Source organism: Parus major, chromosome Z (assembly GCF_001522545.3).
Source record: "Parus major isolate Abel chromosome Z, Parus_major1.1, whole genome shotgun sequence".
In the NCBI taxonomy this organism is placed as follows: Eukaryota; Metazoa; Chordata; class Aves; order Passeriformes; family Paridae; genus Parus; species Parus major.
Genome location: NC_031799.1, coordinates 54739068 through 54858551, shown reverse-complemented (window position 1 = coordinate 54858551; position 119484 = coordinate 54739068). Strand labels below are relative to the sequence as shown.

The 119484-nt window shown below is 38.2% G+C and overlaps 2 protein-coding genes and 1 long non-coding RNA gene across 4 annotated transcripts; 1 reads left to right on the top strand and 2 right to left on the bottom strand.

Annotated features, from left to right (window-relative positions):
* Positions 1-24955: 24955 nt before the first annotated feature.
* On the bottom strand, positions 24956-29961 carry LOC107216163. The gene is made up of 3 exons (XR_001525410.2): positions 29874-29961; positions 27073-27193; positions 24956-25168 (listed from the first exon to the last, which is right to left on the bottom strand). It is a non-coding gene; the product is annotated as an uncharacterized LOC107216163 (long non-coding RNA).
* Positions 29795-42822, top strand: LOX (lysyl oxidase). 2 transcript variants are annotated; one of them, XM_019005238.2, is made up of 7 exons: positions 29796-30607; positions 30992-31100; positions 32403-32540; positions 34708-34864; positions 37274-37369; positions 37523-37638; positions 39114-42822. In XM_019005238.2, exons 1-7 carry the CDS (start codon positions 29887-29889, stop codon positions 39118-39120), a joined length of 1344 nt encoding a protein of 447 aa, XP_018860783.1. In that variant the 5' UTR covers positions 29796-29886; the 3' UTR covers positions 39121-42822. The 2 variants fall into 2 exon arrangements, with proteins under 2 accessions (XP_018860784.1, XP_018860783.1); XM_019005239.2 differs by lacking the exon at positions 39114-42822 and having other exon boundaries at positions 29795-30607; positions 37523-37642.
* Positions 42823-46342: 3520 nt separating this feature from the next.
* SRFBP1 (serum response factor binding protein 1) lies at positions 46343-113185 on the bottom strand. The gene is made up of 8 exons (XM_015652838.3): positions 113058-113185; positions 91439-91527; positions 90411-90483; positions 69851-69922; positions 49809-49890; positions 48214-48952; positions 47784-47821; positions 46343-47094 (listed from the first exon to the last, which is right to left on the bottom strand). The coding sequence occupies exons 1-8, from the start codon at positions 113085-113087 to the stop codon at positions 46904-46906; spliced, it is 1314 nt and encodes a 437-aa protein (XP_015508324.1). The 5' UTR covers positions 113088-113185; the 3' UTR covers positions 46343-46903.
* Positions 113186-119484: the final 6299 nt, after the last annotated feature.

Below are 119484 nucleotides of genomic sequence, written 5' to 3'. Positions count from 1 at the left end.
TAGCTCCAAGTGATTCCCTATCCTCTGTCTTTATCCCTCTAATAACTGCATTGGAAAAAAAATAAGCCAGAAATAATGTCAGCAGAAACGACTGATTTACAGTTCTTCCTTAGAAATCTCTCACAAGCAAGATCCAGAATTTAATTACAGCCAAAAAAATCAAGAACTGCACTTAGATCAGTTTTTATCCCATACTTCTAAGCCAAGCTGTCACTAAGACAACAGCTGCATATTATAACTGGAACACAGATTTTAAACTCTGCACTCAACCAAAGAGTGAAGAAAGTCAGAGATTCTCCATTTCAGACCCGTTTCATTGAAGGCCTCCTATGTGCAGTCTGTAAATGCATCAGGTGCCAAATGTGTAAAACGTCTACTGAGCCATCTCCTGGGAATCTAGATTTCTGTTCTGAAAGAGACCAGGCATATTCTTGGTGTGAGAAGTAGAGTGGCCACTTTGCAAGATCAGCAGCCCCTTTGTATTATTGTATTATTATTATTATTATTGTATTAATAATAGATGAAAGAATCTGTCACTGTCACATTGGTCACTATCTCACTTTTTTCTGTTTGCTTCCTCTTTCCCTCCCCATATTGCAATCTTCCTTTGTCTTTTGGTTTTGGGTTTTTGGTTTTTTTTTTATTTTTGTACTCTTTATCCTCCTAGCACTTGACTTCGGTAATGTTCTCTTCTGTGGTGAGCGTGCCACTGCCAATTTCCTTCTTCATCATCTTTCTCTTTTTCCCCAATTTGTTTTCTCTGTTTCACTTTTCAGCATGCTCACCCTTTGTATTTATTGCCCAGCTGTACTGTTTGAGCATTTTCTCTCTCCTTTCTAAGCCACTTACCTACTTCAGTCATATATTTGTGTCCCCAAAAAACTACACCTATCTTTGTCCATGACACTCTTTTAATTGCTTGTTTTATTGGAGGCCCATATACAGATTTACTATTCAATATATGTAACTTGTAACTGCAAGCACTGTGTTGATCTCCTAATTTGCTCATGCAAAAAACACTTTAATTTCTCCTTCAGTACTTCTTCTCCTTTCTCTGAATCATCTTCTAGATTTCCTTCCACCACAGCATTCAAGTTTTCTAAGCTTTCCCAGCATTCTCATAATTTTGTAGACAGGTTTTGCTGCTGAAGAGAAGCAGAGGAGTTGAAGATGAAGCATGGGAGCCATTTCTAATCACTGTCACCTGCTAAAGTCATCCTTCCTTTTTATTTGATTTAAATTCATTATTAAGGAAGACAACAGAGACAATCTTTCACCCATTTTCTCCTCTGACATTGATCCCAACATATTGACCCTTTTTGGTACCTTCTTGAGTATTTTCTCTTTCTGTATCTCTTCAACTGTCTGTCTGCATATCAAACTATGCAGCTCACCTCACATTCCCTAAGCTCAGAGAATTTCCTTGGCCCTTCCAAATCCTGTATGACGCAAGCATGCCAGACAAACATTTAGCCCTCAAATGTACTAATGTAGTCTCTTGTTTTCCCCCTGTGTAGCTCTGAAGGGTTATGAAAATAAGAGGCCAAACAAATTCATGCCAGCAGTAATTCCAGCCCCACCCTGCAGAATGGGCAGACACCACATGGCCCAAGGAACAGCCAGATTTCATGATTATATTTAAATAAATGTTGACAGTTGAAAAGACTGCTCTGTTTCCCCCAGTTTTCACTCTCCTCATGTTCTTTCACTGCAGGGGGCTATCAGCACCTTGGCTAACTTGGCTGCAGCATGACATGAAGAGACTTCACTCTGTAGGAACAAAAAGTTCCTTTGAAAACTTGGAAATACCCGCGTAACAAAGCAACACTGGTAAACAGGATTTCAGCAAGGACCACAAAGCTTAATGACTTTGGGGGTTAAGAAAAGGCACAGATGAGGTGGGAAGAATGAACTGCTTTTCCAAATAGTTCGAGTTCAGTGTTTGCCAAGAGCTGCAGGAGGGAGACACAAACAGAAATATTAATAACAAGAAAATAAAGGATTTAGATCAGTATTTCACTTAATTTTGTAGGCGGTTTGGGTATTTTGTTTGTTTGCTCTGTTTTTTTTCTGGGCTTGGCTGAGGATACCTGTGGTATTATCTAGACGCATCAGACAGGAATTTATAGTTGCCTTTTATTGAATTGTTCACAAGCTGCATGGACGGTACATTTCTTGTAGTTCTTCTCATCCTTAGTTCTACAGCAGACTTCTATGCTCTGCTTCTGGCTGTACAGGACTTGGTGTTACCAGAATTAGCAAGGGTTTTCATGAGCCTTTTGAAGAGTGTAATCTATGTTACCTGATTCAGAAAATCAAACAAAGATATTGTATATACATTAAACAACTTTTTTAAGGAAATAATTAGGAAAAAAATCAAGATTATTCTCAGTCCTTTTGGTTTCTGAAAACTGAGAATATGAGTTTTTTGCTCAGCAATTTCACTTTAATTTCACTGTGCTCTGTGATTTGAATGCTGTCAATACAGATTAAAGAGAGCATATGAGGTTATTTTTAATGAATATTGCATGGTCAAATAATTTAGAAAAGTTTACTTTACAATGATTGGAAATGCAAATGAAAATTTTGCAAATCCTGTCTTCATAGTTTGTTTTATATTTATTGTTAATGGCAAATGCAGAATTTGTTTAGGTTTTTTTAACTGTGTTACAGAAGAAACTTGAAGTTTAGCTGAGACCTCACTGAGGGCCTTCTTGATGTTGCCTATCTTACAAAGAATAAAAATATTAACAACTGCTTTGTAATAGATAGCTGTCAACTGTAAAAATGCTATGACACATTTGCATTTTCAACTTCAGTATTTTTTTAGAGGTCAGAAAGGGGCTTACGTTGTTATTCGCTTGGCATCAGTTATAATATCAGTACAATACCATGATTAAAAGCTTTGAGTCTATTAATAAAATGTGCGATCTTTGACTGCTAAAGACAGCATGTAAGTTTGGCAGTTTGGGATATACACTAAAGCTAGATTACTTGTATGGTCCTTTCAAACTTTTTATTTCCTTTTCACCTCCCCTAATTTTCTTTGCAGGTATTGCCAGTAGCAAACTCTTGAAAATTAGCCTTCAAGATGCCTAAGGATTATAAGTAATAAGAGAGCAATAGCATTGTGTCGAGGTTTTGTGGACAACACAGTGCTATTTGACTTTCATGTCCTCCTTGCAGATGGCAAGACAGAGAACAAAAAGAAATCAAGCGGCACAAGCATAAAATATTTCTCCATATATTTCCCACTTGACTCTTTGTCAGTGGTGGATCTGTACCACTGATTAATTGTGTCACAGAAGACAAGAAAATGCTCATTCTGCAATAACCTATCCGGTCTCCTTGGGTTATTATCTTTGGGCAAAATGCAGTTTTATGCAGAGTGTAGGGTAGGCTTGGACTGGGCTTATCTCACTAGAGAGCCAGGTTTGTTGTCTCTGCACAACACACACCAAACCAGTACTGTGGAACCCTCTGAAACTGCATCCAACAGACTCTTCTTTGCCATTATGACGCCAGCAGATTTTGTGCACTTGTGTTCATGCCATATCAGGCACCATCTGGCTCCTACTGTGCTGCAGAGCACTCTGGATTCCTAGAAAGCTTGTTAGCTCTGTTGAAATGTGGTGCACTTAGAGATCAGCTAAGGTCAGGTGCTGTGCATGAATGAGTGCACTCCTCCTCCAGTTTGGAGTGTTGTGGGGTACAGTGAAGGGATACTTCTATGTCTGGCTGGTCTTGTGAGAGCTAGTTCCCTGACTGCTCCTGGTACTTGCATCATCCATGTTTTTCTGCTATGTTTGTTTCTTTCCATCAGATAATGGAGAATTCACCATAATTATTTTTGGCTGGAGTACTGCCATTAAGAACTATTTCAAAGTAGTGTAATGCAAAATGGGCTCATGCCAGAGAATGGTTTCTTTGTTTTAGAGAAAGTGGTGTTACTGAAGGTCAGACTAAGCCTGACTTAGGTCAGGTCTGACTTCTGACAGAAGAGAGAAGACTGAAACCCTGGTAAAAATTACAGTGATGCATAAAAGGGATTGAACCTACTCATCACATCAGTGTCCTAGCACAAGGACTTAACCTACTGTGCTCAAAATGCATTGACAGCTACTGGGAGAGAAGGACTCTGCAGCCTGGAGGTGAACACGACCAGTGTCTGTGACAAAGCAGCATCAGGCCAGGGGGTTTGAGAGCCCAGGCATCTCAAAATTTCCTGGTTTGCTAAGCAGGTAGCTCTTCTTCACTTCAGAATGTTCAAACCATAATTCCTGTGACCTGGGAGAGGTATCAGATCTGTATCCTGCGTATCACCAAGTGCTCTGGACGCTTTAATGATAATTAAAAGTACTGCCATTGGCATTCACTGTCTCAAAAATGTGAACTACTTGCACAATTTGTTTCCTGAATGGGCAGTCTACATGCCTGCAGAGAGACAGAAAAAAAGAAACAGAAAAATCACTAAATGCAGTTGATCAGAAGAATGCGTACAGTTTTGCTTTTTTGTTGTTAAATAAAAGGTAAAAATACCTGTTTTGCACAATATAATTAATGTTTAATTGCTGTGGTGTTCATCACCTTGTTTCTCACATGAATATCTCTGCCACTGTATTCTTAAGCCTAAATGCAATAATTTTTGCAATCACTGCTCACAGGCCTCTCTAATATGCCACAGAGAAGGAAATTTACTTTTGCACATTTTGTGAACAAAGACTGTCCTTTTCAAAGTTCAGTCGCTAGACTCTAGCAAGGTGCTTTGGAGGAGTTGTGTTTCAAAAGAATGTTACAAAAAAATGTGAAAGCTTCTACACTGGCATAACATGAGAAGACCCTACAGAAATTAAAATGCCAGACTAGTGAGTTGGAATTTGCCTGCGTTGCTAGCTGGGATGGGAGCAGGGGGAAGAACAGTACACATTCCTACTCCAGAAGGAAAAACCTGGTTGTGACTCACACCGGGGAGAATTTTTTCCAAGAACAGTTCATCCTTGTGAAACTAAGACATTCAGGTCATGTTGCCAAGGTCATTGACATTTTTGTTTATCTGATCCTTAAAGGGAAATTACCAAGTTAAAAGTCGTCAGCTCTATCGTCCATAAGGCAAACTGTTGCACTCCACTGGAGCCACTTAATGAATGGCACTGTGGGTTTCATGCTGTTTCTTAGGAGTTCCTTTCTCATGTTATTTCAGTTTTGTATTACATCCAGTTTTCATAATCTTTTCACAGTTAATTTCTGACTCTTCACAGTCTGGCTTCCCTGTATGTAATCCTATAGCTGCATGGTGGTAAACAGAATAGTGGAATGAAAACTTGCTTGAAATCAAAAACAATGTAATGAGCATGCTGCATTAGTGTCTAAAGCAAAACTGGATCACAATTCCCTGACACTTGCTATTTCCTACCTCCCCCATTCCCGATCAAGAATCTCACAATTAGGCATTGCATTTATTAAATGTTGAACCCATGATCTCCCTATAGAGTAAGCTGCACAAAACCTATCACCATTGCTTTTACAAAGGGCAAATACTTGCTTGAGGCAAGAATTTGAAAATAACTTCTTTCTCTAGGTAGTGCCATTTTTGTTATTTCAGTGTGATGAGTTCCATCCATAGTTTGAAATTGTGGGATTTAACTAGCACAATATCAGTTCTGAGTTCTTCTTACTTGTCTTCTGAGTGGACAGGCACTTGCTGGCCAATAAGGGAGATAAAAGAGTAGTCCCAGATTCACTGGGTGTAAATTAGACCAAAAGCCAGCATTTCTTTCTCCCCATTGCTTCAGCATTTTGCAAGTGTACAGTGAGCCAACAGAAAAGACTCAGCAGAGTCCTGGGATCAGAAGTTATTTTTCAGTAAAAGCAGTGATTCTCACACACTCAGATAGGTGGGGTTTTAAGAGAAGTATCTCTCTCTGATAAGATTTATCCACTTGTACCTTTTGTCTTTAAACACACACCCAAACTGTGAACTTGATGGGGTATGTTTTCTTTCTGCTGTGACCAGGGTATGCAGGGACCTCTTCCTCTCCTTCTCACTTGAAACTTGTGGATGACAGTGATATGATGGCATTAGCAAAATATTAAATGGCTGTCAATAAGGACAGATCTGTGAAATCTGATGTCCCTTTGATGAGGTTCTCTGGAAGTGTAATCCTCCCAGGCATCAACAGGGGACCCTGGCATATACAGTGGCACTACAGAGACTGTCAACAATACAAACATATTCCACATTATAAACAGATCAAAAAAGTGGTTATTCTCCATGTCTTTGAGTCATTTATCCTGCAGAGTGCAGCATGATGGTTCCTGGAAATACTCCTCAAGAAAGGTTTTGAGTAGGTTATCACTTCATCTTCTCATCAAGAATAGGGTCCAGGTTTTCCCAACCACATCAAGCCAGACAGTCAGAAGCCACTGTCATTTTATGTCTGACCTCAGCACTGCTTAACAAAACATTTTCCTGTTTTGGAAAACACTTGTCTATTCAAAGTACAAACAGAGACCCTAGTAGTCCCTTCAAGCAGCCTCAGTGTGAAAAGAGTACTCAAGAGAAAAGTGCTGAAGGTTCAATAACAAACATATTTAGAAAACAGTAACTAATCAGATGGGAAACATCTTTCTCATTTCAGCACTTTGCTCTATGCAAGACTTTTTTGTTACAGAAGGATTACCAAATCAAACTGTTGATTATTGAGAGAGACTTCTTTTATGACTAAACATTCTCCCTAATAAAATTGCATATAAATCTACATGAAATACAAACTTTATCAGACTTCTTTGTCTACAAACAGTCTCTTCATATCCCTAAAAAATTCAATAAATTCTTGTCTGAATTTATTTGAAGGCCATGTCCATTAAGCAGTCAATTTTTGTTGCTCCCCTGAGAGACTGCTTGCGGCAAAATTTACTGTATTTCCTTCCCTCTTGGTATTGACTTATAATAAAAGAAAAACATTTTTTCCTCGTTTAATGCATTTTCCAAAATTACGTGAGTATCCATCCACTTCAAACAATTTCTAACAAAGGCCTGGTCCAGCTGGATAAACAAAACGATTTTACATATATTTCATTGTGTGTTTTTAAACTTTTTTATTGTGAAATATTAGAGCAAAACTTCTTGCCACTACTCAGACAAATAATGATTTACATGTTTAAACTGAGGTGTACGTGCTTTTACTCTCATGGTGAAAGTTAAGAAAAACATCCCAGTGTAATGAACTTACAGTCTCACATGAAAAAAGGGCATTAGTATGCAGCAAGGATATCTCTGGTACAATAAATACTGAAAAAAGAAAATAAATTTATCATGCTGATACACCTGTTGTAAAGATGAGAAGCATAAGATATCTGAGCTTGTTTTCTTTTTCAGAAGATTAAATACAGATCACTACCAAAGTTGATGGACAGATTTCCTGAGTGCAAAACCATTCCCAAACAAGTAGCAATGCAGGCTGCCTACCCAGTGTCCCATAAGACAAAACTGTTTTCATCCCCAGCTGTTGAGGGCACGCACTTTGAATATGCTTAGAATGAAGCTCTAAGCATAAACTTTTGCGCTTTTTTTTTTTTCTTTTTTTTAATTAAAAACATTAAATCCAAGGAAACAAATCCAGTATGAGCCGTTCTTCTTCCTTTGGGGCTTTAAGAAATTTCTGTTAAAGTTGCATTGAATTCCATTTGATGTTAAGGAAAGGAAAGCCTGCTCCTAAGGACAAGCTGAGTGGCAAGGTGGGCATGGGAAGAATGCTGCTGTTTCAGCATCTCTGGTTATTTTTTTAAATTTCTTTTAAGGACATAAAGATAGCTAAAAATTAGTTGACAATACAGAGGAGTTTTGAGTTACCCTGAAATATTCTTCAAATCTAGCCTTCTCTTCCATTATCCTGATTTCAGTGGAGTCATATTTTCTTGTGATGTTCTGCTATTGACTAGAGAAAATTTAAGAAAAGGGATTCTTCCTGTACTGATTTTTAAACTGATGAGTGCTCATAGCTGCCAGAGTTATCCTGACTGCAGCATCTCACCACAGAAAGTCCATGGAGTCCAGTTTTTTGAGAGCAGCAATGTACATCAGTAATTACTTGTTATATGAGGTACCAGTTAAGCCTGTGTGTTTTCTTTATGTCAGGGTTTCATTTTCCCCCAGTGACATGTATTTTAGAGCATCAGAGAAACTGGTCACTGTCTAGCTGATTCATAAGCTTGTGGCACAGGAATTCTGGGTCTTGCTCCAGGGTGGTCTTCCTGCATAATCTTTACAGTCAAGGGTCATTCCTTGTCTGATGATAGCTGTGACCTCTGCATGCCACCATAACAGTAATGCATTGTGGTGGGTTAGCTCTGGCTAGCAGCCAGACTCCCACCCAGCTGCTCACTACCCCTCTCCAGCAGAGGAGGAGAAAATGTAGGTTGAGAAAGTTCATTGGTTGGGATAAAGATAGGAGATTGCTTACCAGTTGCTTCATGGGGAAAACATAACTGGGGAAAATAAATTTATTTTATTTTCAATTATAATAGATTTACATGGTGAGATACAAAGACAATCAGGGGAGAAACTCTCCTACCCTCCATTCCAAGGCCCACACTGACTCCTTCATTCCTCACTTCTCTATCCCACCCTGAGCTGAACAGCAGGGGCTGCAATAAACACAGAGAAGTCAAACTCCCACCCAGCTGCTCCTTCCTCCTCACAGTGTTCCCATGTTCCTGTGTGGGTACTCCTTATGCACTCCAATTCTTCAGGATAAACCTGTTCCAACATGGGTTTTCCATGGTCGTCAGGGAATTTCTGCTCTGCTGTGGAGGATATCCTCCTTGTCTGACCTTGGTTTTTTTCTGTGCTGCTTCTCATTCTTTTTGTTCTCACCTTCTCATTTTATGTCTTTTTCTGCACTTTTTAAAGTAGGTGCTCCCAGATAGACCAGCAGCATGGCTGAAGGGCTCAGCTGTCTGCTGTGGTGGATCCACTGGAGCTGCCTTGAGCAGCTGTGGCCAGCATGGGGCATCCCCTGATCTCTTGCAGAGACTGCTCCCAAACCTTTTTTGGACACATTATCAATATTGTATTTCCTGACTGTACAAAGAAGTGCCTGCCATGATACTTGTTTTGTCATATCATTCTGTGCTGTAACATTATGGAGGAAAAGTGGCAAAAATTTTTGACTGGAATGTTGTATTGATGTTGAAGGTTTGCGAAGATACTCCTTGTGTTCTTTTTGTTCCAGCAAATTTATTTTCTCTGTATCCCTCTCTCAGCTTCCAGAACATACAAAAACTCGTAGGTTGAACCACATGGGAAGATTAAAACAGAAAGGAAATACTGTACCTACAGCAATTTAATCATCTAAACAAATACTGTCAGACAGCTATCTGTGTCTGTGTGCTTGTGTGTAAAAGAAGAGAGGGATGATATACAGAAAATAGGGAGTGAGAGAGTGAGGAGAAAGAACTTGGACATGAAGAAGGGGAAGTTAAAAACATACACTCCAGACATTATGAGGCATTTCAAACAGCCACAGATGCAGTTACCTATGGCAAAATAAAAAAACCAAAACCCATGCATAGGTGCAGACTGAACTTGGCTCAAAGAATGTTCACCTGCCTGTAACTTAGCCAGTAAATCCGTACCATACAAGGTCCCTCCATTTTTCTGCTGGAGTCCCAGAGCTGGGAGGAATGTAGAGTTGAAATAAAAAGGATTAATGGAGTAATAACAGCATTTTAGGCACGGAAAGTGATTTGTGGTATCAGATCTTGGCTGAAAAAAGCAGTTGAGGACAGTGGTAGTTAAAGCATATTTGATTGAAGCTGCTACAACACATTACAGAAAAATCAGCATCTGTTTAATATTACACCTATAACAAATATTTTAAAGAATGGAATTCTGAAGGTGACTACAGAAACCGCAGATTTTGAAACGAGTTCTGTACTCTTAGTGTCAGTAATCCTTCCTGTACCAGCCCTGCAGTACTAAACAGCCTGAGCTTTGCACAAATTATGAGCAGTAAAATGCAGTGCATCATATGGGCAAGAAAACAGAAAAATCTGCAGTTGGGAAACTTCTGAAAGTTAAAAATTACATATTCAGTGTGGACACATTGTGGCTGCACTGGATCCTGAAGTATGATGAAATAAACAAGGAAATGCTTTCACATTTAATGCCTTTTTGAAGCACTTTAATGTTTTCAGAGGAAGAGATTTCCAGTTCTCATGTATTTGATTCTAGGAGATATTTATTTTTCCTAGTCTCCTTTTTTCTTGCCTTTTCAGAACTCAATATTTCTCAAAACAGGAGAAGAGCAAAAAATACCACCAGGAGGAAATGAGAAAAATATATTTTTAAAAGAGAAGAAGAGGATATGTGTAGCTAATATGTTTCAAGGTTTCAAGAATGGTGCTGTTCTGAAGAAACTAGTCTGACAGTTTCCTGCTGACCCATGATTTGTATGGGGTCACTCAATGTATATATAAAATAAAACCTCTCCCATTTTTAGTCCTTATTGGCATACAAGAAGAGATGAAATGGATCAAGTGCAAAGTATTTTAATTCAGTTGTACAGAGCACCTGCAGTTCAGGACAGGGACAGATTGACTAAGTATCGAGCAGATACTGCTATGAATTCTTCTGGAGTAGGACAAGACAATTTATATGGCTGACAACTTTTTGAATGTCATAGCAATAGAGTTGCTATTTGTCTGGTTTGATAGAAATCAAAATAATTTCTTTATTAATTTATTAATTACTGTCTGTTGTATAGAATGATCATCTAGGATTGGAAGGGGAGCTCAAGGATCATCTGGCCCAACTTTCCTGGCAAAAGCACAGTGTAGACAAGATGACCCAGCACCATTTTCAGCCAAATTACCCAGTCATGCTGGGGAATTCATGACTTTCCTGGGGAGATTAATCCAATGGCTTATTGTTCTCATTGTGAAAAACTTTCCTCTACTGTCCAAACAGAATATCCCCATGAGTAACTTGTACCAATTGCCCCTCATCTTTTCCATGTGACTCTTTGTAGAAGGGGAGTTCCAATGTTTTCTTTGTAGCCACCCTTTAAATACTGGAATGCACCAATTAGGTCTTCCCTAAGTCTTTTGCCATCTGGTAGGCTTCCTGGTTCTTTGTGCCCCTCTTCTGGACTCTCTTCAGACTATCCACATCTTCCATTTTGTGTGGCAGGGGCCAAAACTGAACACAGTGTTCCAGGTATAGCCTGACAAATGCTGAGTAGAGTGAGACAATGACTCCTCTGTCTCTGCTGGTGGTGTCCTTGTTGATGCAGCCTGGCATCCCACTGGCTTTCTCTGCCATAGCAGGACTGTTCACTGAGCTAGTCCAAGGATAACAAGGTCCCTTTCCACAGGGCAGCTCCTTACCCAGCCCCTGCTGCACTCATGGATTCTGTTTTTCCAGGTGCCAAACTTTACAGTTGTCTCTGTTGAACTCTGTGAGGTTCTTGTTACCCCATTCTTGCAGCCTGTAGAGATCTGGAATGCTGGGGGCAGTTTTGGGTGCCACAACACAAAAAAGACATTGAGCTGTTCGGGAGTGTCCAAAGGAGGGCCATGAGGATGGAGAAGGGCCTTGGGGGGAAGCCGTGTGAGGAGTGGCTGAGGTCACTTGGTCTGTTCAGCCTGGAGAAGAGGAGACTGAGGGGAGACCTCACTGCAGTGACAGCTTCCTTGGGAGGGGAAGAGGAGGGGCAGGCACTGATCTCTGCTCTGTGGTGACAGTGACAGGATGTGATGGAATGGCCTGAAGTTGTGTCAGGAGAGGTTTAGGTTCTTCATTCAGAGGGTGGCTGGTTACTGGAACAGGCTCCCCAGGGAAGTGGTCACCAGTCTGATGGAGATCAAGAAGCATGTGGACAATGCCATAAGGCACATGGTGTGACTCTTGGGATGTCCTATGCAGGAGTTAGACTTCAATGATCCTGATGGGCCCCTTCCAACTCAGCATGTTTGATGTTTCAATGGTTCCTGAGGGGTGGCTCTTTCTTCTAAAGTGTCCACATCCCCACTCAGTTTAGAATTATCAGCAAACTTTTTCAGGTTACATGTGGTGCCATTTCCTCAGTGACTTACAGAGCTATTAAACAGAGCATTGAGCCCAGTATTGATCCTTGGGAGACCCCCCCCCTTGTGCCAAGCTCCTGGTTTTAGAAGGAACTATTTGCCACCACCCCCTTGATGCATCCAGGCAGTCCCTCATCCCCCACACAGACCTCTTGTCTAGGCCATAAACTATCAGTCCTCCTCTAGGAGTAGGCTGGGGAAAATCTATGATTTATTCACTTGCTTTAGATGTAAAGTGACACCTAGTTTAATAAAAACTGAGCATTTAATTTTTCTGGTTTTCCTGTTTTTGTCTGGTTTATCTGTTTTTCCCATATTCAAGGAAAGAAGTGAAACTTAGCCATACACATACAACATCATGTCCTGTCCTAAAATGAGGTTAGGAATGACAGCTATGTGCAAGACTGTGTGCTCCAAAATTTCTTACTTCATATTGCTTGCTGGAGAATTTCCCCATTGATCTAGTGTAGATCTAGTGATTCATCCTTTACATCTAACTGAAACAGGTGTGTTTTGCTTCACAAATAATAGGCCAGCTTTACTTCAACTCTAAGTTGCAATGATATTTGGGAATAATGTTGTCTTCCTGTTAAATAAGGCAGTCAACTAAAGCAAATGCCACTTTTGTTTGTATTTTGGAAGTGGTTCACACTGACTAAAAGTCTGGAATGGCAAAGCCACCACCTATGGCACCCTTCATTGTCAAATTGTGGGAATCATGGTAGTACAAAACAATGGAAGAATCATGTCCATTTAGCTAGGACAAAGTTGATAGAGGCTGATAGAATGGCTTAACAGAGATGCACACTTGAAGTGTGTTATTGTGAAGAGTAGCCACAGGAAAAAGAAGTGATGGCAAAACATAAAATATGCAATACATTATACCCCATTATACATATGCATTATACATATAAAAAAGTGAACAGTTCAGAGCAGATTTATATTTTGAGCCAGGAGCACAGAATTATTGGGCTAGGAGCACAGAATCATCTTGATGAGAAATCACAGACCATCAGATTGACTGCAGCTCCAGAAAAAATCTTGGTACCATTTACAGGTATAATTAAAGCTTTCTATAGAGTTTTATCTGGTTTCAACTATATAAAAATTCTTGAATTTAATTTGGACTGGGGCCTATGTAATTGAGAGCTAAATACACTATTCTGCTAATTAATTAATTTGAATTGAATAATTTAGGTGGTATTTTATGAATATTTGTTTGAATGGAATAATTTAGGTGATGACTAAGTGAAATAGAAATACAACCATCATATCAGCCTTGCAAAATTCTATTTGTCTGCTTATACACAATAAGTAATTTATTATTATATACACATTCTTTTGATGGGAAAACAAGTTATAAATAGTTTTTTTCATCAATAAGTATGATGCAAGTATAAAGGGGAATTCATGTGGGTGTACTTACTCATTCACATTATCACTTGGCTTTTATGCCAAGGCTAACATCCTTTCTTTCTTGAACACTTCTTGACATATAATGGCTGCAAGTTATTTAAGCTGTAATTCTCCCCTCAGCTTGTGTAACATGGTGTACCTTGAACAACACAGCACTTCCTACCTTTGTGCTGGACGACAGGCTTTGTTAGCAGTCAGAGGGGTACTGTCACCATGTAATGCAGTACTTTACAGCACTATACCTCCACAGAGCCGGAGAGAGCTGAACATATATTGTCTGCCTTCCTCTGGACTACATTTAAGATACCGCTTCTCAACTATTCTCTTGTATTGTTTTAGCTAATCTTCAGCTCTCTGTTTAAAAATCGCTTTGCATTTATAGTTTCTTAAATACATTTAAGGCACTTTATAACAGAAAAGTATTTGTACTCTTCGATATCTAGTGGGCTTCCTGATCTTAGTTAAATAAATCAAAACACATAGAAATGAGCCTAGGGTACAAAAATATGTTAAAAATATATTTTAAAAGTATGTTGAAAATCTTTGCCTGAATATTCATTTGGTACTACTATTTGAAAAATCAAAATAGTTGGTCTTACACACACACACACATGACCCTGGAGCTATAAGGAGAGTAGCAAAAATCATTCCTGAAGGATGCAGGAGTCCAGGAAGGCAGGGTGTGCTTTCAAAAGGAACTGTTAAATACTCAGGAGCAGGCTGTCCAAATCTGTAGAAAGACAGATTATCAGGGCAAAAAGACTGGCCTGGTTGAACAGAGAAGTTAGGCTAGTGCTTAGAGGAAGGAGAGAATCTACCATGTCTGTAAGGGGGGTCAGGTAGCTTGGGAGAACTAAGAACATCCTGAGGTCATATAAGGAGAAGATTAGAAGGGACAAAACTCAGCTAGAATTTGATATGCCAGCTACAGTTAAAGATAACAAAAAAGTTTGTATAAATACATTAGCAGCAAAAGAAGGCTCGAGGAGAGTATCCGTCATCTGCTGATAGCAGAAAGTACTGTAGTGACGGGGGGTGAGGAAAAGGCAAAGGCACTTAATGCCTTCTTTGCCTCAGCCTTTAATGTCAAAACCAGTTGTCCTCAAGATACTCATCTCCCTGAGAAGGAAACTGGGGATGGGGAGATCTGTGAAGCCTACACAATCTGGGAGGAGATGGTAAGTTACCTGCTGTGCCTCCTGGAAGGAGGTTGTGGCGAGGTGGGGATCAGTCTCTTGTAAGGTGCCTGCAGTGAGAGGATAAGTAGAAATGGCTTTAAATTGAGACAAGGGAGATTCAGATTAGATATCAGAAAAAAATCTTTCCCTGTTAGGTGGTCAGACATCAGAATAGGTTGTTCAGGGAGGTGGTAGATTTGCCATCCCCAAAGGTATTTAAGAGGACTCTGGATCTGGTACTGGGTGTACTCCAGAAGATTTACTAAAGGAAAGGCAAAGTAATTCATTCTTTTCCAGTCATTTGCATGCATTAGATGAAGAGTCATGTAGTTTGTCGTGGATTTGGACTGGACTGAAGTATGTAGTCACATAACAAATAATCTACAAGTAACCACTGTGCAATAGCTCTTTATTTTCAATTTAAACCACAAGGCTCTCCCACCTTGAACCCAAAAACATTGATGTGCCTTAGATAGCCACTCCCTGTGTGGTGGCACATGATATAACTTCTATACTCTGGCTATGGATCTACACAGGATATGATGCCTTGTGGCTAGTAAGCTAATAGTCACTGTATATCTTTAGCTGTAGGACAACCAGAAGCTCTAATCCCTGTTAGTGTTACCATGTTATATAAAAGCCAGATTCCAGGATGTGGACATTTCCACTAAAACCTACCAGAATGTCTGTTAAATCTGGCAGACAGATTATTTTGGGAGCACTATGAAGTTATTTTAGACAAATTCTTTAGTATAAACAGTCAGTTCAAAGTCTCATCCCATCAGAAGTTACAGACTTTTCTTACTCCTGGGAGGTCTTGGAACCACCAACATACCTCCTGGACAATTTGGGATCCAAATGGAATTATCTTCAAATGTAGATTAATACATAACATAGCTAAAGAAAAATTTCTTTTCTGAAAAGAAATTTCAGATTTGTCCCAATATTTTGGCTTTCACAACAACACAGCATCTGCAAGTCTGTGAGCACATATGAATTTGTGAGATCCAAAATTTTGCTTAAATAATTGTAGATGTTAATGCAAGTTTTCTAACAGAGCAAATGACTGAGGATTTGATAAATAAAAAATGCTGATCTTGCATTATAAAACACAGGGTCTTGCCATTCAAAGAAGGAAAATCTGGGATGATTCACTACTCTGTCTCACACCCCTAGGCTTACTGCTGATGTGACCCTTTTAAGCTCCCCTTGAAGACACTTGGTTTGCTCACTGTCACACTTCCAGGCCTGGGAGAATCTTCCCTCAGAAGACTGTTGTCCTTCAAAGTCTCTTTTACTACTTCAGCATTGTCATTTCGTAGAAGCAGGACAGCAGGTCTGAGAATAACTTTCTGAATGAAAGGTACTGATTGTATTTACATTTTATACATGTACACATGCATGCATAACATACACACACACAAAAGAAATGTGTGTAGAAATGAGATAGCATTTTGCCCTCTACATTACTCAGATGTAGCAAGTTCACAAGCTAATTATGTGCTAGTGTAAAAAAAAAAAAAAATAACATCTTAGTGTAAACTTGGCAATGGTCATGTTTTTTAGTACTTAAAAATATCTCCCTATTCCCCTTCCCTGCACCAGTCATGATCTGACAATTCAAGAAGTGCCTATATGGCCCGAAGTAGGTGTTGCAGTCACACCTGCAGCAGCACAGGGAGAAAAGAGCTCACAGGTGTGACTGAAGTGAGGCCTCTTGCCTGGTATCTGCACCCTAATGAGATGAGAGGAGTAATTTGTGCTACCTGAAAATTGTCTTCGTGAGTGACACCCTTGACTGGCAAGGGCAAAAAGTCTGTCCAAGGAGGGCTTAATGTTCTTAGGAAATCCATTTTGGATATATTAAACCTGAAAACTTACCAGAGGAAACCAGGAGAGGGCAATGAGCACACAGAATATTGCTGATAGCTAGAAAGGCCCAAGTTACTGAGTGGTATGCCATTTTTTTTTTTTTTTTTCAAGGGATAAATATGTATTTGCACCATCACTGGCCCTGAAGAACCTGCAGTTCTGGGGTTAAATATTACTGCATTGCACACAATAGGTCTAAGGGTCTCCCAAACCAAACCAAAGGTTTCCTCACCCATCTTGCTAAAATAAAAAACAGTTCAGAATTGCTGCTGAGAATTTCCTCTTGCGCTAAATGGAAGAATGTGTTTAACTGGAAAAATTCCCAGAATTAATGCCACAGAAATTTGCATTAGAAAACAACAAAAACCCCCACCCCAACAATCAGCATTTAGAACTGGAAAACCCATTGAAAAAGATCTGTTCTAAGAAATTGCTTTCACAACAGTCTTCAAATGAAAGCACTCTTGAGTTGCTTCTTTCCCAGCACATATTCTTTTTAACAATACTATTTAGTTCATTTTAGTCACTTTCAGGAAGTTTGACTTTTGGTGAACTCTGAAAAAATCTATGTGTTCATTAACAAAAGGAGGACAGCATTTGTTTGGTTTCCCCAGAAAAAAAATGCTTGTGCTCTATGTGTTGCTGTTAAGTCCACTGCAGACATAAACAACAATAAATTGTCCTTCTGGATTGAAGCATATAATTTTCTTAGTTTAAGAAGAGAGGGTAACTGTTAACTTCAAAGATGCTGTAATAAAAAAAAAAAGTTGCTTTAGCAGAAACAAAAATAACCCTCTCCAAAAGCAAATGAATAAGGTACATCTTTATTCTCAGGTATAAACAAGTGCAGGGGTTTAAACTGGAGGCTTTTTATAGCTGAATTGGAAATATGTTCCACCAAAAAAATATTCTTCTGAAGCTCAAGTCCTGATTTTTTATTTTTCAACCTTAGTAATTTAGGTGGCATGTGTTGGATTCTGTTTTTGTCCTAAAGGTATTGGTTTAATATTTTATAACATAATATTTAAAGTCCTGAGGAATTCAGAATACTTTTAGTATCCACGGGAGCAAACAAACACATATTGCTTGCATACCTAATAGTCTAGTGGTTTACTGCAGTGAGAAGCTGCCCACCACATTTTATGGTTTAACCTCAGTGCTTAGTTTTTTATGGGTTCAAATGAGTTGAGTTCATGTTTCTCCAGGACATTGTTTTCTCACCCTTAACCTACACAGTTTGCTCGCTGCTTGGAAGATTCTTCTGACATAATGCATTTTAAATACCTGTTTATAAAAACATGATCTCATGGGATATGAAGAAGATGACCATTTTTTTGGTCACAGAAAATGACTGAATTAAATCTCATATTCTTCAAGAGGACAAACTTTATTGTTTACGAGAGCCTTACTTTTACAACTGGGGTGCTGCCACAGGGAGCAAAATAAAAAGGAAGGCGAATTTTCTCAACAGTATTTTAAAACCTAGAGATGAGAGATGCTCTCCAGATGCTATACAGCCACGTAAGATTCAAAAGAACAGGAAGGAAAGTACCAGTAATGTCTATTTTTATTTGCAGGCTTTTTTTTGAGAAGTACTTTCCAGTAAGGGTTTTATTACATAGAGATGGAGGTGCAACAGACAGGTGCACAGGACTCAGTGGGACTGCACAGGCAAGACACGACTACCTGGGTCACACTAACTGCAGTGGAAATGTATACCTTGTTTCTGGCCTCTGTTTGCTATCTTTTGACCCCAGAGAAAGGAACTTGGTCAGTTCCTTCAGGTATCCAATATAGTTTACCTGACATCTTTTAAGCCTGGGCAAAAGCTGCAAATCATGTTGTAAGACTAAAAAATGAGGAGCTCTGTGGTCCCCCAGTACCAAGCTTTTCTTGGGAAGCCCCTCCACCCAGTATGCTTTTTGACTGCAATGTGGATCCTAAATGTAGTTTTATCAGCTACATTTATAAGTGTGTTCTGAATATAAATTTTGAATGGTGAAGCAATTTGAATTTTTTCAAGTGATGCAGTGCTCATTCTGATCCCAGTGTTCAGCAAGAAAAAGCCATATAACAAAAGAGAATACTTAGCAATTTCTCCTAATTAATGTGTATGTGAAGACATCAGACTGTCTTCAGGAGCATGGATATGAAAACGTCCCAAAATGCTTCTGGGGGATAAGTGGATCTCTTTCTCCCAGTTGACAGCAGTTTTCTCAGACCAGTATCACTCCATCATTTGCAGGAAGAGTGAAAAGTTAGATAAATACATTTTAAGCACAACAGAGTCTGCATCCAAAACTTCTTTTACAGCAACATGCTCCATTCTCAGTTATAAACCCAGGGAGGGACAGTCACTCCAACAACCAGATAATGGCAGGGGTCATTTCAGAAGGTGTTCCAAAGCTGCTGCAGCTCTTCAGCCAAAACCTCATCCTCCCTCATAAAGCAAGCAGCCAGGAGGGAAAAGTGAGGGACCTTATAAAAATGAGGGAACAAGAACAGTAAACAAAACTTTGCTTTCTTTTTCTTAAGTCTCTAGTCAACATTTTTCTTAATACAGGTGCTGTCCTGAATGACAACTTCAGTGGAGGTGTTCAAATTATAAACAAGGCACAGTTTGTTTTGTTTTGTAGGGAAGGGAAAAAAGTATTGCATCAGCTGACTTTGGGATGTGGTGTGCTCTCTATCATTTGACCTCTTTAATCCAAGACTGTCTTTCTAAAAAAGATATCTTAGCTCAGATAATTATGATCTTTATGCAGAAATTACTGGGTAAAATTCCATTGCCTGTGTTATGCAGAAGATCAGACTGTACAGGTCCTTCTTGGCCTTAACATTTTGTAAATCCAAATTCTAACACATATAATCTTACTTACAGATTTCCCCAGGGATTTCTATAAAAGCATATTTCTTTTTTTTTTTTTGTCCAGCACTGGTCATTTACATTACTGCAACAGAGTTAACATGGTTTTCCTCTGTGTTGTGCAAAGATCAGTCATGGGAGAGATTTCTGTAACATGCTTTTGAATCTTTCACGACATGACACGACACAAACCAAAGTTTCTTCTAGCTGGTTTTCAGTCTTTGGGAAATAATAACCTGCAAGGAGAGTATGATGGCAAGTCAAGTAGTAGACTGAGAAATACAGTACCTTGCTCATCTTAACTCAGGACTCCTAGATTTTGCTTCCTATACATTTAAACTTTAATTAACCAAAATTTTGCACCAGAATTGTGCTATTAACTACTATGGTTTTAATGAGAAGTGAAATCCAAAGCCAGAACTACAATAGTTTTGGGCACCACAGTACAGGAAAGACATTGAGGTGTTTGGGAGTGTCCAAGGAGGGCCATGAGGATGGAGAAGGGCCTTGGGGGGAAGCCGTGTGAGGAGTGGCTGAGGTCACTTGGTCTGTTCAGCCTGGAGAAGGGGAGACTGAGGGGAGACCTCACTGCAGTGACAGCTTCCTTGGGAGGGGAAGAGGAGGGGCAGGCACTGATCTCTGCTCTGTGGTGACAGTGACAGGACACAAGGGAATGGCCTGAAGTTGTGTCAGGGGAGGTTTAAGTTGGATATCAGGGGAAAGTTTTTCACCCAGAGGGTGACTGAGCACTGAACAGGCTCCCCAGGGAAGTGTCACAGCACCAGCCTGACAGAGCTCAGGAAGTGTTTGGACAATGGTCTCAGGCACATGACGTGACTCTTGGGGTGTCCTGTGCAGGGCCAGGAGCAGGACTTGATGATCCTTGTGGGAGCCTTCCAACTCAGCATAATCTGTGATTTTATGATTCTGTGAAATAAGTGGAAAATACAATACCTGGAGCAATTTTCATTCTTTTAAAATTCCATCACAGGACACATAAAAACATGTTAAATGCTCTACTCTAAGCTGCAAAGTCTCATGCTGATGTAACTCAATTTCCATGGGAGTTTTTCACTAGAACTCAGTATTATCCACAAAACTTTTAAAAGGAATCCAGACATACCATATTCCTTTCATGTCTGTGGGGGAAACATCTGCTTCTGGAACCAGACATTCATTCTCCTCAAGCAGCATCTTTGCTTCTTAAACCTGCCAATGCTTAATCAGGTTCTGTCTTTCTACATGGTCTCTTCTACTGATACGATTCTACAGCAGCCCTATAGCAGTTTCTGTAGTTTCTACTCTTCATTCCTCAAGAGGTCCATGACAGTGAGTGAAAAAATGCCACCAAGTCAAGATTTTTGTATGTGTTTTTGATTTCTCATGACTCACTGGAAAAACTCTATCTGGCTTACCCAACAATGACTTCCCTGGAGCAGGCACAGAAACTTGAAAAAGCAGAAAACCTTGGAGCACGCACACTCTACAGCCCCTTCAGACTGCTGTGCTGGAAGGTGTAGTCTGTCATACTGTGACTGCTAAGACAATCCATGCTGCAGAACAGCTGCTGCCCTGCTGAGTTCCCCAGAACAGAGGATGGAGGCGATCAGAAGTATAAAATCTCCTGAAGTTTAGGATTTTTTGTGGGTTTTTTTGGATGGTCTATGTAGATCCAAGAATTTGATTTTGTTCAAGCTATGCTTGGAAATTTTACTTGTACCTAGATACAATGTCATATAGACAGATGCCTAAAGAAAGCTGTGTTAAACAACAACAAGTACAGAAAGAAATTACCATGGTAAAACTAGACCAAAAGAAAAAGCACTGTGGATTTAACTATAGATTCATTGGGGAGGATAAGTAAGGGGTTTAATTTTTCCTGTTTTTCCCTATCTCATGTCCTCTGATCATGCTTCCATGTCACCACACAGATAATTAATACAAACCCAGCCACTGTGTGAAACCACAGCTTTTCCCCAGTGCTTTCAGTGCCACGGGGAAGTCAGTGTTGCAGCTGAGTCAAGGCTGATGGCTGTGTCCCACTGCCTGTCCTTTCCTGGGCCTGCCTGATTAGTAGCATCAGCCCAGTGCCTCACCTGATGCCATCACACCACTCAGACACAGCACAGGGAGATGACACAAGTCAGATGGAGAGACAGAGAAGGGGCTTCCCTTTCCCACTTAAAGGCAGCAGCCACCTCTGTCACTCCAGCGTACAGCTGAATGTACACACTTTTGAATAAAGTACCTCTTTTCACAGAAATTTCAGCTTGAATGCCATTGAATGTTGAGATAATCTTGAATGCTTTGAAATTACACACTTTAGAGTAGTTTAAACCAATTACTGTGTGAGACTTCAACTCAGAATAAACCTAGTGAATCAGCTTGGCCTACCATACAGGTTCTGAGCTTGCCCTCAAAGAGTGGTCTTCAGCTAGGACCTGCTTGGCCCATTCACTGTGAGGGAAAAAGGTATTTAACATCAACTTTATTTCAGCTCATTAAAACAAGTTCTAAGTACACTTCTATATATTCTTCTACTCCTAGCTGGTAAAGCAAATATTACACTCATTGCCCTGATATACCTTCAACATATTTTTATAAACATTCCTTTCAATCTAACTGAATGACTTAATGTTTTACTTCAAAAATTTTCCCCAATCACTGAGAATATCTAAAGTGAAATCTGATAATTATGTGTGGATGAAAACAGGGATTAGATTAGGAATGTATTTCAAAAAGGATCTACTATAAAGCAGAATAGTAAAAGAGTTCATAATATTGGTATGTAAGACAAAATATTATGATGAAATTTAGACCAAAGGGAAAACCACCATGGGTGTTTTATTTGAGTCAGAATCACTGAGTGTCAGCTCTGTTCAATAACACACACAGCTGCATGAGGGTTTTCACATGTTCTAAATGTCACATTTGTTCAATGCAGCATTCTCTATTCAAAGCTGCTCTTCACATTGCAGCAATGGCCAAAAGTAATAGACTCAGTGTCCGGCTGTGAGCATCACTGAGCTGACACACAGGAAGCTATGATCCCTGTCTTGGGGAAAAAGGGACATAACAATTGGATAAAAACAAGAGTAGCAAGGAGGAAAGATAACAGAACCAAGATCCTGTGCTTGATAGGATGAGAATCTGAACAACAAACAATTTCTCAATAGGTTTAGTGTTCTCTTCATCTTATAAGAAAGGTAAATAAATAAAGTCAGTTTTTCCCAAGACTTATTCAATTAGATACTGCTTATTTCAATCTTCTTAAAATAGTTTAATTAGTTATGCCTACACAGAAAAATGCTGAGAAGCCAAGAAATGCTCACTAGTCCAGACCATCATTTTAGGCTAATTGGCATCTATCTCTACTGTTGTATGTATGCTGGCTTGTTTCAGGATTTGAAGTATGTCCATTGTACCCCTTCTTTCCAGCAAAGAAAACTGCCTTCAATCCCACTGTCTGTGTCATCAATAAAGATATTGAGCATTACTAGTCTAAATATATACCCTTGAGGGACACCCTTTGTTACTGATCACCATTTGGATAAATCCTGTTGGATTTGGATTTTGCCCTTGGTGAAGTCATGCTGGCTGCCTCTAATTAACTCCTCATCACCCCCATGCCGTGACAGATCATCCAGGAAGATGCACCAGATATGTTTATGTAATCCACACAGAAAACCTTTTTCAGAATTTGCACATAAAACTTTCTGAACACAGCTGTCTGATAAGCAAAATAGAACCAATAGGTGTTAATAATAACTAATTTTTGCTTGCCATGCTAAGAACCAAGACTGAGTTGTAAATGTGAGGTATTTATTTTAGAAACACCCTGGCCCTGATCAGATTTCCATTTTGACATTGGTACAGCAAAGCACTGCTGTAGATATTCAGGAAGGATATATGCCTAAACAATACCTTTCTATAGGAGCTTGCCTAATACAACTCACAAGCTGGAACCTGCCTTTCTTACCAGAAGACCTTTGTCAGGTTCCTGTGTCCTGCTAGAAGCAGATATCATTGTGCAGAAGTTGGACCATTCAAGTGTTTCTGTTCTACTCTCATTTCTTTTTGAATGCAAATTGCAAACTGTATTTCTAATGTCCTTGATGCCTCCAAACATTCTCTCTAATGCAGAAGTGAAGGGAGCTTGCTTGTTTTTCACCTTGTACATATTCCCCAGTGAAAACAAAGCAGACAATTAAAATCCTAGACACAGGAGTTCCTCTGCCAGCTCTTTATTTATCATCAACAGTGCCCCACTTTTTATGCATTCACATTTGCCCTATGAAGGGCAATACTGATCACTGTTTTAATTGAGCCTTGTCGGTATAAGACCAAATTTTTTTCTAATGTCAGTTATGAAAATTCACCTTGGGATTTGAAACAGGGATTTTCTCTGACATTTTTCCATCAGGCATTGAAGTTACATGCATAAAGTTATCTGTGATGTCCATATAAATTCAGGGATGGTTATGAAGACTAAGATGCTATTTAAAAAAAAAAAATTGCATCCAGGTATTTAGGAGAGTTTTTGATGAGATGCATAGTAAAATCACGTTCCAAAATTTCTGCTGACAAGTTCCATTCTTATATTACGTGTTATTACAGTGTTGTTCTTTGTGGATGATTTACAGGGACTCATCCCCTGCTGAAGATGGAAGGAAAATGACAGATTTGGAAAGCTATCCATTTCTCTCACTTCATACATAATGCTTATAATCCCAATCTGGTAAATGTCTCAATTCAAAAGTAATTATTCTCTCAAACCTTCCTCAGCTTGAACTTACTAGATGGATTTTTTTTACTTTTATACAAAATATGCAGAAGGGAAGACTCATTTTGGAGCAGTGCCACAACAAAGATGTACCTGTGTATACAACTGTTCTACCAGTTTGTGTTTTTCACAGTAACCTCTCCTCAGTATTCACAAGTTTCAGTAAAACTAGATATTTGTGTCTGAGATGGTGGGCAGTCCTTTAGCAGGTGCTCAGCTTGTGGAGACAATAGAGGACTGAACTCCCAAGCAATAAGGCACTGTTTACCCATACACTGTCTAATCTAATCTGAATTTTATTGACCTTCCTAAATGAATCCAACTCTGGTACCTATCACAGGTGTTAATGCACAGATAGTGGGCTCTTTACTTTGAGTGTCTTGGATTTCTGTTCCTCTGAATGGATCATCAGACAACTTGCAGACCACTGAGTGAATACTACATAGACAGTAGTTAGGGAAACTTTCATTACAGGTGCTAACATGTAAGAAAAGAAAAAGCATTGGTGGATTTTCAAATCTCTGACTGAATTTGCAGTAACTGAATTTGTATATTTGCATATTTATCTATTTATCTCACATTTTTAGAAATCTCACTTTTATAAAAATCTTGGAAGACAGAAAACAAATAGGAAAATTAGAAAAAATATACAGAGATTGAACACATTATAAACTCAAGAAATGAAAGTTTTTTGTTTCATATTCACTATGCTCTTTTAAAATCCACATTCAAGAAAGAAACCATACAACTGCATCCTGTGAAACCACTCATGTTCAGCTTTAGCAACACATCAATACTCTAGGTTTAAAAAATACTGCTATTAAAACCTCATTGTAAACCTCAGATCTGACAAAAAAAAAAATCCACTGATATCAGAAGGCTTTGTCTTCAGCCCACACCATGCGAGAGAAGAGCAACAGCTGTCTCAGGTCCTGTAGCTGCTTTTCCTGATCAAGTTGTCAGATCCTGAAGAGACAGACAAGTGAGATCAATTTACTTCATCAGGTGCACATTTTTGCAATTCAACAGTCCTACCTATGGTGTATAAAGCAAAGCAACCACAGATTGGTATTGTAATGCAGATAGATAAAAACAAAATATTAGATAAGGGACAGGTGGCCTTTTGTCAGTTAATTTTGAATTGAGTATGTTACCTGCTAATAAAATTATAATGATTGTCTCTTTTCAGCAAATTGACAAGTTTATTGAATGAACAAAAATCTGTTTGTTCCTCTATAAGTTCAGAGCAGAAAAAAAAAAAAGTCTGAAAGTTTACTTTTGCATTTTACTTATGGCAGTGGAAAGTTGCCTGATTAGAGACTTCAAAATCAGACATACAAAGAGTAGCTAAATTTAACTAGAAGACTAACTTTTGTAAAAATAATAACTGTCTTCTCCAAAAACTTCTGATGTCAGAAAAAGTCTATAGCCCTTGTCTCTAATTAAGTTGGTTGTTAGAAAAAAGCTCTTTACAGACCTGAATCTGAAAGTTCTCAGTGTTCTTAGTTTCTAGAAAAGTTCACATACTGTAAAGAATACCTTTATTAGAATAATTTAATCCAAATTATTAAGGAGAATTCATTATAACTAGGAACCTTTTAATCCAATGGATTTACAAGTGACTTCCTAAAGATACATGTATCTTCTGTAAAATACGCTTCAGAAAAAAATCCACAGTGTTCTGGTGTGCAACAAAATTACATAATTTGTAATAGTTGAATGCAAAAAATGGCAAGTTATAAAAAGTATTATAAGTAAGATCTATAAAATAAGATAAATTTGAGTAATCTAGTTGCAACTCAGTGTTTATGCAAACAGAAGAATCAGAGTAAGTTCTTTGTCTATTCAAACATAAATCATATTAGTACACTGAATATTTCCCAGGTAGAAAAAGCTGAAACCAACCACTACTTTTCAAGATTTTTCTTGTATGGACTCCTCAACAAACAACTCTTCAATCCCAAATGAAAAAAACCATCAATTTATAAATATACTTAACTCATATTAAGATTGTCTAGTTTTCTGTTAAGATTTTATAAAATTATTTATATTTCTTGTTTTATGTGAGTGACCCTAGCTGTGCATATCAGTTTATGACTAAACAAGAACATGAATTATCCAACCCATAACTGCAGAGCTGTTATTTAAAAAATAGTATTAAAAGCAAGAAAAAATGTGATTAATGTAAACTGACATTTAAAATTCCTTCCCCTTTTTTACACTATCATACTTTTTTCATAAACATGTCAAATAGTAAGATTAAAGAACCTTAAAATGGGTGTCTTAGGGCATGTGTTAAGACATGCCAAATTCAAATAGCTTTGGTTCTGCCTGGGGTACTTTTGTTGATTTTTGTGGTGAACAGGTGAATATTTTTCCATCTCCCAGATTCACAACTTAATTAGCAGTTTAGCAGTAGTGTACACATTAAGGTAACTCCAAATGCTACTAATGCCATTGGAGACATTTTTCTGTTTGTAACATCTGAATGAGGACTACTGCAACTTTCCAATTAAATGTAAATTTAAATATAGGTAACCACCTGATACCAGAGACATTACTGCAGTTACTTACTGACATCTGCTTTAATTAGTGTCATTTTTTAGTGAAGGAAGATTTACTTTCTCAGTTGATATACACTGTATTTATTTCTGTAGGTGACAGAAATCAAAACCGCAGTGCAACAAGTACCCAGGCATACCAGTCATTCCAGACAAAAAAGAAAAGTTTAAGCAAATGCTTAAGTAACTAAATTAACTGTGATCAGTATCAGAACTGGACTTTACAAAGCAGCTGTATCAACCTCATGAGAAAGCTTAATACCAGAGGGCATGACTGTTTTTAAGGCAGTTTTAAAGCAGTTGCAGTACCTGACTTGCTTATGATCCTTTTAAAGTATTGCAGAAATTTTCACCTCCACACCTCAGGTCACAGCGCTTTTTGATGGTCTTTTCAGACCCATGATGTAAAAACCTGCTGTAATTAGGCAACCTGTGGGGAGAGAAAAGTAGTTAAATGGAGACAGGCACCTAATGCTAAGGGAAGGACATGACATTATTAGAGATGCTAATAATGATTTTCAGGCATTATGAACCCTAAATTAATTAAGAAATGAAACTTGTGCTATGGAAAAAATGGCAAACAGTGTGAATGGCTGATAGATGGGTAAGAATACCAGCCTCAAATATTCTTTCTCTGGTTTCATGAAAAATAGTAACTTAATCAGGCATAAGAAAAAATGGCTCAAATCCCACTGTGTGGAAACATTGTCTAATATCACACATTGGGCAACAACCTGCTGTTTGTAACATTAGTAAGATTTGGAGGAAGATTAAAAAGACAGAAACCTCATTCCTTCAGTGTTGCATTTTCCCTATCTTCAACCTTTCCGTTTTACTCAGCCTTAGTCACTGATTGTTCCAGGCAAACCCCTAAATGGATTTTCAAAGCCACAATGAGTAAAAATCGCAGGGGATGAGCAGCCTGCAAATACGATGAATAAGAGAACCCAAACCACACCACCTCTGCAGCAGACTGCCCAAACTAGCACACACAATCTGCTTGCAGAGAGACACCAGTTACTGTCCTGGCTGTGGGCCAGAAGTCCAGCAGATGCTCCCCAGTATCATGGTGACAATGGTAACAAGCAATGGTAACAAGCACCCACTTGGCTATTGGATATGTTCTGGAGTAGGAAGGCTTTGCTGTCTTTGGAGCTCTGGTGCTTTGAGTGCCCTGTGTTGCTCAGTGCTCTTCAGAATGACCATTTTGCAGTGAGAGTGCAGCCAGCAAGCCTGCTGTGGCAAGCAGCCGGTGCCAGCACCATTTAGAGCCAGTGACCCCGGTCCACGGGGGGACCTTTTGCATGCAGGGTCACACCACTGATTTCAGGGTGGTGAAAGTACTTTAAAGATGAGCACTGCAACCAAAAATTCTATGGCAGTGTAAATCAGCCTTCACCATCCATCACAGCCACCATGTGGGACCACATTTTGCTAGTTTTCTATTATAAAGTGTGCAGCATTTAAAGTAAAATGCAATTAAAACAAACTACAGCAAATGACAGGAGAACTGTATCAAGAACATCAAAATCCAGTGGCAAATATCCACCTGGCCAGTAGTAAAGTGTGGACTGTTAACCTGAACTGGGGAAACTGGCAGCAGTCCCAGGTAGCCTTAAATCTACCTGAGTAAGGTGAAAACCTCCAGCCCAGGCTGATCCTCACTGACAAGATTCACTTAAATATCCTCGCCACCAAACTTTTGGTGAAGGAGAACTTTTGTGTATTCTCCTCAATTCCTTTGCAAGGATTCATAAGCAAACAGCCTTTGGAAAAATACACCCAAAAGATGTTTTGGCTGAAATCCATGGACCTTAATTCATTTGCCTTACTGGGTGATTGTACTTATCAAAACACAGCCCCGATGAACTCTTGCAAAAGCAGGAAGGAAGGGAGAGGCTTTCAGGGCTCAGCCTGCTCCTCTTCCCCAGCACAGTTTTGGGGAGACACTACCCAAACTAGGTTTATTTGTTCTGGTGATGGGGCTAAGCCTCTCCCATGTGAAATTTCACTTTTCAATGAAAACTTACTCCAGAAGGAGCATCGCCAGTATATTTCTCGTGTGACTCATATGCACAAAACCCAAAAGTCAATAGTCAAGAGTTTATTTGATGGAGGTTTTCTCCTAATTAAGAGGTCATTAAGGGGATCGGACTGTTACTCAGCGATGAGACGAAGGTCACCAGCAGCTGCTCCAGCCCGGGGAGATGTGCAGTCCAGCACATTTTCCAGAAACATGTTTCCTCTCTCGCCAGCGGCCCCTTCCCCCTCCCCGCCACCCCGTTTCTAGTCTCTCCAGCGCTGATGAGCTAATAGCATTTTTCCTTTGCATACTTTGGCGCTGCCCCACGGCATACTCTGGCAGCCTACGTGTGTCTGAGCGCGCCCGCCCGCCCGCCGCAGGCTCGGCACGGCTTGGCGCGGCTCGGGGCGCGGGGGGAGGCAGGGCAGGGCAGGGCAGGAGGCCGGCAGGGAGGATGGGCAGGGGGGATGGCAGGGAGGACGGGAGGGAGGATGGGGAGCCCCCGTGGCCGCGCCGGCTCGAGCCGCCCCGTTCCCCCGAGCCGCCCCCGCTCGGGGCGGGCGGGGGGCGGCCGTGGGGGAACTGTCAGGGCCGCACGTTTCCAGCCGCATTACGTGAACAAATGGCGGGGGTGCAGCCAGCCCAGCCAGCGGGGCTTGTGTAACTTTGCGAGCGTGCCAGCAAGTTTAAAGTCCCTGGTCTCTCCTCCTCCTCCTCCTCCTTCCCTCGCTCCAGACACCAGCGCGGGCCGGAGGACGAAGAGAGGCTGATTGTTTGCTCCGGCTCCCATTCGCATCCCCTCGCCTATAAATACCGGGGAGAAGAAAAGCCGCTCTCGCCGCCTCCCCCGGGCCGGGTTTACTTTCCGAGGGCCCAGCCTGCCCGATGGCACCTCCCGGGTGCCGCAGCGCCTGAGACCCCGCTGCCCGCCCGACCCTTCCAGAAGCGCAGCCCTCACCCCCCGGCCTCCCCGCACCGCCCCCCCGCTCCATCCCGAGCAGGAAAGGCGCCCCTCGCTCTCCTCTCGCCCCCCCTCTCCCCCTCCCCTCCCGGTTTCGCCCGTATCTCTCTACCCGCCGGCGCCCACCAAAGAGGAGAAGATGCGTTTCGCGCCGCCGGGGCTCCTGCTCGCCCAGCTTCACGCGTGCATCTACTGGAGCTGCCTCTGGCCCGCCGGCTGCCAGCAGCAGCCGCGCCGGGATCCCCCGCCGCCCCCCGCCGCCTGGAGGCAGCGGATCCAGTGGGAGAACAACGGGCAGGTGTACAGCCTGCTCAGCCTGGGCTCCCAGTACCAGCCCCCGCGGCGCAGGCAGGCGGCGGAGGCGGCGGGCAGCCCCATCCTGCTGCTGCGGAACAACGGCACGGTGCTGCCGCGGAGAGCCGCCACCCGCGCCGCCGCGCAGCCCCCGCCGCAGCCCCAGCCCGCCGCCGGCAGCCGGGGGGGCTCCGGCGCTCGGCACTGGTTCCAGGCCGGCTACCAGGCTTCCTCCGGGGGTCGCGCCGCTGCCGCGCAGCGGAGCCCGGCGGCCGCCACCTCTGCGGCCCGGAGCGCCTCCCCGGGGGCGCCGCGACCCAGCGCCGCAGCCAGCCCCGCCGGCGGCACCGGCACCGACGGCAACGGGAGCAGCACCGGGGCCGGCAGCCTGCCGCCCCTGAGCAGCTTCAGGCCCGGCCGGGAAGATGTCATGGTAGGAGACGACCCCTACAACCCCTACAAGTACACGGACGATAACCCCTACTACAACTACTACGACACCTACGAGCGGCCCCGCCAGGGCAGCAGGTACAGACCCGGCTATGGCACCGGCTACTTCCAGTACGGTAAGAGCCCTCCTTTCCGCCCGTCCCGTGCCTCCCCTGCCGGCGGCCCCGGCCCCGCCGCTCGGTCCCCTCGCTCCGCTCACGCCGGCCCCGGCGGGATCAGCTGCGGGGGTGGCCGGCCCTGCCTGGCCCTCGCCCGGCTCTCGGGCTACGGGCAGCACAGTCCCCGCGTCTGGGAGAGGGGCGAGCTGCCGATAAGCCGCGGGGCGTCGTGTTGGCCATGAGGTGTTGGGGACAAGCCTGAGCAAAGGGGAACGCGAGGTTAGCGGAGAGCAGGGGTCTGCAGCAAAACGACGTCTCCTAACGACTGGGATGGTAGCCAAGTATTTGCAAACGTGTCCTGGGTTGATCTTGCTGTTATGTGGTTGGTTTGATGAACTGCAGGTCTCCCTGACTTAGTCCCGGATCCCTATTACATCCAGGCGTCCACATATGTCCAGAGGATGTCCATGTATAACTTGAGATGTGCTGCTGAGGAGAACTGCTTGGCAAGGTAGGCATCGTCCCAGGATTTTGTCCCTTTGCTGTGGCTTGCTGTGCTCCTGTTTCCACCTGTGAACATGGTCAAGAGTGGAGAAGGGTGAGGTTGGAGGGCTCAAGGAAACAAAACACAGCCCTTTGTAACCTTCCAAGTTTGTGGTAGAGCACGCACATCAGAAAGCAATCCTGCCATATTAGAGAGACAAGCTGCAGATCTCCTGAAGAACCTACATGCTGTGAGAAGTTGTATTTAATGTTTCTATTGTCAGGATCACGTGAACATTTCTGAATTTTACGAAATGGAGGCACCTAGAAAACCACTTCAATCTGTTGATTTTCATCTCTCTCCTCTACTCCCACAAGATCATATGTTACTTCATTAAAAAAAAAAGGAAAGAAAACCTAAACAACAAAACCCCTATTCTTAACCAGCACAATTTACTATTAAGATTATAATAAGCTAATTGTTTCTGGGCCTATGCCTTTTACTGTCTCCTAAAACTAAAATCCCTCTGAAAAGTGTTTCAAATTCTCTTAAGGGGTTGAAATAACAGCTTTGTTATGAAGTTAGGTCTTGTCCAGTTGGCAAGGCGAGATTTTTCCTGTTTTGTTTGGAAAGAAATCAACATGGCTGTTTTTAACCATTTTAACATGTTTGATACCTTATCATGCAAAACAGATTTATTTATTTACCAGCATGATTACTTTCTGCAGACTGTTTCAGGGTCTTGCTCTTCACTTGCAGAAAAAGAAAACATGACATAAGAAGCAGTATTTTTTTTTTTTTTTGCTAGCTTCACAGTGAAGACTCATTGAAGTGTTCTTGCTGGCTATTATTTGATTAAAATATTCCGGTATTTAAAAGAGTATAGATAATAGCTATGCAGAATAGGAAAACACAGCCTGATTCAGATACGTATTATTTTTATTTTTTTTTAACTGTGGAATCAAACATCTGTTGTGTGATCTTGCATACACAGGGAGTTATTTAGCAACTAATAAAATTCTGTTTTTTGGTACCACAGTAGTTTTATAGCTCAGCAGTGATCTTCTTCATAGACAGAGTTAGTCAGTGGTCAAGCTTCTGTTTATAAAATTAAAAACAGATCTGAATTTTAGTCAGGTCTTGGTCGGACACCAGGAATTTCCACACCATATGGAATTTCTGTGTGAATCTCCAGTGCATGAGGCTTATGGGGCCTGAAAAGATCTCTGCTATCAGTTACTTCTGATACAATATAAAGCATTTTCCAAAGTATTTCTTCCATCTACTTATGGCTTTTTCCTTTGTTTTCTTTGATTTGCATCATTGCAGTTCAGCTTATCGAGCAGATGTTAGAGACTATGACAATCGGGTGCTCCTGAGATTCCCCCAAAGAGTAAAAAATCAAGGCACATCGGATTTCCTGCCCAGCAGACCCCGTTATTCCTGGGAGTGGCACAGCTGTCACCAGTGAGTGAAGTGCTCAGTATGGCATCTTTTAATTATGCTTTTCATTAACAAATTGTCACTTATAAGGGGACATTTTCTAAAACTAAAGTGAAGCAGTGAGAAACCATGGGGAAACTTTAGCCTTTTATGATCTGATTAATTTTAATTGTGGTAATTACTCTTTGTATGTAGTGATAATCACTCTATACAGACACATGAAACGAGGATGGATACAAAGCTCATCCATATGTTTGAAATTCTTACAATGTGTAGATTCAATATAAATATGTCTGAAATGAGATTTGACAGTAGCACTTTCTCCTTTTATTTTACACGTAGTTCACTTACATTTAAGTGTAATCAGTAAATAAAAGTCCCAACCATGTTAAAATAAATAGAAACCCTAAAATGTACATTTATTAGCATATTTCCTATAATACCACATCATTTTAAACAGTGACCCGTACTTCTTGAGCTGAATTTAATGAGCTAGGCCTTCACAAGGAATGATCTGATCAGTTTGGAAAAGAAAAGCTATTGGGCTGACTGATCCCATTATCATTAATATATGTATGATATTCTGACATAGCAGCATTTCTTTAGGAATAGTATAAGTTGTAACTTTTCAGAAAACTCATATGCAGGTTTGTTCCAATATTTGCTATATCTCAGCAGGGGAATTTATAAAATACTAGAACTAATTACTCAGAATACTTATTTCCACCTTACTTAAAGTCCAGCTCTGCTCCTACAGGCACATAAAGGATAACTTAATCTTTTTAAAAATGGCATGCAATGTGGGCTTGATGTGAAGGCCTCTGAACCAATGGAATATTTCTCTCAAGGTTCAGAAGCTTTAGGTATTGAATGAAAAATCCGTATCATTAGAACAATTTCTTTCAAAAAAAGACTCATCAGTTTATAAATCTTGTAAGCATAAAAAAGCTAAAGCTAAATCAGACTTAGCAAAAATGCCTCCACAAATGCTTTAGCTAACCTCTATCCTTAAACAAAATCTTCAGCAAAAACAAAAATCCCCTACCTTGTGCTTACAAACTTGATAAATAAGTGGATAAAATGGGTAGGGAGCAGTAGCAGTTTTCCATTTGAGAAAAACAGTTTCCTGCTGTGCCACGATAGCCATCACTGTCCAGATGCAGAGTGTCTCTGATATTGATTCAGTTCTTGGATAGAAAAGGCATTGCCTACAGAAAAATACATCTCTCATGATCATTTCCATAACATTGAAGAAAATTCATTTGGAAATGAACTCTTAACTGCCAATTACTTTGGCTAGCTCTCAGACCTCAGTGTTAGTCACCATCATCTGTGGATCAGTTTTAGTCTTCTGCATGGGCCTGCTTGTGGGGCTCCTGTGCTCCTTTGTTTTACCAATACTCTTGAATTTTGTTCAGTTAGGCCTTTTTCATATACCTCTTGAGCTGAAAGCATTCAAAAGTAACTGCAGCCAAATCCTGCAAAGACACAGTGCAGGTAGAAAAGACAAGTTTATTTTCCCACACATTTGGAAAAAGTGGAATTACAAGAATATGCGGTGTTAAAACTCCACAGTAAGAGCTAGAAGTCACTTCGTGTGAAAGCAAGAAAAATGCATCACTTTGTCCAAATCAAAAGCAAACACACTTCTGAAGTAGACAGCATTAAGTATAGACTGTAAAAGTAGTTGATATTGAATGAAATCTGCACTGCCAGTACACAGAAGCTGGTTTCTTCATGCAGATTTTGTCTTCACCAATGTTATGAATGTGTTACATTGTCTGTGGGCCATGGAAATGTGAAACCAAATAGTTGGTTGGTTTCAAGTAGCAAACTTCCATGGAAATTACAGTATGTAAGTATGTAAGGTAAGCATTCCTAGCAAAATTCTGGTTAAAGGTACATGACCTACTTAATACTTGCTATTGTTATTGGAAAAGAGGTGAAACAGGAAATTTTAGAAAAATAGTGCTGCTATGGAATCTTTCCCATAACCAATTAAAACCTTATACATATATATATATATATATATATATATATATATATATATATGAAAGTTAACTAACACACAAGTTTTGAGTAGTAAATAAAATTTGTCCAGAGTTAACAGGATGTAGATTAAGTAGGAATATGTGAAAATGTTATTGATAAGATCTGATCCACCTCTAATAATGTATCTGTGGTTTAACAGACATTATCACAGCATGGATGAATTCAGCCATTATGACTTGTTGGATGCAAGCTCACATAGAAAAGTAGCTGAAGGACACAAAGCAAGTTTCTGCCTTGAAGATACTTCCTGTGATTATGGATATTACAGGCGGTATGCATGTACAGCACACACACAGGTAGGAGCTGTGTTGGAGACAACCAAGTGTCTTTGCCTTTCCTAGTTTGTAGTTGGATAACTCTTCTGCCAGTCACTTGATGCCCGACATGAGCTGATGCCCTAACTAGCTTCTGAAATTCCCCATTATAGAGACCAGGTACTAACCTGGAGACTGATAATTCACCTGTGGGTTTCTTATTAAAGGGCAGTGACACTCACTAGTGTAGCAACACTGGTAACTGAACTATATTGAAGCACACCACAAGTTCTTGTGGCAGTAGAGCTGGTCAGGCTTGCTAAGGGGCACTCAAGGTATCCCGAAAATAAGCTGTTCCCAGTGTTCATCCCCACAATCCCCACAACCTTGTCCTTGGCTGGTGCCAGGGTTCATAGCTGGTATTCTCTCCCTTGCGGAGTCTGAAGATGTAAGGTGCTGGATTCCATTAACACCTGCTGCTGCTGGCTGGCAGTCTGGCACGGAAATCTCAGTTTTGTTCTGTGCCTGTACAGCAGGAGGCTATTGAAGGGAGTGGCAGCTGTGTGATGTTATGATGGGTCATGTACAAACATAAAGCCAGGTGCCAGGGCTGATGAGGGGAACATGGAAGATGGAACATACCATTATGATAGACAAATCCATGCAAGACTCCTAACTTGAGTATTGCATCACCACCTCTCAGAACTGCTGAAGAACAGCTTAAAAAATCTTAACCAGCCAACTCCAGCAGAACAAGGTTGATAGCAGAGTAGTATGGCTAAGAGATTTCATAGACTATTCCATTTGGGGAAACCAGAAGAGGAAAACTTGACTGGTTGTGAATTTAAAGAGGAAGTTACTGATATTTACTGACAATTGTTGATGTTTCTGACAATATATGAACTTAAGACATGTGAGGCAACAGCTTTAAAACAGAGGAGTGCTCTTTGGACACATGAATGAAGTATTAAATTCCTTGACACTGGATGTTGCAGAGATCAAAAATCTCCATGGGCTCAAGAAGAATTTACACAAAGTAATGGATGTTATTAAACACAAAAATCTGATGGTACCCCATGCCTTAAATACAGTGCAATGCCTGGTGGAAGGAATTTGCCTGACATTACACATCCCATTGCTTATGTTCTGATCTTGTTAAGCATCTGCTGCTGACCACTGTCAGAGACGTGACACTGAGCTTTGACGGATCTGTGGTTTAACTCAGTGTGGCCATATGTACACATAAACTTGTATCCCTTATTCTGCAGTTTCTAATCTAGAAGGTAGTTATTCTGTCACAGAGAAATGACAGCTATGTTTCACTGGCTGACGTGTCCACATTTGAATTTTAACTATAATGAATGATCTGCAATACATAGAGGCTTTGAAGAGGTTTTATAAATACCTTTTCTACTTCTGTAGACTATGACATCTAACTAAGCAACATCCATATTTTACAGCTGGAGTATTTGTGTCACTAGAATCATGGCTGTGTCAGCATTTCCACTGGAAGCCCGTATTTCAGGGGTTTGTAATTGGACTGTAAAACTTTCCTCCAGCCTCAGACTTGGCACAAACATGCAAGAGTCTGAGCTGATCACCAGCTGGGTCAAGAGGGAATTCCTGCAGGACTTGGGTTTTCTGCACTCTGTGTGTTTCCAGAACAGATCAGCTCTGCCTAGAGCAATCTGTATAGGCCACAGCTAAAGACACTAGATTAGAATCACAGATACATTCATATGTGGGGATTCTTACTAATAATCCTAACATAACTCCTAAAGAATTTTTCAGAAAGATGCATTGGGAATAAAGGCTACATTTTCAGTTCCCTCAGATTTCGTGTCACTGTTTGCCTGGAGACACCATTTCCATGCAAAGCTCAGTATGAAAATGGCTCTTAACCCTACTATTCAAAGATGGCACTTGGGCAGAGTACATCCATAGCAAAAAAATGTGTCATTCCTAAGGGTAAAGAGAGGTTCCAACATGGTGATCAAGTCTGACTGTACTCATGACCTCAGAAGATACTCACTTGACATTTATAGATGCTTACCTCCAGTCTCTGGTCAATTTTCATTGTATTTTGATCTTATGTAAAGAACAGGAAACAATAACATCAACAGTTTTTACATAAAAGGAGTACTGTAACAAATGATGATAACAAATAAGAAAATGCAGATACGTCACAGATGAACAACTGTCAACATTATGGGTGTTTTTTTATGCATTAATAATAAAGGGCTGTCTATCATCATGGTACATTGGACATAGGTGTTCTAGTTTAGATACACAAATAAAATGGCAACTAAAAATAAGACTCATTTGCTAAGATATTTTCTAAGTGAGCTGTGATAGTTAACTGAACTTCAGTCTGAGTGTCCCTAATGTCTAGAGTGTCACTGTTTCTAAAGATTAATGTTTTTTTACATCCATCTTAACTTCATTCTTAAGGGTCTGAGCCCTGGCTGCTACGACACTTACAATGCTGACATAGATTGCCAGTGGATTGATATTACTGATGTAAAACCTGGAAATTATATTCTGAAGGTAAGTGTATTGGGAATGGGGAGCTTTGGGGTTTTTTTGGGAGGTTTTTCTTTTTTTCTGTTTGAAGAAGCAAATCATTTGCACACATCCTTTGGCATCTAAGTTACCAGCTGAAATGTGGCAGTAGACAGCACTTTGCTTTCTCCCCTCCAGGTGAGTGTAAACCCCAGCTACCTGGTGCCTGAATCCGATTACTCCAACAACATTGTCCGCTGCGACATCCGCTACACGGGCCACCACGCCTATGCCTCCGGCTGCACAATTTCACCGTAAGTGCCTCCCCACTGCTGGGTTTTCTGTCACTGTGCCCCACTGTTGGTATTTTGTTTTGTTGGTTTTGGGAATTTTTATATTTCTGGGAATTTTGCTCTTGCACTTGTGCTGTTGTGTATGTAACTTTTCAGAACTGCTGCTCCTGTCTGGTCTGCTAATTAACGACCTCTGGCTCACACACCTTCTTTGTACTTGCACTGGGACCTTGCTGGGATCATTCAGTACCCTTTTACAGCACCCACACACAACTGAGCAGCAACAGTGCTCATTAAGACATTCTGAAAAAATCCCACATACCTATGTTACTTTGCTGCTGCTGCTTACACAGCAGCCACCCTCCCTGAATCAGTTCTTTCACACACCCTCCATTTACAGTTTTGTTCTTTAAAATTTTAAGCAATGCCAAAATTATGCCTTTTTTACATTTTTTTTCCCTCCAAAAAGGCAAAGTTGTTTAATAAATGTCCTCCTGGTAGGTCTACTGTACCTTAGTATCTGTGAAACACAAAAAGATAAACAGAGAAAGCAGTGTTCTGTAACACAGAGGTAAGCAGTTCACAGAACACTGTGTTAGTTGCTCATATGAAATATTTATCAAGAGACTTCATTTGGATTGCACAAGGAGTGAGTATTAACATTGTATAGATGTTCCTGCAAAACAAATTCCAGAGCAGTAAATGGAAAGTAAAACAGATGACCAGTGTAGTGTTTTACAACAGTACCAGTGAAGCAAATAGACTGAATTAATGTGACTTGCTTAATTAGCCTGTAAAATATGCATTCGTCATTGAATGAATTCCTATCCATTCCTTTGCGTTAGGAAATCAGTAGTAAAATGAGGCAAACCTATGTTTCATGCTTTTAACTTCTAGTCTCCCCATCCTACCTCTGAAAGTGTTACTGAGTACATAGAATAATAGAATGGCTAAGGTTTGAAAAAGACCTATTTGATCTTGAAGTCCGCCCATCAGCCTTGGATCACCACCATGCTCATCATTAAACCGTGTTCTCCAGTGCCATATTCATACAGCTTCTGAATGCTTACGGGGATAGCGACCCCACCACTTCACTGGGCTTTCTGCTCTAATGCTTTACAACCCTTTATGTGAAAAAGTTTCCACTGATATCCCATCTAAACAACCCCTTGAGGCCATTTCCTCCCATCCTGTCTCACTGGTTACATGGGGGAAGATACCAAACTACCCCACCATGGCCTCTTCTCGGGCAGTTGTAGAGAGTGATGTGATCTCCCCCCAGCCTCCTCTTCCCCAGGCAAACACCCCATAGATATCTGTGTATATATGTACACCATACTTTATACCTCTCTCACATACATGTTTGTGCAGGGCCAGGAAAAAGTAGTCTGTTACTGTTGTCTGACCTGTGCTTTCAAGCTGACAAGTGGGTGTTTAGTTCCTCTTTCCCTGCGTGCCTGCTCACCTGCATAAAATTATTTCTCCTCTTTCAACAGATACTGAGAAAGATGCAAGAAATGGATGAGATGGTGCCAAATGTTTGGAACTGAAGTATCATTATGCAAACTTTACTAGGATGCAAACACTATAGAAACAAAACTACAGAACATACGCAGATAGATCCACACACCTTATGTGACTTTGAAGCACTTCTGCTGCTTCTCAACCAAAACTTAACTGGATTTTAAGAATCTAAATTGGCATTACTTGTATTGCTATTGAAACGTGTGAAACTGGTGCTTCATGTTGAGATATTTTAAATTTTGATAATCTAACTCATTCATAAAAACATGGGACCATTTCTTAGCTCCTTCAGATTTGGAGTTTATGTGGTAACAGACTTCAGTGGGAATTTTACTGGTGAATGAGTTAAACATATTTTAAAAGGTAGAAAAAAATGTACACAAAATGAATTGAATAAAAAGTCAAGAGAAAGTAGTAATGTCAGCTATCTCAGAAAATACCATAATGAAAAACAGATTAAGACTAATGATACAGTACCATTAAAAATTCTTGCTACGATACATTGATACGAGAGAAGTATGTTCAGTTTTCAAGGAATATTAACATATAGCAGAGAAATACATATATATTATATATATCAGTTATACCCCTGCAAGAAAAGTTATGTTTACATTTTTAATACATTAGAAGAGTTTCCATTTTCTTAAATGAAAAACAGATGGGGTTTTGAAATAACACCTTTCATCTGTGAAAATTAATGAAAAAGCTTACCCACCTTTATATGTTCAAGAAACTTTTCAAGGTGGTACTCTTAAAAAACTTCTGCAAACTAAATATGGATAAAAAATACCTGTCAAGAAATGGGCTCTTGAAGATGATGAAGAGTCCCTGATGTGGTCCTCTGTGAAAAACATCCTACTTGAACAGGTTAACCATCAAAATAATAAAGACAATTAACTCAGGTGGCACCACAAACAGAAGTAGGTCAGAATATCTTAGAAAGTATTTTTAGTGTGAAGAAAACCTACTACCTGCTTCCCCCTTAAGTACTGTAGTTGACTTTAAAATGTGTATTCAAAATAACAAGTTGAAAATATACTATATAGAGAGGAAGAGCAAAAGTCAGTGTGTTGACATCCTACTTTAGGCTGTTCAGGAACCAAGTGCAACATTGTTAAGGGGAAAAACTTCCAGCTGAAATTAATGTTTTTGCTGAACTGCTTAACTGGTGCTGGGTATACTACTCCTCCCATCCCCAAATTATTTTGCTTTTGCAGTGCACCCTGCTGTAAGCTACAGTAGCTGTGATTTTTGTTTTAAACTGTGAAATGACATATCACAAGGGGATCTGGTGGTTTTTTTCAGATTTCTGATCATGTAAAATGAAGAATCTACTTTTGGAACAATGGGACCTAGAAATATTGATTGGTATTCATTAAATTTGATCCGCAGTTCAAAACACCTAATGAAATACTGGAAGCTCAATAAATTAAAAAATAAAAAGGAAAAAAATGTGCTATTCAATATAGTTAGAAACAAAAAAAATCTGAGGAGTATGGAGAGGTTTTATTGTCACTATTGAGAATACTTCAGGCAGTACTTGGAAATATTTTATGCATTAGAACCCTATGGATTTAATTTGGAAGTTTGATGAATTACCATAATATCCTTCAAGGATCAGCTGTTCTTTAGAACATTTATTTATTTCCACCTTAATCATAACTTGGTTACAAATTTGCACAGTTAGAAAGAACCTGAGAACCAGCAACCTGGTGATTACTACCCACCAGTGGGAGAGGGTGAGGAATAATATAATTTATACATGCAGGTCCCTTTCTGTTTGCTGTGAGATCCATTTTAGCAATCTGTAACCAGTACGGGCAATGAACAGAAGCAAAATTCGGAAACTTGATTTATAAGAAAACCATTTGTTACCTATGTCTACAAAAATGAGGGCCTGTTTTCAAGTCCAGGCTTCTGAAATCTCAGCCCAAAGAGTTTTTAAGTTTAAGAGGTGTTAAGGGATGCAAGCGCATTCACCTTTCTACAGACTTAGGTCAAAACTGGGGTCAAAGTGCTGAGAGCAGCTCTGGCAATGGACACAAAAGCTACTGAATGGCAGCGAGGTTGTGGGCACGGGCTGCTTCCTGGGAAGAGGTGGTGTGCTCGTACCTCATTGTGCCTGATGCTGGATGTGGGATATGAGAGCACTAACTGGAGATGGAGCAGCCGCAGGAAAGGCGGTACCCCTCGCTCATGACACACTCACCTGCTCACACGTCTGTGCCCAAACCACGTGCAGAACTCCACTGAAGTCAGCAAGGTGCCAGAGAGCCTTGAGCACCTGTGTAGATGGAACAAGTGGGAATGGCCTCATTTGGAAAGGTGTTGAATGCTGTAACTTTGAATATTGGGGATATTGGAGCTACAAAAAAGTAGCTTTTTTTTTTCCGTAGCAAAGTATTTTATTTGTTTTGAAATGTGTGTTAAGAAACATGTCATTGATGTACAATAGCACAAAAATTGCCTAAGACATGAACAGAAAAACAAGGGATTTTAGGATTAAAAAAAATGAAGGAATGTGACTTTAACCCTGTCTAACTATAGTAAATCACAAAGCAGTAGAAGTAGAAGAGTTTATTATATAGCATGTGTAGAAGTAGTTTTAAATAGGGGAGCGCCAACCAATATTTTCAGTATCTTGGCTCTGCAGATTTGACACCTTACTTTTTGCATACTGGAATATGTTTTCGGGATTATGTGCATTTTTGTTCAAAAACATTTTTAAAAACTGTTTTGGTAAAAGCTTTCGTTTTAAAAGCAAGTTATATTTGGATTCCATTTTACCAGACATCGGGCTTACTCCCTTGTCTTTGAAAAACATATTGACATTGGCCTCAGTGGGAGCAAAACCAGATTTGAATTTTCTGGTATTTCTACTATGAATTTGCTGTCTTGCAGTCTCAGATTTCTTCTGAAAAGTCAGAATGTATAAATGTGTGTGAAACAATAACCTCCCACATTTAAAACCTTTACTTAAGAATTGCACATAAGGAACATTATGTACGTCAGGCTCATTAGAGGAAGGGTTTGTTATATATTTTTTTTTAATCCTGAAATACATTTGATATTTGCGTATTTCTAGACAAAAGTGTAACAAAAATGACAGACTGGTCACCAATGGAACCAAAATACTGTGTAGATGACATTTTTGTGTTAGGAAAAGTCTACTTGTTTTTTCTCTGCTCCAGAATGAATGCACATATCAAGTGTACCTTCCTGTTGCCATTCATGCATTGTTTGCAGTGTGCTCATTCAAAACCAGCAGGGTGGTTTTCATAAATGAGACATTGAAAGGTGGTTTATCCTGTGTCTCACATTTATGCCAAAAAGGCATTTTAATTTTCTCCAAATCCTGAAAGGTGCTGAAAGATTTTAACTTGAATTAAAACCAAAGAGTATGTAATTGGGAGGTTTTTATTATGCAACTAAGTGCTACAGATACAGTGAAATGCCACTTGTTTTTGCAACTTTCTTGAAGACTTCATTATTTTCTTCACTTTTCTTGAAACAGTCTTAATTTCAGTAACTTTGCATCTTTATCTGACGAGCTCTAATTTATAATATTCAGGCACTAGCTTTGTATTCTTCATTGCACTTTCATATTCTTGTGTTACATGCCCGTATTATGGTTGCAAGTTTATGTGAAAATGACTTGAATAAAATGTTTCAAGCGTTCTACTTGTTGAAGTATTACACTTACTGCACAGGCCAGATGCATCTCTCAGTGAGAAGGCTTCAGTTAAGGTTGTTATGTCTACATGAAGAAAATCCTGTCTTGCTGATGTGGTGTCTGAAAAAAATGTCGCAAGAAGGTAGAAGAAATAAAAAATTACGAGGCATGATAAATTACCCCTCATACTACACAAAGGATTGACTTGTCAAGGCTGAACAGGAGGAAATATATGGTTCATCTGGACATAGAATTTCCTTATCATATCTGTCTCGGTATAAACAGGAATTAAAAAGCACATTCAGAATTTCTGCTCCAAAAGTATGCTTTCACAGAAAGAATACTTGACCAGTACATGGCAGGAAGTCTATGTACTCTTGAAAATTGACTAACAGATAAAACCTGCAGTTATTCCAAACACATTTTATCCTGTTACTCACATCCTCCCAGTACAAGCCAGTGTCCTGCTGCCTCTTCAATCTGTATGCTAAACTGATGAAACAGTCTGAGTTGTGAAGCATCTCTTGTCCCTTCACTGGGGGACTGCTACAGAAGAGCATGGTTAAAAAGCTTGGAGACTTGTTCTAATATGAAGTCATCAAACACTTCAATATCAAATAATTGGCACTCTTGGCTTCATGTAAATGGAGATAAAACCAATGTAATATCTTTTAAAGTTTATACAATAAATGTAGAATTATTTCAGATACAACCTACTTTGTGTAATGTTTCTCAATTGAAAAATTACTTCCTATCCTACTACTTATTAGAGCTGAGAATTTCTCCATCTGCTATTTCTGGACTAGATCAGAATATGCAAACTCTATTTGAACAGAACCTGGAGTAGATCAAAATCTGTGCAAATATATAAATGCAGTAAAAATTGAATTATGACAATTGCAGACAGCATATTCAAATCTATTGAAAATATTTCCCAGCTCCCAAGTACCTTACACCCCCATTCTGCTATCTCATTTTCACATTAGATCACCTGCCTAGTATCCCAAAATGATCTACTACCAGTCTACATTCGCAAAGCAGCTCAACATTTTCACTTAAGCAAGTACTGCTGTAGCTGAACTTTCATTCAAGACCCATTTTTCCTGATCTAATAATTCCATAAAAACTGATTAAAGAGATAATTATGCCAGTTTGGAGCCACAAAATGGTCCCATCAATAATACACACACATTTTGTATTAAAAATAATACACACACATTTTGTATTTTTTTAATTTTGTATTAAAAAAAACCAATCATATTTAAACTAGTGATGACTGTCTCAAAAGATACTGAAAAATCTGATTATCTTGTTGGTAAGCCCGAGGTGAAAAAATTGTGCACCTGAAGCAGCCTAGTAGTATCTGACTGGTATGTACCTGGCTAAAGACATTTCTTCATGGTATGGTACTGAACTGAAACGCACAGTTCTCAACATTTTAAAATCTAATTATCACAGAAAGAAATAACTTCCCATGTCGCTACAAAAATAAATTGCTAGTACTTTGTGAGAGGTCTCTGTCTAAACAGTGCTATAGATATGAGTTAAAATCACATGTATATTGAACATGTTATATTGTTATAATGAAGAAAAAGCATTCTGAACTTTATCAACAACCTCCAGGCAAGTTCACTGGGTTTATCAGTCCACAAATGAATTTCCCAGTTACACGTAAGAGATACTATCAAATCTCCACCATCACTACTTGTTTGTATAATGAATTAAGGCTGTGATCCAGGTGACTCACTAACCACCAGCAGAAAGTGGCAGTAACCCATTAAAATATAAACCAATGCCAGTATCCTAATCTCTCTTCTCTCATTCATGCTCAGTGAATGTTATCTTTTTTCTTTTCTTTAAAGTAAGAGCTTAGAAGTATTTTTGAAAAAAAAAAAAAAAAAAAAAAAAAGTGTGTTTTGGTAAGTCAGGCTTCCTTCAGGGAGAATTCTGTGGCCACCAATTACAGCTGTAATAATGCAGTAAGAAACTTGCTCAAGTGACAAGATAAACCAATAATGCTCCTAGATCTTTTAAGCACATGACAAAAAAACACTTTAGAACTTTAGCTCCTTAGATCCTTAGAGTCTTGAGGTCTTTTTTCAAACTATTTGCAATCTTCAATTCTTAAATAGGGTATTCATCTGCTAAAAGAAAGGTAAGCTGTACAAATAGGGTATTCATCTGCTAAAAGAAAGGTAAGCTGTCCACGAAAAGCTGTTACAGCTGATAATATCTACCAAAAGATACTTCTCTTGCCTTACACTGGAAGCAGAGAAGTCACATACCAAACCTTTGTTTGGTGTGACATTCATCTAGGACTTACTTACTTTTTTATTTAAAGCTTTAAGGATTAATGTTTGCATATGAAAACCTTGGAGTTTATAGAAAGCAGGTAAATGCATGGCTTCTTCTGTGAAATATAATCTTACAAAACTACTGTAAACATTTTTCTGTGCTTTATTTTGAAGCTTTTGGCCTTAAATACTGTTCCATACGGTACAATGAAAATAACAGCATCAAAGCCACTTTGAAATGGAAGGTTGGTTGAATTTATCATTCCTCTGGGAGGCAATGTCATTAAAAATGTTACATGTAGTGACAATTAGATATACTGACATTTGTTCAGTATATAGAAAAGAAACCCTAACTAAGTGGGGCAAACCATGCCTAAATATTAATACAGAACAGACCAACTTGAAGGTTTAGTCTTCAGGAGCTTAACACAAGATGGGACATGTATAATGTAGCATTATCTGTGCTTACTCCAGGGCAAGGATCCTCATACTGGCTAGCAACATTTTCTAATGCAGCCCAGAAGCCTGCTGGCTTTGCCTGAGACTCAGAAAAAACCTTTTTTTTCAGACTGCAATATGTAGGAAGGCCATCTACACCTTAAGGGATGACATATTCTACAAGTTTGCAGGGATTTAAGAGCAGACAAATCTGAAGAAAGGAAATTGATAAAGGATTATTAAACACCCTAAGCTACAATACCACAAGATGTCACAGAGCTGTAAAACTGTAAGCCTGAAGAGATGGATGTTGCATGATGTATCACTGTGTGCTCCCTCTATCCTTAAAGCATCCCTTTTTGGCTACTTTCAAAGATACTAGGTTAGATGGGCCTTTGGGATGATGCAGGGCATCTCAAAATGCTACATGAATAGCACAGTTCAGTCATTTACCAAGTTTATGAATTAATCTGATTATGAAAGGTAACTACTGAAATAAACAACACTTAAAAATGAATTACATGTTCAGAATTTCTTTTTAATTAGATAGTAGGAAAAGCACCTGAAGCAGTATTTAATGTATTTTTTTATGTCAAATCCCAATCAGATGAACTCCCAATGTCAGACTGCGACATAAAAGTCAAATCTTTCTTAGTGTACAAGCTTTTTCCAGGTTTTCACATTCTTTCAGAAAGTGCAAGACACACGTTGAAGGATCCAGACATACCTACCAGAACAAAGTTTTAAAGACACCTTCTCATTTCTTCAAATTGGCAGTATAATCAGAGAACAGAGATCACAATTTAAAAGCACAATACTTTATTCTCTCCAGAAATTTTCATATTATGCTTACAACTGATGTGACTTTTCCAGCTATCCAACAGACTGATTAATTTATGAAGTTTCTTCAAACAGAAGAATCTTTTACTTTGTCTCAGTTGAGATGTTACAATACAGAACCTTTCTTTTGAAAACCAAATTCTCATATAAGTAGCTTTTTTTACATACAAAAAAACCCCTTCCAAACTCCTCTCCAAAGAATCTGTAATATTCCTACAGGGCACAAATTACTTATATAAAGGGTTCCTAAAAACCCTTTATTCACGTTTTATATTAGGGTATATTTCATGAATATACTGGCACTGGTGGCACTACATAATTGGACTTAAGAACCAACCCCAAATGGCCATTACATTAATCAACAGACAGCACACAAAATGAATGAAGCAATCTTGATATTCTAAGATGGTAAACAATAGCTGCAATTTTGTAGGATGCAAAGGACACGGACAATATAACAAAGATGTTCAAACAGCAGTTTAAAAAAATTTTTTTTGAACCTCCATATACATCTACTCTAGTCATCAAATTTAATTTTTTTCCCCTGGAATGCTGTAATTTGAGACACTTGCTCTCTGCGTCTCCTGCTTGCTTCCCATGAAGGATGAAGAGGCTGCTCCGCAAGTGCTTTCTTATTGTTGCACTTAATACCCCCTGAAGCTTTTGCAAATGGTTTCTTCTTGAGCTTTGTTTCATTTTTAAGGAAACCTGTGCAAATACAAAAAAAAACCCCATGAACTACATCATGAACATTCATAAAAGTATACAAACTACCTTGGGATTGCAGATATTTTCAAAAATTTCATAATGAGCCATGGGGAACACAATCATCTGAATATTAGCAGCAAGATTTCTTCATCTTGCAGCCTGGTAAATTGCCACTCACTAGACTGCAGACAGTTAAGATTTATAAATACTGCACTCACAATTTGTGAGCACATTCTAAACTTTTTTCTTCACAATAAACCAATGACTGTTGCACAATGTAACTCAGTAAGACTGGAATTATATCCTCAACCCAATGAACTCCAAAATGGTACTACAGAATATAAATGGAGTAAAATATTCCATATTCAGGAGCTATTGAGGAAATTACTGATGAGATAAGGTACTAGTTACATATCTAGTACTTTTACCTGTGCACAAGTCAACGCCAACTGCTTGACAGACAGAAAAAACATTTTCTGGTGTAAACCTTAAGTATTTCTAATATGAGAAAATAGAAAATAGCACACAATATCCACTAATTAAAATGAAAGCTGAACAGTTTGACCATTTTAACAACAAATGTTAAAGTATGTTCCATAAACTTGAAAAGAAATAAATTTAACACCCATCATGAATAGATGAAAATGTTTTTTTCCTCTCCTAATTTTACCAGGTTAAGTAATACATACCTGTTCTCTCATTTTTAAGAGGTTGGTCTTTAGTATTTCTAAAAAAAGAATGAGAAATTAATATTTTTCAATAAAATTGTAAGATTACAAACACCTGCAAATAAAGAATCATCATGCAATATCTTCTCAAACATAACATGCAAGCTTCTTCAATAGTGCTCCACCCATGTTAACAGTAGAAAGAGAAGAATTAAAAAGTGATTGACTTTGGGTGTAGATCTAGTTAGCATTCCTATGCATATATCAGGGCTACTGTGAATATAAAATATATGTATTTTCAAAGAACTTTAAGAAGACTAGTGAGTAGTTTCTGGGAAAATGTTGTAGGGTTTAATGGGCTGAAATTCTCTGTTTAGTAAGGACTATTAGAAATCACAGCCATTTCCATTACCATGACAAAGGGAGGGAATGGCATGGAGAAAAGGTTTACCTTCTGCTCTGAGATTTCTGATTGGTAGTAGACAAAGAACTGCAGAACACTGACTCCAGCTTGCTTGCTTTTGCAAGTGGCTTCCTCTCTTCCATGATCAGATCGTGGGCTGTCCCAGACACCGTGCTCTTTTCTGTCTTTGTTACATTTTTCTGAACACTACCCTTTCCTTTTGTTGAAGAAAAATTATTAACTGCTGCCACTTTTTTCTTTTTTTTCACTTTGCCAATGAAGAAATCATCATTGCTGTCACTGTCAGAATCTGATGACTCATTATAAAACCTCTCCTCAGTACTATCATCAAAGTACTCCTTTTCACTGGGATGCTCTTGGTCACTATCATCAATTATTTCTTTTATTGCATTTAATTTGTTCATACTCATATTTTCTTTCTTTTTTTGATAGCCAAGTTTCTTTTCTGTTTTGTTTTGAGTAATTGTTTGCATTTTTACTGCCTGAAATGAAGGTTCTTCTGGAGCATATGCTCTCTCCATTTCCACAGTTTTCTGCTCAGATTCACTCTCACAGAGCTCTTCAACCACCTTGTCAGTTTCTATTTTCATGCCTGATTTTGTTTTGTGTTCACATCCCTGCTGTTTCTGAGGCTGCTTAGAAGCTTGGTCATCCAAGCTGCTGTTGGAATGTTCTGCCGATTTAGGCTGTTCTTCTGACTGATCCTTTTTCATAGGAGTGGCTTTGTCTGGGTTCTTTCTTGCATCCTTAAAAGCTTTAACAGCAGCTGTATAAGGGGCAGAAAAATATTTTGTTGCAGCTACACATGAATTTACGCAAGTTATTTTTACATAAGAAAACATTTTTTCAACTTGTATGTGTTTGTATTGAGCATACTTTGAATGTCCTTATGAATTATTTACCAAACACATTGGACAAGAGATACCTTAGACTACAGTATCAACATAGTGAAGGAAAATCCTTGAAAAATATTATCAATTAAATACATGATAAAATTTGGGTTAAACTGTGAACTTCTCCTTCAAAAAATAATCTGCAGCTGATAATCATGTTTACTTAGGGTACTACTTTGTGTGTAAAATTGCAAATTAATATTAATTTGTTCATATATAATTAAATGGATATTTGATATGCTCTGTTATTAATGAAATAACTTTGTGATGTTACTACTAGGACTTGATCCTTTTTAACATTAATTTTAAGTGGGAAATTCCAATTTCAAGGAAACGAGGAAGGCTAAATAACCAGGAAAGATATCCTAAGAATTCTGAGGACAGCCTTCAGGGAAGATTAAGAAAGTAATTTGTAAAACCTTTTAGGTGTCTTTGAAAACCCATTGGTAATGATCCATTTATGTTCCTATTTAATGTAATTTCATTTTTAGAATTCCCATTTTAAGCTCTGTTTGTTCAACATCCTATATTAAATAAATGTCATGTTGCATACTGTCACACATAAAGCCATATAAACGGTTTCAAGTTTGTGGCTTGGTTCACTGCAGCTAGTTAGGCTAATTACCTAATTTTGTGGGTTTTTTACTTTTGTTCACGTCAGAAACATCCATGAACAAGGTAACACACCAGTTACAGATATAATAGAAAATTAAAGAAAATGTTTCATACCTTTAAGTTCAACGAATCTAGGCTTCAAGGTGGGGTGTGTTGCAAGTCTTGCCATGGCTCTCTCAGCTGCAGTACAGTCTGGCTACACAGGAAAATTCCAAAGGCATGAAGTCAAGAGAATAGTTAACTTACACAGTTCTGTGTCATTTACCCTACAATGCACACTAATGTGATTCTCACCAGGAACTGAATGAGAGGGAAGCTTATGATACTAACAAGTATTTTATTTTTCATGTATAACCGTCATTCTTTATGCATTAAAATCTGGCTGCCTAAACATTGACAGAAATGTAGCAGATGCTCAACATGTCATTTTTCTCAGGTACTGAACAGGTATAACATGATTTATGTTTTCTTTAAAACGTATCAGACACATCGTTCACTGATTTTACATTTACTATTTCATACAAGAGCAAAGAAAATTCATGAACTCACTGAATAAAGAACATACTGGTAGAAGGCATTCTGCTTGAAGTAATGCAACAGCTTGCCAAGAATTACAGTATTGATCTCATTAAAGTTGGCAAAACTACACAGCAGATATTGAAGGAATATATGTAAAATGTTAAAAGGCAAGGTCTAACTTGATCATAAAGACAAATAACCTTGAAGTTGAAGTGGTAGAATACTGGAATTCTGCAGATTGATTCAAAGCAGAAAGCAGAAATACGATCTTGTTGCTTCAATTTGAAAAAAAAAATAGTAATAAAATAAAAATAAATAAATAAACATGTAGTTTCTATTCTATTCTGACTTCCTCTTTTATATACTAGAAATCACAGGTATGACACGTTGTAAAAGCTCTCATTTTCACATTCTTGTCATCACTCTCCTTGAAAAACGAAATGAAACGTATCTAAGACTTTTCCAAAGACAGCTTTGTCTTCTATTCATTTTTCTGTGGAATTGCCTGTTTGTTTGTTTCCTTCTTTCTTTCTTATCTTCTTTTTTGAAAGGAGGAAAAGTAGGTCTAACAGATTTGTAAAACATACCTTTATCAGGAGGATTTCTTAAAGCCTGTAGTGGAATTCTCTGGAGAGAGTGGAAGAGACATACAAAAGACCTACCTTTCTCTCTTCTTCCTAGTGGTACTGCAATGGACACACATTCAAATTTTTTCTGTGATTTCAGCTTTGTGCTACGGAAGTATCACAGCAGAAGCTACGAGAACCAACAAATGATGGTACTCATAAAGAACTAGAGAAGTGGCCTGTGATGTAACCTGAGCTGATTTTGGTGCCATCAGCTCAACAAAGCATGCTGCCTCTCCTGTCCCAAGCAATCACCACAGCGGATGGAGCCCAAGCCACAGGTGTTATCTGGTAGATAAGTGCTACTGGTCCTGTCCTGGGATGGAGTTAATATGGTTCATAGCAGACAAGATGGTGCTGTGTTTTGGATTTGTGACTACAACATTTTAGGATTAGTAGCACATCAATGTTTTAGTTATTGCTGAGCAGTGCTTGCACAGCATCAAGGCCTTCTCTGTTTCTTGCTCTGCCTCTGCCACAGGCTGATGCCTCGTGCAGCTGATCCACATGGACCAAAAGGACATCAAGTCCTTTTCAAGTCATGCTTAGCAATAAAAGCTTGAGGTAGCAAAAGGGTATGGGGATGTTTGTGGTTATGACAATTATCTTCCCAAGTAACCATTATGTGAAGTGAAGCCCTGCTCTCTGGGATGTGGCTAAACATCTGCCTGCTAATGGGAAGTGGTGAATAAATTCCTTCTCCTTTCCTTGCACATACAGCTTTGATTTCCTCCATGAAATGTCTTATCTCAAGATAGAAGTTTTTCTGACTTCTGCTCTTGGGATGCTCTCCCCATCTCGGCAGGGGTGGGGTGAGTAAGCAGCTGCTGAGTACTTAGCTGCTGGTTGGGGTAAAGCCACAACGACACACATGATACCAAACACATCAGCAATTCACATTTAAAGCAGCTGATGTGATCCATGTAAGACTGCTCAGTGGTGAATATTACTTGTTTGCATGCCCATTTTCTTCCAGCAGAACTGTGTAACTATAAACAATTACATATATATTCATTGCATAAAGACAGATGGGACACTTTCTACCAACTACTAGTGCGGAGAGTCACTCTCAGTGCTCTGGTCTGAAGGAAACAGAGGAAAAGAAGGCACTACAAATACACCAGAGTCTGTACTTCGAAATGCAGAAATATTTAATTGGTTTGCCAACCATAAATCTTCTTCCTCAACCAGTGCAAAGCAAATCCCATTTTGTAATTATTTTGCCATAGTTCTAGAGCTTATTGTTGAGGGTTAGGTGTCCCTTTTTTTTTTGGTTTTGTTGTTCTGGCCTGCCCGTGGAATTTTTACCCATTATGTGCTGAGACAACCTAACTGTGGGTATTTAGTGGGTGATTGATAAAGGACAAAGAGTGGCCGGGCCCAGGGGGGAAGGGGGCAGGAAAAGAGGGTGGGGACAGTTTTGGTGGGCTTTCTTCGGCTTCGGGAAAAGACATTCGTTTTTGCTGAGTCGCGGAGCTGCTGCGGTGAAGAGAAGGGAATTTCGCCATCACCCAGACAGAGCAGCTGCTTCTTCTTCTCCCCTCTGTGTTGGCGGCCTCGCACCCCCTGTCCTGCCGGGACGTGTGGCAGTGCCAGCCACCACCGCGGAGCTGCTGATCCACCTCAGCCACCGGCCCAGGATCTCAGCTCATCCCTGCTGATCCACCTCAGCCACCGGCCCAGGATCTCAGCTCATCCCTGCTGTTCCAGCCGACTGTTCCTCGGAGCCCTGCAGGAGCACCAGGACTGACTGCCCGAGGGGTTTGTGAAAACAAAGCCTCTCCTCCATCCCTTCCCATCTCAGCCGAGAAAACTGTCCCGGGGTCCCTGGTTCTGTTTTCTTGTTAATGCTGTAGTTATTGTTGTTTGTTTGCCTGGTTATACCAGTAAAGAACTGTTATTCCTATCCCCAGATCTCTGCCTGAGAGCCCCTTGATTTCAAAATTATAATAATTCGGAGGGAGGGGTCTACATTCTTTCATCCCAAAAGAGGCTCCTGCTCTCCCTAGCAGACACCTGTCTTCTACAACCGAGACACTTATAAAATATACTCTATGCTCAGCCATATTTCATGTTTGAAATGCAGAGCATCTGGAAATTCTAGTACTTTCCCTCTTGTCTCTGCTACTACAACATTATTTCTTCAGGTCAAAAAACCCTGGAAAAATGATCTTCCTGAAGACTGTCTATAGAACGATGAACACTGGCCAGAGGGGACAGGTCAAAAGATGGGTCCATTTCCAAGGGCCACAGACTGGCTTATTTCCAGGCTAGCTTAGCTCTGAAAACTTGAAATCTGAATTTTTATCCCCATGTGACAGTGCTTCATGCTGCCACCAGATTCTTGGGACAGAAAGCTCACATTTCTGAAGATCATATGCTATTTTCTTTGGAGATTTTCCTATAGCTGGAAAATCTATTTCTGAACTTAATTAATACACTTTTTCCCTCAGCTACTTCCTGTGGGTTTTGAAAGAATATACCATGAAGTTCAAAAAGCAGAAGCAGCAGCTTCTGTGCAACATCTGGTGTCTTTTAATTTAAATATCTATAGAAAGATTTTAAGCATATATAGGCCAATCCATACAGAATAACCACATTTTTTTCCTTAGAGCCAAATACTTCACAAACACTACTCACACTGATAGCCACCAGTTAACAAACGCAAAATACGATATTCACATTCTCTCAAATTTCTCATTTTTCAGTGTATGGGTTTTTTGGTTTTGCTTTGGTTTGGGGCTTTTTTGGCACAGCCTATGCTCAATTTATTTTCCATCAAGTATTTTCCAGTATATAAAACCTTACAGAAATATAGACAATACAGGGAAAAAAAACAAAACAACCTAACAAAGAAATGTCAACTTTACATGCAAAACAAGAAATGTCTTTACAAGCAAGAACACTTCACCCCCCACTTCCCCTGGATGTTTAATTAGATACTAGAATTGTACACTTTTATTCTGACATACTCCTGTTACTTCTTGTTTTATTTTGCACTACTTATTTTTTATGTAAGAATGTGCTAGTACTTTCTACAGGAACATTCATCCTCCTTCAGTGTGCAATTGAGGAACTGGAAAGTGAACAAAGCAATAGGGCAGTGTATAGTCACACTTTAGAGTGAGGAATTTTAAGTTACTGTGCTGGTTAAGGCTGGAGTAGAGCTAATTTCCTTCAAAGCAGCTGGTATGGGGCTGTGTTTTGGATTTGTACTGGACACAGGGCTGATAATAAACACAGGTTTTTGTTACTGCTAAGTAGGGCTTACTCAGAGCCAAGGCCTTTTCTGCTTTTTCACTTCCACACTGGTGAGAAGTGCCTGGGAGGTTGGAAGGAAACACAGTGGGGCAGGTGGCCCCAGCTGACCAAAGGGATATTCCAGACCATCTGACATTAGGTCAGTACATGAAATGGGGGGTAAAAAGAGGAATGTGAGAATGAGAAGCTGGGTGTCTCATGGTCTTGAAGCAGATGGGATTGCAGGAGCTGAATGGTATGCCTTGGTAGTATGACTGAGACAAACAGAGCTCCAGGATGAATTGAAGGGCAGAAACCTGTGATTAATCTGAGAACATGAAATGTAGACTTTTGACCATTGCTTTATTCTGAATAATCTTTCTGTTCCAAGACTACTTTTGTCTGTACCCTGTCTGCTATAGTTATAATCAATACAAGGAAAGAGATCATACTTCTGTTCTTCAGTTGACTTTTGCACAAAACGGAATTGCCTCATTACAGATCTCATCAGAAACAAGCCTGTTGTTAGAAGCATATACTACTATAAGGACAACAACTAGAGTTTCACCTGGGCGAGAGTGCTACCAAACTGGTAATGCTTTGTGGCTCTGTGTCTGTCAATAGTCAGTTATTTAAAACAATGAAATTCAAATGGAGACAGTAAGAAACCCCACTGGGAAGTAAGCAGTACATGGCAAAAACCATGACACAGAAAACAACCTTGGAGAATGTCATACTAGTTTCTTTGAAGTCCAGTTTAATTTCAAACATTAATAATACCCTAATTTTAAGAAGAAGAAGAAGAAAAAAAGAATCAATACTAACTAGAGTAAGCATAAAAAGGTAACACCAAATTCTGGGCGAAAAAAAGACATTATTTCAATACCCTTTATAGCAGCTTGGGAGAAGAGCGCTATTAAAAAACGGCAAAAAAACAAATAAAAAACCAGAAAACCTGTTAATCCACACATTCTTTACAAAACTCTAACTAGTTACAGCTGTCCTTCATAACAGCAGATGTGATTAATGTGAAGTCACAGGGTGATTGAAGGTGCCAAACCATGGCTACCACCCAAGTCCATACCATGACCTCATACTACTTTGGAACAAGACTTGAGAGAAATTACTTTTAGACTGTGAACTGCAGCTAGTTCACCCTCTTGCTTTATGTCTGTAAAACATACAGCATGTGATTTGTGGCCATCAAACATGGTGAAGATTTTGGTATGGGAGGCAAGTGGTTAATTGTATCACTCATGGTAGCATTGCTGTCTCTCAGCTCCTGAGAGCAAGGGGTTGGTTCTTGACTGCATCTCACATTAATGATGACTAATTATGACAAATTATTTACTCATCATCTGCCAAAACCTCTCATTTTTATAAAAATCTACTACTTTGTTTTCACTCAAGCTTTAACTATTTTCAATGTAACACAAAAATGATTGTTCAGGTGTTATAAAGTAGCAGTTATAAAAGCTTAACAGCATGACAGGTGAGAAGTTCTTATAGAAATCAATTCTTTACGGATCTCAGGAAATTGTCCAAGTTTAAGCAGAATTTTTTTAAAACTGGATGATACACAATTTTAAAAATAGGCTGATGAAAAATATCCATTTGAAGTTAAAAAATGTCTTAAGAGATATAAAACCTTTCCAAAAACTCATCAAGACAATGTTTTGTGATAGAGCTACTAGAATGGAAACTGAAGAATTTCTTACAAAACATCAAGATACAAGTAAACTACTTTATTTTTCTTTTCAATGCTTGTCACAGTTTATATTAATTTACATTGTTTTATTTTATCATGGTAATTCAACTATGTAAGTATTTAGATATTTACTTTATTTATCTTGATGGATGGTGGTCGACCTTAGCTGGATGCCAGGTGCCCAGTGAAGCTGTTTTCTCTCTCCCCTCCTCAGCAGACAAGGGTGAGAAAATTCAATGAAAGATTCATGGGCTGAGATATGGACAGGGAGAGATCACTAACCAAGTACCACAATGGGCAAAACAGACTGAGCTTGAGGAAGTATTAATATAATTTACTGCCAGTCAAATAAGAATAGGGTAGTGAGAAATAAAAACAAAATCTCAAAACATTTTCCCTCCACTCCTCCCTTCTTCCCAGGCTCAACATCACTTGCCATTTTCTCTACCTCCTCCACCCCAGCAGTACAGGGAGATAAGAAATGGGGGTCTGTGGATCAGTCCACACATTGTCGCTGATGCTCCCTCCTCCACTCCAGTGCCTGAACCTCCTCCCCTTCTTCTTCATGGCTCCTTCACCCACATATTTTCACTCCTCTCTTCCCTGGTTGTAACAGCTCCGGTGCATTCCCCCCCATTCCTTTTCAACTCTCTTAATCTCAGAAGTGCTGCCACCATTGCTGAAGGGCTCAGCATTGGCCAGTGGTGGGTCCACCCTGGAACTGGATGGCACTGGCTCCATCAGACACAGGACAAGCTTCTGGCCTCTTCTCATGGAAGCCACCCCTATAGCCAACCCATCTACTAAAATCTTGCTGTACAACACAACACAAAACATTATGAAGAACATTATGAAACTGAAGACCATAGGTGGACAATCTTTTTGCTCATATGTAAAACTGCACACAGTAGAAAGCAGAAGTCTGGAAAATCTATCTGAGCTTGGGCTGCCATCAGCAGCACTGACTCCACTCATCACTGCCTACCACAATCCAGTATTAGGGAACAGCATGAGATTCTTCTAAATACTACCAAGGTACTTACACTCCTCTAATTTTATCTGAATGTCTGGACCAAAGGTATCCTTTTCCCAAAAATTTGTTTACTTAGATTCACATTCCTTTTCACATTAAGTTTATCTTTTCTTGTTTTTTGGCTTATCTTTTATCAAAAAGAAATATATGTATAAACATGTTCCTATCAATCCTCCTCTTCTTTTAAAATAGGAGTTCCAAATAGGTCAAAGATTAAAACAAAAACAGATTATCTGCTGTTCTTTACTACAAGCATGGTAAAAAATACCTACTATCTAAGCATTTTAAGAAGTTCACAGGCTCTTTAAAAAGCCTAGCACTCTGCAAATGTTAGATGACCATATTTAATGTAAGTATAAAAAAATCAATAGAGTTTCTTCGGACTAACCTATCACAATTAATTTAGCCAGGCAAAGATATATGAAGTAAATTCTTATTTTTCAGATTCAGAAACGGTTGAAGAAAAATGGAGTCCTTCATGCCAGACTATCAGAGTGATCTACAGCAGAGCCTGGCATAAACCTCAGACCTGCCCAAGTACAAATTATGTACTTAATCTTCTACACTTCTTCCCTTTTTTTCTTTATGCACACAAACAATTCCTATGATTGTTTCAACAAAGGAAAGTCAGAAGAAAAAAAGTTAAGATTAAAGTAAGCATGGATTCTTAATTATTTCCTTATGGTGAACAGGGTCAGCTCTAGGTGTAAGTGGAAACAGCAAAGTTGTGAGAAAATTCAAATGCTTCTAATTCATCTTCATTTTTTCCAGGGCTAGTAAGGCTATGTGTCTATAATCATCTTGATCTGGCATCCCACACAAACAACATGCACATAAAAAAAACCCCAAACAAACAACTTCTTAAGGTTATGAAAGAGGACATAAAGTGAGCACCGTGACAACTCCTCCCTGAATTGTGATAGTCTAATTCATACCAACACTGAAACCACTGCTGGCCCTAAAGAAAACCTATGAGAATGCTGAACATTACTTTATGCTGTAGAAAGCTATGGACAAATTCCGAGTGGAAAACAGTTGTGAAAGGAGTGCTCCCCTAAGTTAGAGTCCAAAAATATTATTAAGAAATATCAGTAATCTAAAAATACTACGTAATTTAAATAGTACAGCCGGGAAAATTGACCAGGATAAAATACATGCATTTCTGACTTACACAAACATAAAATCAAACACATAAAATATAACAATATAAAGTCAGTATGTTTTTCCTTTTTTTTTTTTTTTTATATATAGCTTTCTATAAAATATATGCCTTTCATATATTTTGACATTTGGTTGAGGCACAGTATTGCTATAAAATACATGCACATTGCCAAACTGCATAAACAATTTCTGGGGAAAGCATAGATGGCACTAGAAAAAACCATCCAAACCCCACATAAGAAAACCAAGCAAACATTCCACACAAAAAGGCAAGAGACAATCATATTGAGAGATTAAACTGAAAAGCAAAATAAGATGAAATAGAAACCCTGAAACAAGAGATGTCCTTCAGGGGGAGTAAAAACAAAATACATTTTGGGTAACAGGCAGTATCTGTCAGAAAGAGAAAGTTCTTTGCCACAAAATTAATGTAGTCTTAAGAGAAGAAAATTAAATTTGGAGGAAACATCCTAGTTAGTTGGACACCAACTATGTATTTGATCTGAAACTACAATTGACTTTTACAAGAAAATGAAGTTGAGATAATTTCTTGTAACTGGCCATCTTGAATGAGGGTCTGAAAAATTAAAACAGGCAATTGTTTATTAACTCTGAATAGAGAGTTAAGCTGGGTATTATATAAAAAGGAAATCTGAAAGAACCATTTCTTAGCAAAAAAAATAATATTAATTATTTATATGTATTTGTTATAGAAAAGAGAGCAGAAACACAAAGGAGACCAACAGCACTTGGGCAGTGCTGTAAACCAAGCAGTAAACAGAATTCTCTGACTCCACTTTAACTTGAATGCATCTGAACTCCCATGAGTAGCTCTGTACCATGGGCTTGTCTAAAGATTTAGTGGAGCTCATGGTAGCAACATGGTAGCAATGATACATGGATGAGCTCTGCATTATTAAAACTATTATAATGGGCCAAAAATATTCTGTCTTGGATGAACCAAAGAAGTTTCAGAACTGAGATATTCACAGCTCTCCCTATGATGCCAATATGCTGACAAAACTCTGCACCAAATTATCAGGGGTGTAATCGTGAGATATCCTTACAATATTTCACTTCAAAACAGATGCTCAAACTTTGAACTATAACTTGTCAGATGCAGCTTGATACTGTGCCATAAGTATAAGCACACATAAATTTAAGTTTATAGCGGAGAAAGTAGACGTAGTTTAGTTCTTCAAATTTAAAACAGATGTAATGCTTCAAAACTAGCTAGCAAAATGTTTCATAAACAAGCACCACTTTAATCAGGTATATTTCAGATAATTTATAACATAAAGGAAAAATAAGCATCCCTGTGGACGAACCTTGTTTTGTTCAGACCTTTAGATTTGCAAGCATTACCACCAAGGAACACACTTATATACAGCTAAAGTATTGCCAGGTTAATGTCTTCAGATAAAACTCTCAGGAGAGATGTACTTCTGTTCAAAGCACTGTTGAAGGAACCAAGAGAGCCAGGGATAGGCCATGTTATAATAAGCTACTCAAGACAGCATTTTTTGGCATCACATCACAATTTGCGAGCATGATTGAAAACAGATTTATTTTTTTTTTAATATATATGTCTTTCAGACTTTTTCTGAAAAATACAATGGAAATACAAATTCAGTTCACTGAAAAACTATTAAAACATCAGAGATAAACATGCCTCTGGCAACAAAACATAGATTTCCCATCATTAAGTCTACTGATTTAATGCATTCAAGACCTACTCTAGTGATAAACACACGTCAGATGCATATGTAATCCTTGGTATTACTTGTGCACATCAGCAGAGTATGGATATAAAATGAATGGTAATCCTGTTCAGATTTTATAGCAGGTATTTCAGTATATGGCACACAGAACCTTTATGCTTAGAGGCTCTCAGGCATCTTCTAGGCTATTACATTGTTATTACTTAACTTTGGCATGCTGTTTTCCTAATGTGCAACCATTGAACCACTCCAATCATTTGGCAGTTATGTGAATTCCAAACCCAAGACAAGCTAGTTTATCACCACTTGAAATTTAATGTTGTTGTATTTCCATTAAGTCACTAGATTCCTCCAGTTTTCCGTATTTGTCTTACCAACCAATATTGCCAGAGGTGCGATGTGCTGTAAACTTATGCTGTCATTCTACCAAGCTATAACCTTTACACATGGGTGATCTTAGCAGCTATGTTCATTGGTATCCCAATAGATGAAAAATTTTTCTAAACAGAATTCCAGTAATTCAGGAACATCTCCAACAGTTTCAGGCAACAGTGGCTCTAGCACTTTTCTTCTAGTTTTCCAGTGTTAACAACAGATTGACAGACTTCCTAATGAGCTGAAAGAGCCTGCTTAATTCCATAATCCTTGTTTCAGTTTTTTGATTTTTACAAGTATCAATTTCTTAGTACTGAGTTGGGCACCTGAAAAACTTACCTGGCTAGGACAGATGGGGAGAAATCAGAATATTTTACTTTATTTTTACATAATATCTATATAGTGAAAAACTGATAGAGTTTCATTTGTAAAAATAGAAGGAGCATAATACGTCAGGCAGCTGTTTTTAAGTTTTAGAAATATCAGGAATATCAGATATTTTTTTTTTCTGATTTTGCAATGCAATTCTGAGTCACACTACAAAGCAAATATACAGCAGCTTTTCCAGTTAATAATGCACATGGAACTATTAGTCTTTAACATCATTTAACATCATTTAACAAGTAATCACACTTGTTTATATAACTTTAAAGATCTTAATACTTAAAAATCTCTAAGCAAGCAACCAAGATAATTTTTAAACTCATGTAAATTCTACCTCATGTTGTCTCCTCACACTTTTCTTCTTGATAGGGATGCATTCACTTGGCACACTATCACAGAATGCCAACTCTGTTCTGCTTCCCAAAACAAGATCAATGTAATAAACTATGGCCATTTTCCCCTCCAGGGTTCACTCATCCTTATTTCTCACATACACACACATACACACAAAAAAGCCTTCTTGCTGGAAGTTAATGCTCTTAAAACCAGCTATAGGAAGCAAGGTGGAAATTGCTTAATGAGTATCAATTATCAAAGGATATACAGATAGATGACAAGACACAGGAAACATTTTGCTTTGTCATTTGGTTGCACAAAGCCATCTCCCTGCCTCATCATAATTCTCATGTGGATTAATTTTACAAACTGATTGCTTTCCCTATGGGTACATAAAAGATAAAATTCAAAGATTTTGTCTTTAGTACCCAAGGAATTAAGAATAACTGAAAACACTGACTCTTATTAACTGTCCCAAATTTGTCGGCTTTCTAGTCTCATTGAACATTTTCTGCTCACCATTACCATTCTCACTGGTGCCTGTAGTACATTATTGGTATCAAACTTTTGTGACACTTGGAACTTCCATTCAAAATGCTTCTAAGTGTTTTTTTTTTTTTTTTTTCTGGTAATTCCTTTGAGCTGTTAAACTGCAGTGCTTCAGAAAGATACCACCCTCCTACATGTACATCACACCCCATTATCCCTGTAAAGATGGTAAACTGCATTAAGTATCTTGAAAAACTGGTGGAAGGAGGCTATCTGTATTATCTGTGATGATGATACATGTCAGGAATTCTAGCTCCCTGCCATTATTGTTTTCAGTGCAAGGGTTAATATAGAAGCATTCATAATTTACACTCTTTCCCTCAGTATTGGAGGAGACAATCAACTGCCAATGTAGCCAGTCTGATATCCCTTCCTTATTTGCTGGATCGAGCTGTTCTGTCCTTAGCCTGTAAGAGACATCCTGAAAAGTAACCACGTGCTTCCTGTGTGTCATGTCATTGCTAATTTGATGTTCCTCCATGCATATAACCTTTCCTGTGTTTTTAAATATTCCCTTATGTCCTTCAAAATTTTCAGTGCCGAGAGTCCAGTGCAGTTTTGATTATGCTGCATGTCATCCTTAATGTCCAGCTTTTCCTGGCCCCAAACATGCTACAAATGTCTATGTGTCTCATTTTTACACCATACACTCATCAAGGCACTTCTATTCTGTCTCATAATCTTTGCATGGGAGTCTGGGCAATATTCTGGAGAAGAAAATTGTGGCCATCAGTAACTTGGCCTTCCTTTAGTTTAAAAAAACCAAACAACTAACACCAAAAGAAAAACCAAACCAAAGCAAACCAGACCAAAAGGTTGCCAAATCAACCACAATATATTGAGAACCTCTTGTTATACCATTTTTCCTGTATTTTCTTCAAGGAAAGCATAGAAACAAGGTTACTTCTAATATTCTCGTCTATTATTCCCATGACAACTCATATCCAGTAAGATACTGATCACTCATCACTCAAATACTCATTTAAAATAGGAAGGAAAGTTGTGACTTGCTTGTCTTTGTGAGTGCTGTAACACAAAGCTTTCTGGGACTGAAGAAGTACAGCCATGTGTATGTGCAGCACTATGAATCACGACACCACTACCACAGGCCTATCTGACTCTAACAGTACTGCTCCCACCCACCTTTTCATCCATTATACCCTCACAAACATATTCATTGTGTTTGAATTACCTGAGGGATCCAAGCCAAGCATCACTCACAAAAATGTGAATCAACTTCCTCTGAGCTTTACTAACTACGATATGCTTGCCCACATTCTGGTCTGGCACATCAAGTAAGTGAAATGAGCACATTCAAATCAAAGGCAATCACACCACTTCAGAGTCTGGGCCCTGTCTAGGAACAAGACTGTACTTTAGCAAATTTGAACTGTTCAGCCAGGCAACAAAATTTAGAAATACAGCCTCACAGGAATGTAAATGAGTGGTAGAAAGATTCTTGGACTAGCAATTTAAAATCTGAAAGCAGACAGCCCTTTTGTGTCAGAGATAAACAATATCTCTGTGAAACACTGCCAAAGTTACTAGCAGTTTATTTCAATACTGAACATAAAAGAAGACTCCTTCCAGAGTGAAAAAAATCAAAGCTGTGGCTAAACTGAGCTCATTGCAATTGATACTCTGATGTTGAAGTTGATGCTAGCATTGGTCTAGTCTACCCCCTTGCTCTCAAACAGTGGCAGTAAGTGCAGCGTGTATGTATGGCAAACTAGTTTGAACGTGAAGGGACAACTGGAGAAGATACCTACAGATTGTTCCAGAGACAGTAAGGGAAGAATGTGGTGCAGGGAAGGAATGGCTAACCAAAGGTGGGAGCGACACGGACAGAACCCAGTAAAACCCTGTACTCTCCCACTAGAAGCCTGGAGAGGGATTGATACTGGCTGGGCCAGCAGACAGATGGGTAAGTGCAAAGCAGGGAGAAGACTGGAGAGAGATTTGTCAAAAATTGACAGACTTCGTTTATACTGACATAAAATTTCAGTTGCAGTCACAGCAATGGATTCTAAGCTCTAAAATATAGCCTGGTATATATAAAGGCCATGCTAAACAGCTTGGAGTTCAAGTGATCAAACTTGGAAGATGAGGAACTTTAAGGAAAAGAAAGCAAAGAACAATCAGTCACACAGATAAAGTATTTACACCTGAATGTGATATTCATCAATGAATGCAAAATTCTTCACTTCATCAGGAGTCTTAGGAAGACTACAGACATTCCTGTTTAACACTAACATCTGGTGTTTGACATGGAAAATTCTCAGGAAACTGTGGCTTCATACATTTAGTGTAACTTCCATCCAAACTGAGTAAAAATATTCAGAATAAAAAGAATTCAACTCCGTAACACTGATGCCCAGCATAAAGACAATTATTTTGGTCTGTGATGCAGGAAATTGTACTATTAAATTAATGCAACACATTCCATGTGTTAATGTCAACAATAAGATGTTGACAGATACATCTATTACAGAGAGAAAAGTCTATCTGGCATCTAATATGCAAATGAATATCTATTGTTTCATACTGAAATAAGCTGGGAAGGTAACATTTTAACATGGAGAAAAGTAAATTTAGTATTATTATTCTACTAATTTCAGCATAAACATGCTGGAGAATGTACACCCATGTACCTAGTAAGGCAATACATTCCTTCTGGAGCAAAAGGAAATAATGTAACAATGTTTCTAACAATTAATACTTATAGAGAAGGGGGCAGGGAATGAGATGGAGATTATCTATGAAATCCAGGAAGGCTATTAAATCATCAGTGTAACAACCAAAACTTATATAAAAAGGAGAACGAAGTTTTTCATGGGTTCCTCAAAAACACCAGCCATTTGCCCCACACAGTCAAAATCAAAATGCAAAATTGCAACATTAGTAATGATAAGCATATTATTCCATGTTTATGGACTACCACATCAGTATTACAAAGAAAACTGATTCATACAATAGTCTCGTTGCTACGGTTTATGTACTGCAAACAAAATATTTCCATAAGCAATGTTAAAAATCTGTGTACATAAGAATCCACTATTAAAGGTACTAACAACAGGAACAGAAGTTCTACATAAATAAATAGTAACATCTATCCTAATTAGTATGTTTGTGTTGTGAGTAGAATTCTTCAGGGCTGGGGGAGAAGATAGGAGTTTATGGAAAAATCCTCCAAACCCCAAACGAAAACCAGCAACTATTCTGTGTCACATCCAAAGCCTTTGAAGTTAACAGCAAGCGTCCAATTAAAATGCAAAAGAACCTTTTCAGGGGCCCTTTTTATGATTTAGTACATTTCCTCAGATTAAATCTACAGTGCATGCAGAGGGATTTGTTTAGATATTTTCCACTAGGAAGTAAATTTTTAAAATGAATGAAGGCAAAGATCCCAAATGTACATTTAGGATTAATAAAGAGAAGTCTTTATATTTTTCAATATTAGGAAATGCAGATGACTGGTCCTCTATAGATGTAGATGTGTTTAATCAAAAATTCTACTCGATTCAGAAATTACATCTTTCTTTTCCTGACACAAAGTTCAAAAGTACTAGGAGTATGAAGTTGAAAATTTCCTTAATAAATACATGTACTTAGTAAAACAGTGTCTTGTGTATTCCTTCAGCAAGAACAATGTCTTGTATCCTTCTGGACAGCAACACCTTTCTACCTCTTTCTCATATCCTTTTTACCCAAGGACTTCCTTAGCCCCACACCAGAGATCGAGTGAATTCCAGAAGTTTGGGAGATGCAACAGAAATATTCTTCTCACATGTGAGTAAGTGTAAATGTTTTATTCTGGGATGCTTGCTGCTCCAGTTAATTACTCACTGTTCTTTAAAGCCTCAAAGCTAGCAGCTTTTCATAAACTCCTTTTCACTTACTTTTGGTGTGAAAAACATTTTCAATACAAATCTAAAAAGAAGAACAAAATTAGCATTGAGACTACTCCACCCTTGCTCATCTTTTTGCTTACTTATGACAGAGAGACTGTGAATTAATAGACTAATCTCAGGCCATCACCTGCATAATTTAAAAATGACATGAATCTGACAAATGCTATTTTGATAATGTGACTGAAACACACTTTTGATAGGAACAAAATTAATACATATTTAGCCCTTTAACTTTGTCCTTCTTCCTGTTTGTCCTGGACAGCAAATGTGAATAAGTCAAAGTACTGTTTGATAAATGACAAAAAAACCTTTCATATTACTGTTAGTATTTTGGTTGGTTCCCCCATCCCAAGTTCATTAAAGTCAAATAGGTAAAGTGCCACAGATATTAAATTCACTCACCCTAGAACTTGTAAGTATAATGTATCAGTCTCTGGGCATCTGTTAAAATATCTGCACCAGAAGCCACACAGCACTAATGTCAACCCTCCAAAATCCTGCTAAGCCGAGTTGTCCTCATCAGGCGGCTTGGATTTTAAATGATCAAACTCACACTGTGTACCCAGTTGCTCAGTTAAATCCTGGCATGTCTCCCTATGGCTATTCATGAGCTGCCTGAGATCCTGTTTCTAAAGTCTTTGAATTCCTTTTAAATTCCAAACAAGACAAAGTTGGTTCCTGTACATGAAGCAATCCAAAATAAGCTTGCCAGACCTTAAATTAGGAAAAAAAAAAAAAAAAAAAAAGAAAAAAAGGAAAAGAAAAAGAAGCAGCTACTAATGACTTACATTTATAGCCTACAAAAAATGTCTCAGCACTCTTAGAAACCGTAAGCTTTTCAGTAATCTTGAGATTCAGAGGGATGTGGCCACAAAAAACTCTGAGGATTATGGTATACTCAAAATTTGCTGTGCAGAATCCTCTTTGCACACAAATATCTACATAAGATTCAAATTCACCTTTTTTTTTTGTTTGTTTGTTTTGTCTTGTTTTTGAGCAATAGGTGGAAATACAAGACTTAATAAGAAAAGATGGCTTTCTTCTAAAGGACCACAGATTAAAGATCAGTGTAAAAGAAGGGAATACTATACTTCTGAGGATATGTGAAGATTGCATCAGGAAGTAAAAAAATATAGGTGGTATTTATCATCTGTGAGTGCTTGTTCTGCAAGTAAGAAGCACATGCTCAATCCGGTCTCTGATAATAATGTGTATTGGTACTCTATTTTTCACTCAAAGTAAAATACAATAGTTAATTTCTGTTTCAACCCTGCTTCCCAAATCAGACAGCTGCTGGATTTTGAAATACACGGAGTTTATTCTTTAGAAAAAGTAGGTATTTTGACTTGAGGCAAGATGACATATCACTGTTTGTAGCAGAGCTGGAATTCTGTCATTCTCAAGTGTTTAAAGCACAGGGACTTTTTCCTCATGTGCTACACACCAAAGACTTACAGGAAGAAAAGCTAAATGAGATGCTACAGTAAGTTAGTATCTGTTAGCAAAGGCAACAACTGTGGTTATGATGAAGGTGTTTGCAGTTGGACCAACGTCCCCTTTTCCTGAGGAAACAGCCCAGATTATAAACATAATTTTCTAACAGTGGAAAAACATTAATTCATATTAACTTATTTATCCTGCCTATCTTCATCTATCTGAATTACCCTAAATCTATGTTAGCAACAAGTTGAAGATAATAGTTAAGACTTTGCCAGTGCTCAGTTCAGTTTTCTGCTTGTAGTGAACCGCATTATTAGGATTAGCTTCCAATTTATACCTTTGGTGTCCTGGAGTACAACACACTGAATCAAGCTTCCCATACACTGCAGGAATATATGCTGTGTGCAATAGTTCAAAATGCTGTCACAGCTGCAAATGTGAGTTTAAAATATGAGTTCTATGATATGTTTTTCTAATTTTAGTAATGTCTGTCAGATATACTTGTGGCAGACAATGTACAACTTGGTACAAAAAGCACACAAGGACTTGGAGAAAACCTACAAAATACAGGTCCTGTTTTAAAGCAGCTGTAAACAGAACCAACAATATAAAGGTTAGTCAAACTTCCATGGTAATATTTATTACAATTTTTACAGTAGAATTTATCACCTGCTGGTAACAATGGTACCAGATGCAGCAATATTTGAGTGGATTAAAAACATTTCAGCAGACATGCATGAAGAATTGTTCACCTGCTGCTTCTTGTAATGTTTTCATAAAAAGTCACTTGTCATGGGGTTGATGACTCCCACCAGTAACCCCCGTAACTAGATAAATCTGATCTGCTTATTATCAATACAGCTGCATTGAAATCTAAATAATAGGAACTCCCAGTAAATTGCCACTTGCTAAATACTTAGCACAAATTTATAGTACTTGATTGACATATATGCAAAGTTTTTTTTAAATAGAAAAGTATACTTAACTTATTCTGAAAAATGTTGGGAAATAGAAATGGAACATAAAAGCTCAGTGACGAGAAGCAATTAAAAAAGTATCTTGACTACATGACCACTATGCAAAACTAACATCCAGCATTCCACAGTGAATTAAAAGCAGATTGCCTTTTGTCAATGAAAACAAACCTATTCTGAAAATGAAAACAGCCACAGGATGTTTTCCTTCAAATATTTTGAAACTCAAGTTAATGAGAAGGTAAACAGTGTGGTCTGTATTTCATGAGACTACAGAATATTGCTAAGGATAGAAAATAATTTTTTTTTTTATTGTATGTTTAATGCCTACTGTGGGAAAATAAGAAACAAAATATTGGAGAATTAATTTCTGTTTAGGCACAGAAGGGATGCCTATGTTGGGGATATGCGCAGCCACCACTTGTCACACAATTGTACATATTCTTCTACTGCAGTGAGATGAAAACCCTCTATGGGTTTAAAAAAAAGCATTAGCATCCATCCATCCATCAGCTTGATATGAAATGTAAGTTCCATCCACTAAAAACTGTGAAATTAACAGACTTCCATTCCCCTGAAAAACAGGACCAGCAGCCGAAAGTAACAGAAACAACAGATCAAAATCCCTAAACAATTCCATGAAGATACCTGCATTATATGTTTTCAAGAATTAAAGATAAATTAAAGCCTATTTTAAGACTTTAAGTAAATAATATGAGAAGCACAAAATCAGTCATGACTATGAATATATAAAAAAATAACAGGGTGAAAGTAAGATTAATTATATTCCTTCATCATTCTTGTAAATAAAATTGTCACCTTAGAAAATAAAACCTGCAAAACCACCTTTAAAAAATAGCATCAATAATTTCATTTTGGTGCTCCTTCACTTTATGAAATTAGCATAAGCCTGATGAATTTGAAATCTTGTTGAAGAATCTGCTGTGGTTAAGTGACAAAATGGCACTGTTCGAATTTAGCATCCTTCTTCAAGAATGAAATCCCTCTCCACATGTCCTCCAGACATTTGAAATCTTCATGTCTGCCCCATTTCTAACATTACAATAAGCAGTTTCTGACTACCTCATCCTCACACTGGAAAATCCTGGTCAAATAAATTTAAAAGAAGAATGCTTTTTAGCTTCGTGTCAGTGTATCTGTGACCTTTTCCTTACTCTCTTCCATCACTGAGATAAGGAAAAACAGTTAAGATGCTTCTACCCAAACACTTCTCCAGAAACACCAAATTCCTATGATATTTTCCTATTAACTTGTTTTTGCTGACATAAAACATTGAAAAACTTGCTGCACATTATGCTAATAACTGAACTACATCACACATGACTGTAATATGCAACAGCAGAGTTGTATTACAAACTAACGATGCCATTACAGGAGTAAATGACCAAATCCTACATTAAAACTTAGCCTGTATACTATAAACACTTCAGGTTTCAGCTTTCTTCAGTGGACCACTCATAGGAATTAAAGCTGAAGTGAAAAAAACCCATACAACTTCATGTAATGACACTTTTAAACTCAGAATTGCTTTCTGGCATCAATAATGTAGCATGTTCTTTGAAATGGTACTGCTCTCAGCCTCAGCTGCTAATTTCAATGAGCACTTCTATGTCTTCATTGCATCTCTTACAGATGTCACTATTTAGGCAGTTAATATTTGATACTGTACCTTCAGGCTTCAAGAGAAACATTACACTGAAAGCAATGAACCACGGAGGTGTTAGAATTTCACCTTCATTTCAAGCTAATGTTTGTCATGTTTTGTTTACATGTGAAAATTCCTCCCTGCATTTCAAAGTATTGAGAACCTTTTTCCAACTGTTGCAGAAAGATTACTTATTTACACTAAGTGAATAATTTATATATACTATATAAACAACACAAATCTATTTTTAAAGACTAAGAAATCACTATTATGTTTCCTGGTATTCTGTTCCAATTACTAGGGACTAGCCCACCAGACTAATGACAATTCATACTAGACTATTCACTTTTCTGTAGGTATGTCCCAGCGGACAAACCCCCTCAGAAAAGGAAGAACTACAATGAAGATACAATACAACAAACAGTGTGTCAAATCTATGTACCTGCACCCACATATACACCTTTTCACACTCAGAGAAGCAGGGGAAGGAAAGGAAAAACCAGCAAGTCTTACCTTTTTGCAGACACTTTCAAAATTAACTTCTGTCCTAAGAGCAAGTCTGGTAACTTCATCTGGTTTTATTTCCTGTAGATGAAAGAAAAGTTTATTCTTCTTATGATCAGGCTTCATTAAGTCTTTCTAAGGTTCACCTGCTTTATAAACATTTGACATGACACCTCCCCGAGAAAGAAATCGAGTTTGTTGTATGGCAAATTTTTTCGTGTGTATGTAAACACCACATTTATACTGACTGACCTTTCGAAAACACAACCTTATACTTAATCTGACTGTATATACTAGTGCTGAAAGCAAAAGGGATTTTTCAACAGTAAAGTATGCAGAATAGGTGGTTTTATTTGCAGAAACATTTCAATTACCCATGTTGTTCTACTACAAATAAACTTTGGTAGGCATTAAACTCCTAACTTATCTTCTAATGAAGTTATATCAGAACTTACCTATGTACATGAATATATAAGTCAAAGACAGTGAAAATGAAGCAGAGATGAAAAATATATTATCTTTTTTCTAAAGAAACTGACTGAACATGCAGTTTGCATTCCTGGACTTAAGCATTTCCATTGGCAGCTGAAATAGAGGAATGAAAATCCTGGACAAGTGGATTTTGTTAAAAGCTGAATATTTTATGAAACATGCCCCCACAGCAGATTTCTTGGTATTTTAAGACACATGCTTTATGTAGGTTGCATTACAAAATGCTCTATTAACCTCATCAACTGAATTAATTGAACATTATTTTCCTCCTAGGGCAGTGAAACAAAAAATCATGGTATATACCAGTTGTTTCCCAGATGGCCATTTTAAAAGCAGGCTAACTATTCTTATGCCAGACTCGAATAATGTCCATGCATTTAAAAAATTTAACTTCTGTACAAAGTAACTTAATTATTCTGATAGGCTTTGTGTTCAACTATATTGTATTTGTTAATTTCTTTATTTTCCTGCTTAAGCATTCTTGAAACCTATTCCAATACCTTCATTTTTACTCCAGTGTTAAGTTCCATATTCTATCCCTTTTCTGTTGTAAATCTGGAGCAGTATACTTCCTTGGACATTATTTCAGGAAGAACCATGTAGCTTACCTTCTTATAAAAGGTCGTATCTTGCGTCTCAAAAATTATGTTTTTCTTTTTTGTATAGTTAAGACACCTTACAGAGACTTGCAATTTATCTAGACCTTTAAGGTACTGCATGACTTGCATGTCTCAAAACTGTAAACAATTATCTAGTAATGGGAAAAAATAAGGAACTTAGTTAAATAAACAACAACAACCTCTTTTTGTGAATGTCAGAAGAGCTTCCTGACAATGAAATCTAGAACACTGTAAAATCATGTCCCAAAGGTACTAGTGGAAGCCACTGAGAGGACAGGATCCACACTGGAAAAACAGTGGTAGATGTAGGAAACAATCTTCTACTGGCAGATGAACAGTTGGATGACCTAATAGAGATGGAAAAGACCTATGATTCAGTTTTTCATGACTTTCCAAAGTGTTTCACAGATGGTGAAAGTAGGACATGCTGGTTAAGTGACATGCTTACTGTCACATAGGAGCTTGGGGATTACGAATGAAGATCTGGAACCCAACATTATTCATTAAATCAAGCTGTTGGTTTATTAAAAAAAAACAACCACAAAAAGATAATTCCTATGATCTTCATCCCAAATAAAACTGCTTATTTCCTGTCTCCTTAGGATTTAAATGCAGCAACAGGGTTCAGGGCAGAGGCAGACAAACTTCAGGAATCCCTCCATGAGAATGTCAGAAGTTTAATTTTGATACAACAATATTGCAGAATTCCCAAGACATTGCAGAATCATGAATAATACTGGAGAATGAATTACACTTTGGAATGTGAAGTCATGAAAGCCACTCTGAAATGCCTAGGATACAGACTGAGGCCAAGAACCTTCTGTTCAGGCTTAAATCTCCAAATTTATAAATTATTTCCTTCACTTCTCCTAGATTTAAGGCAAAGTAAGCATTTTTGACTTAAATGCTCTTCCACAGAACCTTGGTTTAGTAAACATAGTCACATGAGTCAAGTTACTGTAATAAGCACGCTTATTCTGTCTCTATTAATGGTGTCTCTATTAATGGCCAGACAATAAAATAGAAAATGGAGATAGTGGTATTTTTCCCAGCACAGTTTTCTCAACTTTGAGATGACCCTGTCTCACAAGGAAAACCTTAGTACTGAATATCTATTATGTAACCTTCTTTCCAGTTGTGCTAAGGGATGTTACAGATGGATGCCACCTCCAGCATCTCTGAGATCAGTCTAGGAATTCCACCTGTCCTGATGCTCCAGCCCAGCCCAGTATGTCCAGAGACACAGAGGTGTCTGTCCCAGGTCCACAGATACAGCAGATGGTTTCTTATTGACAGTTTCAACCAGTAGTGAAGCTCAGCTATGCAGCATGTAGCACTCCCAGGACTCACAGGAACTGCAGTAGTGCCAGCCAAGGCCTCTTCCTTCTTTTCTGATCAGGACTGAAGTTCACTATTGAGAGTATGCCACCTCTCACCCCATCAAAAGGCACAAACACACTTGTATCAGTGCAGTATATCCCTCTGTCCATCTAATACCTCTTGGCCTGGATCCATAACTCTTGTGCCCCTCTCCTGCACCTCCTACTCACTGGCTGGCAGCAAGTCACTATCAGGCAGATACAAAGACCCACCTTACAGGCACCAGCAAGGGCCCTCGGGCCACCTGATACCCCTTCCCAGATGACAGAACCTTAGAAACACAGAATGGTTAGAAGAGGCCTTAAAGATCCTCTAGTTCCAGCCCTCACAATGGGCAGGGATACCTTCCACTCAATGAAGCTGCTCAGGGCCCTGCCCAATCTGGCCTTGAACACTCCCAGGTATGGGGTAGCCACAGTTACCTTGGGCAACATGTGCCAGTGCCTCACCACCCTCACAGTAAGGAATTTCTTCCTAATACCCTATCCTAACCTACTCTCAGTTTAAAGCTATTACCCCATGTCCTATCACTACATGCCCTTGTAAAAAGTCCCTCTCCCACACACAGCTACTCCAATTTGAAGTTTGCTAGTGAACTGCACGTGCCAAAGAGACATACCTGGAGTCAAAGCACATGAATATTAGACAGTCTGCCTGCCCCATCAGCATAAGCACACAGGCCATGAGCAGCAGCCCAGTCCAGATGTGCCAAGAGCTTCACAGGCATGACTCAGCCCAGTTTCACCTGCACAAACATGTAGGACACAAACTGACTGTTCTCCCTGGTGCTGCACATGCTGTTACTGCCTGCGCCTGGAGCTGCGACCCCCCACCCACTGCTGCTGACACCCCAGGCTTGGGGCACCTACACTCCTGCCCTCACTCCTACTGTTTGCCCCATACACCCATGTCCTGGGGTGACTTCCTGATGCTTGTATCCCCAGTTGTCTGTTTATGCTGGATATTGAGTTCCGAGAGTGAAGCTGGGAGAGAAGTGCAGAGTTTGTGTTCAGAAATTGCACTCACTGCCCTGCATTCTGCTCCTGCACTGTGCTGTCTGCAGCAAGGACAGACAGTAGGACAGAGCTATCCTGTGCTTTTAGTTAGTTTTTAGCTAGCTGAGGCAGGGAAGTTCCCTGGACAGTGGTTTTTCTTTTTCTTGGAATTGTTCAAACCTGCTCTGAACTGAAAACCCAGACAAACACCAGGAGCTCAAACCTGGGACCCACCAGGGCTAGAATGTGGTATTTTTCAGCACCAGAGGGACTGATAAGAGACTGAGAGAACCCAGCTACACACCACAAGAAATTTCTTAATTTTCCATCTCTTCAGAACAGCAAGAGGTTTTATTGCTTAATATTCTTTTTTTTTATGCTAGTGAATAGTTTACTTGTTAAATAAACAGGTTTTTTCCACTTTTCCCCAAGAATAAAGCAGTTGGGAGAGGGGCCATTTCCACTTGCTTTCTGGAGGGGCCTCATTCAGAGGTTTCCTCCCAAAATTTGCTCTAAACCAGGATACCCCAGTAGCTGGCACCTCATCCTTACTGAACTTTCAGGAAGGGGACAGAGACATGAGATTACCAACAGGTAAGAAAAGAAAAGAAGGTGACAGACTTTGTTGATCAGTTGCACTGCTTGGTCAGGTAAATTTACTGACCAGAACTGGCTGAGACTGTCCCCTCAAATGCTCACTCCCAATTATGCCCCTCTACGTGCTGCTTAGTTAAGTTCTGTGTAGTCACAGGTCCTCCCAATGTCCCTGAATCCTCATGTTCCTATTGTTCTCCCTTATCAGTTACAAAGTCAAGGTTGGCCTTCTGTAAAACAGTATCAGTAGTTTTTTTAATGGCCCATTATTTGTGAGTGGAGATGATTTGCCTTTGCTCCTGTCTGTTTATCCCTTGTCCACCAGCTCTTTGACTGTCTGCTTCATCTCTTCCCCTTTTCCTGTCTATCCCTTTGGCACTGCGAAGATCCACTTATGGAGGCCCCTAATGAAGAACACGCACTGCCTTCCAAATACTCTCACAGATTATAGCTGTTTTCTGAAATTGTATTAATGCTTGGTGTCATAGCCTATGCCACTTGGTTTCCAAGAGAGATGCTATGTTCCAGTGAACAAGGAATACAAAAGTTAAGGGGGAACAAGATAAATATGCTACTTTATGAAGTATACAAACTACAACAATCTCAGGTTAGGGAAATACAGACAAAGGTCTCCTAAAAACCAATGCACACACTCTTTCACCTTGAAAATATTCCCTATTTCCCCAAATGTCTAAAAATACCCCAAGCCAAAACCTTAAAAGTAAGGTGCTGCCATACTGACTGCCTATGGAGGGATGATAAAAAACTGCTGAGATCAAGAGACCCTTCTCCTTTGCAGATGACCATGTTTTCTCTCATGGGAGATAGACAACTTAGTGCTCTAGCTGGCAAACTGGTGGATAATGAGCAGTAAGGAACAATGGAAGAAGATAATTTTCTTTTACTTATAAACTGCACCCTTATCTCAATCTTTATTATGAAATCCTTTGGAGACAGGGGCATGAGCGAGGAAACACTCTGCAGTACATGCACATGACACAAAGCACAATGGTGTAGCTGTTTGTCCTGATGCTTCGGCCTGAAACAGCCACTGGAATGCCAAGATGGCACTGGAAAGAGGTGGCAAAGGAGTAGGATCAGCAATTTTTTCCAACAGTCTGGGGATGATGCTCCTCTGGGCATTCACTGCCCAGGCAGCTGCTCCAGTGGGCAGTGAAGTCAGGAGAACTGGCCTGTTAGCCAGTTGGATCCTGTCAGGCCTGCAGGCAGATGATCAGGCCTTGGCCTGAGATTAAGATGAATAAACAGGATGTGAAAAACTACTGGACATAAGAGAACTGCTGGATGTGATAGATAATGCAAGAAGCTGCAGAATGGCTGTACAGATCATTAGGGCAGAGTTACACAAAAACAAGACAAGCTCCATGGAAAGGTGGAATACAGGGCAGACTTCAGGGGCGGACATCTTGTTACCAAGGTAACTGAGCTAGTAATAGCACATGAAGCCAACACTACATACAAAGTTACAGTGAAACACCAAATTTATGGAAAAAGTAACTACAGATAGGCAAGGACTGGAGTGGGCAAAGACTGGCGTGGTCTGGGAAAAGTGAGCACTGGGGCACAGGAATGGGTCGCTATGAGGTAGGCACTCATCTCTGAACAGAGTACGGGAGGCAGCCAGCTCACCCCAGTACTTACAGAAACTTAGAACAGCCATGTTGGGAGATTTTTTTTAAAAATAAACCGTAACTGTCTTACACAGAAAGACAAGACTATATTGAAGTATGTGGAGCATATAGAAGCGTAAGTGGTATGTGAAAATAGGATTTCATGTTTATATTGATTGTGGCAGCTCAGATGACACTTTATCCAAGCGATACTGAGTCAGAAAGAGGTCCTAACCTAAACGGCATGGAAATGTAATTTATTGAACAGCCTCTGGAAGACAGCAAAAACAAAAAAATTCGCTGTCAAATGAGGCTTTGACACATCTCAGAAATGCAAGCTTTTTCATACAAAATGTATTCCCAGCTATGCTGTCTCAGGCAGTTTTAAATGACTCAGGAAAAAACCTTAAAGTCTGCCAGTGGCCTGTGGAAACAATTTAGGAGTCCTCAGACTACTAAAAATGACACAATTTCAATTTTGTTTTGACTAGTATTTTTTGTTTACCTTTATCATAAGAATTCATTACTTCTCATCATTATTTTTTCACATTTTCTTAGTTGTGCAAGTTTTAAGCCCTTCCGTATGAAAAGATGACTTCTCAAAATGGTGAAGCTTCTCCAAACAGTAAGTAACAGAATTAGGGTATATAGAAACAGAAACAGAACACCCTTACCAAAAGTTGTATTTCTGGTAAAATCTCAGCTATAGTTTGCTACCCAATAATACCTTCAGCTTTTAAAACATAATCATAATTTTTACTCATAAACCTGTGTTTGAGACTACTTTCTCACAAAGTTTCTTATATTTTTCCACGGCATTCAGTCTGATTTTGATACTGTCATTTTTCTAGGTTGCTTAGTGTGGAAAAACGGATAAGACAAAAAAATTCCAGAACGTTTTTTCAACTTTTTTTTTCCCTGTAATTTAATCGCTGTATGCCTTCTTGTCATAACCAATTTTCTCCTCTAAGTCTTTAGAAGTTCAATATTTTACTCATTCAGAAAAAAAGCAGTCTTACACTTATGAGTAAGTATTACCATTGTGAAAATACACAAAAATGGGATATCTTCAAAGTAGTGCAACAAATCAGCCATGGGCACCTGGAAGTTTATCCAGCTTCCAAAAAGAAACTAAATCCATTATAAGAGCACAAATTTGTTTAAGTTACAAAGTCATGTTTTCCAGAAATGCATTGCTGTAACTGATTATTATCAAACTGATTATAAATAAAAAGAATACTTTCTTTCCCTAGCAGTTTATAAAGACCAAATCCTTTGTCAGTAGCTGTGACCTAAGTTTCATTAGTGGACCACCACACTAAAGTAAATGGCACTAAAGTAAATGCCTAAACACAAAAAATAAAAATAAATAAATCCCAAATCTCTATCTTCTCATGGCCCCATTTTACTAGATGTGGAACCAAGATGAACAGTACTACCGTAAGAGAAACTTGGATAAAATTAATAAACAGAATAACAAAAAAATTGATCCAGTAAATAAAATATGACATTGTCTAGTTAAGTGTGACTTAAGCTTATTAATAACTTGATAATTAAACAAGTCTTGTTTATTAAGACTTGTTTAATAAACAAGTCAGTGCTATATTGACATAACTGCTTCATTATAAAATCCCTACGTAATTTTACCACAGACAGTGCTAAGCACTTTCAAATAGCTGCCCACCTTACTGCCAAGTCTTTATGAATGATTACTAAAACACCTCTGAAGCTCTCCTCAGTAATTAGATGTCCTGAACATCACCTACCACAGAATAAAAGTTTAAAGATTTGTAAGGTCTCTAGATATTTTCTGTATTTGCTCTCATTTTTTTAACTACAACTTTTAAAACAAGAATAAAATGGGAGGCAGTATCTCTCCTGGTAATATTGCACAGAAGAAGAGAAGTCTAATCCTAGACAGAAGTCTGTAGTCTTAGCCCTGGAAATTTCATCTTCCATTTGGCTTTAGTTTTTTCCTCAATGGAATCCAGGCAATCGAGGTCACTCTCATCTTTATCCATTACCTGTAAATTACATAAAATCCTTCCAGAGAGGCCTACTGATTTGTTCCAAATTTCCCTAACTGTACCCTGATGATAGGTAAACTCTGAACGCTGTACTTCCCACTTGTATGCAACTGCACCTTCTGCAGTACAGCATTTCTTACCTAAGAACTCACTTTTGTTTTAATGATTTGTCGTTTTTCTGAGTGTGGCAATTCCCAGTAACAATTTATCCCACCCTGGCTGAATGAGAATGCTTAAATGATGAAATTGCTCCATTTATTTTACTTGGTGTAAAGAAATAGATTGGATAATCATTAAGATGTTGACTTCATTGCATTTCTAAAGCAATTCTAAAAAGACCTTCCATTGCCCTCTTTTGCAGCAGACACATCTCTGGATGTGAAAGAATTACACACCAAGAGTTTCCTGCTGAGAAGAACTGAGATTTTCAACCCACAGGCGAGAATCCAGTGGGGGCCAGTACCAGTCTCATGAGGGGTAGGTAGACTGATTCGACAGGAAGTCCAGGATGGTGCTGTTAGGGCCACCCCTCTCCTAGGGCTGAAGCTGACTGATACCCAAAAAATTATGAAGACTGACAAGTCACTCATTAAGAACACTATAATCCTTCATTAATCTAGTAAATATCTACGCATCTCCATGCTAAAAACTTTCCTGATAGTTTTTTTTTTAACCACCACTAGGAAAAAACCTGCACTTGTCCATCTTGAAAGCGTCAGGTCACATTATGTCCCATGCAGCGGAAATGGGGACTCATTCTTGGGTAAACCACACTTGGGGCTCAGGGCAGAGAATGTGCTGGGAAACTTCAGCACTTCAGCTCCCCTCTGTTACCACAATCCACTCATACCACACAGGGAATGGCCTTGCTATGCCTAAGACACTGTTAATGCTGGATTTAAATAAAATGCCATTAGACCCATTGCTTTCAACACTCAAAAAGGACAGAAACATTTACAAAGTTCCTAAGAAAAGAAAGAAAAGACAAGGTATACCTAATTTATTCACACAAAGGTTAAAGATCTCTCTCTCACTCAGTTCGACTTGCCATTCTTCCTGGCAAGACAACATTTAGGATTTTCAATGTTTGCACACATTTACGCCAGAGCCTACACTTTCAGATAGAACAAATAAAGAAATCTATTTTTGGGAGCTATTTTCATTATTTCTTTGGTGACTCACTGTCATAAATTCTTGCTTTTTAAATTACAGATGAACATAAAATCTAAGTGGTGCTAATATGTAAATATTTTTAAAATACACAGGACTCAACTGAGCAATAAGAGACCATAAAAGATAGTAACTAACCACTGCGGGGTGCATGTGTTTGGGAAGACCTTTTTATCTAATATAGTGTAATATAGTGACAAAGTAGAAAGACGGTCTGTCGAGGCATATGTGCACTCAAAATTAATACAAACAAATCAGATCAGCATATTACTTATGTACTCATTATTCCAAGAAAATTACATACCACATTACAATGGGGGCAGGTGTATCTTTCTAACTAGTAATGCTCTGCATGTTGTGGCAGCTTCTCTCTACCAAAGACATATATGTACTAACAGATTTAGAATAGAAGTCTAATAGTGCTTGAATAAATACTATTTCAGAAGTTTACACATATTCAGAAACAACAAATATTCTTTTGATAAATAACTTCAAGTTAGCAAGTTCAACAAGTTAGCCTTTGCTAAGCTTACAGTCAATGCAGCAAGTCTGACAAATGTCCGAAAATAAACGTATGTAGAGATGCAGCTTTCCGTGGAAGTCAAGTTTTACTGTACATACCTGTGTCATAAAGGACAGGCAACTACAGGAAAGCAAAGGCATAATAAAAAATCCCATGGATTCTTTTTGTTTGTTTGTTTAATCGGTGTAGCCAACAAAGCTTTTGCTGGCAACCTGACTGCATGACTTGGTTCTGTTTCACCTTATACTGAAAACAGAGGTCTTATCCAGTAGAAATAAAGACATTTTCTCTCTAATTGGAGACAGGTTAAGTGAATTATATTTTAAATACAGTCCCCTGTATCACTTGGGTTTAACATTATTATGATGTTCAAAAGTAATAAGAGTTTTTAATTTATAAATTATCTAGGGTCTGTATTACAAAGAGGAAGATAAGCTTAGGAAGAAATGGTTCTACAGTTTCTAGTTTTCCTGAAGTATGCACCAAAGACATTTAATGCATTTTTAATGACTTTGCATGCTTTATCGACTGCCTTATATTTTCAAAAGTTTTGGTGAATTTTATGTTGTTTTAACTGGTCTTTGATTTTACTATAAGACCTCTCCAAATAAGAAAATAACCTTTCTTGAAATCATTAATTTTCAAGTTTGTTGGATTAATAACAACTTGGAAAGAAATACAACAAAACGCATTAAGAAAAAAAAAAAAAAATTTAATTAATATTTTAAAATAACAAAACCAAAGACATCACTGGCGAAAATTACCAGAATATAGCTTCCCAAAAAAATCAGAAGCTTGAGAACCACATCACTTTAGACAAACATAGCACAATTCATTCTGATGGGAATTAACTATTCCTAACCTGTCAAAACAGAAAGGGAAAAAAAAAAAAAAGAAAAAAAAGAATACTCCAAAATCACAGTTAATCATTGGGAATGTAAGAATGTACTTCTAGGGGAACTTGTCTAGCAATTGTTCTTTTTGTGAACTGCACTGGTGTCAGGTTTTTGCTGGCACAAATTTTAAACATTACTAAATGTCTACATATTGCTGTCTCAGTTTAGATCCAAGTGAAATTCACTGTCAACCTGTGAATTTTCATCTAGTAAGTTTCACAATACAAAATTTTATTGTTTTTTGGGCTTATTGTTTTCTGGTAAATTAAATTTACAGAAATACTCATCTAATAAAAGTACATCATATTCCTGTGAACACAGTTTTGCACAAATTGTTACCTTCCTTTTGCTAAATACCCTCATTTCTCCACACTGCATAACCTTTCCTAAAAGCAGAACAAGCAGATGAGGGAAAGACTACTTATTCATGCTTTAATAACAAAACATAATGAAATAAACAACTCTCCAAAAGAACACTTAACATGGCTAATTGTTTGAGCTCTTGTAAAATACCCAAACTTTATTTGGCAAGTATAGGCTGCTCTTTTCTGCCACGTTTATAAACTAATTTAATATTTCAAGAGGTATGCAAGTCAAATGCCAGCAATTACATCAGTCTACCGAGATGAACACTGTGAACTTGGCATTTTATTCTGTCAATTAGATTAAATGAATTGTTTCATTTTGGAGGTTCACATCTGATTCAGTAGTCACTTTCAGAGAGCAGTCACCATTTTCACCATAGCATACAGAAAGCAATTAGCAAGTCTGCAATTTCGTGACGATTTCAGAACTAGAAGGTACTATGAAAGTAAACTACAATTACAAGCATTAAAAATGTCAAAAAAAAGAGAAGTAAAAAAAACTTAGAAGCACAGCAAGCATGATGCCAAAAATTATTACTTGAGTATTCTTTTTTCTTCAAACATCTCTTAGTTCTGAATGTCAGCGTTCACTTGTGCTGTAATGCAATCTGTAATTTCATTGTACTGACACAATTTGTTCCACAGTGCTTTCCTAATATTAAAATAACAACCACATGCGATTTGAGGGTTTCCATATTTCCAAGCAGCCCTGTTGCTGGCTGGAAGCGCCTGGGGTTTTGAGTTACTATCCGTGGTATTCGGCGCGGCTGCCAGCAGCGCCGGCGGGTGCCAGCAGCGCGGCTTGAGCGAGAGCGGCAGGAAAGCGGCGCTACCTGCCAGGAGAGGGCGCGGGGCACCCCCGGCCCCGCTCCCGCCCGGCAGCAGCGACAGCCAGCAAGGCGCCACCGAGGCAGCCAGCGAAAGGACGTGCTGGATGCTCACAGCATTCCCTAACGACGAGATAGGGACTGACAAATGGGCGCCATCCGCGTAGTAACTCCCCACCCGCTACGTTCGGGTTTGAAAATAAGACGCGGAAACGGAAACAAGTAGCGAGGACAGAAGAACCCGGAGAGATGCAGTGTGAAGCAGAAGCACATCAATACAGACCCCGTCTGCACAACCCCTTGGTCTGCTTCCAGAGGGCAAAAGAGTTCAAAGATTAGACATCATGCAGATAAAAAGAACTTGTTTCCATTCCTTTTCCCAGTATGCACTGTCACCAGGAAAATTACTCTTCCTCCAGTCCTTTCTTCGAGCTCCATGGAAAAAAAAATGAATTAGTTTTTGTCCTTTCCTAGAGATCTTGAAACTTCAGCAAGACAAACCTGTCACCTGATTTGCCCAGGGTGAGGAGTAAAGGTGAAAAAAAGAGATCGTAACAAAACACAAAAAGAGGTTTTTAGTATATAGAGATTTTCAAACTGGCTGTTAAAACCTCCTCAGCAAAATACCAGTACACAATATCTATCCAGGACAAATACGTGAATTGTGTTGAAACTCCAACATCAGTAGTTAACCTTGTATCCTGGCACATCCTCTTCCAATTTTGTTACACGGTATATAGATGCTGTGCCATATCTGATCGTTCTTGACACTCTTCTTTATACTTTCACTAGTTTATTTGGTTGTTTTTTACATGCACAAACATGATTTATGCAGTATACAGTAAAATAATTAATTTTAATAGGAAGAGACTGACTTCTGTCTGAAGACAAGGAAGAGCAAACTAGCATTTTCACAAATATCTATGGACACTCTGATATCCACCTCCTAGCAGTATCAGCAAAAAACAATTTCTTTCAATCCAGTAAAAATTAACTACTGGAAATGTAATTCTCACCACCACCACAAGAACTAAACATTTATCACCATTGAATATCTTCAGTCATTCTGTTGCCCAAATGATCAGCTCAGCAGTGTTTTAGTATCAGTATCTTCACTACCCCAAAATTCTGGAATCATAAAGTTCTGTCATTCATTCACTTTTTCTGAATCATTTCCAGCACTGATCTGCACAAATCTCCACTGTTAGCTTTCCAACACTACGAAAGCCAAGCATCTATTCTTCTCTTTTGCTTACTATGTTTAACTCTGTGACTAAAAGAAGAAAATTCATATCCATGAACAACTTTAAAAAAAGAAAAGCCTAACTGAAACAACATAAAACCACTAGAGGCTTTGGGTGAAAGCTGGACAATGATGTTGTTTTTTGCTTTTTTTAATACAAAACACTGTACAGACTCAATCAACAATATCTATGTACTTACTCCTTCAAAGAACTCCCACTGATTTGCCAGGCATGACTATCATCTCCTAAAGGTACCATTATTCTACCTCTTACTATTCATCCATGTGCTCACTAAATCCTCACTTAAATAGGAAGTGCCAAAACATCTGTCCAGCACTGAAGTCATATTCACACTAGCATTACATTCCCAAAAAGACTTCATTTTTCTTTCTTTCTTTTTTTTTTTTTTTTTTTTTCCACAGGAGGTAGCCATGGGGGAAATAAGATTTTACACTCAAAAGCATCAGCTGGAATAAGGAGTCATAGCAACTCACCATTCATGCAGTCGCCATTCCGAATTAATTAATTTCCAAGTGACTATAAAGATACAGCGATCTCAATTTCTTTTTCTCTCCCACCACAAACTCTTCAATTAGAAGAAATACGAATAAAACCTTTACCACAATATTAAAGAAGGATTTCTATTTGTGAAGGAAAAAAACCAAACTTCTATGGAAAATTTCTTTAGAAGAAAGAGGACAAAAAAGGACAGTTGATTAAGGATATTTAGATAGTTTAATATTGATCCACCATACTAAGCAGATTCACTATTTACTGTAGATATTATTCTTCACTTCTCCAGAATAAATTAAGTACAAAGACCAGCTAGTATACAGCAAGAAATTAATTAGAATTGCCTCAGAGATCCCATGAGGATAATCTTATTTTGACGACTACCATACCTCAGCATAGGATGATCGAAGGAAAAGGAAATCTATGTAGTACTTATAGAAATGTTATCTTCTTTTTCAGGTTCTCACAAATTACAGAGACATTTAAGAAAATGCCCAAGTTGGTTCAGTAAATTGAAATGCATGTTGGGATGATGAAAGAGTCAACAACAAAGAAAGTATCTATTTTGAAAACACAAGTATTTTCAACATGAGTGCAGAACAAGCTGACACTTCTGTCATTATTTTGATTAATAGTAAGTGGTTTGTTTTGCTGCCACTGGTCTATTTTCACATAAAGGCATATGAGTTGCATTTTTTTTTTTTAAATATTATTGCAAAGGTTGCCTCTTTATTAAAATAAACAATGAAAATACACATCTGCAACCCCTATTTTTTCAAAACGTGAAAATGGCTTATTCTGCATCCTTACAAAAAATAAGATAGTAAAATTCTTATGCAAGACTTGATTAGAAAAAGCTTCATCTGCAAGCCATATTTTTAAGTCAGCTGACAACCTGCACTTAGAATGTACTTTAATATTTTCCTTAAGTTGTCTCAAATCCAACAAAAATCTGTCCTTGTGATCTGTTTTGACTTTGTTACTAGGAATCGAATGCATTAAAAAAACCCCATGATAGCTGCTTCTATTTAAGTATCTTGTCAACAATGAAGTTTTCAAAATGAAGCTGATGATATTTTTACTGACTTTTATTTTTAAGAAATGCAGCCCAATTTTTATGTAATCCAGGACAGTATTTCAATATATTAAAAAAAAAAACCAACGAACTTCTGCTATCATAATGTAATAAAACAGTAAGAATGGCTGTCAGCTATTTTATTCCTTCAAATTACAACTGTACAGTACAAGATCCCACACTAAATTTTCTGTCTTTCTTACAGTTTTAAGTATCCTTTTTTGCTTGCTATATAGAAAAAGAAAAGTATATTCTATAGTTTTCTTATGCTGAGATTGCTCATTCAATGTATTTTGACCCTGCGTGAAATGCAACCAAGAGACTAGTTTAGGAAAACAGATAGGAATATAAAGTATGGAGTTTCTCATTTTAGCATAAATATGAAAGGAAGCAATGTATCAGTGTAAAGAGCATGAAGTGCTATGAAGATAAAGAACAGAACTCAGACAGTGATTATACCAACCTGCCTTCTCACTACTTTGAGAATCAAAAAAGGATATAGGTAGGAATATTCAAGTAAAGTGGGTACACTGAGGAGACATATTTATGTAGGTTCCTGATGAGGCATTCCTTCCTCATTCTTAACCATCAATTAAAAAAAATACATTAAATAGCTCACCTTATTCCTCATCTTCACACTGAGCAGTGGAATCTTATTTTCCTTTAGCCTTACTTCTACTGCAGTGTACCTACAGAATCCATTCGTGCAGTGCTTCCTATTCCTCACTACTTGAAAATCCATCAGTTTTGTATTTACTAACAATCTCTGCACATTGAGGCAGTGTCTTCTACATTCCTGACAGGCTTGCTGTTCTTGCTTCCAACCTTTGGTGGACCTTCTTGGTTATGTTTGGGCTCAGGAACACACTGAAAATCTTCATACCACCTTCTCCATTACATTAAGTGGTCTTTACATTGTGTTCCCTATTTGGTAGAGCTTTTACTTCAACCTTGACATAATTTTAGACAGACACTGAATTAATATGCAGTTCAACAAAAATAATACTCCCTACTAAGGCATATGTTGTCCAGAACAGCCATGAACTGCCATAAAGCAAAGTAGAATGTGCTGTTAAGAGCACAAGCAGCCAACTTTTCTGTTTCCCAATAGTGCTTGACTCCTTGCATGTGCATGCCTGACCAATGCACACGTGGATATATCTGGCACTCAATGCCACCCCATGGCTTCCTATATTACTGCAGAGGAATGCATCATGCCCAGATAAAAAGTAAGACACATGCACCAAAGCAAGGATCTGGACTGCTCCACTGAAGGTGGAATAGCTTTAAGTTCTGCTCCTTCCTCCTTCCCTGAAATGGTCTACATGTGGCATCTGGCCCACACCATTGCGAAATCTGACCCACTCCTGCCTCAGCCTTTTGTTGAGAAGCTCAACTTCTTTTGTTGAGAAGTTCCTAGGCTTGAACTGAAGTTTAAGCACTTCCCATTACTCTTACAAAACTTTTAAAGGTTAAAGATTCTATAACATAAGGATGAATGTTTGCTACCTATTTTAAAAGAAGATATGCAAGACTGTTGGAAACACATGCTAAGAGAACGAAAAAGCAAAAAACTGCGTTAGTTTCCACTCTGACTTAAGACCATTTAATGGCAAGATGTAAACTGAAAGCTAGGTTACATAAGATGAAACCATTAAGCAAGAAAACACCACTGCTAGAAGGAAATTATAAAGATTTTTAAAAAAGCCTGGTATTTCAGGATATAAAACTTCCATGCAAAAAGGCCATACTAAAAGATGAACCTACCAAGCTCCTTAAACCGACCTACTACAAAAATTATCAGTTACCCAGCCCTGTTCTCAACCTTACCTCTATTATCTTCAGGAAATGGAATGACTTTTCCAAGGACAATGAGTATGAAAACATCAAACTGAGGTTCTACTTTTATAAAATAATTTGGTTTTTTAAAGCTTAATAATGGAGTTCATATTTAAATCTACTTCTGTTAATGTCTTCCTAGAATATAAAACTAAGAAAAAATAATGTAAAATTATTTTTTTCCTGTATCTATTGTACTAAATTCATTATTCTGTGATAAATACTGTGGTTTGAGTGTAGTAAAAAACCCTCTTTGTATTAACTGATCTGTTTCTCCAGTGATAATTTTCAGGACAGAGAATGCATCTTTCCTTTTTCAAGACACTTGAAAATGGCTGAAAGAAATTGCTGCTCATTCCTGACAAATGGAAGGCATTTTCCCTTCAAGCACTGCAAACTGCCCTTTGTCCATACTTTTGTAATGGGCATTCCCCAAACATGATATAGCAACACCTTCCATAATGCCAAGGTTTTTGTTGTAAGATAAAAGTAGCAAAAGTACTCCTAGAGACATGATGAAGAAACAACAGTTATATTAAAATCTTCAGCCAAGAAATTCCAACAATTCAAGGAAAGCTACACATTACTAAGAAATCACTAGACAACCTGGTTTTTTTGTGCCAAGAAACTTTCAAAAAAATAATAGCTTCTTAAATATGGGAAGTTGTACTCTACATGGGTAATGAATCCATTTTGATAGTATCATCAAGCCTGACAAACAAGTAAAGAAATACCTGTAAGTATACACGGTTTTGTCTTTCACAGAAGTAGTATCATAGTAGAGGGCTAGAAAGGATCATTCCATTCTCTCCCCATCTTTTGTGAATGGTTGAATAAATATTTCATGCAGTTTTGGAAAAATGAAAACTGAAGAATTCAAAAACTGGTGTATTATTCTAATAGCTTTGAGAACTCCTGTAAACCATTAACCCAGTTCCTCCATCCACAATGCAGGACACTGCTCTAATTTCTCACAATGTTTACTTCTGATTGTTGTGCTTGAGAACTTTGATTTGCCAGTTTAGTTTTTTTTAATTCTTCAGTTCTAACAATGAAAATATAAATATAGAGAAGAAAAAAATTACATGTCAGTCTAACAATACTACAATATATACTATTTACAAATTCAAATAACAAAAGGTTTTTTCAACACAGCCCAGCACCAGCACTTCACAGATTTTTAATATATATGCAGAACTGTGCATGCATGTCTATGTAGAGCACATTAAAAAAAAACCAAAAAAACACTCTATTAAGCCTAAAAAGTAAAAGTATCTTATACCATCTCACTCTGACAAACCAAAGTGTTTAAAGTGATATTATGTCAGCACTGTCTGTTCAGAATTTACTTGAGGATGGGAAAATAGCACCCCTGAGAGCTAGTGATACTACTGCTGGTAACAGGAAGCATTTTGTCCTTCCTGTTGTGTCAGATTATAGTTAGAAAAAATGTAAATTAGAAAGAGAAGTTAAAATCTTGTAGCTGGAAATTCAAAATTGTTTCATTCTGAAAAGTCCTGCTGAGCTGCAGGCTCAAAAAGTTTGTGAGTTTACAGGCAGCTGAACTGACAAACGTAATTCTCAAGAAAGCAAAGGATTCTCCCTGATTAAGATCTCAAACTATTAGACTTTTTTTTCTGAAAAAGAGAAACTTAAGCCATTGCATTCAAAACTTCAGTTAAACAGACAACTGTGTCAAGGTTGCAGAATTTCAGTCTTTCTCCCCCAAGACTGAAACAAATTTCCTGTAAAATGGAATCCCCCAATAACTGCTCTGAGGTCATCAGAATACATAAAGTCCTTCCAAAGACTTTGCTGCCAACAGTTCTTAGGTGGCTTTTTCATTTCTTCTGGATATATGATATGGAAAAAGGAAGTCTGGGTCTGTTCTTGATGATGGAAGAAAAAGGACTGATGTTTAAAAGAGATGGCTTTGTGCATTTGTTTAACACAATAGCTCTAAGTGGGAGTGGGGGTAGCCACAGAAGTGGCTTCTGAGAGAAGCTCCTCAAAGCTTCTACTATGTCCAGCAAAGCCAATCCCTGAAGGCTCTGATGATAGACAACATGTTGTTGACCCAATCAGAGTAGTTAGTAATGCCTCTGCAATGACATATTTAAGAAGGAAAACAACACACACAGTCCCTCCTCTTCTTCAAGCGGCTGCTGGGACTGCACAGCTTGCAGTGAACTTTTCCTGTTTAGTTGCCTTTAGCCAGCTGTGCTGCAGGCAGAAGGGCAGAGGTGTCAGCAGTGGCTTCTCCTTTTTAATGCCACACAGTAAGAGAGGTGTGGAATGGTGCCAGCACCGTGGTGGCTGGCACAGCCCATGCAGTGCCAGTGAGACTCATGTGGCCAGCAGCGAAGGGCATAACAAGCAATTCCCCCAGTACTGAGCCCAGACAAGATCAACCTTTCAGTGCTACAAAACCCTTCAAGAACTTTTGAAACAATTGATAGAGCTTGAGAACAAATGAACCTACAGACAACAATTTTCTCCTTAGTCATAGAAAAGGAAAAGGTGAAGACACATGAGGGGAACAACATGGTGACACTAAGCCCATTGAAAGGAGGTAGGGAGAGAAGGTGCTTTGAAAGTTCAAGCTGAGGTTCCTCTACAAGCTGTGGTGAGGACTATAATACAACAAACTTTTTCCCTGTAGTTCTTGAAGTGCATGGGGGATCCAGAGATCCACTGGCAGCCTGTGAGAAAAGGTGCTCATGTTAGAGCAGGTGGATGTTGAAAAGCTGTAATCTAGTAGGAAACCCCAACAGAGAGAGCAGATCCTTGCTTCCAGATAGAGAGGAATCTTGCTTCCAAACTAGAACACCTTATCCTTAAAAGACTACATAGATCCCATGAACTAAAATGACCCATGCCATGTAGTTCGAGAAGACTATTTTCCCTAAGGGCGGGACTTAAATTACAGCAGGTTGGGCAGGACTGCTACTCTAGATAACAAATCTATCCTCCCCTGACAATTACTCTTAAAGCTACCACTTACAAGCCCTGTACATATTCAAGACTACTGAAGGAGGAGTTGAATGTACTTGGCCAATACAGTCCTGAGCGCAGGCAGGCTTTAAGATGTCTGCATAAGCCAATCCTGGAACGAAAAAGCTCAATGTGGACAAAACAAACACTCCTGGTAAATGCATGTGGAACAAATCTTTCAGTGAAACCATCTCAAGGACACTCACAAAAGCCCCATAAAACATGGGCTTCTAAGCTCAGTGCTGTAACACATGTGAGCACTTGATCATTCTCTTACAAACTGAGACACACATACATGGCATTTAAAAACAATTAAAAAATTAGAACAAAAAAAGGAGAGAAAAAGGAGCAAATACATGACCGAGTTTAAGACTGATGACAAGTCAGTAATGCAGAGTGCCTCAATGTTAATGTCATGGTGTTTGAGCAGCGCTGACCACTTTCTTTTCCCTTTTACTCATTTATGAAGACTCTTACTGGAAGTATGAATCTAAAAATCCCTATGGTTCTGCCTGATCCATCTGGCACATCTGAATTGGTCAATGAAACCTTTCCTGTTACTAGCCTTTTTTTTGAAGACTAAGATCTCTGCAATGCTGAGGAAAAAAAGAAAGAAGTGTTAAAAAACCCCAAAAAACCTCCCAGAACAGCACACAATAGTAAAAGTAGTATCACTATTGGATAGTAGTAGTCATGGATAACTGCAGTTATTCAACTACACTTACCAAGGAAGCAATCAAAACAGCAATATTGTGAGAAAACATTTGTCATGACCGATACATGACTTATGCTCAAGCCCTATTATTGGAATTCATAACTCATTTGACCACACATAATCTTATGCAGTATCACTAAAATTGAGAGACTAGCACAAATCATTAAGAAGTTAAAGTTTCTGAAGCATTTTCTTGATGTCATAACATATAAGATACAAACACTGTGTCAATTAACAGCAATTAAATTAAAATTTAAAAAAATCTGACTCAAGCATAACCAGTCCCTTGCAGCTAAAATCTGAAACTGTTACAGAACCAAATACAAATGGCATGGTATTTAAAGCTTGCAGACAATGAGGATACTGTAATGTCAGACACACAAAATGCCTTCCCATACTCCTGAGTGGCACAAGAACTTTAAATTCTGTGCTTTAACTGTTACAGTAAAAACTTTTAATACTGCTAACCAAATTCATGTTTAGCCTGGAAAACTTAAGACTCAAATTGTTTAACACCTTGACAAACACAAGCACTCATAGTTTGCTAGTTATGTTGGTCTTACTCTGAAATTACTTGAAGTTTCAGTAATGCAGCTGCAGAAAACATACAAAGCTTTCAGTTACTAAAATAATTGTCTCTAATATTGAATTACCTAAACATGGAATTACCTTCATGGCATGGATTTCTTCTATCAATCTCTCAACTCGTTTTTGGTTCTTTAATTTCAAGTCTTCTGAACCCCTGCAAGTGAAGTCTATCTTTATTAAGAAAATCTCAGTTTAGTTACTTTATTTCCTTTCTGGTAATAATAAGCAGCAAAATTAAAAATATCAGGAGATGGTTCATAAACACAATACCTTATTGGCAAATGAATGTTTTAGCAAAGAGCTGAACATAGCCTAATCCTTTTTTTGGTGTACTGAACAGCAGAAGAAACACTGAGGATTTAGCAGAACCATGTGAAAAACAAATGTTACTGTATTAGAAAATACTAAACCACAATTCATATCAAGAATAGGTGACAAGAGTGTCTCAAACAATTATATATTAAGGTCTATAATATTTAAATATGGCAGTTCATTGGGCTTGCTTCTTATTTTGGACAACTTGCTAAAATTGTGAGAGTATGCTCAATTTACACTATGAACACAGTAACATTTGTATCTCACACCATCTCTAAGACACATGCTATGTTATTTCAGGCCAGTAATTTTTAAAAACTTAATATACAAAATATTGTTTAAACTGTTCATATAAAAATTAATTAATAGTAATTACTAAAAATCAAGTATGATCTGTGTATCTATGAAAACAAAGTATTTTTTGCTACACAACCCTGAAGGATAGCTACAGTGAGAAAACTTGGTGTAACTTAAATTCAACAGCAGAATAACCTAAAAGATGAAAACTGACACATTCAGAAGTGCTGTGAAAGGTTCTGTACCTGATTCAGATTACCTTCCAATACACTAAATCCCATTAAAAAAAGCCACCCCAATTCTGTTCTATGAAACTCGTTTTAGATAGTATTTTTAGTCTAAAATGATGTAAAAATAAGACAAATAGAATTTATGTGTTTTAGTGCCTCAAGTTCTAAATGTAGTACATTTTTCTCCCATTTTTCCATTTTTGTGAAAACAATTAAAATACAGCCTCATTTATAAACCACAAAAAACCATTATTACTTGAAACTGACTTTTTCGATTTTAATTTCCCGATGTGTCTGGTTAGTCTGCGAATAGTGAGGACTCTGGCCTTCTTCACATCTTTTCTCATCTTCACAACCTGTGAGAAATATGGAAGACATTATAAAGTGTTTTCCTTGATTACATTCCATATATAATACATTCATTATATTGACTTAAATTTTAGAAATTAGTTGAACAAAGAGAACTACTTTGAAAATAGAGTGCATTTTCATGCTAACCAAATCCCATTTCAATTGAATTCAGATTTCCATTAAAATCAAACTGCTTCCAAAAGCATCAGAGGAAGAACAACCAACAGTTTAAAAATGTGTGAGGTCTAAACAGAAGATAAGACATTCCTAACTAGCCATTTAATATTATTCGTAGAGCAAGACTGAGCTAGAGATTTGAGAAGTCTCACCTTTTGCCTTCACTTAGCTTATTTTTGTCCCACTGAAACACCAGCAGTACATTATGTCCATTGGCGCATAGTACATAAAAGTATTTTCATTATGAAGCATCTTGAAGTGTTAAGGAAAGACTCAAAATTAACATTATTATAGAGCAGAATTTGAGATGTTAAGTTGTTTTTATATATGTGAATTCATTTTTGTTGAAAACAAAAATCCAAGAGGTTTCTAACTCACTGTAGTCTGTCTCAACTTGCCATCCTACCCAGTACTGTGCTCCCAAATTTAAAGCAGGCAGTTTTAAAGAAAATCTGGAAATGATATTTTGTCTTACCCCAATAACAAAGAAAGAGAATTCTCAATATTATTATTATTATTAGAAAGATAGGATGAACAAAGAAATCCTTCCAGTCTTTTACAACTAAATTCCAAAACAGAAAACCTAGGTGCTATCTAATGATGAATGTTTCAGAGATACAGGGAGTCAATAGTGACCCTTTTTTTTTTACAACTCAACTTCCCCCTAACTTATTCATATATATCTTACTATGTCTATTAAGATTTTGTATTTAACAATTAAACTTTGAATAATATGAAATACCAAAACAAAAATCAGTCTTCCAGACAAAAGCCAAATTTATGTTAAATTTATCAAGTGGGATAAGTTTCAAAATTAAGTTGGCACCTCTGTCTCAATAAAGTTCTTTACATCAGATTTCTACCCTAATTTCTCAGAGATAGCAAAAAAGTAACAGATTGATGATGACAGCACACCTAGTCAGGTCAATGAGGAATATTAGTGCTACAAACCTACAACTAGCTTGAACAAAAAAAAAAAAAAAAGGAAAGCAGAACACATATTTTGCATAACTGATTATGTTTGTAGCTTACATTACTAATTCAATCAAGTTGTTAATTCAGCAGTGGCTTAAATGAAAGCTGAATCAGAGCAAAACAATTGCTAGAGAGGGGCATGTACTGATTGTCAGCCTTACCTCTGCCAGGCAAGAAAAGGAACATGTGAAGCAGTACTCCTCTGAGAAGCAAGGGAAGGGGGCATGTATGGGGGGCAGTGATTAGTCACTTGCACTATGACAAAGAAAAAGGTAAAGGTTTTTGGGCCAAGAACAACTGACCTAAAAGTGGTCTCCTGTTCCAAAAATAGTTACAGCAAAGGTTAGTACTTACCTTAGTTACCCTAGTAAAAGTAACTGTACACACAGGTCTACCTATAAAAGCATTCTACTTCAGTTAGTAACAGAAACCACATGCCAAAAGGATCAAGTGCCAAGTTTCTGCTACACAGCAGCACTGCTCATGTCTTTACATGCTAAGGACGAAACCCATAACATCACCATCTGCCATCAAGGCATGCAGATATTTCTTTTTTATGACAGTGAATGAGATTATCATAGGTCCCTATGGTACATCTTCTTCTAAAAGGAAGAAAGAAAACAATGCAGCTTCTGACTGAACTCCTCTTTGATACTGTGTACATTCAATGAGTTTGGAATGTCAGATGCAAACCTGATATGCCTTCTTAGAATGTCTGGGGAGGGGAGGTTGTTTTGAGTTTGGGTTTTTTTATACTCTGGGTTTTTTTTAATAACTACTTAAAACATCCACAAGCTAAAAACATTCTGGAACTTAAGTAACTCATACTTTACATATTAGTTACTGTGTATGCAAACATTAAGTATATTTAACTTTCTCTCAAAAATATTTTGTCAGGTACTTTTTAATAGAAATATTAATGCACACACAGCATGTTTCCAGGGCCTACAAGAGCCAAACTTCAGCCTCCTCTGCTGCCAGCCAATGAAGGCTGTATAGACATGACAGAAGGAATGAGGGAAGGTATTTGCTCTTTGGCAGACTAGGAGTATCAATTTATGTAATCCAGTCACTTCTTTCACACGGGACAGTATGCATCAACTCTGTTCTTGGAAGTACTCATAATGTTCTCAAGAAAACAGTCAGCTCTTCGGGAAAGAAATCAAAAAAGTTTAGCTTCATATTTACAGTGTGCCTTAAACAATGGGGCTTAGACCACCAGGGTAGGCCCTGGTCTCTTGTATTATGAAGTGAGAGACGCAACTTTGCCATCACTAGAAAAAAAAAATCAACTAAACCAAACCAAACAAAAAAAAACCCCACCAAGAATAGTCATGATTTTAAAAAAAAAACCAAATATGTATTCATAATAAGGTATTTTTCATAAATAGTTCAAGAAAAGGAGAAGTCTTTCCACTGAAACATAAAAAGCTGCAGTGTAAGACAGGATCAGACTATGCTTTAAGACTGGACAATTGCTTATTGCTAGGCAATAAGGATTTTTAATCTACTCAGCAGTCACAGTAAGCACAAAAGAATAATTATAAACAAGCAAAACACAAACCAAACAATTTCTTCTATCAATAGGATCTAGGATTCCTGGAAATTAAGGAAGTCTGCAATTTTATGGGGAAATAACCACTTCAAGGACTTCTTTGAACAAAGAACGAGACATGCTTTCCTTTGTTGAAAACACTTCTTTATTTTTTTGGGAAATACTATTTATGAGACAATGGAGCCATTCCTGCTCATTAATGCTACCAAATGTCTGTGTTCACAAATTATTAATAATAGATAATATCAAAGTAAGAACAGACTACATATCAATTATTAAATACAAAAGAAACCATAAAAGAAATTAACTCACTTTTGAAATCAAGCCTAGGTAGTAACATATACTAGCGTGAATGCACATAAGCATATTTCAGAAGATATGCTTATGAACAAAAATCATCCATTTGGCATTGTGCCTTTTCACAGAATTTTTATAATTATTTATATTTATATTACTACTGATGCTAAACGAAGATGAAATCCTGAAAAATTCCCTAGCTGATGGGATTCCACAGAGAGGCATCCATCAACCCAACAGCCTGCCACCTGCAGCAAGCACTGCCACAAACCATGGCAGGTACCAGCCAGCTGCACATAAACCATTTCAAGCCACAGGCAGATGGCAGCTGCTGCTCCCCTTCCAGAAAGGTCAAACAAAGAGCACAGCACGGGATTAGCAAATAACAAGCCAGACAAGATCTAGAAATTCACCTTTTCCAAGGAGTGCACATTACTGAGGGAGATTGTAACAGGAACTGCTATCTCCAGCACAGCCTACATTAAAGTGATAGATACTTGGCTCAATGCTCCCAGTACTCATCTGGCAATGAAAAAAACCCCAACTTTAATGGATGGGTACTATTGACACAGTACAAAGGCACCAGAGAGGGTACGTATCAAACCAAGAGGGCGATTTCTAGCAAATAATAAAGAACAGATGTATGTTTAAAGACATCGTAAGAACTGTATTTAACCCAGAATTCACAGCTAAGAAAGGGAGAAACTAATAGCTTCACCTACTTTGCCTTTCTATCTCAGGTTATAGCTGGCTCCAAAGGGTTAACAGCCATTCCCAGAGATTTGTCTTTTTGTGTGGTAGTCCAATCAGACCTTTCCAATCCTTAGCATGTCCAAGCCTTTCTCGTGCCCAGAAAGAAACTGACACAGGATTACTTAATTGTGCCTTTGATCTCTAGGTCTTTTTCATGAAATAGTTCCGATCTGACACTGGTATTTCACTCATAGTTACAAATTAATTTAGACTAACAAAAGTCTTGGAAGGGCTGAATCAGTTCCTAAATCAGTATTAGACTGTCTGGAAACGGCTTCTGATCACAGACATTATCCTTTTCAAATTAATGGGACATTGTTATTGTACATAACACAAGACAAAACACATGTGCAATCGAATAAAAAGTTATTTTAAGAGCCTCCCACATAATTAGGCTGTTCCAAAAAAACTTGCTTGAAAATTTTCAAGTTTCTTTAAGAGAAACGTTAAGGCATTTTTAGATAAAACAAAATCAAGAAGTCTAGTTTAGGTTCTGAAGGTCTATATTACTACAAAACAGTCCTCATATTAGAGATGGCAAGAAAAACACAGCAAGGAATGTGAATAAAGTGACAGTGTAGGTACAATTATACATTCAAATTCACATGACTAGTCAAAGATACTTGCCTTCACATCTTTAAAGACAACAGCAGCAAAGTTCTTAAACGAACGTTACATTAGAATAAAATGTTATACTTGGCCACTTCTGAAACTTGTTTTGAGGTCTGTACAAGCAACATGACTCCAAACTAAGCTAGTGTTCAGCCAATTAGAAAAAAATAAAGGAAAGTGTGACTAAAGATTTGTAGATGTATCAAGAGAGGTACGTGTCTACTGTGAACTATAGTATCAACTGCACTTGACAAAAAAATATCCCAAACCCCAGCCATTATTAAAAAAAAAAATCCAATGGATTAAGAGAAGCACTAATATGTTTCTGCTTATGACTTGTTTGAATGCATTTTATTCAAAAAAACACTGAAATACTAGGACAACTGTGAAGAAAAAGTGTTGGGTTTTTTTACATTACCACATACAAAAGCTAATACTGTATAAAAAAATACCTGAAGGACTTAGAATGTCTTAAATTCTTCTTAACTAAAGGTAATAGAAGTTAACTTACAGAGTCAGTCCCAGCTATCCAAAATGCATTAAAGCCAGTAAACTGATTGACATGTCCTTTTCTTCAGAGCAGTCTGAAGCATATACAACTGCTCTTCTTGGGCTTCAGCCCATGAGGTACTGAATATTTTGGTCTTGACCCAATAATGCACTTAAATTATTAAATCCTTAAACAACCCGCACTAGACAGACAGAATTTCTTCATCCACTTCTGCTTAATGCCAGCACACAGTCTACTCCTAGTTCTGGTACAAGCAACCAGAAAAGACAAAGCATTCTGTTCTCTACAAGGAAGGACACTACATCTAACCTCATCTAGTGAAAAAAGAGAACTTAATCTTAAATGTTTATAACATTGTCAAATATCCATAATGTTGAACAAATACACACCCATTGAACAAGGCCTCCAACCTCTTCCTGAACATGCTAAGGTCTCTCCTATATAAAAACTGCCTTCAACAATACAATTTTGCAGACACAACTGCAAAAATATTTCTTTCACAATCTGAAAATGATGTTCCTAAAGCAGTGTTCTGTAATTTTATGCAGACACATCCAAATTCACCATGCAATAAAGATCTCTTATATCTTTTCTATCACTTGATGCCTGGAAGAAAGGAGGATAGTTCTGAGCTTACTTTTCCATTTCAGTTTCTTCCTGTACTCTCCAGGCTAACAGGATTTATCTGACATGAGGGTCACACATTAGAGTGGGATAACAAAGAGAAAACATCAAGAACCAAGGCTGTCAATTCTGTCCCAGGAAGAGTCTATTTTAAATACAGCCTACCATATTGTTAATGACAAACTACCATACACCAGGATCAAGTGAGTGAATGACAAAAAATATGAAATTGCAGGTACAGGATATACTTCAGTCTTCATACATTCCATTCATGCCAGGAGAACCCTAGAAGGTTGAAATGAGAACCTGATCTACCAGGATCAAAATGGCTCAAAGCAAAAGGAAAAAGTTATTAATATATGCCCACAGGTACACAATAGATTTTAGATTTTAATGCAGTAAGAGATTTAATTTTGCATCGGTCAAGTTTGAATAGTGCTGCTAAAGTAGAAAGGGAAGAAGTCACTAAAATACAACAAAATCACTTGTGCTTTGCACAGTGGCCATTTTTACAAATTTTTTTCAAAGTGCTTAAATTACACATTAACAAGTGTCAAAGCAAGAAATCCAGCTTAAAAAAACCCAAACAAAACAATAAAAAGAAAGCGAAATGTGTTTACATTGAATATTCAAGGTCTCTCTAATACCTACAAAAAAAAAAAATCATGGACTCAGTAATGTTTCAGTTCTTGCTGATCTCTTTTCCCTTCCTCGTTTTAGGGCACATCAAAAGCATTGGTTTCACTTTATAGTTACTTGGCATTCTTCTAACCAAGAAATTACCATGGTAACACAGTATTCTAAATGTTAATTTTGGTGTTATTTGGCAACACAGAGTTTTAAAATTTGAAACACCTGCAGCTGGATCACATATTAGCCAGAACTAACAATAGTACATAATCTTTTGAGTGAATAATCTAAGTGAAAAAATGTTTCTGGAACTTCATTACAAATATTTCTCTCCATTATCTGGAATGCCAGCTTCAAAGATCTAATGATCTTTAGATTTTTAGGAAAAGTTAGGAAAAAAGGAAACCTGGCAATTTGCTTTCTTTTAACAAAAAGAATTCCTATATGACAGTATATATTTTATACATATCAAAATACGTGGAAATAGGCAGAAAGACTTAATACAGCTTCATGCATCTGCATTATAAAAACATATCTAAGTAGGGTGGCAAAAGCAGCAAGAAACAACATAAACACACCTGTGTGGAATATAGTGTTCAGCTCTGGAACAGTTTTATACAAATATATACCGCAAAAAAGAATATATATAAAAACCAAAACAAGGTGAATTTTCAGCCAGATCAGTTTCCTGAACTGGAAAGTTTCCCTTATGGTCACATGAATGTCACCTAGTTCCAGCACAAAAGAGCAAAGTAAGAACATACAGAAGACAGAGAGATGGACCACAACAAAGCAGACTACAATAAATGAGCTATCCCTTTATTTAATATAAAGATCAAATCCCAATATAGAAAGTGGTAAGGAAATCAGTTCTTCAGTTACTCTCTGTGCCATTCCAACGTCGTGTTAATCTTGCATTTGCCATCTGCAGCTACATGAGAACAGGTTTGAATCAAGTGGATTCAATTCTATCCCAATACAATTACCAAAACATACAAAAATTCTTGAAACATGAGGTAAATTCTTATGGACTGAACTATTGCACCCTGCTACCCAAAGCAGGCAGAAATATCGGTAGCTGGAGCATCCAGAAAGCAAAACACCTGCAGCATCTCAGGCCTCTGAGTACTCATTATGTCAGGTTTCCTAAGGGCTTTGCTAAGGATGAATGAAAAAAAGCACACTGCACACTGGCGTGAATTTCCACCTTCCTCACAGGAAAAATAATCCACATACCCCTTGTGAGTTACTGTCAAACCCCTCCTCCACAGTCTGCCCATGCTGCTTTCTTTGTACTTTCTCCACCGAAACACTGAAATACGAGTTTCTTTATTCAATATAGCACTGTATTTCCCCCTGCATGGAGAACAGTTGTCGTTTCTAGCGTAATTTCTCCAAGTGGAAACCACAGTGAGTACTCGGAAATGGTCGAAAAGATGATTTTCATCTAAAGGTTTTGAAAAGCAATTCCAAGTATCTAAGTAGTTGGGAGGGAGTAAGGCTAGCCTAGAATTACTTGATCATTGCCAAAGACCAAAATTTAATGGATTTGCTGCTTCAAAGTTAGTGTCTCACTGGATGGAGTCAGACTCTGTGCAGTACTTCAGAAGGTATTTGAGTCCAAACCAAGATCATGAGATGGCTAGACACATTTCTAAACCCTAAATACACATTAGTAGTTGTAAATGTCCAGATAAGAAATAACTGCTATAAACTAGCCTCAAGATGCTATATTAGACATATCACTGCATATATAACCATGTGGAAGTAGAAACTAAACATGTTTTCTAAAACAGAGGACTACCTCAAGGTAATTTTTAACTCTGTATTTAATTGATCAGCTGAATACAAGTCTGAAAAACCCCAGCTATCACTCTGCTAAAAATATTTCCATGGAATGTTGAAGGAGGATATCATCAAGGCATCCAATACAGACAAGCTCAAATCAATTGACTTTGTTGTCTAGGACTTCTTAATTAGACCAGAGCTCTAGATAGAAGTCACATGTGAATTTCATGACTCCTTAAGTTTTGACTTTACAGAATGACAGTAACAGCAGGAGTTCTAGTAGCGACTTAAGAATTACAAGGGTGAACACACATGAAAAAATAGTAAGAGCGCTGAGGGCTTTTACCCTTCTTCAAATGGTGAACCCCAAAAATAACACACTGAAAACTAAAAACAGCAGAGTAACTGATGATATCTATATAAAATTTCATGGAATACTGGACTCAAAGCTGTAACATGCCAGGCATTACCAGTTCTCAACTTACACACATAATTTTTATTATTTTTACCACATTGATTGTACAGATGATTTAATCTGGTGATTGAAACTTCAAGGGAAACTAGAACACTGACAACTTGTTGAAGGGGACAGAAGAAAGAGAGCTGCTTCTGTGCAAGACACTTCATTGAAAAAGATACTTTCAGAGTTACTTTAATTGCCCTCAGCTTGCACTTGTCTCACACACCAAGAGGCCAGGAAAAAAATGGGAGCCTATGCAATGTCACAGCATCACAATATTTGACAAGTATTTGTATCTTAATATTAACAGGAAATGCATCATCATCATCATCATTATTATCTGCCATTCAACACAAACACTCATTTTGTAGTAAGACTCATCCATTTCAAAGTCTGAATTTCAATATCACTATACAGTTGTTATTATTATGCATGCATAAAGGAATAACTGATGAAAAATTTCTTCAAGTTTATTAAATGAAGCAAAACAGCATCAGGAGGGGAGTGGTGAAATTGAAGAAACAGCTATTAAATCGTTTTCCATTTTTCCCTAAATCTGAAAAATAAAAATTTTAGCTAAATACAACAATCTTTAGATTGACCATAAATATATATTTAGGCTGCATTATGAAAGTAACTGATCTTCCTACGGTAAGAAAAATAACTTTTCTTTTAAACTATTTGTCTTCAAACTCCTCCTCTGTAAAGGTTGTCCTTTGTCAACACAAGTAAGAAGAGGCCTAAGAACTGGAAAAAGGGTGGAAGGCTATTTAGATATGTGAAAATTCCCATTTAAAAAGGGGAATGGTCAACTATCAACAAAAAGAACAGCTATCAACTTCTGCTCCTCATGCAGAAGTCAGTGTTCTAGATAGAAGGAAACCAGGCCTCAAGTTAGGTCTTGCAACTGTTACAGCTAATTTTCATGACAAAAGTAAACATCACCAGTATTGGTACATTTTGAAGGGATAAACAGCTTCCTCCATTACACTCTCCTCACAACCTTAAGAAATTTCAGTTGTGCAAGTATATTTTAAAATAACACTAGAAGTTTCTCGTCTCTAATCTGTAACTTCCAAGAGTGTGTTTTCTTGTCTGATGTTCTGATATGATATGTATAACATTTAGAAAGAAATCATCTATATAAATAGCATCACAAAACTGTAACAAAAACCTTCACACAGGAAGGAAGTAGAGTAGTATGTCATGGAATTACACAGCACAATAAGAAAAACATGGAATGATGTTAAGTCCGAAACACTGAGTAAATGAAAATTATTGAGCTGAGTTCCAGGAGGAGAAAACAAAACAACAACAAAACAACCCCCCAAAAAACCCCAACCAAAACAAACAAACAAAAATACAAAGAGAAACCCCAAAAAACTGGCCCCTGAAAAAACCATAATCACTTTCTTCTTATGCCTGGGAAAAAAGCTATTGAGAAGCAAATAATAAAGATATAGTATCCACATTTTTAAAAGAAAAAATCCTTTGTTTAAAAAAGAAAAGAGAACAAGAAAATTGGGAAAGAACAGAAAAGATGTGTTTGTGCTTTCTGAATTTCAAAGTATTTGGTACTTCTGCCTTTCTCATTTAAACAAAGGTCTGTCTTCTTATTCAGAAAAATGCTACCAATTCCAAATTTCTTTGAAGAAGCATGAAACTTTTACTAATAGACTATCAGATCTAACTTTTCATCTGTCTTATGGTGCCCCTAGCACAGATATCTGACATGTATATAAAAAGTAAGTATCAAAATGCATCCGGTGAGCACATGTAAGCACAACCCCTGTTCAGACCTAGGGTATGCCAGTGACCAGCAAAAGCCATGGTCTCCGGAAACATACTCTGATAAAAACATCATATAAAGGAAATCAAAATTTGCATCACAGATCTTTCTGAATTACACTTCCAAACAGGATGAATGATCAGCCAAAGAGTACAAACATCACCAGAATGTGAGGTAAACTTCCATTCACTTCAAACATGCTGCAGTATTATTGGCCTGATGAACTCTTAAGGTGGTTTCTGCTATTACGTCTCTACAACTTATATTTTTTGTGGGAATTTTCTCTCAGTCATTCATTACAGATTAATGCAAAAAAAAATTAAGTGGTACTACCATATAAGGTACTCTTCAGTCTTTTCAGAAGGATGAGAAGAATTCTTGCTAGTGGGAATGGGGAATTACCTTGCTACACCAGTTGGTGTTCCTTATTCTCTCATATCAGTCAAAAAAAAAATAAAATCAATGATGAGAATTTTTCATAAACACAAACACACAGGAAAGTCGGTGTTTAAAAAATCCCCAAAAATCTTAATCTGCATTCTTCCTCAAAGTTTCTTCATGACATCAGTACCAACTGGGGAAAAGGACAAGTATGAAAAGTAGAAGGAATAAAGCATTTAAAATATCCCTGCCAGATTATATCTATGCATTAAGTACCTTTCCACAAGTTGTCCTACATCAGTTGCCAAGATGCCAAATCTACAAGAGATTTGTACACAACTATCCCAGTATTACTTACAAACAACTTGGAGCAATGATAAAAGGTTCTTGAAGAATCTTCTATGTAATGACGGAACAAGTACTCTCACCTGTCTCCCCAATGGTATGTTCACTATCCAGCCATTGACAACTTCTCTTCCACACCAAGTGCTGGTTCTGTTAGAAGGTTTTCTTCTTCTTAAGCTTGGTGCCTCCTTCTTCAGTCTCTAGTTTTTCTTATCAAACTGATTTCCCCTTTCCCATCCTTATAAACTCTCCTCATTCCTCAATCTATTTCATCTTGTTCAACACCTCATCACACACACATCATTTTTGTCTGTTCTAATATTTAAATACTTACAAACTCCTTCCTTCCTTTTTCCCTTCTCCTCCCCTTCCCTGCATGAGCAAGCTTAACTGTCCTTTTGTTTTCTATTGTTTGGAACTTCTACCTTATCCATGTAAGGTATGCTCCCCTGTGCTATTCACAACCTCTGCAGCATTTCCTCAGTGACACCTGCCTCTGGATGAAATCCACCATTCATTCCTTTGAGCCATTTGCTATTCAAAACAGTTCTTACCAGCCTCTTGTGCAAACAGCTTTTATCTGTTCATCTCTTCCTATATTAACATACTTGTACATGACCATATGTTTTCTCACATGTGTCTTCATAAAACAGCAAAGAGGATCTACAGAATCATTTACACTGAAAAACACCTTTAAGATGGCAAAGCCTAACCATAAACCAAACACTGCCAAGCCAACTACTGAACCATGTCCCTAAGTGCCACATCTACACATCTTTAAATACTTCCAGGAATGAAGCCACTACCCTGAGCATCTTGTTGCAGCACTTGACAACGCTTTAGGTGAAGAAATCGTCCCTGAAAGACAGTCTGGCACAACTTGATATCATTTCCTTTTGTCCTGTTACTTGGGAAAAGAGACCAATCCCCACCTCACTACAACCTCCTTTCAGGTAGCTGTAGAGAGCAATCTGCCTCAGCTTCTTTTTCTATGCACAGTTTCATGTGGTATTAAATGCCATATGAATAAACAGGTATCACTTTGACCCTTCCTCGCAAAGGAAATAATATTTTTTTTAATATAAAATCAGTAGAGGAAGTTTAAATGCCTTTGTATTACTTGAATGACATTTAAAAGACTCACTAAATTTAGTACTTGGTCACTTTACTTCTCTGTTAATTGCTGTTTACTACTGACCTCTCTGCAGCACAAGACAAACTGCAGAGAATTTTATCATTGTGTACCAATATGCAATTTGCAACGAATTCACAATTCTCCTTCTAGGAACATCTCCTCCCCCAAGCCTCCAAATTCTATTATGAAAAAGCCTAACAGCACACCTTCCCTTCTACACCCATTTCAGCCTTCCTCCCATCTTCATTTAGCAACAAGTTCCAGACCCAGCAATGTAAAGGCTGCTGAAAGACCTCTGCAAGGACAGCAGTTAGCAATTATGCATGCACATTTACTGTAACAGAACCATTTTTAAATTGTGTTTTACTCAGGCATATATAGCCATAAATTACATTTAATAAAAAAAACCTACACTGTGTACTCCAAGTACCTCACAGTTCCTTTAAAGTAAAAGTTACTAAGTTTCCCATGACAGTTTGCATGTTTTTTTCATTATTGTACACTACCACACCAAGGAACCACAGATGTTTTTGTTTTATGAGAGCATCTTACTAGCCTACGTGGCCTACCACACACACTTTATATAAACCATTTGAGCTAAGAAAAAGTTTTCATTACTGTCCTGAAGTACAGTAGTCCAACAATGGCTGTATACAATACTGTCAGAAGTAAACTGCCTTGTTAGCCTTGGTTAATTGCTTCAGTAATCTGCTGAAAAACTGTGTGAAGAGCAAGCAGATCAGAATTTGCTGCTAATATTAGTAAAACTGATGATGTGGCAACTCTAGAAGCTTTAGAAACAGCTGCTGGAAGAGTTCCTAGGGAAAAAAAAAAGCCACAATTCCTCAGAATTTTATCTCACAGAGTATAAGTTTGGAAATTTCATAGCTTTCAAAAGACTTTTTCCTTAGGACATTTACATGGTCTGTAAAAGAATGTCAGCAATTTAACACTTCAACCGTTTTAAGCAGAAATCAAGCCCTGTGTAGCCCAACTTTCTTCTTCAAGAAACTGTTGTGCCTACAATTATTTATTAGTAACACAACTAATGCAAGAATTTTAACTTGCATTTCCACAGAGCTAAAATGACTGCTGCCAAATATTCCAGAGTTTAAAAAGAAACCCGTGTTTGCTTTCCAACTTTGCATAGACTTGTAACATACAGAAAAAAGCAGTGATTTGCCAATATACTAAGAAATGAACTGATGGAAAAGATTAGCTATTTAGTTTTGAATCGTGCAGAAATTTATCTTTTCTCAGTTCTCATAACTTGTTTATATGCCTTTCCAAGACTTTAGACTGACTTGTGACATTTAAGAGAATGCAGAACCAGTTTCACGGAAGCCTTTAAGACCTATGTGAGCCAGGGATACACAGATCTTGGCAGTGCCAATAATCATCCACAGCTCCAACTTGACCACAAAGCATCCTAGACACCCATACTTTTTTTTTCTAAAGTATCCAAGTGCTAGCCACTCTACCTTAAGAATAATTCTGAAGTGGTCACAGATAAACTTCAAGCCAGCTTAAGATGACCAAGAGACAGAGACTCTGATACATATAAACCATACTGTCAGATAGCTCATAAGTGTACAAGAACTGGTGTCCACCATCTGAGGAAGAGTCTAGATGCTGGGGCACTTAAAGTACTGAAAAACCCAGTATAAGAGTCTAGGGTAAATAACTCTACTTCAAGAAAATGGCTTGGCCAGCATACTTAATAGGTGCTGGATGAAATACAGCTCATAAACCACAGAGAAAATAGCAAAAGAGAACTTATCTATAGACAAGCAAGAAGAATTTTCTCAGGAGTTCTGAGTTCCAGTTTTTCCTTTCAGGGAGCTCAAGTATTTTATGCTAATTGTTGGATAAGCAGCCCTTGGAGTACGGTCAAGGACTTTTCCTACGGAAATGCTCCCACTGGTGAAATACATGACCAGGCTCCCCTCATTCCATAAAATCACCTTGCCTTGCCAGACAGTAGCCCAGCAACAGTATTTGTTAATATTTGTGATTAGTGCACTCTGCTGGTCATTGAGATTCACAGGATTCAACTCACCTCCGACTGAGGGAACCTATACGTCAGCTTTCTCAATTACTGGGAAGCTTTATAACAACTAAGCCATCAAACAAAACATTTTCCTCTATCAGACAGCTTTATGCCTTAAAGGACAAGACTATATTTTGAATTATGAGCATTAAGACATCTCACAGCTCAGTCCAATAGCAGGTAACTGGTCAGATGCCTCATCTCAAGTCTCATTTCCTCTTTATATAAAGAGAGCAGACACAAATACTGAATTGCCCTAAGGGATTCCTTGATCACCACATAGCCAGGAGACAGCATAAAAAGAGATCTTTGGGGCTATGTACTTTATTTCAGTGAGACATTGGATCACTGCACTGGACTGGCTGCCCAGTATTTTGAACCTCTTTACACACAGTAGCGTCTACAGCACTCTGTCAGTATTGTTTTGAAAGTTCCTATCTAGGATTCTTTTTCATCACTGTAAGAAAGGCTTAAGAATATGCTTTAAAATATCATAACTGACCTTCAGTAATAAAAGCCATTTGGATCTTTGGATCTAGTATACTAAAAACCTGAATGCACACATCAAATTGCCCATGATAGAAAAAAGCATTTTGAATGAGAGCCCATGAAGGCCCAAGTGGTAACTTCTAAATTATCTCTGGGAATACAACTCAAACAATAAATTTTTTTCTACTTATTACCAGACTGCAACTTGCTCTTTTGCAACAGGTAAGAGACCGTTTTTTTCACCTTTAGTCACATTTCCCAAAAAGTGGATATAAACCTAGTGACAAATAAGAGACTGTATGACCAGGTTCAAGGAAGTATTTAAGATCATGAATTGTCAGGGATAAATAGATCTTGGCAGCAACAGTATCCAGCCACAGCTTCAATTCTGACCACAGAGCATCCTAGGCACCCGTATACCTTAGACACACTGAAATGTTAAGATTCTTCTTTCAAGCTGATTTTTAACTAGTCTCCTATGAACTATGTAAAGCTACCAAGATTAGACAAATATAAGAGCTTCTTTGACTTCCCCTTTGAACTCTCTAATTCTTCTGCCTCTACAGCTTTGACCACTAGTTAACTTCTGTAACAAACACCTGCCAGACAATGTAACTGCACATTATATATCACCCTATTTTAGGTTTTGCTGGTTCAATACCCTCCCTAAAGCTTATGTTTATTTCACAGGAAGACAGTGCTTAAAGAGAAACACGTAAGAAGTGAGATGAAAATCAGTACAGCTCAAACAGCTCACTCACTGTGGTGGGATAGTCCATCTTTCCACCTCTGTGTCCATTCCACTCACCTCAGGTCCCACATTCCTGCTGAATTCCATTGCTTTTAAGACCCTGCTATCATGAATCTGTAGTAAACTACTCTAGTAGTTTCTTATGATCACAGAAGAGTGAAGCAAGACCATGTGGCTGGAATGGGTGAATGAGAAGCCCGAGACTCAGAAGCAGTAAGTCCAGATGCTTGTCAAAACACAGTTGAAGAATCACACACCTTCAAAGGCACGTCTCATCTGTCTGAACTGCAAAGCAATTCTCCACAAAAAGCCTTATATGAAAGGCACTTCAATGTTAAAAACTCTTTTGGTTTTTATAGAATAAAATGTGTGTAAAAAAACAGACCACAAATAAACAAGATTTTGAATTATATGTCTAATTTATATTACACTATTATAATTATTAATAATATAGTAATAATATAATTTAAAAATCAATTACTATTTATTATATATGCCTAAGTCAATAAAAAGAGAGGCATATCACATCTGAGTCACAAGCTAGTCATACATAATGTAGAAGAAAGCTGAAAACAAGGATGATCTTACATGGTGAAGTCTTAAACTCACTTTGTATAGAATGCTTCTTGCAAAAATGGTGACCATTCAAAGACTAAAAAACTTCATGGAAATTTTATTTTGTATCAGTTCAAAAATATTTATACAACTGTCCTGGACGTAATGTATAAAAGCTAGAAGTAAATAATACACTAAGAACTAGAATGGGTAAATACTCAGATCTTTCACATTTAGTGCACCCTATAAAAATTACAAGGCAGCTCTTGGTTATAGAAATCAATTCAGCTTCAGGAAGAATGAATAACCCACTCAAATTCCCCTCTCCCTAATCTTCCCTGATCTTCTGTTCAGACAATGTTCTCTTTACTGCTATACAGAAATTTTTGGTACCCAAAAATTTTTACTTATGAAAGATGCACTTGAACTTTCTTCAATTTGTGAATGAACACATGTATAAATGCAATTTCAACAGCTCTCTCCTTTTTGTTTTTTTATCTTAGTTGTGTCTGAACACCTAAAGATAAACACAACACATACCCATGCTACACCAAGACAACTCAGCCTTTATATAAGCACCTCCATATATACATTTACTTCTGTTTGTGCTGTGATAAAAAGATTAAGTAACTACTGATATAGTTCATAATATAGTATAGATATGTACTATACTATCATATAGTACAATTACTGAACTACAGCTAGAACTCAAGACTGCAGTTTTGGACTTCCAGAGAGTGTATGTCAGTCTTTCTCCCTAAGTTAAGAGTATTCCCCATGGCTTTTTATCTGACTTTTTTCATTATCAGCCATGCTACTTATACTTGACTTTGCCATACACTGAACTAAATTCTTAATTTGCATATCCAGACTGCTTTCTAAACATGCCATCACCTAAACTGTTGCCCAGCTAAACCTGAGGTCAGAATGTCAGCCCTAAATCTAAAGAGTAGAAGACCTGAGTGTTGTCATGTAGAGCATCACAACACGGAGTACTGGGACCCAAAACATTACGAATGGAATTTATCACCTTGAGCTTCATTACTAAGCTCCCAACATAACATTTTTAATTCTGGACTTTGCTTAGCAGGCTGAAAAACATCTGTGCACACAAATCATTCTCAAATATATGGTTTTATGTTGGTCCTACCTTCTTAGGAAAAAACCCCAAACAATCCTATCACGGATGACAAGCATTATGCAGCCATCAGCTTTTATTATCTAAAACCTGTAGCATTATAAATGCAGAGAAAAATTACTTTGTCTGCATGTGATTAATTATTCCAAATTTAAGAGAAAAATTCACCTGATATCAAAGTTTCAATATCCAACCAAGCCTAGAAAATTTGATTCACATGTCCCACAGACAGAAATGAGTCTCAACTCTTAAGAATTTGCTTTATACATTATGATGCCTTACTATTATTCACCTTCAGTCATTACAGCACTCATGGAGGTACATATTAGAGCACTTATTTTTAAAAAAACTATACATACTTCAATGCATCTATTTGCATTCATCTGCAAACAGAATACTACTCAAAATAAAAAGGTAGGAATATAACTGTATTTGTTGCAATAATACAATATTGATAGCAGATTATGATAGTGAAAACAGAAAAGCATAGTTTAAGAAGCATAGATTCTGAAAAAAAACCCCTATAAATCTGTAGAGCTCCCATTCAACAGCCTCCGTTTCACACTACTGTGTACTGCTGATTAACAAGGATAATTTTTCACATTAAACATGAGATATCTCCCTTTAAACTTGCCCATATCCATGGTAGCTGACGATTATGTGCTGCCATCTAGCAAATGTTTCCAGAAAAGTTTAACTTTGGAAGCTATTCTGTGGCAAGACACCTGAAATGTGTTAGAAAGCTTTTTGAAAGAAGGAAACATATTCAAGACAGCAACAGGTTTTTAAAAATATTCCTTCAGCCTGCATGCTTGTAAGAGTAAGCAGAACTGGAGAATACAACCAGGCTCAATACATACAAACCATTCAAAAGTAAGACCATATGCAGTGAATATAGAATTGCAAAACTGAAATTTTCATTCTATGCCTTACATTTTCCTTTGTTTCAATGAACTCAATGAGTAGAAAATGGTAAGAAACTCTGCATTTTCTTCTTTCCCAAAATCTCTAGTCCTCACTATTTCACTTTGTTCTATTTTTCTATGTTTTTTATTTCCTTTGCACCCATCCTCTCTCCTTCTCCTGCCCAATTCCCTCTTGGGCAGGAATCAAAAGGCAGCAATCCTATAGAGTAATACAATGCCCAAATTACAAAAGAAAAAAAACAACAAAGTGTTTCTTAATCCTTCTTAACCTCAATTTAGTGCAGCAACACTAAAACTGTTCCATGCTATTTACCAGCAGCAATATGGCTTCCTACAATTACTGGACCCTGCTCACTGTGGGTTCTGCCAAGACCTTGCTTTTTTTCTCTTATTATCTAGGTATATATTCAATTAGGAAAAATAAAGCAAACATTTATACAGTTTTGGCACAGGTCCTACTTGTTAACGTGGAAATAATGGGATATTTTGAAGCATTTACACTGCTGTAGAAACTTTTAATGAAAAGAAAGATTAATGAAATCTCTAAACTAATTATTTGTGAATAATTTATTATGATTGGTTTCTTATTATTTTCTGTCTTATTTCACCTCATCCCAACTGCAATTTCCTCTTTTCACCCTGGGTCCCTAACATTGTACAGCTACCTTAGATCTCTCATTCATATAGTCACCTAAACAGTACATTTTCATTCTTTGTTCCTTATAGATCAGAACAGCTGTGACAATATTGATCCATGGAGGTACTTTTCTTTAACCAAATCATAATTTAAAAAACCCTAAAGCCCAACAACTGTTGAGGTCTCCACTCCTTTCTAATTTCTCTGAAATTATCCAATGAGTTCAAAAGCTATCAGAATGGACACAGGCATCACAGTCCACTATTCGCCTCATTTCCCTGGAGGATTTTCTTAATCATTATCAATCATCACACAATTAAATGTCCTCTTGTTTCAAAGCACATATACAACTCAAGTAGTAGACACTGCAGAACAATTACGTTTTTTGACACCTCTAACTATTTGTTAGCTATTAAAATCAAGCATAAACCGGTAAGTAATTTAAATAAAGGTCAATTAACATTAGGGTAAGTGCCAGTTCATATCACTGAGAAACACTGGTCTTAAGAATATTGGTTCTTTCTATAAACAAAACATAAATTGGTAAAAAAACATTTTGAAATCTATCACTCAAGAATTCCTTAAGATTCCACCATTTAGCAGCACATGGTATTTTATGTTAATTAAAGCAGAACTCTTTGTTTACTAGAATTAAAACCTGAAGTATGTAAATATAATACCACAGAATTTCATAGAATGGTTTGGGTTGAAAGGGGCCTTAAAGACCACCTGGTTCCAGCCTTGGTGTAATGGACAAGGACACTTCCCACTGCACCAGACTGGTCAGAGCGCATCCAACCTGGCCTTTAACACCTCCAGAGACAGTGCATCCACATATTCACAGGCCTACACACACTAACGGCTCACCACCCTCACAGCAGAGAATTTCGTTCTAATATCTAATCTAAATCTACTTTCTTTTAATTTGAAGTTGTTCCCTCTTGCACTATCTCTACATGCCTTTGAGAAACGTCTCCCTCCAGGCTTGTTGTAGACTCCCTTCAGATACTGGACTCCTGTAAATCCAGCAAAGACAAATAAGGGTCACAAAGTTGTCTCTGCAACAAACACCATCATGCCTACTGTATATGGCCTAATGGGGATAAACCAACATGATCTCTAGTATTGCCTAACTGCAAAAAGCTTTAGTGAACAAAATAGAGCTGCTCTGTAATTTGCTTTCCCTTAGCAAAGTGGAAGAATACACAAGAAATATTATTTAATAGACTGCATTTTCAAAAATTATTTCTTTAAACATGGTCCTAATAAAATTCCTTCACTTCATCGCTTATTAGAGGAAGACATGATTTTTATTCTTAAAATGCTTTCTTACAAGGGCATCTCTGTAACAAATACACGGAGGATATATGTTACAGTGATATGAAATATCCAGGTGTTGGTAAATAATTTATTTCACATTTCATAACTAAACACCATAATTATTAATATAGCTCTGACACTTACAAAAGGACGTATGCATAGAAATGGAAAACACTTTTTAATCGATTCTTGATATAGGTCTCCATCCTACTCTAAGCCAGACTGACGTTCTGTCCCTGTTGAAGAGATGGCATCTAGGATTTCAGTCTCTGTCCTACATTACATCTCAGATATTATTACAGAGTGTCTACTTTTTGTAGAAACTGGTAAAAGCTACCTCCTCCAGAACTTCCAGTTTCCTCTTAGGAGAAGGTCATGTTTGTATTATAAGATGAAATGACATTCCCAGTGTCCTTACTGAAATCTTACAATCTTCTGTACAGAAACTTAGTGTACTCTTTTTCTGAAGAACTCCTCAGTCAATGCTTATGTTTTCATCCCTCGTTATATTGGCATTTTTGTGATGAAGGACTATGAAACATCACCTGAACTTGAATCAATCATAACTCCACACTACAACAATGAATGAAATACCCTCTCCTTTCCTTGGTAATTTACAGATATATTTCAATGTCAAATCAATTATTTCTGACCTTACACTTGTTAACAGTAAGAACCAAAAATCACTGAGTAAATATCTCGATTTTATGTACTATCAAACATTTTTCCTGTTGAAGAGGCTACACTTCACTTAATTCTTGACCAGGAAATCAACCTGCAAATCAACCCCTCTCCAAGTTACTACATGCGTAAAACACAGAAATTTTTGTTCTGCTGATAACTGCAATTAAAGCTGCTAATTATGTAGGAATTCTCTAAGTGTGCAGTGCCAAGTGCAGATGCTCACACCACACATGCTGAGCAGAACTGCCAGCTATTCTGAACTGTTGGTGCAACACCTAAAAAGAGGCTACTTTAGCTGTCAGGCTTATTTTGCATAATTACTTTCAAATGTGTAACCAAAATCCAACACAAGTTAAACACACATAACCGAATTCCCACTATAAAGAACAAAAAAGATATACTGAAATAAATATGAAACACCAGATTTCTTACAGAACAGGAAACAGTTAGCTGTAACCCATTAAATTTTCATTTTCAGTCCCTCAGCGTCCAAGAAAATAAGGCAGTATCTTTGTCATCGAGGAGACAGGCAGCTGCGGCTTTGGTGGGTCCGCCAGATCACCTGCAAAACTTCGGTGTGAACACAAACACAGCAAGATAGGCTGATGAAACGACACTTAGGGACAGGACGTCGCACAGAGGCACACGTGTCGAAATCGAGTGTCACCTCCCTTAACTTCACGTTGTTTTCATCACAGCTGAGCTCCAGCACGATGGGATGCCGATGTTTTCCCTCACCGCCGAGGGACGACGGCACCTACCTGGGGCCTTCCCTACGGCTCCAGGCAGCCACACCGGCTGCGGGGAGGGTCGGCCCCGAGCCGCCTCGCTCGCAGGGCGATCCGCCGCCGCTGACCGCCGCCCCGGCCCTTCCCCCAGCAGCCGCCGGGCCTTTCCCGGCCCGAACCCCCGCGGCCCGCTCCACCGGCGCCCCGAGGCCGCGGGTGTCTCACCTCGTTGTTGAGGTTCAGCACGGGAGCCATGGCGCCGCCGCAAAGCCCCGCAGGCCCCGCCGTGCCCGGGCCACTCGGAGCGCTCCCCACGCCACCGCAGGAACCGAAACCGCGCGCAAGCGCTGAAAGGCCGCTACTGCCCCGCCCCGGAACCCTCCTGAAAAAATGGGGTTAAGAAGCTTTGATTGGGTGTTTTTTTCTGGTGCTCGCCCGTGATGAGCGGCGTGGGCAGGGGGCGGATCCCGAACCCGGCCTACCCCGAGGCGTCTGGGCCATTCTTAAAGAGCTGGCTTCGCACAAGGTGGGAGTTGTGGCTCGCTCTGAGGTGCGGATGGCGTGCTCGGCTGAATCCAAGGCCGCAGGGATGTACGCTTGTAAATGCTTTAACTGAAGTGGCCTCTGACCCCACGACTAGTTTATAATCTTAGGAATTTTTTGGGTTTATGTTCTCCCCTTGTTGCTGCTGAGTGTTACAGGAGTAAACCGTGACCGCTGCTGTACCTCTAGAACTTACCCTATCCCCACGATGACAAAACATCCTCCATTTTCAAAGTGCTTTACAATTTTCAGATTGAGTTTTCCATTTCTGAAGTAGGAAGATTTAGGGTTGGGTAGAAACTATACGTTCTGAAGCTTTGGTTGTATGAAATTTTATATATATAATACATTTTTAACAGCTTTGGTGAAGCATGACTGAGCATGTGTTTCGGACTGAGTGATGTCTTAGTCTGAAAAGCTTGGCAAAGTTTCATCAGAACTTTCCTTATCATTGCCAGTTTATTGTGCTAGAAGGACATGTTGATTTAAATTGCTACAAATACTGTACTGAAACTTTCGCAAAACTCTTGGTTCGATGTAAGCAAAATTTGGTATGTCTAGAGAATGAACTGGAGTTTTTCCACATTCCCTTTTATTTTCTGCAGTATTCAAAAAAACTGAGGTCATATTTGAAAATATTTGGGGAAATAATTTTAAACAAACTGAGTTCTGTTTATACAAAAAAAAAAAAAAAAGAAAAAAACCAAAAACATCACAAAACCCCCAAACACAATAAAAACAAAACAAAAACCACAAAAAACCCACAAAAAACTAAAAACAACACCACCACCAAAAAACCCTCCAAACCCCCAAAACTATACCCCCCTCAAAAAAAACCCCAAACAAACGAACAAAAAAAACAACCCAGAAACAATTTCAGAAAATTCTTTGGATGTTTACCAGCAATTAACTGACCCCTGGATGGCACTGTTGTGCCTCGAATTCTGCTTTGAAGTCTGAATATTTAAACAAATACAACTGTTGTCAGCTGTCTCTGTAATGTATTTTATCTGCAGGACCTAGCATTTGGATCTTGTTATATTTTAGTGTTTGATTTCTAACTGGTGCTTAGGCATCTCCTGTGAGTGAACTGCAGCAAAATCACCCTTGACTGCACTTTTTTTCATGCTTTACGTGCAAGTGAAGTTAGGCCAAACTAGTCCTTTCAAAGTATTGCTTTTGAGTTCCATTTAGGATGTTTCTGAAGGTGGTGCTGGATGTTCAGTAGCAGTCTAAGTTTCATCTGGATGTGTAAAGAGCCAACTGGAAATACTTCGAACTCATCCCTTCATCTTGTAGTAAAGGAATTTTGTTCCAACAGGAGCTGAATTTCATTTAAAGTGTATGTTTGCTTTGTGACTCACTGCAGATGTGGGGTGTTTATCACAGCTGCTGCTTCATAAAAATTCTGGCTTGGACAGTTATATCCAGTTTAGCAAAAGTCAGCCAACCATCAAAGAACGAACTTTTCTTTGTAGTACCACCAATGTCAGGCAGCTATAGTGATCTACAGAAAGAGGAGGTGAATTTCACTATATCTGAGTATAGATTAGTATTGGATGTGATATACACAATGTTGTCAATACGTGTTTAAGAATTACTGGATATAATCTTACACCTAGGTTGTATTTGTTTGCAGTGAGTGTAAAATTGAATGAAAAAAAAAAAAAACTGAAGGAAGGATCTTCAGGGAAAATAAAGGGCTGCTTCCTTTTGTCTTGATATTTCATGCAAAGCTAATCCCTAGATATGCCAGTCTTAAGTTCCATTGTGCATCTTAGCAAAGAGAAAAGCAGGAGCAGGGAGCCAGCTCCAGTTCTGTGAATCCAACCAGTGCCAGCTTGGCCTCACATCAATCCGTCTGTGTTGCCTACTGGGTCATAACTTTCAATTTTCCTTTCCATTTCCTCTGAACACTGAAGTAACTTGCTTTGAAAGTGTCTTGTAGGACCTGATGACATACTTCTGGCCCTTCTTCATCCAATGATTTTGTTTTATTCTCACTTAGTTATTGCTGAAAATAAGTGATTTTTCCCTTTTCCCTTTTTAAACCTCAGTGGCATTCCAGAGTTAAGAATCTTTGCGCCTCATGTCTTCCTTGTCGGCCCTTTGTTATAATATTTTTTACTTAAATGCATTCCAAGTCAAGATTTTCTTGTCAGCTTGTCACAGCCAGGATTCTTTGAGGAATTGTCCCATATAACACTTACATACTTTGATGCTTTTTTCTGACATTTCTTCCTGTCGTGTCGGTATTTCACTGCAGTATTTTGGCACATACTCTCATTGTTGGAATGCATTTTTCTGAGCTATTTTCTCTCCTTTGAGAACAACTGTCTGTATGTGTGCATTGCAGGGCAGCATATACTTATGGGCTACGAAGATGGTGAATGACCTAGAGGGGTAAGCCATACAGGGAGCAGCTGAGATCACTTGGTCTGTTCATCCTGGAGAAGGGGAGGCTGAGGGGACACCTCACTGCAGTGACAACTTCCTTGTGAGGGGAAGAGGAACTGGCACTGATCTCTGCTCTGGGGTGACAGTAACAGAACCAGAGGGAATGGCCTGAAGATGTTTTTTTTTTAGGTTGGACATTAGAAAAGGGTTTTTTACCCAGAAGATTGCTAAACAGGCTCCCCAGTGAAGTGATCACAGCATCAAGCCTGACAGAAGTCCGTAAGTGTTTGGACAATGCTCTAAGGAATGTGGTGTGATTCTTGGAGAGTTCCAACATACGATGTTGCAGAACAATACAAGGGAGTGGAAATGGAAAACTATGTAAAGAAAGAGGGGATTATGGCTGGGTCCTATTTCTCTCCCTTTATCTTGGCACTCTCCAGATTCATGTGATCTGGTAGCAGCTGTGAAGACCATCTTGTGGCTACAACTTGGTCCTGGAGACAATGCCTAAAAGTTATGTTCTTGGAAAACTTGCTGAAACGTGATTATTGCAGACCGTTGCATCTGTATGCTCAGTAGAGATGTAATGAAATATATGTGAAGTTTGCTTTGTGTTGAAAATGCCAATAAGTAAATTTTAGAAATCTCTGTTAATCTTTAATGTTTTACGAATCAGCTTTAAACTTTAAGAAGTTTCATAGAAAGAAGTGCCAGTAATGCTAACTAGACACTGAGGACAGCAAAACCAGAAGGTTTTCTGCAACTTATCGTTTCCTGCAGCTTGTGCTTTGACTTTTGCCAGAGGAGTTTCTTTTTACTGATACCAAGACATCTCTTCTGAGCTTGCTCCCTTTCTTTTTGCCATGACAACTTAAAGATGTGGACACTCTAAAATGAGTTACCTCCCCCTAATTTCAACCAATCCCTTTCCACCTACAAGCAACAAATATTAGTAGATATAAGATAAAAAACAGTGGTTTATTAACATGCAAAACAGCAACAGGCAAAAAAAAAAAAAAAAAAAAAAAAATTTGCTAACCCCATGGGAACAGGGAGACTCTTAAAATGGTGGAGTACTGCCCCTTCCCAAGATGATGGCCCCCGCTGCTGACCACATGTAGGGAGACAAAGGGAAAATGGTGTCGGCTTCTTCCCCAAGATAGGAATTCTTATTTACATAGGAAAACTATTGAAAAAATATACAGTAAAACATTCCTTCATCCTCTATAAACATGTTCTATGAAATGAGTTGTTTTGACTTCTAAGATAGAATAGAAAAATTTTTTCTTATTATTGCAGATATTTTCCTTATTACTTTTTTCACTTTTGAGTCTTCATACACACTTACATGTGTTACCGTCTTTATGTACGCATTAGAATACACACTTTGGTGAAATGTGCTATATTTACATCATAAGTAGTTGAATCCCTCTGTTATTAAATCAGAATTAACATTGAGATTCCTTCCTACTTAGAATCCATTCAACATTCAGTGGCACTTTGAGAATTTAATTTTTTTAAAAAATATCTGAATTTAATGATTATTTTAATGTGTATGAAAACAGTGCTTAGAAAGAAGATTTTGTGGTGAACTTCAGCCTGGGATATTAAGCTTAAATGTGTAAAGCACATTGTTTTCTTCTATAACCCATACTAAATGCATCACTTAATTATTCCTATATCCTACATTTTTCTTTTTTAAGAAGCAGTTTTAGTAGTTCAACTGATTATTTCAGTTACTTGTTATATGAAGCCAAAATTTTCTCTTATTACCCACAGGTAAAGTTTTAAGTAAAAAACGGCATCCTAGTATCTGCTAGATTCCTTAAGTACTAATATGAATTTAAAAAAAAAAAAAAAAATCCCATTAAATTGTCATGGGTAACTCAAAACATTCCATATCCAAAGATTGTTACAACCTGGTCAGTGAGTGTGGAGCAGTAAAACAAACACCTCTATGTTTCAGTCCAGAGATGACTGCTGAACTTATGATAGCAGAAAAGACCATTCAAAGATAAGATTCAGGGGGAGAAAAAGACAAAAGACCAAGCTCCCTCTGATGCTTTGCAGGAGGAACACTTGAAAATAAACTGCAGAAGCACTCTGAAGAGATCACATGAGCAAATGATGGACAGTGGGTCTTTGTCATGGCTCTCAAACAACAGATGTGCAGGGAAAGATGGGAATGAAGTGGCTTCTGACTCATTCACAGACTGAGGCTGTTGGAATTCACAGTAAATGATGCACAGGGAGTGCACATCTGTGATGTCTACAGCTAGAGCTGTAGGATGAGCCCTCGTACCAAGTCTCTGAGAAGGAATTTGGAAGTGGGTGATGTATCTTAGAAATGGATGGGGAGGGGGTACTGGCGTGACTGATGGGATTAATGGGACTGTCTGCTGCCTTTATTGCAAATGGTGCAGGGAATGAGTGGGCAAGAAAAGGATAAATTGTAGTATGAATTTTTCTAGTAAGTTTGATCAGGAGTAGCATGGAATCATTACTACTAATGGAGAGGTGTGAAAAGACAAGTAGAGGAGAAACTTGATGGCTAAAATGGAAGACAATTTTGCATCCATAGAATAATTTTAGGTAGTTATGTGAAAATACAAAACAAACCATTGTTTCATTTTACTCTGACAATTCAGATTTTTTTTTTTTGTTCCAGAATTTATATTTGGTAAGTATTAAGTTTCTTTATAGAAAAGTCTGAAGGCCAAAGTTTGTCACCCCCAGACACATGTTGACTAAGTGTTAACAGGTAGGAGAGTCAAATCAGGATTATTTGTTACTTCTATTCCCTTCAGAGGGAGACACAGGGATGTTTCTGTGGAGCACTTAAGACTTATATAAGATCTTGTTTTGCTAAAGGTAACAGAAGTCTAGGGTGACTAGATTCTTAACCCAAGTTCCTGAATTAAAAATTAGGTAGGATGACTCTTGGCACGGATGCCATTGTATTTGTGATGAAAAACTCAGAGATACAGAAACTTGTAGTTACAGTCTGAAATCATAAACAGATGTGATTTACTCCAGATACAACCAGGTGATTCTTGAGTGCTTCCTGCAGTATTTAAAAGCCTTTGAGTCAGTGTCATCTTTCATCGGGTTCATGTACAAAAACAGCTGAGGAGTCTCTGGGTGTATTCTGAGTTGGCACCTGACTGATCAAGATTTCTCTCTGTTTTCTTTTCCTTTTGGAACTGATCTAGGAGTTAAGTCTGAAACTGAGCAGAATTCAGGTAGTATTCCTCCTTCAGGGGTCCAGTCCAAGGAACTAATCAAATTCCACAGATCAGAAGGTGATCCGTGAAGCTTCCTCATTTCTAAAATGAAGCTTCGTTTGGTAAATCAAATTAATAAAGTACAAAGAGCACTACTTTGGAAATTGCGTATTTACACAATACCGTTACGTGGTGATTTATGAGAATCATGGTTCAGTGTTGATACTAATAGTTTTGATATATGAGAAAGATAAAAGACATGCAAAACCAAATTTTAACAATGTAAGTTCTCTGAATTTCTTTCAGGCTACTAGTTAACAGTTATTTTTACCAGAATGAGGAAAAGATTGTGGTATTTTAACCTGAGGGGTTATTTTAGGCGTTGTTTCTTCATATACTATTCTTAAAGTAAATTTTTTCTAGAAAAAATTTTGTTTTTTGTCGCCATGAAAATCAGCAAAATGTAAACAAAAGTTTGGAATGCA

Excerpts from the sequence above, each read along its gene's own strand:
- LOX (XM_019005238.2), top strand. The coding sequence starts at position 29,887 with ATGCGTTTCGCGCCGCCGGGGCTCCTGCTCGCCCAGCTTCACGCGTGC. Across the intron at positions 31,101-32,402 it reads GAGGAGAACTGCTTGGCAAG|TTCAGCTTATCGAGCAGATG; the intron begins GTAGGCATCGTC and ends GCATCATTGCAG. Across the intron at positions 34,865-37,273 it reads CATGTACAGCACACACACAG|GGTCTGAGCCCTGGCTGCTA; the intron begins GTAGGAGCTGTG and ends TTCATTCTTAAG.
- SRFBP1 (XM_015652838.3), bottom strand. The coding sequence starts at position 113,087 with ATGGCTCCCGTGCTGAACCTCAACAACGAG. Across the intron at positions 90,484-91,438 it reads GGGAAATTAAAATCGAAAAA|GGGTTCAGAAGACTTGAAAT; the intron begins GTCAGTTTCAAG and ends CTTCACTTGCAG. Across the intron at positions 47,095-47,783 it reads TCTTAAAAATGAGAGAACAG|GTTTCCTTAAAAATGAAACA; the intron begins GTATGTATTACT and ends GTATTTGCACAG.